At 45.5% G+C, this 144179-nt stretch overlaps 2 protein-coding genes and 1 long non-coding RNA gene across 5 annotated transcripts; all 3 read left to right on the top strand.

The window, feature by feature from the left end:
* The first annotated feature begins 6397 nt into the window (after nt 1-6397).
* On the top strand, nt 6398-24799 carry LOC109883484 (L-threonine 3-dehydrogenase, mitochondrial). Of its 3 annotated transcripts, none has more exons than XM_031800616.1 (10): nt 6398-6581; nt 10002-10072; nt 10445-10628; nt 12963-13005; nt 16894-16964; nt 21111-21260; nt 21394-21566; nt 21796-21886; nt 23699-23968; nt 24635-24799. In XM_031800616.1, the coding sequence occupies exons 3-10, from the start codon at nt 10445-10447 to the stop codon at nt 24772-24774; spliced, it is 1122 nt and encodes a 373-aa protein (XP_031656476.1). In that variant the 5' UTR covers nt 6398-6581; nt 10002-10072; the 3' UTR covers nt 24775-24799. The 3 variants fall into 3 exon arrangements, with proteins under 3 accessions (XP_031656476.1, XP_031656474.1, XP_031656477.1); XM_031800614.1 differs by having other exon boundaries at nt 6399-6581; nt 10433-10628; XM_031800617.1 differs by lacking the exon at nt 10002-10072 and having other exon boundaries at nt 6399-6581; nt 10433-10628.
* Nucleotides 24800-27627: 2828 nt separating this feature from the next.
* Nucleotides 27628-29948, top strand: LOC109883483 (uncharacterized). The gene is made up of 2 exons (XR_004204677.1): nt 27628-28890; nt 28971-29948. It is a non-coding gene; the product is annotated as an uncharacterized LOC109883483 (long non-coding RNA).
* A 29825-nt stretch (nt 29949-59773) lies between these two features.
* pinx1 (PIN2 (TERF1) interacting telomerase inhibitor 1) lies at nt 59774-126939 on the top strand. The gene is made up of 7 exons (XM_031800612.1): nt 59774-59866; nt 60726-60835; nt 61118-61210; nt 61503-61584; nt 67047-67145; nt 101565-101653; nt 123920-126939. Exons 1-7 carry the CDS (start codon nt 59848-59850, stop codon nt 124634-124636), a joined length of 1209 nt encoding a protein of 402 aa, XP_031656472.1. The 5' UTR covers nt 59774-59847; the 3' UTR covers nt 124637-126939.
* Nucleotides 126940-144179: the final 17240 nt, after the last annotated feature.

Genomic DNA, 144179 nt, shown 5'->3' with positions numbered 1-144179 from the left:
TTAATAACAGGATGTAGTTCTCTCTGTAGGCCTAATAACATGATGTAGTTCTCTCTGTAGGCCTAATAACAGGATGTAGTTCTCTCTGTAGGCCTAATAACAGGATGTAGTTCTCTCTGTAGGCCTAATAACAGGATGTAGTTCTCTCTGTAGGCCTAATAACAGGATGGGAATGGATTGGATGTTCAAAGTTAGAAGGACAACTATTGACAACTGAAGCAAACTATTATTACCAGGCTGCTGAAAAGAAGGGACAGAACATGGTCAGACAGTAGTTATTACCAGGCTGCTGAACCGTGGGACAGAACATGGTCAGACAGTAGTTATTACCAGGCTGCTGAACCGTGGGACAGAACATGGTCAGACAGTAGTTATTACCAGGCTGCTGAACCGTGGGACAGAACATGGTCAGACAGTAGTTATTACCAGGCTGCTGAACCGTGGGACAGAACATGGTCAGACAGTAGTTATTACCAGGCTGCTGAACCGTGGGACAGAACATGGTCAGACAGTAGTTATTACCAGGCTGCTGAACCGTGGGACAGAACATGGTCAGACAGTAGTTATTACCAGGCTGCTGAACAGTGGGACAGAACATGGTCAGACAGTAGTTATTACCAGGCTGCTGAACAGTGGGACAGAACATGGTCAGACAGTAGTTATTACCAGGCTGCTGAACAGTGGGACAGAACATGGTCAGACAGTAGTTATTACCAGGCTGCTGAACAGTGGGACAGAACATGGTCAGACAGTAGTTATTACCAGGCTGCTGAACCGTGGGACAGAACATGGTCAGACAGTAGTTATTACCAGGCTGCTGAACAGAAGGTACAGAACATGGTCAGACAGTAGTTATTACCAGGCTGCTGAACAGTGGGACAGAACATGGTCAGACAGTAGTTATTACCAGGCTGCTGAACCGTGGGACAGAACATGGTCAGACAGTAGTTATTACCAGGCTGCTGAACAGTGGGACAGAACATGGTCAGACAGTAGTTATTACCAGGCTGCTGAACCGTGGGACAGAACATGGTCAGACAGTAGTTATTACCAGGCTGCTGAACAGTGGGACAGAACATGGTCAGACAGTAGTTATTACCAGGCTGCTGAACCGTGGGACAGAACATGGTCAGACAGTAGTTATTACCAGGCTGCTGAACCGTGGGACAGAACATGGTCAGACAGTAGATATTACCAGGCTGCTGGACAGAAGGGACAGAACATGGTCAGACAGTAGTTATTACCAGGCTGCTGGACAGAAGGGACAGAACATGGTCAGACAGTAGTTATTACCAGGCTGCTGAACAGTGGGACAGAACATGGTCAGACAGTAGTTATTACCAGGCTGCTGAACCGTGGGACAGAACATGGTCAGACAGTAGTTATTACCAGGCTGCTGAACAGTGGGACAGAACATGGTCAGACAGTAGTTATTACCAGGCTGCTGAACAGTGGGACAGAACATGGTCAGACAGTAGTTATTACCAGGCTGCTGAACCGTGGGACAGAACATGGTCAGACAGTAGTTATTACCAGGCTGCTGAACAGTGGGACAGAACATGGTCAGACAGTAGTTATTACCAGGCTGCTGAACAGTGGGACAGAACATGGTCAGACAGTAGTTATTACCAGGCTGCTGAACAGTTGGACAGAACATGGTCAGACAGTAGTTATTACCAGGCTGCTGAACAGTGGGACAGAACATGGTCAGACAGTAGTTATTACCAGGCTGCTGGACAGAAGGGACAGAACATGGTCAGACAGTAGTTATTACCAGGCTGCTGGACAGAAGGGACAGAACGTGGTCAGACAGTAGTTATTACCAGGCTGCTGAACCGTGGGACAGAACATGGTCAGACAGTAGTTATTACCAAGCTGCTGAACAGTGGGACAGAACATGGTCAGACAGTAGTTATTACCAGGCTGCTGAACAGAAGGTACAGAACATGGTCACACAGTAGTTATTACCAGGCTGCTGAACCGTGGGACAGAACATGGTCAGACAGTAGTTATTACCAAGCTGCTGAACAGTGGGACAGAACATGGTCAGACAGTAGTTATTACCAGGCTGCTGAACAGTGGGACAGAACATGGTCAGACAGTAGTTATTACCAGGCTGCTGAACCGTGGGACAGAACATGGTCAGACAGTAGTTATTACCAGGCTGCTGAACAGTGGGACAGAACATGGTCAGACAGTAGTTATTACCAGGCTGCTGAACAGTGGGACAGAACATGGTCAGACAGTAGATAACATTGACTTTGAATACAGGTACTCTATCTTTCCAGTGTTTTCCGTACTGCATGTTGTATAGCGGATTATTTTCTTGTATTTGTACACAGACTTCACAAAATACATTTAGACGTTTTTTTACCTTTATTTAACCAGGCAAGTCAGTTAAGAACAAATTCTTATTTTCAATGACGGCCTAGGAACAGTGGGTTAACTGCCTGTTCAGGGGCAGAACGACAGATTTGTACCTTGTCGGCTCGGGGATTCGAACTTGCAACCTTTCGGTTACTAGTCCAACGCTCTAACCACTAGGCTACCCTGTCGCCCCACGTAAATGAACAATAGATTTTTTTTATTTAACTAGGCAAGACAGTCAAGAACAAATTCTTAATCTTCAATGACGACCTAGGAACAGTGGGTTAACTGCCTTGGTCAGGGGCAGAACGACTTTTGTGTGGCATCTCTACACTCAGTGGCCAGTATATTAGGTACACCCATCTAGAACTGGGTTCAACCCCCCCCCCCCCCTTTTGCCCCTGTGGCTCAGTTAAGCAATTGCAATGCAAGGGTTGGTTGTGGGTTCAATTCCCACCGGGGACCAGTAAGAAAATGTATGGGCTCACTACTGTAAGTCGCTCTGGATAGGAGTGTCTGCTAAATTACTAAAATACAATTAAAAATGAACAGCCTGAATTCTTCAGCGCATAGAAACATTGCTCAATTAGTATCAAGGGGCATGACCTGTGGCAGGAAAATATTCCCCACACCATTACACCACCAGCCTGTACCGTTGACACCAGGCAGGACGGGTCCATGGACTCATGCTGTTTACGCCAAATACTGACGCAACAGGATCAGGCGATGGTGATGACGTGCCCACTGGAGCGGGCTTCTTGTTTTTAGCTGAGAGGATTGGAACCCAGTGTGGTCCTCTGCTGCAATAGCCAATCCGTGACGAGGTCCGACAGGGTTGTGTGTTCCGAGATGTCGTTCTGCACACCACTGTTGTACTGCGCCATTATTTGCCTGTTTGCAGCCGGGCCTGTTAGCTTGCACAATTATTGTCCTTCTCCTTCGACCTCTCATCAACGAGCTGTTTTTCAACCACAGGACTGAAGCTGACTGGATGTTTTGTGTTTGTCACACCAATCTCTCGGTAAACCCTAAACCCGTGAAAAGCCCATGAAGCCGGTCGTTTCCGAGTTAGCAATTTGGCTTCCTAAATGTTAAGAGAGCTTTTAAATATATATATTTTTTTACAAGATTCACTTTTTTCAGTTTTCACTTCCGTCTCAACACACAACAACAATGCCTTTTTCCTTGAACAAGAGGACACTGATAGATAATCACCTCCTACCTCAATTAGCCTGGTCCCAGACCTGTCTGTGCTTTTGACTACTCCATTTTCCACAAGGAGAGCAGAAACAGACCCAATCAGCCTACGTCTGACTTCAGATCAGTTCACTAATAAATAGTCATTACTGTATAATAAAATACCAATCAAGTTGCTTCAGGGCAATGAATCTCAAAGCCCACAAGGCATTGCTTTCCCTCAACCTTCTCCCACCTCCTCCCCTCCTCACCAAGACCTATTGCACACCTCCCTACTACTGTACCACTGGCACACAGTATTTAGGACAGGGGGGAGGGGGGGGGGGGGGACTTGGGGCTTCATGTGAGGCATGAAGCCACAAGTCGGCTGCCTCAGTCAATATGCCAGTGTGACAGAACACTCCATTGCTGGGAGGAGGCTCTCTCCAGTAGGAGGCTTCTGGTGGGAGTGGTCTCAGCTCTCCACTGGCACCAGCCACCTCTCCCAGCTAGCACTTAACGTTCTGAGAACCATTTATTTCTTAGAGCTCGGTGAGAACGTGGTTGTCCTATAGTTATTTTGTACATAACCTTCCCACAACTTTCTGGGAATGGTGCAGGATAGTTGCTTTGGAACATTCTCAGCACATTTGAAGGAACTTGGTATTTTCTTGCTTTAACAGAACTTTTCCTAAAAGTTCAAACATGGTTACATTTAGTTGAAATGTTGGTAATGTTTTGGGAACATTCTCCAACTGGTTTGACATTGGGAATGTTCACAAATAGTTCACTCTCAGCACACTCTGGCACTCCAGATTGAATTTACGAACACACCTCAAGTCATGTTCTTAGAACATTAGGAAAACGTTCCATAAAAACCACAAGAGAATATTAGTAACGTTCACAGAACATTCTAAGAATGTTATTTAAAAACATATACATTCCGTTCTCAGAGTCAACAAAAACTCTCTCTGGCCTCTATCTTGTTAAGTGTGTTCAGGTGTGTTGGCTGCACCACTAATTGGCCACAACAACTCTTTTTGAGAATTTGTTTCCTTTGAAATGGGGTCTGTTTGAATAGACTAAAATGAACAGCTTTGTATGAGTAAAGAAGAAAGAAGAAACATGGCCTGCTAGCTCCATCCTGGTGGCACAGTGGACTAATTCCATGGAGAGAGAACAGAAGATTGTAGATTTTAAACTCACTGATGCCGTGCCATAATAAAAAAAGTAATGTGTTTGCATGATTAATGCCAAGCACATTCATTTCCTTGTGTCCTATCTGTCCTTGGAGTTATAAAACAGTGTTATTAAAAGTATTATTGAAACATGCACGTGAAAGTTTTGAAGAAAGTTATTAGAAAATCTCCAAATAACCAATCATTTTCATAAACAAAATAACATTAATAAAACGTCCCAGTAAAAACTTTCAGGGAACCATAGTAAAACGTTCCCAGAACCTTCCTGGAACCATAGTAAAACGTTCTCAGAACCTTCCTGGAACCATAGTAAAACGTTCTCAGAACCTTCCTGGAACCATAGTAAAACGTTCTCAGAACCTCCCATCAACCAAAAAAGTGAAGTTCCCAGAACAGGCAAAATGTTCACTTCTGTTCACAGAAAGTTCCAAAAACAACTTATGACTAGATTTCCCAGGTGTTTTTGGGAAACCAAAATCGGACGTTCCGGCAACTGGTAGATAGACTTGGTTTCCTCTATGGTTTCCTCTATCGTAGTCGCTCCTCTTTCACCACAGCTGACGAACTAACCCCGATTCAGATGACCATCCTAACCATGGTAGATTACGGAGACGTAATTTATAACTGTGTTAACAAACCTCCAAATGATCTTCAACGCCATACAGCACTGGTTCCGTGGCCTCCAACTGCTCTTAAAGGCTAGTAAAACTAAATGCATGCTCTTCAACCGATCTCTGCCCGCACCCTCCCACCTGCCTAGCATCACTACTCTGGACGGTTCTGACTTAGAATGTGTGGACAACTATAAATACCTAGGTGTCTGGTTAGACTGTAAACTCTCCTTCCAGACTCATATTAAACATCTTCAATCCAAAATTAAATCTAGAATCGGCTTCCTATTTCGCAAACAAAGCCTCCTTCACTCACGCTGCCAAACATACCCCCGTAAAACTGACTATCTTACCGATCATTGACTTCAGCAATGTCATTTACATACACTACCCACCACTGCGACCTGTATGCTCTCGTTGGCTGGTCCTCGCTACATATTCTGCCAGTCACATTCTGTTAAAGGTCCCCAAAGCGCACACATCCCTGGGTCGCTCCTCTTTTCAGTTCGCTGCAGCTAGCGACTGGAACGAGCTGCAACAAACACTCAATCTCTTCATTCAAAGACTCCATCATGGCCACTCTTACTGACACGGTTGTGGCTGCTTTGTGTGATGTATTGTTGTCTCTACCGTCTTGCCCTTTGTGCTGTTGTCTGTGCCCAATAATGTGTGTACCATGTTTTGTGCTGCTACCATGATGTGTTGCTGCCATGCTGTGTTGTTGTCTTAGGTCTCTGTTTATGTCCTGCTGTGGTGTCTCTTTTGTCATGATGTGTGTTTTTGTCTTATAATATATATATATATATATATATATATATTTATTTATTTATTTTATCCGAGCCCCAGTCCCCGCATGAGGCCTTTTGGTAGGCCGATATTGTAAAATAAGAATTTGTTCTTAACTGACTTGCCTAGTTAAATAAAGGTTAAATAAAAATAATTTAAAAAAATAAAAAGATAGGTTACCACGTGTATGCGACAGAGGAACCACACCTCCGAGGCTCTGCCAATCAGAGAGGAAGCCGGGTTGTGTTGAACCCAGATGGCTCCTGCTGATATATAACCCTCATGTCTGGGGCTGATGCAATCCTTCAAGAAGACCGAACGTGTCGTCAGCTTCACCAGCTATTAAAGACAAACATCCTTTCTCTGTAACTAACCAAGGCGCCAAGAAACAAGGGACACTCGTAACTTCGAGTTTTATAAAGATCACCCAGCTAATTATCTGGTGAGTAAATCATTAATTCATTGGAATTCATTGAGTTAAAACGAATGTTTTCTGTAAAGTGAAACGGATTTTTACTCAAATTTCTTAAGCAGAAAGAAAATTTGATTGTTTATTACAGACGCAAATTGGGATGCATTTTATGAAAGACTGTCGCCAATCTAGTTATATAGCCTATACACTCTGATTCTACTGTTGGCACACCTATCCTTTGAGCATCATGTATTTTAAGCGAATAGGAAAACATACAGGAGATATGACATCTAATTAAAAATGTGGTTGCAAATACTGTGCAAAACAGTTGTACCGTACTACAATGCAACGTTTAGCGTGTCTTTGCAGAGTGGCAAAAAAAGAGAGAGAGACTCCGCGATCCTACTGCCAGTATAATATCCTGATGCAACGAGAACGGAATAATCCCATGTGTTCGAGCCTATATCCATTCATTGTGTGGTATGTTCCTGACCTTTGTTTGGTACACCAGAGGTCGGATAGGTTTTGGCATATAATATTACTATGTACACTCCAATCGGTCCCAGGACACCGTGTACATTAAAATGAACTGTGTCGAGTAGGATGATTCAATTATTTCATCATAAAAGAGGAAACGCGGTCAATTGAAACATTCGGGCACAGGACCGGAAGCTCCCTTTGATTTAAGGAAGAGGCAGAAATGGAACATCATCGTGATTCTGCAAAAAAAAAAAAGCATTGTCTGGGCCTTAACCTATAGAGAGAGACATGCTGCGGTTACAAACCTTGTTATATGATGATGAGGAGGAGCGAGAAAGCTGTCATCTCTCCGGGAATATAGCCAAGACGAGATTGCTTAAAGCAGTAATATAATTTAGCAGACGTACTAAAATAGCCACATGATAGAGCAACAACCTGTTTAAAATTAATTATTTATATATATATATATATATCAGATTCGTAAAAATTAGCTCCCTCATCAATCACCATGTGAATCTGACTTTAAAAATTTGATATATCATGCCACCCACACCCAGATTAAATGGGCCATTGACTGGACTAGCCAAATTAAAACAAACATTTAAACGGAGCCCAAGGAAATTATGTAAGCGGTTTAGGACGACATGATGTGAGAGTCAAACAATGTTGGCTCATCATCTTGGGGGTGTTGGCTCATCATCTTGGTTTTGGCTCATCATCTTGGGGGTGTTGGCTCATCATCTTGGTTTTGACGAGGGAGCTCATTTTTAGTGTGTAAAATCGGTAACTGTTTCATATGTTAGTAACTGTCGTAAAAACCACAATGAGGCCAATGGCTGCATGGCTATCTGTTTGAAGATGTATTGCAGACACATACCAAATGAACAGCCTTCCATACAGTTGATAAATGACTTGGATAAGAAGCTAAGAACAATTACTAAGCTAAAAATAAATGAAATAAACTGCCCGTGATTATTTTTTATCGGACAGTAGGCCTGGAGTATAGTCTACTGCTGAACAGTACAGTAGGCCTGGAGTATAGTCTACTGCTGAACAGTACAGTAGGGATGGAGTATAGTCTACTGCTGAACAGTACAGTAGGCCTGGAGTATAGTCTACTACTGAACAGTACAGTAGGCCTGGAGTATAGTCTACTGCTGAACAGTACAGTAGGCCTGGAGTATAGTCTACTGCTGAACAGTACAGTAGGCCTGGAGTATAGTCTACTGCTGAACAGTACAGTAGGCCTGGAGTATAGTCTACTGCTGAACAGTACAGTAGGCCTGGAGTATAGTCTACTGCTGAGCAGTACAGTAGGCCTGGAGTATAGTCTACTGCTGAACAGTACAGTAGGCCTGGAGTATAGTCTACTGCTGAACACATACAGTAGGCCCGGAGTATAGTATACTGCTGAACAGTACAGTAGGCCCAGAGTATAGTCTACTGCTGAACAGTACAGTAGGCCCAGAGTATAGTCTACTGCTGAACAGTACAGTAGGCCTGGAGTATAGTCTACTACTGAACAGTACAGTAGGCCCAGAGTATAGTCTACTGCTGAACAGTACAGTAGGCCCGGATTATAGTCTACTGCTGAACAGTACAGTAGGCCCGGATTATAGTCTACTGCTGAACAGTACAGTAGGCCCGGATTATAGTCTACTGCTGAACAGTACAGTAGGCCCGGTGTATAGTCTACTGCTGAACAGTACAGTAGGCCCGGAGTATAGTCTACTGCTGAACAGTACAGTAGGCCTGGAGTATAGTCTACTACTGAACAGTACAGTAGGCCTGGAGTATAGTCTACTGCTGAACAGTACAGTAGGCCCAGAGTATAGTCTACTACTGAACAGTACAGTAGGCCTGGAGTATAGTCTACTACTGAACTGGCCTAGCCTACTGCTGTGATATTACAGTACCTTACAGTACTATAGCTGCATCACTTATGTGACTACGGGCCTATAGAGTAGGCCTACGCTAGCCTACATTAGTTCATATGGCCCAGTTCACGTACAAGTCAGTTCTGAGAGTGGGGAACATTTTAAACCCAGTGCCCTAAAATCATTTCATATGTGTCTTATCTGCTGCTCCTGGCAAACCATGGAACAGCTTGTAGCTAATGTCACCATTCAGCTACAGACTGTCTGTCTGGCACTATTTTCATCCACCCTCATATCAACTCCTCTGTTCCCTGATTGGGTAATAGAGCGAAGGCGGGGGGGGGGTGGGGGGGGGGGGGGGGGGGTGAGAGAGAGACAGACACTATCAGAAGGTTACTTAAGTTCACTTTTAATTTCTTTCAGAAGCTTTATCTGAGGTAAGAGAGCCTAGCAAAATGTTTTTTCTTTTAGAGCAATAATTAGATCATGTGACTAATTAGATCATGTGACTAATTAGATCATGTGACTAATTAGATCATGTGATGGATGTCCATACAGTATGATAGACATGATGGATGGATGATGGGTGTTGTTTTTGTTCTAAAATATGCTTTGTCTCACGTGTGTACACCTTGCCAGCCCACGGAAGTAAGCGGGCTTAGAACACAATGTGTAGTAAGTTTCATCGTCAGTGTTAATTCATTTTTTTTAAACTTTTTTTTTTAAATAAATGTGTATTGAATGACAACTCTTTAATGACTGAAAGCCTATTTTCACTGATAGAATGAAGGAATAATAACATCTAGGAAGAGATCAATTTTCTAACTCCCCCCCCCCCCCTACTTCCCCTCTCCAAGTTACTCAAATTACTGTTAGCCTATGCAACGTCTGAGACGCAGCAATAAACCGTGCCAAGAATGGTAGGCTAGGCTATTGTAATATGAGGACAGGTCTGTCATTTCTGTAGTCAGACTGTCGCTTCGTCCCAAAATGGCACCCAATTCCCACAATGCAATACTTTTGACCGGGCTCTGGTAAAGATAAATAATAAGTGTACCACAAAGGGAATAAATTACCTTTTTTTTTTTTTTAGGAGAGAGCCTGTGTTTCGCAGACAAAACGAAGCAGAGCAAGCGAGGCGCTCCGTCATTCATTCCAATCCCGGTTAGTGGTTCCGTTCTTCTTTTCGCGTCTCATTTCTTGGCACCTCTTGAGTCCCCGGGGGGTTGTCTACTGTACAGTGTGTCTCTGCCATGAGACACAGCTGCTGCATAATTGACACTTAGTCGCCACGACGACAGAAAGTCTCAATGCTTCCTGTCATGGGCCTAGATGTAGTCAAGCTGGCATGACCAACCTTGTAGTGAAAAAAAACCAAGACATTTATTATTATTATTATTATTATTATTATTACAGGTAATGTATACAGAATCATAAGTTTGAGTCCTTGACAAGAAAATCATTCTACCTAATTTGTAAAGTATTCAGGTGAAGGGTCCTTACACTGTCCTCTTCCTCCTTTAGGTGACTGTGAAGATGCCTTTTATCAGAGCATTCAGCAAGGTGGCTAAGCAGGCCCTCCTGAGCCCAGGATGTGGCTGTCAGCCAATCACAGTGGCCATACGGACCATCAGCTTCTCACCTCGCCAGGTCACCTCAGACGCCAGTTTCCACTCCGTGTCCTTCTCCGAGACGGACCATCCCAAGGTGCTCATCACAGGTAAGACCAATCAATGAATCACTCAATCAGTTAAAAGCTCAGAGAGACATCATCACCTGGGGGAGGAATCCCAGTTACAACTTACCACAATAGGATCTATTCAAAATGATCTGAAGAAACAAACCTTTCTCTAACGACTCTCCAGCTCGCTGTATTCTGTGGGACGAACCTCAATAACACATTCTCTCTCTGAAGAAGATGAACTTTGTCTAACTGAACATTAAGAAGGCTTCTCAAGCAACAGACACAGTAGGATATAACTCTATTTATGGGAAGTGAACCTTAACCTCACAACCTCAATACCACACAATAGGACCTCTGTCTATGGTCTGTCTAAGGTAAAGAAGCTTTGTCTAAGTGAACCTAAACGAGGCTCCCAAGCAACAGATAGCTGGATTTATAAAGTGCTTGGTTTGTTGTGTGAAGGGAACATCAGTGTTCACAAGCAGGATCAATAGGATAGAAACACTGTAGCGAGGGCCCCGACCCTCTCCTTTTCACACCCTCTGCTACTCTGCTTCTCACATTATTTGCAAATGTATTATAAAAAAAAATATATATATATATATACCTTATTTACAAAAGTATTCAGACCCTTTGCTATGAGACTCAAAATTGAGCTCAGGTGGTACATTTCAATTGATTGGTCATGATTTGGAAAGGCACACACCTGTCTATATAAGGTCACACACCTGTCTATATAAGGTCCCACAGTTGACAGTGTGTCAGAGCAAAAACTAAGCCATGAGGTCGAAGGAATTGTCCGTAGAGCTCTGAGACAGGAGGCACAGATCTGGGGAAGGGTACCAAAACATTTCTGCAGCATTGAAGGACCCCAAGAACACAGTGGCCTCAATCATTCTTAAATGAAAGAAGTTTGGAACCACCAAGACTCTTCCTAGAGCTGAGCACCCGGCCAAACTGAACAATCAGGGGAGATGGGCCTTGGTGACCATGAACCCAGTTCCTCTGTGGAGATGGTTGTCTTTCTGGAAGGTTCTCCCATCTCTGCAGCACTCCACCAATCAGGCCTTTATCGTGGAGTGGCCAGACGAAAGCCACTCCTCAGTAAAAGGCAAATGACAGCCCTCTTGGAATTTGACAAAAGGCACCTAAAGACTCTCAGACCATGAGAAACAAGATTCTCTGGTCTGATGAAACCGAGAATGAACTCTTTGGCCTGAATGCCAATCGTCACATCTGGAGGAAACCTGGCACCATCCCTACGGTGAAGCATGGTGGTGGCAGCATCACGATGTAGGTATGTTTTTCAGCGGCAGGAACTCGGAGACTAGTCAGGATCGAGGGAAAGATGAACGGAGCAAAGTACAGCGAGATCCTTGATGAAAACCTGCTCCAGAGTGCTCAGGACCTCAGACTGAGGAGAAGGTTCACCTTCCAACAGGACAACGATCCTAAACACACAACCAAGGTAATGTAGGAGTGGCTTTAGGACAAGTCTCTGGATGTCCTTATGTGGCCCAGCCAGAGCCTTGAACATCTCTAGAGAGACTTGAAAATATCTGTGCAGTAACGCTCCACATCCAACATGATAGAGCTTGAGCGGATCTGCAGAGAAGAATGAGAGAAACCACCCAAATACAGGTGTGCCAAGCTTGTAGCGTCATACCCAAGAAGACTCGAGGCTGTAATCACTGCCAAAGGTGCTTCAACAAAGTACTAAGTAAAAGGTCTAAATACTTATGTAAATGTTATATTCCAGTGTTTTGTTTTATAGATTTGCAAACATTTCTAAACACCTGTTGTTGCTTTGTCATTATGGCGTATTGTGTGTAGATTGACAAGGGGGGAAAAAATTATTTTAATCCATTTTAGAATAAGGCTGTAACGTAACAAAATGTGGAAAAGTCAATGGGTCTGAATACTTTTCGAATGCTCTGTTGTAATGGGTTTTTTTTCACCTCTTTCTTTTAAATATTGCACTGTATGTTTTCTCTTCTCTCTCTTTCATTCTCTCTCTTTCATTCTCTCTCTTTCATTCTCTCTCTTTCATTCTCTCTCTTTCATTCTCTCTCTTTCATTCTCTCTCTTTCATTCTCTCTCTTTCATTCTCTCTCTTTCATTCTCTCTCTCTCTTTCATTCTCTCTCTCTCTCTCTCTCTCTTTCATTCTCTCTCTCTCTCTCATTCTCTCTCTCTCTCTTTCATTCTCTCTCTCTCTTTCATTCTCTCTCTCTCTTTCATTCTCTCTCTCTCATTCTCTCTCTCTCTCATTCTCTCTCTCTCTCTCTCTCTTTCATTCTCTCTCTCTCATTCTCTCTCTCTCTCTCTCTCTCTTTCATTCTCTCTCTCTCTCTCTCTCTCTCTCTCTCAGGTGGCCTTGGACAGTTGGGCGTAGGGCTGGCTACAATGTTGAGGTAAGAGCAGTTTGTTCTGTTGTAGAAAGACAAGCATTTCTTCTCTATAAGTGTTGCTGCTTAACATTTAAATGGAAAACATTCATTTAGGACCATTTTTGGATGCTTCTTATTAGGACATAATCAGTGTTGGGGGGGGGGGGGGGGGGGGGGTTGTGAACTATATGTAGTTCAGTTAGTAATTTAACTATATTTTGCAGTAGCTTTGTGGTAGTTAAACTAAATTGAAATATTGGTCGTTTTTTTTCAGTATTTAATTACTGTTTTGCCATGTAGCGATGTGGCTAACTACTGGAACTACACACTACTGTTTTACCATGTAGCGATGTGGCTAACTACTGGAACTACACACTACTGTTTTACCATGTAGCGATGTAGCTAACTACTGGAACTACACACTACTGTTTTACCATGTAGCGATGTGGCTAACTACTGGAACTACACACTACTGTTTTACCATGTAGCGATGTGGCTAACTACTGGAACTACACACTACTGTTTTACCATGTAGCGATGTGGCTAACTACTGGAACTACACACTACTGTTTTGGCTAAAATAAGGCTAGGCTAGAATATCCTTTCTTTTTCAGCATCAGATCTGCCTAATTCTCATCTTGACTTCCAGAGTGATCCGTTCTACCAATTTTGTACTCTGACATTTCAGATGTTTACACATGATACGTTTTCATTAAGTAGTTTGGGTGGAGTGAACTACTTTTTCAAAAGTAACTTCTGCAAAGAAAACTATATTTTTCTTAAGTGTAGCTTAACTTCTTCCAGTGTGAAGTAATTGGTAGCTTGGTAAGCTATATTTTAAGAGTGGCATCCCCAACACTATATAATCTAGGTACCACTTAAAACAAACAACAATTTACAAAAAAGCTTTATATAGCATACAGAAAGGCTTCAGTGCCAATGTTTCCTCTAAGCTGCACAGAGGCACTATCAGCCCAAGGAGAAAAGCAGGAGATTGAACTTCATTCAACTGTTCTTGAGGTTTCCCTCTGTTTAGTTAACATTATCAACGTTTCACTTTTACTGTGGCAATTGTGATCAAACGCCAATATATTAGCCACTTTCAATGCAACATACCCGAAACAAAATGAACTAGGCAGAAGGCATCTGAGTAGGATTCTATTTGCGCACGACTCAACCTGTATTCTACACTTTTACTTTGAACTGGACCGTGTTTACAGCATGAGTGGTCATGAGTAGATGCAGCTTGTTTTGAGATCAAAGCAAGAGCTGCATGCCCTTTATTTAACCTTTAGTTAACTAGGCAAGTCAGTTAAGAGCAAATTCTTATTTACAATGACTGCCTACCCCCCCCGGCCAAACCCGGATGACGCTGGGCTAATTGTGCGCCGCCCTATGGGACTCCCAATCACGGCCGGATGTGATACAGTCTGGATTCGAACCAGGGACTGTAGTGACTCCTCTTGCACTGAGATGCAGCGCCTTAGACCTCTGCGTCCATGTGTGTGTGTTAACTATTTAACTAGAATGCTTAAAAGGCCGCTAAAATTGTAAATACTGGTTATCGGTATCGGGTTTTTTTGGCAAGGGGAATATCGGTCAAAAATGTCATATCGGTGCATAGTTTTAACAGTGGCAAAGTAGGCTACTGTGGCTATTTGATCATAATGTAGGCCTACCAGAGAGGCCTACCAGAGAGGCCTACCAGAGAGGCCTACCATCAACAACAATGGAGAAAATGCGTCAAATAACATTTTACCATAGAACAGCTGTTTCCATCATTCAGACTACATTAGCAGCCAATGTGGGGTGTTCAATGTAGGCCTACATTCAACGAGACCTTTGAGGGGGGAAAAAAACTGTTGTTTAATGCAAGAAACCCCTTTACAAAATCAAATCCATTATTATTCCCATTATTACATATAATCAGACAAATTATGCTACCCTCTGCCTATTGGCTACAAGGCTTAGTCAAGCCTGTCTCAGAATACAACACTGCCCCTTTAAGACAAAAAAAAGCTCTTTACCTGACTCTCTTTTCAAAGATGTCTAGAAATGTACACGTTTTGTGCTCTTGTAGGAAACAATCACTCCCCTATTGCTGACTACAAATTATATATAACTGGGCTAATAACTCACTAACTAGCACAGGAAGCCTAGTGGTTAGAGTGTAGAGGCGGCAGGTAGCCTAGTGGTTAGAGCTAGTAAGGTTGCAAGATCGAATCCCCAAGCTGACAAGGTAAAAATGTCTTTCTGCCCCTGAACAAGGCAGTTAACCGACTGTTCCCCGGTAGGCTGTCATTGAAAATAAGAATTTGTTCATAACTGACTGGCCTAATTTAATAAAGTTTACACACCACACACTGACCAAAAAGTTATTTTTGTTGGCATTTACGTATGTCCCCATTACCAGTAAAACATAATCAAAACCTATTTCTTTCACTTAACTTGCTGGGCTGTTTTGTTGTTCAGTTGTTTCATTCCCAACCAGGAAGCCGTTTGGGTCTTTGCATGTCAAAAAAGATACACGTCAAATAAGCTTGTTGACCAATCAGGACCTGAATACGACTGCACGTTAATTTAACGCTTTCATTCATTTTTTATGTAGTTATTACACGTTATTATTTAGCTAGCTAGCTAAATATATAGCTAGGTGTCATCTAAAATATCTCTAATTTATAAGACAGTTCTTATTTTGATTATTGGTGGTTGGGACCCATCTATGTGAAGGCAAACTGCAAATTCCACAATTGTGCCTAATCCTTATTGTGGCTAGCTTCACAACACATAACCCGGTCAGATCGAGCCTCACTAGCCAGATGACGCTAGCTGGCTGCTTATAACGTTAACTTTGGGCAACAGGGTTAAGTAGCTGGCGTGCTAGTTATTTTCATGAACTGAAGTTCAATTTCAGTAGGCGAACAACAAGTGACTACCTAGCTAATACTTACTCACAAGGATTCCTAAATCATTGCTAAGGATAGTGAAAATGACTGCAGGTTCTACCGGTCATTATTTTCAGGAATGGTTGTATTGGTGCTAGCTAGGTACCAAGCTAAAGCTAGCTAGGTACCAAGCTAAAGCTAGCTAGGTACCAAGCTAAAGCTAGCTAGGTACCAAGCTAAAGCTAGCTAGGTACCAAGCTAAAGCTAGCTAGGTACCAAGCTAAAGCTAGCTAGGTACCAAGCTAAAGCTAGCTAGGTACCAGGCTAAAGCTAGCTAGGTACCAGGCTAAAGCTAGCTAGGTACCAGGCTAAAGCTAGCTAGGTACCAGGCTAAAGCTAGCTAGGTACCAGGCTAAAGCTAGCTAGGTACCAGGCTAAAGCTAGCTAGGTACCAGGCTAAAGCTAGCTAGGTACCAGGCTAAAGCTAGCTAGGTACCAGGCTAAAGCTAGCTACCCTAGAAGTTGCGGTCGAACAAATGAGGCTTTATTGCCAACGCGATATTGTAAACACATCGTTCGTGGCGGTGGTTGCTTGTTTGCAGACTTCTTGTACAGCTTTGACAGTGCTACTGATAGTAGTGGTGGCGCTTGGCTTGGCACGTGCAAACTTAGAACACACAACATTATATAATTGAACTGTTATTTGACTTTTAAAAGCTTATTTATTATTATTATTATATAAATAGTGTTATTTGATGTGTATCTTTTAAGACACGCAAAGACCCAAACGGTGTTCCATAGTGCGTCGTGAAGCTAATAGCAGTGACGCTATTACTGTGTAACTCCTGTAGGGCAACATCTGAAAAATAGCCCATTTAGTAGTGTGTACCGGTGCGAAAGCCAACATCACCCACGACAGAGAACGGTTGATTTTGACAACCAATGAATTCCATTCTCTTGGCGTTAATTGGATGGGTTAGTCGAGCTTCATCTTCCTGTGTTTAAATGTAACATTCCTGTTTCACAGGAAGCGGTTCGGAAACAACAACGTGATCCTGTCGGACATCAGGAAGCCTCCAAGTCACATCTTTCACAGCGGTGAGTGATACAAAACATGTAGACACGAAATAGCATCTCTGACCTGACCACGAGGCCATTGGCCCATGTATCAAGCATCTCTGACCGGACCACAAGGCCATTGGCCCATGTATCAAGCATCTCTGACCGGACCACAAGGCCATTGGCCCATGTATCAAGCATCTCCGACCGGACCACAAGGCCATTGGCCCATGTATCAAGCATCTCTGACCGGACCACAAGGCCATTGGCCCATGTATCAAGCATCTCTGACCGGACCACAAGGCCATTGGCCCATGTATCAAGCATCTCTGACCGGACCACAAGGCCATTGGCCCATGTATCAAGCATCTCTGACCGGACCACAAGGCCATTGGCCCATGTATCAAGCATCTCCGACCGGACCACAAGGCCATTGGCCCATGTATCAAGCATCTCTGACCGGACCACAAGGCCATTGGCCCATGTATCAAGCATCTCTGACCGGACCACAAGGCCATTGGCCCATGTATCAAGCATCTCTGACCGGACCACAAGGCCATTGGCCCATGTATCAAGCATCTCTGACCTGACCACAAGGCCATTGGCCCATGTATCAAACATCTCACCATAGGAGTGATTTAGGATCAGTTTAGTCTTTTAGATCATAATGAATCAGATTACATGGACCAGGGAGGACCTGATCCTAGATCATAATGAATCTGATTACATGGACCAGGGAGGACCTGATCCAAGATCATAATGAATCAGATTACATGGAGAGGGGAGGACCTGTTCCTAGATCAGCACTCCTACTCTGACGTGGGCCGTCTGTCCCCGTCCCCCCACCCTGAGGTGGGCCGTCTGTCCCCCCCCCCCGCCCTGAGGTGGGCCGTCTGTCCCCGCCGCCCCGCCCTGAGGTGGGCCGTCTGTCCCCCCCCCCGCCCTGAGGTGGGCCGACTGCCCCCCCCCCCCCCCCCCAAGGTGGGCCGTCTGTCCCCACCCCCTCCCCCCTGAGGCGATTGAGGCTGTAGAGAATCCAGATTTAGACATCGCTTTCCATTTCACACTACGCTCTTCATTTAAAATAGTTTATTGTAATTCACCGGTTTCTCGCAGTTATTTATCAATGGGGGGGGAAAAGACGAGTGGTTTTGGCCGGTAAATCTCGGTAACCGGGTTCCCGCCATTCAACCCTACTTGACACATACAGCTCCAGGTCCTGAGCTTTCCAGGATGTTCCCTCCATCCTATGCTCTTTAGGTTATTACTCCATTGGTCTGTTCTGAATATGAGGTGAGACTTCAGGCTTTAAGCAGTAGACTGGTGTTATCTAACTACCGATCTGAGCCACCTGGTTTACTGCTGTCCTACTGAAGTAGACTGGTGTTATCTAGCTGCCGATCTGAGCCACCTGGTTTACTGCTGTCCTACTGAAGTAGACTGGTGTTATCTATTTACCGATCTGGCTGTATTTGCATCACACTGGGTTGACGTCAAACTGGGTCGTTGACATTCACCAGACTACGTAAATACTCGTCTGATCAACTCACAAGCCACAAGCAGGCTACATGACCTCGGTACAACCAGGAAGAGAACCTGATTCCCTTTTGGCTGAAGTACATACATTCATTCATTCATTCAGGATAATATAAACTCTGAAATATTCTGAAAAATTATAAAGACCTTTGCAGTGTCCGTAGGTAAAATAAGGAATGATTCAGTTGTTGGGGCTTGTAAGTAATAATTTCACTGAGGTCTACTACACCTGTTGTATTCAGGTCTACTACACCTGTTGTATTCAGCATTTCACTGTCAGGTCTACTACACCTGTTGTATTCAGCATTTCACTGTGAGGTCTACTACACCTGTTGTATTCAGGTCTACTACACCTGTTGTATTCAGCATTTCACTGTGAGGTCTACTACACCTGTTGTATTCAGGTCTACTACACCTGTTGTATTCAGCATTTCACTGTGAGGTCTACTACACCTGTTGTATTCAGCATTTCACTGTGAGGTCTACTACACCTGTTGTATTCAGCATTTCACTGTGAGGTCTACTACACCTGTTGTATTCAGCATTTCACTGTGAGGTCTACTACACCTGTTGTATTCAGCATTTCACTGTGAGGTCTACTACACCTGTTGTATTCAGCATTTCACTGTGAGGTCTACTACACCTGTTGTATTCAGCATTTCACTGAGGTCTACTACACCTGTTGTATTCAGCATTTCACTGAGGTCTACTACACCTGTTGTATTCAGCATTTCACTGAGGTCTACTACACCTGTTGTATTCAGCATTTCACTGAGGTCTACTACACCTGTTGTATTCAGCATTTCACTGAGGTCTACTACACCTGTTGTATTCAGCATTTCACTGAGGTCTACTACACCTGTTGTATTCAGCATTTCACTGTGAGGTCTACTACACCTGTTGTATTCAGCATTTCACTGTGAGGTCTACTACACCTGTTGTATTCAGCATTTCACTGTGAGGTCTACCTACACCTGTTGTATTCAGCATTTCACTGTGAGGTCTACCTACACCTGTTGTATTCAGCATTTCACTGTGAGGTCTACCTACACCTGTTGTATTCAGCATTTCACTGTGAGGTCTACCTACACCTGTTGTATTCTGCATTTCACTGTCAGGTCTACTACACCTGTTGTATTCAGCATTTCACTGTATATGTGAATATTGATCCCTGTGAAAAGCTTCTTGTACAGGGCACCAGGAAGTGGATGTGTTCTGAAAGATTAATTGATAACTAAGGTCACAGACCTCATGATCAATACCTGATGAATGGTGATTGGCTGGCCAGTACTGCAGTGACGGATGCCAACCAAGTCTAACTGACCTATTTACATATAAACTGTCCAGGGCCCTGTTAAGCGAGAATACTGTCTCGAGCCCTGTTAATCGAGAATACTGTCTCGAGCCCTGTTAATCGAGAATACTGTCTCGAGCCCTGTTAATCGAGAATACTGTCTCGAGCCCTGTTAATCGAGAATACTGTCTCGAGCCCTGTTAACCGAGATTACGGGCTCGAGCCCTGTTAACCGAGATTACGGGCTCGAGCCCTGTTAACCGAGATTACGGGCTCGAGCCCTGTTAACCGAGAATACGGGCTCGAGCCCTGTTAACCGAGAATACGGGCTCGAGCCCTGTTAACCGAGAATACGGGCTCGAGCCCTGTTAACCGAGAATACGGGCTCGAGCCCTGTTAACCGAGAATACGGGCTCGAGCCCTGTTAACCGAGAATACGGGCTCGAGCCCTGTTAACCGAGAATACGGGCTCGAGCCCTGTTAACCGAGAATACGGGCTCGAGCCCTGTTAACCGAGAATACGGGCTCGAGCCCTGTTAACCGAGAATACGGGCTCGAGCCCTGTTAACCGAGATTACGGGCTCGAGCCCTGTTAACCGAGAATACGGGCTCGAGCCCTGTTAACCGAGAATACGGGCTCGAGCCCTGTTAACCGAGAATACGGGCTCGAGCCCTGTTAACCGAGAATACGGGCTCGAGCCCTGTTAACCGAGCGTATCTCTGAAATATCAACGGAGCTCTGAGTGTACCGCAAGCTTTGTTCTTTTCAGAACCTTTTAATTCAGCTCGTGTCGTGTTCATTTTGAGTTTTTGGGGGGGACTTGAACTATCCTAAAAAGACGCTGCGAGAAAGCGGCACCGTTCTGTCGACCGGATCTCCTTGCTTATTATGTTAATGAAATCTGACTTTTATAAAAATATTTATAAATATATATACATATATATCATGTTAAGAGAATGACCCCACTGAATGATTCACAACATGAAGAATCATATTTTGTCTTTAGTAAAATGTATTTAATAACATAAGGAAGTGTAATTTCATCACCAAAAGCGCCTTTTGGACACCCTAGATAATACTGTAGCTGCCGATGAGCTAAATGGAAGAGTGGCTGGAAACCCTAGACCAGGGATTCCCAAACGCTTTCACTCAGACCCCCCCCCCCCCCGTCCCCCGTTCCAATATTTGGGGATCCCCCCCCTCCCTACATGCACGCGCCATGTCTATTTCTATGGTAACAAGCACTGTTCATGACACAAACTGTTCGCACCCCTCTTGTTGGCGGAGAGAAAAACATGTTGCAGGTTTTATTGTTTTATTTCCTGTCTTACCCCCCCCCCCCCCCCCCCTCCAGGACCCTTCATCTACTCTGACATCCTGGACTATAAAAACCTGCGTGAGATCGTTGTCAACAACCGCATCACCTGGTTGGTTCATTACAGTGCCCTGCTCAGTGCCGTGGGAGAGTCCAATGTCGCTCTGGCACGGGACGTCAACATCACTGGTGAGCCATAGAGAATCCGCCATCTTGGCTCAACTTAGATCCACAAACACATCAGTTGTTTTATATATATATTTTTTATAACCAAACCTGGAAGGTGTCCACGGGGAGTAATTGTGAACTTCCTGTTCGTCAGGGCTCCACAACGTCCTGGACATTGCAGCGGAGCACGGACTGCGTCTGTTTGTTCCCAGCACCATCGGAGCTTTCGGGCCCACCTCTCCCCGGAACCCGACCCCTGACCTCTGTGTCCAGAGACCCAGAACCATCTATGGGGTCTCCAAAGTCCACGCAGAGCTCATGGGAGAGGTGAGAGAAAAAAAAATATATATATACAATATTGTAAGAAATACAAAATATATAGCAAAATTGGGGATCAATTGACAATGAGCATTCAGCCTCAATCCACTAGTAGCCCCTGGCTACTCAAGAATCTGACCTGGTGTATTTGACCCCTTCAGTCGTCTGAAATCATTGGTCTGTAACGTCGCTATAAGTGAAACATCCTAACCCTTATTGGCCGTCTTCCCTCCAACAGTACTACCACCACCGCTACGGCCTTGACTTCCGTTGTCTGCGCTACCCAGGCATCATCTCTGCTGACTCACAGCCTGGAGGAGGAACGACAGGTGAGTTAGAGACACGCACTGTAGCAGAACACCTACGCACCTGTCCTCCCTCACACACTCTCTCTCTCACACACACACACACCTCTGTCCTCCCACACACACACATAGCGTAACACCAGTCCCTTCACTATCGTAACTCTATTTGTGTCTGCCTCCTGACTTCAACATGTCATTGGGGTTATGTAACAACAGAACATGGTCCTTGTGCTTATAGCCTTCAGTATTTTTTTGCCAGGGTGACAATGCTAAAACATTAGGTAATGCTGCTACAGGGTGACAATGCTAGGTAATGTTCCTACAGGGTGACAATGCTAAAACATTCGGTAATGCTGCTACAGGGTGACAATGCTAAGACATTCGGTAATGCTGCTACAGGGTGACAATGCTAAGACATTAGGTAATGCTGCTACAGGGTGACAATGCTAAGACATTAGGTAATGCTGCTACAGGGTGACAATGCTAAGACATTGGGTAATGCTCCCACAGGGTGATAATGCTAAGATGTTAGGTAATGCTCCTACATGGTGATAATGCTAGGACATTAGGTAATGCTGCTACAGGGTGACGATGCTAAGATGTTAAGTAATGCTCCTACAGGGTGATGTTAGGTAATGCTCCTACAGGGTGATGATGCTAGGATGTTAGGTAATACTGCTACAGGGTGATAATGCTAGTACATTAGGTAATACTCCTACAGGGTGATAATGCTAGAACGCTAGGTAATATGAGTACTATCAGGATGATAATGCTAGGACGCTAGGTAATGCTGCAACGGGGTGATAATGCTAGGACATTAGGTAATATGACTACTATCAGAACGATAATGGTAGGACATTAGGTAATGCTCCTACAGGGTGATAATGGTAGGACATTGGGTAATGCTCCTACAGGGTGATAATGCCAGGACAGTAGGTAATGCACCTACATGGTGATAATGCCAGGACAGTAGGTAATGCACCTACAGGGCGATAATGCTAGGACATCAGGTAATGCTCCTACTACCAGGGCGATAATGCTAGGACATTAGGTAATGATCCTACAGGGTGATAATGCTAGGACATTAGGTAATGCTGCTACAGGGTGACGATGCTAAGATGTTGAGTAATGCTCCTACCGGGTGATGTTAGGTAATGCTCCTACAGGGTGATGATGCTAGGATGTTAGGTAATACTGCTACAGGGTGATAATGCTAGTACATTAGGTAATGCTCCTACAGGGTGATAATGCTAGGACATTAGGTGATACTACTACTGCCAGGGTGATAATGCTATGACATTAGGTAATGATCCTACAGGGTGATAATGCTAGGACATGAGGTGATGCTCCGACTACCATGGTGATAATGCTAGGACATTAGGTAATGCTCCTACTACCAGGGTGATAATGCTAGGACATTAGGTAATGCTCCTACTACCAGGGTGATAATGCTGGGACGTTAGGTAATGCTCCTACTACCAGGGTGATAATGTTGGGACATCAGGTAATGCTCCTACTACCAGGGTGATAATGCTAGGATGTTAGGTAATACTGCTACGGTATTACCTATGTCTCATCTCCTCCCCTTTATGACACACCCCTCACCCCATGCCAGGTTATCCAATGGCGTTCCCTCACTTTGGGGCTGATGAGGTGGCGTCTGTAACTGAAGGGAGTTAGCCTTATCCAAGACACAATTTCCTGAATCTCCTGTTTCTGTAGTGAGACAGCTTGATGTACCAGGACATCCCCTGGACAGGACACTAGTCTGTCTCCTGTTTCTGTAGTGAGACGGTGTGATGTAAACACATCTATCTCCTACCTCCCTTTCTCCAGACTACGCGGTAGCCATCTTTCACGACGCCGTAAAGACGGGGAAGTTTGAGTGCAACCTGAAGCCAGACACGCGGCTGCCCATGATGTACATCGACGACTGTCTGCGTGCCACCGTGGAGATGATGGAAGCGCCCGCAGACACCCTCTCCATGAGGACCTATAACATCAACGCCATGAGCTTTTCCCCTGAAGAACTGGCTCAGGAGGTCCAGAAACAGCTGCCGGACCTGGAGGTCACCTACGACATCGACCAAGTCAGACAGGCCATCGGTAAGATCATGTTTATTGGTGCTTTTATTTATCCTGGTTTGGAGTTGCAAAATTCCTAATGTTTTCCTGAAAAATCCAGTGGGAAGATTCCCTACTGATTCTGGGAAGATTCCCTACTGATTCTGGGAAGATTCCCTACTGATTCTGGGAAGATTCCCTACTGATTCTGGGAAGATTCCCTACTGATTCTGGGAAGATTCCCTACTGATTCCGGGAAGATTCCCTACTGATTCCGGGAAGATTCCCTTTTCTGATTCCGGGAAGATTCCCTTTTCTGATTCCGGGAAGATTCCCTTTTCTGATTCCGGGAAGATTCCCTTTTCTGATTCCGGGAAGATTCCCTTTTCTGATTCTGGGAATCCTCTAACCTGGGGATTTCTTGAAAAACTGGGAATTAGCAACCATAATACTGGTGGATGATACCATCTGAGATCAAAGATCAATGAACGAGGAAGACCAGTCTAAATACGCCACACGAGGCCTCGTCATTGAGATTCTCCAAACTTTCATTTGCATTTTAAGGTTTGATGAAGTTTTAATAATGTAGAAACAACAAACAACAAAATGCTTTGTGACAATTTGACCGACAAAAAAAAAAAAAAGTGTCAAAGACGTTTGAGTAGGAAGACATTGACAATGTCCCCCCCCTCTTCTCTCCCTTTACAGCCGACAGCTGGCCAATGAACTTTGACGACTCTAACGCGCGGAACGACTGGGGCTGGAAACACGACTACGACCTCCCGGAGCTCGTCCAGACCATGCTCAACTACATCGGCTCAGACTCGCGCATCGCAAAGGCTAACTGAGGGGGCCAGAGGTGGCGTGATGCTGGCTGACGTGATGCTGGCTGACGTGATGCTGGCTGACGTGATGCTGGCTGACGTGATGCTGGCTGACGTGATGCTGGCTGACGTGATGCTGGCTGACGTGATGCTGGGTGGGGTGATGCTGGGTGGGGTGATGCTGGGTGACGTGATGCTGGCTGACATGATGCTGGGTGGGGTGCCGGAGCAGTGGTTCTTTGTACATACTGTAAAGACTGTTGTTTTATAGGAGGGAGACACGTGGTGTGTAAATAGTCGTTTTCTCTGTCATTTGGAAGGGCTCTCAATCTGTCTGTGTCTGTCTCGGGGTCTGTCTGTGTCTGTCTCGGGGTCTGTCTGTGTCTGTCTCGGGGTCTGTCTGTGTCTGTCTCGGGGTCTGTCTGTGTCTGTCTCGGGGTCTGTCTGTGTCTGTCTCGGGGTCTGTCTTTGTCTCGGGGTCTGTCTGTCTTTGTCTCGGTGTCTGTCTGTCTTTGTCTCGGTGTCTGTCTGTCTTTGTCTCGGGGTCTGTCTGTCTTTGTCTCGGGGTCTGTCTGTCTGTCTGTCTGTCTGTCTGTCTGTCCTTGAACGTGGTCGCGTGAGAAGTAGCGGGCCGATTCCCCTCCTTCTCTCCCTCCCTCCCTCTCAGGAAGGAGGAGAGGTTGGAACACAGGGTCTGAGAACATGTTGAGATAAAACATTGGTGGGGTTGACTCTGTGGGGGTTTGACTCCGTGGGAGTTTGACTCCGTGGGGGTTTGACTCCGTGGGGGTTTGACTCCGTGGGGGTTTGACTCCGTGGGGGTTTGACTCCGTGGGGTTTGACTCCGTGGGGGTTTGACTCCGTGGGGTTTGACTCGCGTGGCTATAAATCGTGATTTAACATTTTAACAGGCAAAAAAACAAAAAAAGAATGGCGCATTGGTCAATCTAAAGCGCTTGAATCCTTCTTCTCTCTGTGGGAGAGCTGATGTTATCAAGGTCACCTTCTATGTATGTAAAGCTATTGCAAAGGGGTTCACTGTTGTTAAAGTATTTAGCCAAAAGCTGGGAATTCAGGTTTCAAAAGGTCCTACATTTACAGTCATAATCACACAAGTTTTAGATTAAAGAGGTTTATTTAATATAAGCGATGTTTGATGCACTTTAGAGTAAGAGAGGAAAATGATTTTAAACCCTTTTAAAAATCATCAAACATACATTGAGGTGTGGAGGAACACATCGAGTACAAGTTGTTTTCTGCCCACTGATTCTACATTCTTCTATGTACTCTGTCTGCTGGGGACCACTGACTGGGAACCACCGACTGGGAGTCATGGTGACTCCATGTGTTTCTGGCACTTGTATGTAAAGTGTGAATGAATAGACCTCTATTCCTCTGGAATCCTTTGGTTGTATCTCAAATGGCACCCTATTCCCTATATGATGGCACCCTATTCCCTATATGATGGCACCCTATTCCCTATATGATGGCACCCTATTCCCTATATGATGGCACCCTATTCCCTATATGATGGCACCCTATTCCCTATATGATGGCACCCTATTCCCTATATGATGGCACCCTATTCCCTATATAGTGGCACCCTATTCCCTATATAGTGGCACCCTATTCCTTATATGATGGCACCCTATGCCCTATATGATGGCACCCTATGCCCTATATGATGGCATCCTGTTCCCTATATAGTGGCACCCTGTTCCCTATATGGTGGCACCCTATTCCCTATATGATGGCACCCTGTTCCCTATATGGTGGCACCCTGTTCCCTATATGGTGGCACCCTGTTCCCTATATGGTGGCACCCTATTCCCTATATGGTGGCTCCCTATATGATGGCACCCTATTCCCTATATGATGGCACCCTATTCCCTATATGATGGCACCCTATTCCCTATATGATGACACCCTGTTCCCTATATGATGACACCCTGTTCCCTATATGATGGCACCCTGTTCCCTATATGATGGCACCCTGTTCCCTATATGATGGCACCCTGTTCCCTATATGATGGCACCCTGTTCCCTATATGATGGCACCCTGTTCCCTATATGATGGCACCCTATGCCCTATATGGTGGCACCCTATGCCCTATATGGTGGCACCCTATGCCCTATATGGTGGCACCCTATGCCCTATATGGTGGCACCCTATGCCCTATATGATGGCACCCTATGCCCTATATGATGGCACCCTATGCCCTATATGATGGCACCCTATGCCCTATATGGTGGCACCCTATGCCCTATATGATGGCACCCTATGCCCTATATGATGGCACCCTATTCCCTATATGATGGCACCCTATTCCCTATATAGTGGTGCCCTATATGATGGCACCCTATGCCCTATATGATGGCAACCTATGCCCTATAGAGTGGTGCCCTATAGAGTGGTACCCTATTGCCCTATATGATGGCACCCTATTCCCTATATAGTGGCACCCTATTCCCTATATAGTGGCACCCTATTCCCTATATAGTGGCACCCTATTCCCTATATGATGTCACCCTATGCCCTATATGATGGCACCCTATTCCCTATATAGTGGCACCCTATTCCCTATATAGTGGCACCCTATATAGTGGCACCCTATGCCCTATATACTGGCACCCTATGCCCTATATGATGTCACCCTATGCCCTATATGATGGCACCCTATTCCCTATATAGTGTCTCCCTATATAGTGGCACCCTATATACTGGCACCCTATGCCCTATATACTGGCACCCTATGCCCTATATGATGGCACCCTATGCCCTATATGATGGCACCCTATTCCCTATATAGTGGCACCCTATGCCCTATATAGTGGCACCCTATGCCCTATATGGTTGCACCCTATGCCCTATATGATGGCACCCTATATGGTGGCACCCTATGCCCTATATGGTGGCACCCTATGCCCTATATGGTGGCACCCTATGCCCTATATGGTGGCACCCTATGCCCTATATGGTGGCGCCCTATATAGTGGCACCCTATATAGTTGCACCCTATGCCCTATATAGTGGCACCCTATTCCCTATATGAAATCACCCTATTCCCTATATAGTGGCACCCTATTCCCTATATGAAATCACCCTATTCCCTATATAGTGGCACCCTATTCCCTATATGATGGTACCCTATATAGTGGCACCCTATGCCCTATATAGTGGCACCCTGTTCCTTATTTTCCCACATTGTCTATTCCCCTATAATGCCAATAGGGTCCCATTTGGGACGCACAGTTTGACTGGTTAAATATGGACGGTTTTCTTTAGTTGGTAATTTAGGTGTCAGGGATGCCCATTTTCACCCTCTAACTCTGTTCTTCAAAGGGGTGAGTGTTGGTTATATGTTTTTCTTTTCAGATGCTATTGTTGTTAATGAATCCAATGCTATAAGCTTTTTCACACTGCAGTGATCTTAGCCCCAGGCTAAGACTGACCCTGGACTAGCTTATCCTGTCTTCACGGTTCGCACAAGCATTTAGTGATGACTTGTTTAAACCTCGCTGTCCGCCTGCCTGACCCCTTGGGGGGGGGGGGGGGAATAAACTCTTTCACTTTTGAAATGCGATCTCGCGCCCCTGTACAGAGAATTCTGTGCAACAGACGAGACATCAACTTTTCTGATCCAGGCGAAATCATGCAACAATATTTTTATTGTCATGGATAGCCATGATCCAAGTACATGTCTAATATGAAAACAGAGGAAAGAGCTTGATGCCCTTCCAGCTGTAGAGTTTGTGGCTTCGGGTTGGCTAGCTAAGTGAGAAGAAGTTAGCCAGCTGGCAGAGCAACCAATTGTATGATTATTTTGTATGATTATTTTTATTAGCCATAGAAACCAAAAGTTTTTTCCCATAGATGAAAGCATTGTTTTTATTTATTTAAATGTTTGTCCTCTGATAGAAGGATGAAATAGTATAAATGTATTTATTAAAATGGCAGAACGCATCACAAGCGTATGTAAGTTAAGTGAATGTGCAGCTTTTGTGATTGGACGGTAAAGATTCTATGCGTTGTTCTTGACCCGTTTTGGTCATTGGCTATTTTGGCACCGTGTTTCTGGGGCCCTGAAAAGTCGTCTCTAACCCTGCTCCGGAACAAGGCCCGGCTAGCCCTGGGCTAAGGTTGGTGTGAATATTCGCTTAGGCCTCGGCTAAAATCTCCCATAGCCCAGGCCTGACGAGGCTCTTAGCCCTGGGCTAAGGTTGGTGTGAATATTCGCTTAGGCCTCGGCTAAAATCTCCCATAGCCCAGGCCTGACGAGGCTCTTAGCCCTGGGCTAAGGTTGGTGTGAATATTCACTTAGGCCTCGGCTAAAATCTCCCATAGCCCAGGCCTGACGAGGCTCTTAGCCCTGGGCTAAGGTTGGTGTGAATATTCGCTTAGGCCTGGGCTAAAATCTCCCATAGCCCAGGCCTGACGAGGCTCTTAGCCCTGGGCTAAGGTTGGTGTGAATATTCGCTTAGGCCTCGGCTAAAATCTCCCATAGCCCAGGCCTGACGAGGCTCTTAGCCCTGGGCTAAGGTTGGTGTGAATATTCGCTTAGGCCTCGGCTAAAATCTCCCATAGCCCAGGCCTGACGAGGCTCTTAGCCCTGGGCTAAGGTTGGTGTGAATATTCGCTTAGGCCTGGGCTAAAATCTCCCATAGCCCAGGCCTGACGAGGCTCTTAGCCCTGGGCTAAGGTTGGTGTGAATATTCGCTTAGGCCTCGGCTAAAATCTCCCATAGCCCAGGCCTGACGAGGCTCTTAGCCCCGAGTTAAGGTTCAATGTGAATGCATCTTTTCTATGTGAAAGTTGGAACAAATGTGTGTTCTTTCAATCACAAAATCTCCTTTTGTCATTAAAGACTCTTTTTTTTTTCTCTCAACTATCTCAGTCATTGTTTCTCTTATTTTGTGCCTCGTTCTGTCTGTTTCTATATATTGTTATTCTGCCTCCTCACTGATACAATGTTAAAAATAAAAAAAAATATTTAAAAGGCTCTTCCTAAAGTTTCCTGTACGTTTCTAGCTTTGACATAACAAGAAGTGTTATAAGGCAGTATTAGTAAAGCCACATTACTACCGGAGGTGTTTTATAAGGCTTTGTTTATAATGTGTGTTCAGTACAAAATGTAATCCAACTCCTCATGCCTTTTTTTAAAGGTTTGATGCATATTAAAATATCTATGAATTCATTACTTCACTGGAATCACGAGGTATTTATTTTATTTTATTTGGCTTATTGGATTGGGTTGAACCGACAAAAAATGGGTGAAAGTGGGTTCTCTTGTGAAACGCAGGGTTATTATCTCTGGCAGACCGTCAACATCCTCGGAGCCAAATCATCTACACCTGTTTTCCATTACGATGTCCTGAAATCAAAACGGGGCTATTTTGATCAGAATTTGAGTGACAATTTGAGAAGATTAAAAAAAGAACGCCACCAAGACTGGGTTAGCTAATCGTTTTGTTCATTGTGCCGATGTTGTATGACAACATTGCAAAATGCTCTTTAATGACGTCACCTTTATTGACCTGAACGATGTCAGCTCAGCTAAACATGATACCGGTGAAGGTCGGGACCAGATGAAGAAATCCGGGGCTGTTTTATGATAGCACCCCCCACCCCCACCAGCAAACACACTATTCCCAGACACCATTTTCTGTAAATAAATCCGTGCACCATGACGCAATTTGACGCGTTGTAAATGTACTGTGGAAGAGAAATACCCTTTGTAGTAAAGCCATAATAACATTTGCGATGAGGCATTAGGCTAAAGTTGAGCAGAGGTGTTTTTAGGATTTCCACACATGCTGAACATTGTAATTGGCCTTTTTTTTTTTTAAGCATTTCATTAAATTGTACCTAATTTACATGAGAGAATAATATTCTACTGTCTACCCTCTACTACCATCTACAAAAACTACCATCTACCATCTACCTCTACTACCAGCTACCTCTACTCTACTACCATCTACCTCGACTACCATCTACAAAAACTACCATCTACCTCGACTACCTCTACTCTACTACCATCTACCTCGACTACCAGCTACCTCTGCTCTACCAACAAGAGGTATAGGTAGACCTTACAGTGAAATACTTACAAGCCCTTAATACAACAGGTGTGGGTAGACCTCATCTACCTCGACTACCAGCTACCTCGACTACCAGCTCCCGCTACTCGACTACCAGCTACCTCGACTACCAGCTACCTCTACTACCAGCTACCTCTACTCTACTACCATCTACCTCGACTACCAGCTCCCGCTACTCGACTACCAGCTACCTCGACTACCAGCTACCTCGACTACCAGCTCCCGCTACTCGACTACCAGCTACCTCGACTACCAGCTCCCGCTACTCGACTACCAGCTACCTCGACTACCAGCTCCCGCTACTCGACTACCAGCTACCTCGACTACCAGCTACCCCGACTACCAGCTCCCGCTACTCTACTACCATCTACCTCTACTCGACTACCAGCTACCTCGACTACCAGCTACCTCTACTCTACCAACAAGAGGTGTATGTAGACCTTACAGTGAAATGCTTCCTAACAAGCCCTTAACCAACAATGCAGTTCAAGAAATAGAGTTAATCAAATATTTACAAATTTAACTAAAGTAAAAAATTAAAAAAAGCTCTATACAAGGTGTACCGGTACCGAGTCAGTGTGCGGGGGGTCCAGGTTAGTAATGAGGATATATACAGGGTGTACCGGTACCGAGTCAGTGTGCGGGGGGTCCAGGTTAGTAATGAGGATATATACAGGGGGTACCGGTACCGAGTCAGTGTGCGGGGGGTCCAGGTTAGTAATGAGGATATATACAGGGTGTACCGGTACCGAGTCAGTGTGCGGGGGGTCCAGGTTAGTAATGAGGATCTATACAGGGGGTACCGAGTCAGTGTGCTGGGGGGGTCCAGGTTAGTAATGAGGATATATACAGGGTGTACCGGTACCGGGTCAGTGTGCGGGGGGTCCAGGTTAGTAATGAGGATATATACAGGGTGTACCGGTACCGAGTCAGTGTGCGGGGGGTCCAGGTTAGTAATGAGGATATATACAGGGTGTACCGGTACCGAGTCAGTGTGCGGGGGGTCCAGGTTAGTAATGAGGATATATACAGGGGGTACCGGTACCGAGTCAGTGTGCGGGGGGTCCAGGTTAGTAATGAGGATATATACAGGGTGTACCGGTACCGAGTCAGTGTGCGGGGGGTCCAGGTTAGTAATGAGGATCTATACAGGGGGTACCGAGTCAGTGTGCTGGGGGGGTCCAGGTTAGTAATGAGGATATATACAGGGGGTACCGGTACCGAGTCAGTGTGCTGGGGGGGTCCAGGTTAGTAATGAGGATATATACAGGGTGTACCGGTACCGAGTCAGTGTGCGGGGGGTCCAGGTTAGTAATGAGGATATATACAGGGGGTACCGAGTCAGTGTGCGGGGGTCCAGGTTAGTAATGAGGATATATACAGGGTGTACCGGTACCGAGTCAGTGTGCGGGGGGTCCAGGTTAGTAATGAGGATATATACAGGGGGTACCGAGTCAGTGTGCGGGGGGTCCAGGTTAGTAATGAGGATATATACAGGGGGTACCGAGTCAGTGTGCGGGGGGTCCAGGTTAGTAATGAGGATATATACAGGGGGTACCGAGTCAGTGTGCGGGGGGTCCAGGTTAGTAATGAGGATATATACAGGGTGTACCGGTACCGAGTCAGTGTGCGGGGGGTCCAGGTTAGTAATGCAGATATATACAGGGTGTACCGGTACCGAGTCAGTGTGCGGCGGGTCCAGGTTAGTAATGAGGATATATACAGGGGGTACCGGGTCAGTGTGCGGGGGGTCCAGGTTAGTAATGAGGATATATACAGGGGGTACCGGGTCAGTGTGCGGGGGGGTCCAGGTTAGTAATGAGGATCTATACAGGGGGTACCGGGTCAGTGTGCGGGGGGTCCAGGTTAGTAATGAGGATATATACAGGGGGTACCGAGTCAGTGTGCGGGGGGTCCAGGTTAGTAATGAGGATATATACAGGGGGTACCGAGTCAGTGTGCGGGGGGTCCAGGTTAGTAATGAGGATATATACAGGGTGTACCGGTACCGAGTCAGTGTGCGGGGGGTCCAGGTTAGTAATGCGGATATATACAGGGTGTACCGGTACCGAGTCAGTGTGCGGGGGGTCCAGGTTAGTAATGAGGATATATACAGGGGGTACCGGGTCAGTGTGCGGGGGGTCCAGGTTAGTAATGAGGATATATACAGGGGGTACCGGGTCAGTGTGCGGGGGGGTCCAGGTTAGTAATGAGGATCTATACAGGGGGTACCGGGTCAGTGTGCGGGGGGTCCAGGTTAGTAATGAGGATATATACAGGGGGTACCGAGTCAGTGTGCGGGGGGTCCAGGTTAGTAATGAGGATATATACAGGGGGGTACCGGTACCGAGTCAGTGTGCTGGGGGGGTCCAGGTTAGTAATGAGGATATATACAGGGGGTACCGGTACCGAGTCAGTGTGCTGGGGGGGTCCAGGTTAGTAATGAGGATATATACAGGGGGTACCGGTACCGAGTCAGTGTGCGGGGGGTCCAGGTTAGTAATGAGGATATATACAGGGGGTACCGGTACCGAGTCAGTGTGCGGGGGGTCCAGGTTAGTAATGAGGATATATACAGGGGGTACCGGTACCGGGTCAGTGTGCGGGGGGTCCAGGTTAGTAATGAGGATATATACAGGGGGTACCGGGTCAGTGTGCGGGGGGTCCAGGTTAGTAATGAGGATATATACAGGGGGTACCGGGTCAGTGTGCGGGGGGGTCCAGGTTAGTAATGAGGATATATACAGGGGGTACCGGTACCGGGTCAGTGTGCGGGGGGTCCAGGTTAGTAATGAGGATATATACAGGGGGTACCGAGTCAGTGTGCGGGGGTCCAGGTTAGTAATGAGGATATATACAGGGGGTACCGAGTCAGTGTGCGGGGGGTCCAGGTTAGTAATGAGGATATATACAGGGTGTACCGGTACCGAGTCAGTGTGCGGGGGGTCCAGGTTAGTAATGAGGATATATACAGGGTGTACCGGTACCGGGTCAGTGTGCGGGGGGTCCAGGTTAGTAATGAGGATATAGACAGGGGGTACCGAGTCAGTATGCGGGTGGGTCCAGGTTAGTAATGAGGATATAGACAGGGGGTACCGAGTCAGTGTGCGGGGGGGTCCAGGTTAGTAATGAGGATATATACAGGGGGTACCGGGTCAGTGTGCGGGGGGTCCAGGTTAGTAATGAGGATATATACAGGGGGTACCGGGTCAGTGTGCGGGGGGGTCCAGGTTAGTAATGAGGATATATACAGGGGGTACCGGGTCAGTGTGCGGGGGGGTCCAGGTTAGTAATGAGGATATATACAGGGGGTACCGGGTCAGTGTGCGGGGGGGTCCAGGTTAGTAATGAGGATATATACAGGGGGGTACCGGGTCAGTGTACGGGGGGGTCCAGGTTAGTAATGAGGATATATACAGGGGGGTACCGGGTCAGTGTGCGGGGGGGTCCAGGTTAGTAATGAGGATATATACAGGGGGTACCGGGTCAGTGTGCGGGGGGGGTACAGGTTAGTAATGAGGATATATACAGGGGGTACCGGGTCAGTGTGCGGGGGGGTCCAGGTTAGTAATGAGGATATATACAGGGGGTACCGGTACCGGGTCAGCGTGCGGGGGGGTCCAGGTTAGTAATGAGGATATATACAGGGGGTACCGGGTCAGTGTGCGGGGGGGTCCAGGTTAGTAATGAGGATATATACAGGGGGTACCGGTACCGGGTCAGCGTGCGGGGGGGTCCAGGTTAGTAATGAGGATATATACAGGGGGGTACCGGGTCAGTGTGCGGGGGGGTCCAGGTTAGTAATGAGGATATATACAGGGGGTACCGGTACCGGGTCAGTGTGCGGGGGGGTCCAGGTTAGTCGAGGTAATTTGTAAAGTGACTATGTATAGATAATAAACAGCGAGTAGCAGCAGTGTAAAAACAAAAGGGGGGGGTTGTATTTGTAAATACTCCAGGGGCCAAATCCCTCCATATAAATTACACAACCCTAATCCTCCCCCATGTCTTGTGATGTTTAAAAAAAATTGAATTAGCTTTTATTTAAACTAGGCAAGTCAGTTAAGAACACATTCTTATTTTATAATGAAGGCCTAGGAACAGCGGGTTAAACTGCCTTGTTCAGGGGCAGAACGACAGATGTTTACCTGGTCCCCTCGTGGATTCTATCTTTAAATCAAAGTTTATATGTCACATGCGCCGAATACAACAGGTGTAGTAGACCTCACAGTGAAATGCTGAATACAACAGGTGTAGTAGACCTTACAGTGAAATGCTGAATACAACAGGTGTAGTAGACCTCACAGTGAAATGCTGAATACAACAGGTGTAGTAGACCTTACAGTGAAATGCTGAATACAACAGGTGTAGTAGACCTCACAGTGAAATGCTGAATACAACAGGTGTAGTAGACCTTACAGTGAAATGCTGAATACAACAGGTGTAGTAGACCTCACAGTGAAATGCTGAATACAACAGGTGTAGTAGACCTTACAGTGAAATGCTGAATACAACAGGTGTAGTAGACCTCACAGTGAAATGCTGAATACAACAGGTGTAGTAGACCTTACAGTGAAATGCTGAATACAACAGGTGTAGTAGACCTTACAGTGAAATGCTGAATACAACAGGTGTAGTAGACCTTACAGTGAAATGCTGAATACAACAGGTGTAGTAGACCTCACAGTGAAATGCTGAATACAACAGGTGTAGTAGACCTTACAGTGAAATGCTGACTTACAGGCTCTAACCAATAGTGCAAAAAAGGTGTTAGGTGAACAACAGGTAAGTAAAGAAATAAAACAACAGTAAAAGACAGGCTATATACAGTAGAGAGGCTATATACAGTAGAGAGGCTATATACAGCAGAGAGGCTATATACAGTAGAGAGGTTATATACAGTAGAGGGGCTATATACAGCAGAGAGGCTATATACAGTAGAGAGGCTATATACAGTAGAGAGGCTATATACAGTAGAGAGGCTATATACAGTAGAGAGGCTATATACAGTAGAGGGGCTATATACAGTAGAGAGGCTATATACAGTAGAGAGGCTCTATACAGTAGAGAGGCTATATACAGTAGAGGCTATATACAGTAGAGAGGCTCTATACAGTAGAGAGGCTATATACAGTAGAGAGGCTATATACAGTAGAGAGGCTATATACAGTAGAGAGGCTCTATACAGTAGAGTGGCTCTATACAGTAGAGGCTATATACAGTAGAGAGGCTCTATACAGTAGAGAGGCTATATACAGTAGAGAGGCTATATACAGTAGAGAGGCTATATACAGTAGAGAGGCTATATACAGTAGAGAGGCTATATACAGCAGAGAGGCTATATACTGCAGAGAGGTTATATACAGTAGAGAGGCTATATACAGTAGAGAGGCTATATACAGTAGAGAGGCTATATACAGCAGAGAGGCTATATACAGCAGAGAGGCTATATACAGCAGAGAGGCTATATACTGCAGAGAGGTTATATACAGTAGAGAGGCTATATACAGTAGAGAGGCTATATACAGTAGAGAGGTTATATACAGTAGAGAGGCTATATACAGTAGAGAGGCTATATACAGCAGAGAGGCTATATACAGCAGAGAGGCTATATACTGCAGAGAGGTTATATACAGCAGAGAGGCTACATACAGACACCTGTTAGTCAGGCTTATTGAGGCAGTATGTACATGTAGACATGGTTAAAGTGACTATGCATATATGATGAACAGAGAGTAGCAGTAGCGTAAAAGAGGGGTTGGCAGGTGGTGAGACACAATGCAGATAGCCCGGTTAGACAATGTGCGGGAGCACTGGTTGGTCGGCCCAATTGAGGTAGTATGTACATGAATGTATAGTTAAAGTGACTATGCATATATCTTGCAACCAACGCTCTAACCACTAGGCTACCTGCTGCCCTGTGTTAGACCCACACCTTGTGGTTGTCAGTTCCAGATCCACCCTCCTCTGGAGCTAAATGTGTGCTGATTACATCTAGAAGCAGGTTCCAACCCATTCATAGAACACTCCCACTGGTTCTAAGAATCCAGGGTCCTTAGGGAGTCAAAATACTCTCACATTAGCCCTGGGACGTATTAGCAAATGTGTGTGTGTGTGTGTGTGTGTGTGTCTGTGTGTGTGTGTGTGTGTGTGTGTGTGTGTGTGTGTGTGTGTGTGTGTGTGTGTGTGTGTGTGTGTGTGTGTGTGTGTGTGTGTGTGTGTGTGTGTGTGTGTGTGTGAAGGGATGGGAAGGAATGAGATATAAACAAGACTAGATAGGAAGGCTCACACGGGACAGACCTGGTTTTAAATAGTAATTGTGTGTTTAAAGAAAAAATTGAGCCGACCTTGAGTGCCAGATAGAAAGGGTTTGGATCTTTGGGATTACCGGCATCCCATTGGTTCCCATCGCATCAGACAAGATCTATCAAACACATCTCAACGTTTTTGGAATGAAACCAAATACTATTTGAACCCACCCATGTCTGGTTGGTGAAGGGAAGGAGAGGACCTACAGTACCAGTCAAAGGTTTGGACACAGCTACTCAAGGCTTTTTCTTCATTTTTACTATTTTCTACATTGTAGAATAATATTGAAGACATCAAATCTTGTAGTAAACCAAAAAAAATAAAATTTAAAAAAATAAATAATTTAAATGTTATTTTGATTCTTCAAAGTAGTCACCCTGACAGATTTATACACGCTTGGCATTCTCTCAACCAGCTTCATGAGGTAGTATATAACTACTGACCCTGTATATAACTACTGTCCCTGTATATATACATTCTCTCAACCAGCTTCATGAGGTAGTATATAACTACTGACCCTGTATATAACTACTGACCCTGTATATAGGTACTGTCCCTGTATATAACTACTGACCCTGTATATAGCTACTGACCCTGTATATAGGTACTGTCCCTGTATATATACATTCTCTCAACCAGCTTCATGAGGTAGTATATAACTACTGTCCCTGTATATATACATTCTCTCAACCAGCTTCATGAGGTAGTATATAACTACTGACCCTGTATATAACTACTGACCCTGTATATAGGTACTGTCCCTGTATATAACTACTGACCCTGTATATAACTACTGACCCTGTATATAGGTACTGTCCCTGTATATATACATTCTCTCAACCAGCTTCATGAGGTAGTATATAACTACTGTCCCTGTATATATACATTCTCTCAACCAGCTTCATGAGGTAGTATATAACTACTGACCCTGTATATAACTACTGACCCTGTATATAGCTACTGTCCCTGTATATATACATTCTCTCAACCAGCTTCATGAGGTAGTGTATAACTACTGACCCTGTATATAACTACTGACCCTGTATATAGGTACTGTCCCTGTATATATACATTCTCTCAACCAGCTTCATGAGGTAGTATATAACTACTGTCCCTGTATATATACATTCTCTCAACCAGCTTCATGAGGTAGTATATAACTACTGACCCTGTATATAACTACTGACCCTGTATATAGCTACTGTCCCTGTATATATACATTCTCTCAACCAGCTTCATGAGGTAGTGTATAACTACTGACCCTGTATATAACTACTGACCCTGTATATAGGTACTGTCCCTGTATATATACATTCTCTCAACCAGCTTCATGAGGTAGTATATAACTACTGTCCCTGTATATATACATTCTCTCAACCAGCTTCATGAGGTAGTATATAACTACTGACCCTGTATATAACTACTGACCCTGTATATAGCTACTGTCCCTGTATATATACATTCTCTCAACCAGCTTCATGAGGTAGTGTATAACTACTGACCCTGTATATAACTACTGACCCTGTATATAGGTACTGTCCCTGTATATATACATTCTCTCAACCAGCTTCATGAGGTAGTATATAACTACTGACCCTGTATATAACTACTGTCCCTGTATATAACTACTGTCCCTGTATATATACATTCTCTCAACCAGCTTCATGAGGTACTGTCCCTGTATATATACATTCTCTCAACCAGCTTCATGAGGTAGTGTCGTGTCTTTGGCATCATTAAAGTGAAGACTGTTATTTTATCATATCAATTCTGTGTTATTATTATTATGTGATTAAACTAATCATGTAAATGTAATTAACTAGGAAGTCGGGGCACCAAGGAAAATCTTCAGATTACAAAGTTATAATTTTCCTAATATAACTTTCAGATATTTTAATATCTGATCAATTAGTATTCTAATTAATTAATTATTCTTTACCTCACGTTAGTCTCATTCCAAACATCGTAAATTGTTGGCACGAACCCAGCCTTTACTATGAATCATCCATACACTAATTGTCACAATCATTTATTTACTAACTAACTAAATAATCACAGAAATGCATAGACAAACAAACAGTAGCTATGGTTACAAGGAAATGATAGCGGAGGTTCCCTAGTGGGCTAAACCGATATGACGGCTTGGTAGACAAAGGGAAGTGGGTGTGGACTGAAAAGGGCGGGAAAGACACAAAGGAGTCACTACACAGTTGATCATTTTAATAATTGAAATGCTAATCCTTTGCACTTGAACGCTCACTCATTAGGGAATAATTGCAATCTAAGAAGAGACTTGATTGGGCCAAGAAATACAAGCAATGGACATTAGACCGGTGGAAATCTGTCCTTTGGTCTGATGGGTCCAAATTTGAGATTTTTGGTTCCAGCCACCGTGTGTTTGTAAGACGCAGAGTAGGTGAATGGATTATCTCTGCATGTGTGGTTCACCCGACTTCAACCCAATTGAGATGGTTTGGGATAAGTTGGACCGCAGAGTGAAGGAAAAGCAGCCAACAAGTATTCAGCATATGTGGGAACTCCTTCAAGACTGTTGGATAAGCATTCCAGGTGAAGCTGGTTGAGAGAATGCCAAGAGTGTGCAAAGCTGTCATCAAGGCAAATGGTGCCTACTTTGAAGGATTTAAAATGTAAAATATATTTAGATTAGTTTACCACTTTTTTGGTTACTACATAATTCCATATGAGTTCTTTCATAGTTTTGATGTCTTCTCTACTATTCTACAATGTAGAAAATAATACTTTTTTTTGGTCCAAATTTTGACAGGTACTGTATATAATACAAGGTAGAGAGGAGGGGCTAGGTAGAGAGGAGGGGCTACAGGGGAGGGGCTAGGTAGAGATGAGGGTGTAGGTAGAGAGGAGGGGCTAGGTAGAGAGGAGGGGCTACAGGGGAGGGGCTAGGTAGAGATGAGGGTCTAGGTAGAGAGGAGGGGCTAGGTAGAGAGGAGGGTCTAGGTAGAGAGGAGGGGCTACAGGGGAGGGGCTAGGTAGAGATGAGGGTCTAGGTAGAGAGGAGTGGCTAGGTAGAGAGGAGGGGCTAGGTAGAGAGGAGTGGCTAGGTAGAGAGGAGGGGCTACAGGGGAGGGGCTAGGTAGAGATGAGGGTCTAGGTAGAGATAAGGGACTATACAGGGGAGGGGCTAGGTATAGATGAGGGTCTAGGTAGAGATAAGCTGCTATACAGGGGAGGGGCTAGGTATAGAGGAGGGGCTACAGGGGAGGGGCTAGGTAGAGATGAGGGTCTAGGTAGAGAGGAGGGGCTAGGTAGAGAGGAGTGGCTAGGTAGAGAGGAGGGGCTACAGGGGAGGGGCTAGGTAGAGATGAGGGTCTAGGTAGAGATAAGGGGCTATACAGGGGAGGGGCTAGGTATAGATAAGCTGCTATACAGGGGAGGGGCTAGGTATAGAGGAGGGGCTAGGTATAGGGGAGGGGCTAGGTATAGAGGGTCTAGGTAGAGAGGAGGGGATAGGTATAGAGGAGGAACTACAGAGGAGGGCCTAGGTAGAGAGGAGGGGCTACGCAGGAGGCTGTAGGTAGAGAGGAGGGGCTACAGGGGGAAAACCTCTGAATCCCAAATGGCACCCTATTCCCTACATAGTGTACTACTTTTGACCAGAGCCCTATGTAGTAGTGCACTGTATAGGAAATAGGATGCCTTTTGAGACCATTTGGAACTTAGCCACTGACAATCAAACTGAGGTAGACATGCCATATCACTGTGCTGCAGCTGTTCACATGGTAACCTGTTGCTATGGGAACTCGAGCAAAGCTTGTAGGGATATTATGATGGGAACGGGTATAGGGACACTCCTGAACTGCAAACTTATATTTAGCTTCATAATTTTATCAAATGTATTTAGGGTCAGGGTCAGTTTTCGATTTTATTATGAAACAGCGATGTGTCTTCCCTCTAATCGGCTTCAAGTCAACTGAATAAAACAAAATAATCATTTGGAGTTTGCCTCTCTCTCTCTCTCTCTCTCTCTTTCCCTCACTCATCTCTTTCTCTTTGCCCCCCCCCCCCCCCCCCCCTGTCTTGTTCATTCACCTAAATAGAAAGCTTTCAGGGCGAGGCCCATCTTGTGGAACCATTATTTATCTTTTGATCAAAAGGCAAATAGCCCAAATAGGGTTGAGAGACTCTGGTGTCGAGAAAATCACCTGTGACCTTCGACCCTATACCATCACACCTTCTGACACATTATCGTACGCTCAGTTATCACCAAACTCTATACTACCTAACTCTATACTACCTAACCCTATACTACCTAACTCTATACTACCTAACCCTATACTATCTAACCCTACACTATCTAACCCTATACTATCTAACCCTATACTACCTAACCGTATACTATCTAACCCTATACTACCTAACCCTATACTATCTAACCCTAACCCTATAGTATCTAACCCTATACTATCTAACCCTATACTATCTATCCCTAACCCTATACTACCTAACTCTATACTACCTAACCCTATACTATCTAACCCTATACTATCTAACCCTAACCCTATACTATCTAACCCTAACCCTATACTACCTAACTCTATACTATCTAACCCTATACTATCTAACCCTAACCCTATACTATCTAACCCTATACTATCTAACTCTAACCCTATACTATCTAACCCTATACTATCTAACCCTATACTACCTAACCCTATACTACCTGACCCTATACTACCTAACCCTATACTATCTAACCCTAACCCTATACTATCTAACCCTATACTATCTAACCCTAACCCTATACTATCTAACTCTATACTATCAAACCCTATACTACCTAACCCTATACTATCTAACCCTATACTACCTAACCCTATACTATCTAACCCTATACTATCTAACCCTATACTACCTAACGCTATACTACCTAACCCTATACTATCTAACCCTATACTACCTAACCGTATACTATCTAACCCTATACTACCTAACCCTATACTATCTAACCCTAACCCTATAGTATCTAACCCTATACTATCTAACCCTATACTATCTATCCCTAACCCTATACTACCTAACTCTATACTACCTAACCCTATACTATCTAACCCTATACTATCTAACCCTAACCCTATACTATCTAACCCTAACCCTACACTACCTAACTCTATACTATCTAACCCTATACTATCTAACCCTAACCCTATACTATCTAACCCTATACTATCTAACCCTATACTATCTAACCCTATACTACCTAACCCTATACTACCTGACCTATACTACCTAACCCTATACTATCTAACCCTAACCCTATACTATCTAACCCTATACTATCTAACCCTAACCCTATACTATCTAACTCTATACTATCAAACCCTATACTACCTAACCCTATACTATCTAACCCTATACTACCTAACCCTATACTATCTAACCCTATACTATCTAACCCTATACTACCTAACGCTATACTACCTAACCCTATACTATCTAACCCTATACTACCTAACCCTATACTACCTAACCCTAAACTATCTAACCCTATACTACCTAACCCTATACTACCTAACCCTAAACTATCTAACCCTATACTACCTAACCCTAACCCTATACTACCTAACCCTAACCCTATACTATCTAACCCTATACTATCTAACCCTATACTACCTAACCCTAACCCTATACTATCTAACCCTATACTATCTAACCCTATACTAACTAACCCTAACCCTATACTATATAACCCTATACTATCTAACCCTATACTATCTAACCCTATACTACCTGACCCTATACTATCTAACAATAACCCTATACTATATAACCCTATACTACCTAACCCTATACTATCTAACCCTATACTATCTAACCCTATACTATCTAACCCTATACTACCTAACAATAATCCCTATACTATCTAACCCTATACTATCTAACCCTATACTACCTAACCCTATACTACCTAACCCTAACCCTATACTACCGGACCCTATACTATCTAACCCTATACTACCTAACCCTATACTACCTGACCCTATACTATCTAACCCTATACTAACCAACCCTATACTACCTAACCCTATACTACCTAACCCTATACTATCTAACCCTAACACAATACTACCTAACCCTATACTACCTAACCCTATACTATCTAAACCTATACTACCTAACCCTATACTACCTAACCCTATACTACCTAACCCTATAATATCTAAACCTATACTACCTAACCCTATACTATCTAACCCTATACTACCTAACCCTAACCCTATACTACCTAACCCTATACTATCTAACCCTAACCCTATACTGTCTAACCCTATGCTATCTAACCCTATACTACCTAACCCTATACTATCTAACCCTAACCCTATACTACCTAACCGTATACTACCTAACCCTATACTGCCTAGCCCTATACCATCTAACCCTATACTACCTAACCCTATACTATCTAACCCTAACCCTATACTATCTAACCCTATACTACCTAACCCTATACTATCTAACCCTTTACTACCTAACCCTATACTACCTAACCCTATACTATCTAACCCTAACCCTATACTATCTAACCCTATACTATCTAACCCTAACCCTATACTATCTAACCCTATACTACCTAACCCTATACTATCTAACCCTATACTACCTAACCCTATACTATCTAACCCTTTACTACCTAACCCTATACTACCTAACCCTATACTATCTAACCCTAACCCTATACTATCTAACCCTATACTATCTAACCCTAACCCTATACTATCTAACCCTATACTACCTAACCCAATACTATCTAACCCTAAACCTACACTATCTAACCCTATACTATCTAACCCTAACCCTATACTATCTAACCCTATACTACCTAACCCTATACTATCTAACCCTAACCCTATACTATCTAACCCTATACTATCTAACCCTAACCCTATACTATCTAACCCTATACTACCTAACCCTATACTATCTAACCCTATACTACCTAACCCTATACTATCTAACCCTTTACTACCTAACCCTATACTACCTAACCCTATACTATCTAACCCTAACCCTATACTATCTAACCCTATACTATCTAACCCTAACCCTATACTATCTAACCCTATACTACCTAACCCTATACTATCTAACCCTAACCCTATACTATCTAACCCTATACTATCTAACCCTAACCCTATACTACCTAACCCTATACTACCTAACCCTATACTATCTAACCCTATACTATCTAACCCTAACCCTATACTATCTAACCCTATACTACCTAACCCTATACTACCTGACCCTATACTACCTAACCCTAACCCTATACTACCTAACCCTAACCCTATACTACCTAACCCTATACTATCTAACCCTATACTACCGAACCTTAACCCTATACTACCTAACCCTAACCCTATACTACCTAACCCTATACTACCTAACCCTATACTATCTAACCCTATACTATCTAACCCTATACTATCTAACCCTATACTACCTAACCCTATACTATCTAACCCTTTACTACCTAACCCTATACTATCTAACCCTATACTATCTAACCCTAACCCTATACTATCTAACCCTATACTATCTAACCCTAACCTTATACTATCTAACCCTATACTACCTAACCCTATACTATCTAACCCTATACTACCTAACCCTATACTATCTAACCCTTTACTACCTAACCCTATACTACCTAACCCTATACTATCTAACCCTAACCCTATACTATCTAACCCTATACTATCTAACCCTAACCCTATACTATCTAATCCTATACTACCTAACCCTATACTATCTAACCCTAACCCTATACTATCTAACCCTATACTATCTAACCCTAACCCTATACTACCTAACCCTATACTACTATACTATCTAACCCCTATACTATCTAACCCTAACCCTATACTATCTAACCCTATACTACCTAACCCTATACTACCTGACCCTATACTACCTAACCCTATACTACCTAACCCTAACCTATACTACCTAACCCTAACCCTATACTACCTAACCCTATACTATCTAACCCTATACTACCGAACCTTAACCCTATACTACCTAACCCTAACCCTATACTACCTAACCCTATACTACCTAACCCTATACTATCTAACCCTATACTATCTAACCCTATACTACCTAACCCTATACTACCTAACCCTATACTACCTAACCCTATACTATCTAACCCTATACTATCTAACCCTATACTACCTAACCCTATACTACCTAACCCTATACTACCTAACCCTACACTATCTAACCCTATACTACCTAACCCTATATTATCTAACCCTATACTATCTAACCCTATACTATCTAACCCTATACTACCTAACCCTATACTACCTAACCCTATACTACCTAACCCTATACTATCTAACCCTATACTACCTAACCCTATATTATCTAACCCTATACTATCTAACCCTATACTATCTAACCCTATACTATCTAACCCTATACTATCTAACCCTATACTATCTAACCCGATACTACCTAACCCTATACTATCTAACCCTAACCCTATACTATCTAACCCTATACGACCTAACCCTATATTACCTGACCCTATACTATCTAACTCTAAACCATGTACTATCTAACCCTATACTATCTAACCCTATACTACCTAACCCTATACTACCTGACCCTATACTACCTAACCCTATACTACCTAACCCTAACCCTATACTACCTAACCCTAACCCTATACTACCTAACCCTAACCCTATACTACCTAACCCTATACTATCTAACCCTATACTACGAACCCTAACCCTATACTACCTAACCCTAAACCCTATACTACCTAACCCTAACTCTATACTACCTAACCCTATACTACCTAACCCTATACTATCTAACCCTATACGATCTAACCCTATACTATCTAACCCTATACTACCTAACCCTATACTACCTAACCCTATACTACCTAACCCTATACTATCTAACCTAGCCTATACTACCTAACCCTATATTATCTAACCCTATACTATCTAACCCTATACTATCTAACCCTATACTATCTAACCCGATACTACCTAACCCTATACTATCTAACCCTATACTATCTAACCCTATACTATCTAACCCTATACTATCTAACCCTTTACTATCTAACCCTATACTACCTAACCCTTTACTATCTAACCCTATACTACCTAACTCTATACTACCTAACCCTATACTATCTAACTCTATACTACCTAACTCTATACTATCTAACCCTATACTATCTAACTCTATACTATCTAACCCTATACTACCTAACTCTATACTACCTAACTCTATACTATCTAACCCTACCCCTATACTATCTAACCCTATACTACCTATCCCTATACTATCTAACCCTATATCTATCTAACCCTAACCCTATACTATCTAATCCTATACTATCTAACCCTATACTATCTAACCCTATCAAATCAAATCAAATTGTATTTGTCACATACACATGGTTAGCAGATGTTAATGCGAGTGTAGCGAAATGCTTGTGCTTCTAGTTCCGACAATGCAGTAATAACCAACAAGTAATCTAACTAACAATTCCAAAACTACTGTCTTATACACAGTGTAAGGGGATAAAGAATATGTACATAAGGATATATGAATGAGTGATGGTACAGAGCAGCATAGGCAAGATACAGTAGATGGTATCGAGTGCAGTATATACATATGAGATGAGTATGTAAACAAAGTGGCATAGTTAAAGTGGCTAGTGATACATGTCTTACATAAGGATACAGTCGATGATATAGAGTACAGTATATACGTATGCATATGAGATGAATAATGTAGGGCAAGTAACATTATATAAGGTAGCATTGTTTAAAGTGGCTAGTGATATATTTACATAATTTCCCATCAATTCCCATTATTAAAGTGGCTGGAGTTGAGTCAGTGTCAGTGTGTTGGCAGCAGCCTCTCAATGTTAGTGGTGGCTGTTTAACAGTCTGATGTCTAACCCTATACTACCTAACCCTGCTGTTTAACAGTCTGAAGTCTAACCCTATACTATCTAACCCTATACTACCTAACAATAACCCTATACTATCTAACCCTATACTATCTAACCCTTTACTACCTAACCCTATACTACCTGACCCTATACTATCTAACCCTAACCCTATACTATCTAACCCTATACTATCTAACCCTAACCATATACTACCTAACCCTATACTACCTAACCCTATACTATCTAACCCTATACTACCTAACCCTATACTATCTAACCCTTTACTACCTAACCCTATACTATCTAACCCTAACCCTATACTATCTAACCCTAACCCTATACTATCTAACCCTATACTATCTAACCCTATACTACCTAACCCTATACTATCTAACCCTATACCTATACTATCTAACCCTAACCCTATACTATCTAACCCTATACGACCTAACCCTATATTACCTGACCCTATACTATCTAACTCTAACCATATACTATCTAACCCTATACTATCTAACCCTATACTACCTAACCCTATACTACCTGACCCTATACTACCTAACCCTATACTACCTAACCCTAACCCTATACTACCTAACCCTATACTATCTAACCCTATACTACCGAACCTAACCCTATACTACCTAACCCTAACTCTATACTACCTAACCCTATACTACCTAACCATATACTACCTAACCCTATACTATCTAACCCTATACTACCTAACCCTATACTACCTAACCCTATACTATCTAACCCTAACCCTATACTATCTAACCCTATACTATCTAAACCCTAACCCTATACTATCTAATCCTATACTACCTAACCCTATACTATCTAACCCTAACCCTATACTATCTAACCCTATACTATCTAACCCTAACCTATACGACCTAACCCTATACTACCTAACCCTATACTATCTAACCCTATACTATCTAACCCTAACCCTATACTATCTAACCCTATACTACCTAACCCTATACTACCTGACCCTATACTACCTAACCCTATACTACCTAACCCTAACCCTATACTACCTAACCCTAACCCTATACTACCTAACCCTATACTATCTAACCCTATACTACCGAACCTTAACCCTATACTACCTAACCCTAACCCTATACTACCTAACCCTATACTACCTAACCCTATACTATCTAACCCTATACTATCTAACCCTATACTACCTAACCCTATACTACCTAACCCTATACTACCTAACCCTATACTATCTAACCCTATACTATCTAACCCTATACTACCTAACCCTATACTACCTAACCCTATACTACCTAACCCTACACTATCTAACCCTATACTACCTAACCCTATATTATCTAACCCTATACTATCTAACCCTATACTATCTAACCCTACTATACTACCTAACCCTATACCCTATACTACCTAACCCTATACTACCTAACCCTATACTATCTAACCCTATACTACCTAACCCTATATTATCTAACCCTATACTATCTAACCCTATACTATCTAACCCTATACTATCTAACCCTATACTATCTAACCCTATACTATCTAACCCGATACTACCTAACCCTATACTATCTAACCCTAACCCTATACTATCTAACCCTATACGACCTAACCCTATATTACCTGACCCTATACTATCTAACTCTAACCATGTACTATCTAACCCTATACTATCTAACCCTATACTACCTAACCCTATACTACCTGACCCTATACTACCTAACCCTATACTACCTAACCCTAACCCTATACTACCTAACCCTAACCCTATACTACCTAACCCTAACCCTATACTACCTAACCCTATACTATCTAACCCTATACTACCGAACCCTAACCCTATACTACCTAACCCTAACCCTATACTACCTAACCCTAACTCTATACTACCTAACCCTATACTACCTAACCCTATACTATCTAACCCTATACTATCTAACCCTATACTATCTAACCCTATACTACCTAACCCTATACTACCTAACCCTATACTACCTAACCCTATACTATCTAACCCTATACTACCTAACCCTATATTATCTAACCCTATACTATCTAACCCTATACTATCTAACCCTATACTATCTAACCCGATACTACCTAACCCTATACTATCTAACCCTATACTATCTAACCCTATACTATCTAACCCTATACTATCTAACCCTTTACTATCTAACCCTATACTACCTAACCCTTTACTATCTAACCCTATACTACCTAACTCTATACTACCTAACCCTATACTATCTAACTCTATACTACCTAACTCTATACTATCTAACCCTATACTATCTAACTCTATACTATCTAACCCTATACTACCTAACTCTATACTACCTAACTCTATACTATCTAACCCTACCCCTATACTATCTAACCCTATACTACCTATCCCTATACTATCTAACCCTATACTATCTAACCCTAACCCTATACTATCTAATCCTATACTATCTAACCCTATACTATCTAACCCTATCAAATCAAATCAAATTGTATTTGTCACATACACATGGTTAGCAGATGTTAATGCGAGTGTAGCGAAATGCTTGTGCTTCTAGTTCCGACAATGCAGTAATAACCAACAAGTAATCTAACTAACAATTCCAAAACTACTGTCTTATACACAGTGTAAGGGGATAAAGAATATGTACATAAGGATATATGAATGAGTGATGGTACAGAGCAGCATAGGCAAGATACAGTAGATGGTATCGAGTGCAGTATATACATATGAGATGAGTATGTAAACAAAGTGGCATAGTTAAAGTGGCTAGTGATACATGTCTTACATAAGGATACAGTCGATGATATAGAGTACAGTATATACGTATGCATATGAGATGAATAATGTAGGGCAAGTAACATTATATAAGGTAGCATTGTTTAAAGTGGCTAGTGATATATTTACATAATTTCCCATCAATTCCCATTATTAAAGTGGCTGGAGTTGAGTCAGTGTCAGTGTGTTGGCAGCAGCCTCTCAATGTTAGTGGTGGCTGTTTAACAGTCTGATGTCTAACCCTATACTACCTAACCCTGCTGTTTAACAGTCTGAAGTCTAACCCTATACTATCTAACCCTATACTACCTAACAATAACCCTATACTATCTAACCCTATACTATCTAACCCTTTACTACCTAACCCTATACTACCTGACCCTATACTATCTAACCCTAACCCTATACTATCTAACCCTATACTATCTAACCCTAACCATATACTACCTAACCCTATACTACCTAACCCTATACTATCTAACCCTATACTACCTAACCCTATACTATCTAACCCTTTACTACCTAACCCTATACTATCTAACCCTAACCCTATACTATCTAACCCTAACCCTATACTATCTAACCCTATACTATCTAACCCTATACTACCTAACCCTATACTATCTAACCCTATACTATCTAACCCTAACCCTATACTATCTAACCCTATACGACCTAACCCTATATTACCTGACCCTATACTATCTAACTCTAACCATATACTATCTAACCCTATACTATCTAACCCTATACTACCTAACCCTATACTACCTGACCCTATACTACCTAACCCTATACTACCTAACCCTAACCCTATACTACCTAACCCTATACTATCTAACCCTATACTACCGAACCCTAACCCTATACTACCTAACCCTAACTCTATACTACCTAACCCTATACTACCTAACCATATACTACCTAACCCTATACTATCTAACCCTATACTACCGAACCCTAACCCTATACTACCTAACCCTAACTCTATACTACCTAACCCTATACTATCTAACCATATACTATCTAACCCTATACTATCTAACCCTATACTACCTAACCCTATACTACCTAACCCTATACTACCTAACCCTATACTACCTAACCCTACACTATCTAACCCTATACTACCTAACCCTATATTATCTAACCCTATACTATCTAACCCTATACTATCTAACCCTATACTACCTAACCCTATACTACCTAACCCTATACTACCTAACCCTATACTATCTAACCCTATACTACCTAACCCTATATTATCTAACCCTATACTATCTAACCCTATACTATCTAACCCTATACTATCTAACCCGATACTACCTAACCCTATACTATCTAACCCTATACTATCTAACCCTAACCCTATACTATCTAACCCTATACGACCTAACCCTATATTACCTGACCCTATACTATCTAACTCTAACCATGTACTATCTAACCCTATACTATCTAACCCTATACTACCTAACCCTATACTACCTGACCCTATACTACCTAACCCTATACTACCTAACCCTAACCCTATACTACCTAACCCTAACCCTATACTACCTAACCCTAACCCTATACTACCTAACCCTATACTATCTAACCCTATACTACCGAACCCTAACCCTATACTACCTAACCCTAACCCTATACTACCTAACCCTAACTCTATACTACCTAACCCTATACTACCTAACCCTATACTATCTAACCCTATACTATCTAACCCTATACTATCTAACCCTATACTACCTAACCCTATACTACCTAACCCTATACTACCTAACCCTATACTATCTAACCCTATACTACCTAACCCTATATTATCTAACCCTATACTATCTAACCCTATACTATCTAACCCTATACTATCTAACCCGATACTACCTAACCCTATACTATCTAACCCTATACTATCTAACCCTATACTATCTAACCCTATACTATCTAACCCTTTACTATCTAACCCTATACTACCTAACCCTTTACTATCTAACCCTATACTACCTAACTCTATACTACCTAACCCTATACTATCTAACTCTATACTACCTAACTCTATACTATCTAACCCTATACTATCTAACTCTATACTATCTAACCCTATACTACCTAACTCTATACTACCTAACTCTATACTATCTAACCCTACCCCTATACTATCTAACCCTATACTACCTATCCCTATACTATCTAACCCTATACTATCTAACCCTAACCCTATACTATCTAACCCTATACTATCTAACCCTATACTATCTAACCCTATCAAATCAAATCAAATTGTATTTGTCACATACACATGGTTAGCAGATGTTAATGCGAGTGTAGCGAAATGCTTGTGCTTCTAGTTCCGACAATGCAGTAATAACCAACAAGTAATCTAACTAACAATTCCAAAACTACTGTCTTATACACAGTGTAAGGGGTTAAAGAATATGTACATAAGGATATATGAATGAGTGATGGTACAGAGCAGCATAGGCAAGATACAGTAGATGGTATCGAGTACAGTATATACATATGAGATGAGTATGTAAACAAAGTGGCATAGTTAAAGTGGCTAGTGATACATGTATTACATAAGGATACAGTCGATGATATAGAGTACAGTATATACGTATGCATATGAGATGAATAATGTAGGGCAAGTAACATTATATAAGGTAGCATTGTTTAAAGTGGCTAGTGATATATTTACATAATTTCCCATCAATTCCCATTATTAAAGTGGCTGGAGTTGAGTCAGTGTCAGTGTGTTGGCAGCAGCCTCTCAATGTTAGTGGTGGCTGTTTAACAGTCTGATGTCTAACCCTATACTACCTAACCCTGCTGTTTAACAGTCTGAAGTCTAACCCTATACTATCTAACCCTATACTATCTAACCCTATACTACCTAACAATAACCCTATACTATCTAACCCTATACTATCTAACCCTATACTACCTAACCCTATACTACCTAACCCTAACCCTATACTACCGGACCCTATACTATCTAACCCTATACTACCTAACCCTATACTACCTGACAATAACCCTATACTATCTAACCCTATACTACCTAACCCTATACTACCTAACCCTATACTATCTAACCCTAACCCAATACTACCTAACCCTATACTACCTAACCCTATACTATCTAACCCTAACCCAATACTACCTAACCCTATACTACCTAACCCTATACTATCTAAACCTATACTACCTAACCCTATACTATCTAACCCTATACTACCTAACCCTATACTACCTAACCCTATACTACCTAACCCTATACTATCTAACCCTATACTACCTAACCCTATATTATCTAACCCTATACTATCTAACCCTATACTATCTAACCCTATACTATCTAACCCGATACTACCTAACCCTATACTATCTAACCCTATACTATCTAACCCTAACCCAATACTACCTAACCCTATACTACCTAACCCTATACTATCTAACCCTAACCCAATACTACCTAACCCTATACTACCTAACCCTATACTATCTAAACCTATACTACCTAACCCTATACTATCTAACCCTATACTACCTAACCCTATACTACCTAACCCTATACTACCTAACCCTATACTATCTAACCCTATACTACCTAACCCTATATTATCTAACCCTATACTATCTAACCCTATACTATCTAACCCTATACTATCTAACCCGATACTACCTAACCCTATACTATCTAACCCTATACTATCTAACCCTATACTATCTAACCCTATACTATCTAACCCTATACTATCTAACCCTTTACTATCTAACCCTATACTACCTAACCCTATACTATCTAACCCTATACTATCTAACTCTATACTTTCTAACCCTATACTACCTAACTCTATACTATCTAACCCTATACTATCTAACTCTATACTACCTAACTCTATACTACCTAACCCTATACTATCTAACCCTATACTACCTAACTCTATACTATCTAACCCTATACTACCTAACTCTATACTACCTAACTCTATACTATCTAACCCTACCCCTATACTATCTAACCCTATACTATCTAACCCTATACTATCTAACCCTATACTATCTAACCCTATACTACCTAACCCTATACTACCTAACCCTATACTATCTAACCCTATACTATCTAACCCTATCAAATCAAATCAAATTTTATTTGTCACATACACATGGTTAGCAGATGTTAATGCGAGTGTAGCGAAATGCTTGTGCTTCTAGTTCCGACAATGCAGTAATAACCAACAAGTAATCTAACTAACAATTCCAAAACTACTGTCTTATACACAGTGTAAGGGGATAAAGAATATGTACATAAGGATATATGAATGAGTGATGGTACAGAGCAGCATAGGCAAGATACAGTAGATGGTATCGAGTACAGTATATACATATGAGATGAGTATGTAAACAAAGTGGCATAGTTAAAGTGGCTAGTGATACATGTATTACATAAGGATACAGTTGATGATATAGAGTACAGTATATACGTATGCATATGAGATGAATAATGTAGGGTAAGTAACATTATATAAGGTAGCATTGTTTAAAGTGGCTAGTGATATATTTACATAATTTCCCATCAATTCCCATTATTAAAGTGGCTGGAGTTGAGTCAGTGTCAGTGTGTTGGCAGCAGCCACTCAATGTTAGTGGTGGCTGTTTAACAGTCTGATGGCCTTGAGATAGAAGCTGTTTTTCAGTCTCTCGGTCCCAGCTTTGATGCACCTGTACTGACCTCGCCTTCTGGATGATAGCGGGGTGAACAGGCAGTGGCTCGGGTGGTTGATGTCCTTGATGATCTTTATGGCCTTCCTATAACATCGGGTGGTGTAGGTGTCCTGGAGGGCAGGTAGTTTGCCCCCGGTGATGCGTTGTGCAGACCTCACTACCCTCTGGAGAGCCTTACGGTTGAGGGCGGAGCAGTTGCCATACCAGGCGGTGATACAGCCCGCCAGGATGCTCTCGATTGTGCATCTGTAGAAGTTTGTGAGTGCTTTTGGTGACAAGCCGAATTTCTTCAGCCTCCTGAGGTTGAAGAGGCACTGCTGCACCTTCTTCGCGATGCTGTCTGTGTGAGTGGACCAATTCAGTTTGTCTGTGATGTGTATGCAGAGGAACTTAAAACTTGCTACCCTCTCCACTACTGTTCCATCGATGTGGATAGGGGGGTGTTCCCTCTGCTGTTTCCTGAAGTCCACAATCATCTCCTTAGTTTTGTTGACGTTGAGTGTGAGGTTATTTTCCTGACACCACACTCCGAGGGCCCTCACCTCCTCCCTGTAGGCCGTCTCGTCGTTGTTGGTAATCAAGCCTACCACTGTTGTGTCGTCCGCAAACTTGATGATTGAGTTGGAGGCGTGCGTGGCCACGCAGTTGTGGGTGAACAGGGAGTACAGGAGAGGGCTCAGAACGCACCCTTGTGGGGCCCCAGTGTTGAGGATCAGCGGGGAGGAGATGTTGTTGCCTACCCTCACCACCTGGGGGTGGCCCGTCAGGGCCGGGGTCGAGCTTGGAGGGTACTATGGTGTTGAATGCCGAGCTGTAGTCGATGAACAGCATTCTCACATAGGTATTCCTCTTGTCCAGATGGGTTAGGGCAGTGTGCAGTGTGGTTGAGATTGCATCGTCTGTGGACCTATTTGGGCGGTAAGCAAATTGGAGTGGGTCTAGGGTGTCAGGTAGGGTGGAGGTGATATGGTCCTTGACTAGTCTCTCAAAGCACTTCATGATGACGGAAGTGAGTGCTACGGGGCGGTAGTCGTTTAGCTCAGTTACCTTAGCTTTCTTGGGAACAGGAACAATGGTGGCCCCCTTGAAGCATGCGGGAACAGCAGACTGGTATAGGGATTGATTGAATATGTCCGTAAACACACCGGCCAGCTGGTCTGCGCATGCTCTGAGGGCGCGGCTGGGGATGCCATCTGGGCCTGCAGCCTTGCGAGGGTTAACACGTTTAAATGTCTTGCTCACCTCGGTGGCAGTGAAGGAGAGACCGCATGTTTTCGTTGCAGGCCGTGTCAGTGGCACTGTATTGTCCTCAAAGCAGGCAAAAAAGTTATTTAGTCTGCCTGGGAGCAAGACATCCTGGTCCGTGACTGGGCTGGATTTCTTCCTGTAGTCCGTGATTGACTGTAGACCCTGCCACATGCCTCTTGTGTCTGAGCCGTTGAATTGAGATTCTACTTTGTCTCTGTACTGACGCTTAGCTTGTTTGATAGCCTTGCGGAGGGAATAGCTGCACTGTTTGTATTCGGTCATGTTACCAGACACCTTGCCCTGATTAAAAGCAGTGGTTCGCGCTTTCAGTTTCACGCGAATGCTGCCATCAATCCACGGTTTCTGGTTAGGGAATGTTTTAATCGTTGCTATGGGAACGACATCTTCAACGCACGTTCCAATGAACTCGCACACCGAATCAGCGTATTCGTCAATATTGTTATCTGACGCAAAAGAAACATATCCCAGTCCACGTGATGGAAGCAGTCTTGGAGTGTGGAGTCAGCTTGGTCGGACCAGCGTTGGACAGACCTCAGCGTGGGAGCCTCTTGTTTTAGTTTCTGTCTGTAGGCAGGGATCAACAAAATGGAGTCGTGGTCAGCTTTTCCGAAAGGGGGGCGGGGCAGGGCCTTATATGCGTCGCGAAGTTAGAGTAACAATGATCCAAGGTCTTTCCACCCCTGGTTGCGCAATCGATATGATGATAAAATTTAGGGAGTCTTGTTTTCAGATTAGCCTTGTTAAAATCCCCAGCTACAATGAATGCAGCCTCCGGATAAATGGTTTCCAGTTTGCAAAGAGTTAAATAAAGTTCGTTCAGAGCCATCGATGTGTCTGCTTGGGGGGGATATATACGGCTGTGATTATAATCGAAGAGAATTCTCTTGGTAGATAATGCGGTCTACATTTGATTGTGAGGAATTCTAAATCAGGTGAACAGAAGGATTTGAGTTCCTGTATGTTTCTTTCATCACACCATGTCACGTTGGCCATAAGGCATACGCCCCCGCCCCTCTTCTTACCAGAAAGATGTTTGTTTCTGTCGGCGCGATGCGTGGAGAAACCCGTTGGCTGCACCGCCTCGGATAGCGTCTCTCCAGTGAGCCATGTTTCCGTGAAGCAAAGAACGTTACAGTCTCTGATGTCCCTCTGGAATGCTACCCTTGCTCGGATTTCATCAACCTTGTTGTCAAGAGACTGGACATTGGCAAGAAGAATGCTAGGGAGTGGTGCACGGTGTGCCCGTCTCCGGAGTCTGACCAGAAGACCGCCTCGTTTCCCTCTTTTTCGGAGTCGTTTTTTTGGGTCGCTGCATGGGATCCACTCCGTTGTCCTGTTTGTAAGGCAGAACACAGGATCCGAGTCGCGAAAAACATATTCTTGGTCGTACTGATGGTGAGTTGACGCTGATCTTATATTCAGTAGTTCTTCTCGACTGTATGTAATGAAACCTAAGATGACCTGGGGTACTAATGTAAGAAATAACACGTAAAAAAACAAAAAACTGCATAGTTTCCTAGGAACGCGAAGCGAGGCGGCCATCTCTGTCGGAGCCGGAAGTCTGCTACCTAACCCTATTTAATGCACTATTTTTGGCCAGGGCCCAAACTATGCAAATGACACTTTATCACTAAATACATTGAATTGCTTATTTATTGACTTAGTTTCCAACTTGTTGTTTATGATTTATTAATGATGAACTGTCCATTGAGTATTCCAAACATTATGAACGCCTTCCTAATATGGAGTTGCAGCCCCCTTTGCCCTCAGAACAGCCTCAATTCATCGGGGGCATGGAGTCCACAAGGTGTGGAAAGCGTTCCACAGGGATGCTGGCCCCATGTTGACTCTAATGCTTCCCACAGTTGTATCAAGTTGGCTGGATGTCCTTTGGGTGGTGGACCATTCTTGATACACACAGGAAACAGTTGAGCGTGAAAAACCCAGTAGCGTTGCAGTTCTTGACACTAACCGGTGCAGCTGGCACCTACTATCATACCCCGTTCAAAGGCACTTAAATATTTTGTCTCGCCCATTCACTCTTTGGAATGGCACACATAAACAATCCAGGTCTCTATGGTCTCAAGGCTTAAATATCCTTCTTTAAACCGTCTCCTCCCCTTCATCTACACTGACTGACGTGGATTTAACTAAGGGATCATAACTTTCACCTGGATTCACTTGGTCAGTCTTTGTGATGGAAAGAACGGTCTGTCTTAGAATCCTAACTCTATCTTACACCATAGACTGACTCACCATAGACTGAAGAGCTGAGCTGCACTGAGTTGAGCTGCACTGAGTTGAGCTGCACTGAGTTGAGCTGCACTGAGTTGAGCTGCACTGAGCTGCACTGAGTTGAGTTGCACTGAGTTGAGCTGCACTGAGCTGCACTGAGTTGAGTTGCACTGAGTTGAGCTACACTGAGCTGCACTGAGTTGAGTTGCACTGAGCTGCACTGAGTTGCACTGAGCTAAGTTACATTGAGTTGCCTGCAAGGGGACTAGTGGTAAATATAATGTGTTCATTGATGGTATCTGCTGGCAAGACCCGTTACATAACAGAACATTAATATTAATTTGCACAGTAGCCAATAGTCGCTTCTCATAAGGTGCTCTCCATAGAATAGTAGTAGCCCATACATTACAGTAGCCCATACATTACAGTAGCCTATAGCCCATTAGCCACACAATGTAAATGATTGTTGTGGTTTGAATCAACCAATTTAACCCATGTTTAAAGTGTCATCCTAGCCTACACAATGTATGCAACAGTTTCAACCTCCAGAGATTGGAATGATTCATGGTGTATGTTGGAGTTGTTTCTAGATAACGCGTATCTTTATGGTATAATTTGTTGTATAATTTTAATTTTAATTTTTATTTCGCTGCTGCTGCAGGCTATTTACATTCTAGTCAAACCATTATTTCAGCTTCTCGGCATTTACGATAGGTTTGAGCAAAGATAGTCTATTATAGTGACAAGATGGACAAGTGACCACTTTAACAATGGAAACACTGTAGACTTCCTCAAAGATGAAAGGCAGGCAATGAGGAGGCGGAGATTAGGTGTGACCATTCTAGCCAATGAGAGGGAAGATACACGTGTGAACAACAGGCCATAGAGCTAGATAGAGGACTCATTTTTGTATCTGTGCCATTGTAGTTTCTGTGACAGCATGGGCAGCACCATTGAGGCTATCAAAGTAGTCAATTTTGTTCAACTTCATTGGTCGATTGCTCCCAACTCATAGGAATTCCCACCCAGTTGACTACTTTAAAATGGTGGAAGCCACGTCCATGCTAAAACAGGTTATAGCCATGATGAGTCCTATCTATCTCCATCGCAGGCACAACGGCACGTTGCACGTTGCCTGAGTGTCACTGTACATTCATAACTGACACATGTGCTGTTTCCATCAGGCCTGTCATTATATTTTCTATCCAACATGAACTTCCCTTGCATAGAAAGGTCAGATGGAAAGCTGGGTTGAGTAAAACTTGACCTCTTTCCCTCTGGTTTGATCCAGGCTATTCGGAATCTTTGGGATGTCCCTACCCCTCATTGAAGTTTACATTTAAAATAGTTTAGGTTATAGTTAACGTTGAGGGAGGGTATGGACGTCCCAAGGAGCCCAGATTGCACTGCAATTTGATAGGTAGAGTTATTTGTATAGCGACGCCTTTGTCGCCACCTCGTGTTGTAAAACACCATTTACACTTCACTCAGGTAAAAAAACAAACATACATTTGTTATTAGAAGAGAGAAAAATAATCGATTGTAGCTATGTAGATAGCTAAATGACAATCGAAGTATTATGAATCCACAGTGTGTGCATTTAGTTCTCGACAGAGATTAAAAGTAGGTAACATTTTATACAGGCACTTTTAGAGCACCCTTGCGGTCTTCCGTCAACGTGTTTAAAGACCCCATCATGTCCATGCTTGCAGAACGTAAGTGCTACTTCGAATGTTTTAGCCAAAATGTTGTGTTTCATACATTAGATTAACAAAAATACTTGGGTGTGTCATGTTGTCTGAAGAAGTCAACATCGATTTAGTGCAAGTTATGTCTTTAAAAGTGCCTCAGTACATATGTGCGGTTCGAAAGTCTGTCGAGCTAGCTAGCATAATGCTAACCACAATCACATTTAATTACCGGCAACTAGCAAGTTACTAGTAAACCTCAACTAGCTCAACAACTTGACAACCTAAGTTAATAACATTTTTTTTAGGGCCAAATGTGTTGGTATATTTACGGTGTCTTGTCTCATTTCTGATCATTACCAATGTGATTAGTTATATAATGTTGCGACCTTTTGACAGCCAGTTAACGTTACCCAGCCAGCTAACTAGTTCTGTTCGAGAATGTAGCTTTTTCCCCCGATGTTGTTTAGTGACTGGTTTTAATATACTATCGTTACTCACCGAAGTAAATATATCTTACTTGATTGAGTGCTGACTAACTTGTCTTTGTTGGCAATTTCTCATGTTCAAGTGGTCAAAAGCAGTTTGTTTCGGGTTTACCGCTAAACTACCCCTGGGTCCATGCGAATGCATCGGATGATAACGTTAGTGGGCAAATCCGACGCAAAAGCATGGATCAGATCTACAAACGAGACCGATTTAGTTTTCTATACGCTACGTACCGCCGTTGTGTCCTTAATAACCAAGGCACTTTACCCCCGAACTGCTCCCAGCCTGTGACGTGTGTTGTCAGGTTGGGTACTGTTGACAGCCTAAAATGTCCGTGCAAATGAACCAATAAAGTAGGTATTATTTTTTAAATTCCAATATGGTTTGTTGTTTTTAGCCCGGAAAAAACAGAAGTGGTCTGTTGACCCGCGGAACAGCGCGTGGAGTAAAGACGAGTCCAAGTTCGGCCAGAAGATGCTGGAGCGAATGGGCTGGTCCAAGGGAAAGGTACTGTGGGGTTTGTCTTAGCAAACTACTGATAAACTAACAGTATACTAGTGACGGTATACCACTGTAGCTCTATCTCAAGACAATTCGTCTTCCTGGGCTTGCATCCTCTCTCCTCGCTTCCTTTTCAACTGTATTGGAGGAGACGGTCCAAGGTCCCACCCTCTCCAATGCGTTTGGAAAAGGAGAGGAGGAGAGAGGAATCGAGGCGATACAAATTAAGAGCCTGTATCTAACTGTTTTGGCGTCATTCGGGATGACATGTTCATCTGTCTCTACCAGGGCCTGGGGAGAACTGAGCAGGGCTCCACAGAACACATCAAAGTCAAAGTGAAGAACAACCAGCTGGGGCTGGGAACCACTGCCAGCCACGAGGTGAGTGGACAACTGGGTTCATTTAGGCACACTGTCAACAACTGTTTCCTTATGGGTGAAGTTCAGGGCTTTATTAATTAGTGCACATTGTAGCAAAACGTTTTTCAACAGAAAATGATCATTATCAAGTTCAGGTCCTTTATAGTTCAAGTCATTTTTTTTTCTTCTTTTTTTGGTTTCTAGTTGATACGACCCAGAATACTCAAGACTGCAAGTGATGTACAGTGTTTTATCAAGGAATGTGTCCTCCCAAGTTATGTCCTAGTTTTGATCTAATTTGTTCTGTTTCCAGGACAACTGGATCGCCCATCAGGATGACTTTAACCAGCTCCTGGCAGACCTCAACAACTGCCATGGTCAAAACACTGCCAATGGTAAATACCCAGACAAACAGAAGAATATACAACGTGCATTACTCTGTTCATAAACTCACTTGTCATATATGCGTGACCCACTAGGTGGTGCTGTTTTACCATTCAGAGGAAAGGTAGTGGCCCACATTTAGCAGATGTGATTGCGATTGTAGCAAAATGCTTGTGTTCCTAGCGCCAACGGTGCAGTAATATCTAACGATTCACAACCATTTAAGAAATGTATAAATATTAGGACTAGCAATGTCAGTCCAGAGAGAGTGTGTACGTACGTGTTGGAATGTATAGACTAGAGGTCGGCCGATTGTGATTTTAATTTTTTTTTACAGATTATTAGATTAGATTAGGACCAAAAAAGCCGATACCGATTTAAATTTAAAAAATATATATAAAAAATATATATATATTTTTTTTTATTTAGCCCAAATAAATAATGAAACATGTTCAATTTGGTTTAAATAATGCAAAAACAAAGTGTTGGAGAAGAAAGTAAAAGTGCAATATGTGCCATGTAAGAAAGCTAAAGATTCAGTTCCTTGCTCAGAACATAAGATCATATGAAAGCTGGTGGTTCCTTTTAACATGAGACTTCAATATTCCGAGGTAAGAAGTTTTAGGTTGTAGTTATTATAGCACTATTTCCCTCTATACCATTTGTATTTCAATAACCTTTGACTCCTGGATGTTCTTATAGACACTATAGTGTGCCAGTGTAACAGTATAGCTTCCGTCCCTCTCCTCGCTCCTCCCTGGGCTCGAACCAGGAACACATTGACAACAGCCACCCTCGAAGCAGCGTTACCCATGCAGAGCAAGGGGAACAACTACTCCCAAGTCTCAGAGCGAGTGACGTTTCAAACGCTATTAGCGCGCACCCCGCTAACTAGCCAGCAATTTCACATCGGTTACACCAGCCTAATCTCGTGAGTTGATAGGCTTGAAGTCATAAACATCGCAATGCTTGACGCACAACGAAGAGCTGCTGGCAAAACGCACGAAAGTGCTGTTTGAATGAATGCTTACGAGCCTGCTGCTGCCTACCACCGCTCAGTCAGACTGCTCTATCAAATATCAAATCATAGACTTAATTATAACATAATAACACACAGAAATACTAGCCATAGGTCATTAATATGGTCGAATCCGGAAACTATCATCTCAAAAACAAGACGTTTATTCTTTCAGTGAAATATGGAACCGTTCTGTATTTTATCTAACGGGTGGCATCCATCAGTCTAAATATTCCTGTTACATTGCACAACCTTCAATGTTATGTCATAATTACGTAAAACTCTGGCAAATTAGGCGTCCCAAACTGTTGCATATACCCTGACTCTGCGTGCAATGAACGCAAGAGAAGTGACACAATTTCACCTGGTTAATATTGCCTGCTAACCTGGATTTCTTTTAGCTAAATATGCAGGTTTAAAAATAGATACTTCTGTGTATTGATTTTAAGAAAGGCATTGGTGTTTATGGTTAGGTACACATTGGAGCAACGATACGCACCGCATCGATTATATGCAACGCAGGACACGCTAGATAAACTAGTAATATCATCAACCATGTGTAGTTAACTAGTGATTATGATTGATTGATTGATGGTTTTTTACAAGAGAAGTTTAATGCTAGCTAGCAACTTACATTGGCTTCTTACTGCATTCGCGTAACAGGCAGTCTCCTCATGGAGTGCAATGAGAGGCTGGTGGTTGGAGCGTTGGACTAGTTAACTGTAAGGTTGCAAGATTGAATCCCCCGAGCAGACAAGGTGAAAATCTGTCGTTCTGCCCCTGGACGAGGCAGTTAACCCACCAGTCCAGGCTGTCATTGAAATTAAATAAGAATGTGTTCTTAACCGACTTGCCTAGTTAAATAAAGATTCAATAAAGGTGTAAAAAAAAATCTGTTTCCAAAAATACAGATTTCCGATTGTTATGAAAACTTGAAATCGGCCTTAATTAATCGGCCATTCCAATTAATCGCTCACCCTCTAGTATATACATTATGGACAGTATGTAGATAGAAAATGTAGTATATCTGTAGGATAGAGTAGTGTACATACAGCAATAGGCCTTGACTAGATATGTACAGTATATACATATGAGTGGCGCTGCGGTCTAAGGCACTGCATCTCAGTGCTAGAGGCGTCACTACAGGCCCGGGTTCAAATCCAGGCTGTATCACATAGGGTTTGTCCGAATTTGTTAACTGACTTTCCAAGTTTCAAATAAACAAATAGGGAGTAGATACAGGAGAGAGGGGGATTTAACGTCTAATCCGAAACATGGCACCCTACACAGGGTAATGTCCCCAATCACTGCCCTGGGGCATTGGGATATTTTATTTTAGACCAGTGGAAATAGTGTCTCCTACTGGCTGTCCAACACCACTTCCAGTAGCATCTGGTCTCCCATCCAGGGACCTACCAGGACCAACCCTGCTTAGCGTCAGAGGCAAACCAACCGTGGGATATACTGCTGGAAAAGTGACCAGGTGTTCCATGATTATGTACATACGGTGTGCTACTGTGCTATTGTAACATTTACAGGAAAGATGTAGCCCCAAGTATCATTCAATGGGAAGTAGTAGCCCACTAGGGGGTGCTATTGCACCATTCACTGGGAAGTAGTGGCCCACTAGGGGGTGCTATTGCACCATTCACTGGGAAGTAGTAGCCCACTAGGGGGTGCTATTGCACCATTCACTGGGAAGTAGTTGCCCACTAGGGGGTGCTATTGCACCATTCACTGGGAAGTAGTAGCCCACTAGGGGGTGCTATTGCACCATTCACTGGGAAGTAGTAGCCCACTAGGGGGTGCTATTGCACCATTCACTGGGAAGTAGTAGCCCACTAGGGGGTGCTATTGCACCATTCACAGAAAGGTAGTTGAGGTTAAATGTCACTGTAAGACAATGGGGCTATTGGTTTTCAATCCACTTTTAACTGGTCAATTGGGGGGGGGGGCAGAGATGGATGAGAAGAGTGAGATTGTATATTCCTTGGCACATGTTGACACCATTCATTACATAAAATAGTTCATGTAAGCCATATTTAGCAGACATGTGTATCTAAAGCCACGTACAGAAGCTAGTGTAGTTATGTTTCGTTAGACAAGCTAGAATGGTCGGCCAAAATATCGATTTCCGCCTAAATAGACATACCCAAACAAATGTATTTTTCATGAGATGGCCATAAACAACTGGTAATGTTGCGTAGTTTTATAAACGTCTGGAACTTTCTGGTAAGAAGAGGTGTAAATTGCTGAGGTGTCGTCACTTGTGAGAACACAAGCTCAAGTATACAGTACAAATAATATGAAAAGAAAAAAAATTATACACATTTTTTTTTTCTCCCCTACTCAACAAAAGTGGCAATAGGGCTTGAAATGACAAATGCTTAAAAAAAATATACACACACACACACACACACACACACACTTAGTGACAGTTTTTCATATACTGACAACATAGAAGAAAATCCTATACGTCCGCTGAGCGGCACAGAAACACCATTTAAATGCTTTCGTACGTATGTGACCAAGAGAAAGTGGGTTTTGTTTCAATCCCATAAAATGACTTAGTATTTTCTTTTCTTCCTGTGTTGATAGCTCCTAAATCTGACTGAGAACATCACGTTAAGATGAAACTACTGTACTCTCCTGTTTTCGTTTGCTCTTTGCAAGCGCCGCTGTGAGTTTCAGAGCAGACAGATGGGTCTTTCTGGCATTACAAGGACCGGGACTCTACGATGTTCACAGAGCACTTTGGTACACCAAAATGTCAGGTAGCAGCGTAGCCTAGTGGTTAGAGTGTAGAGGAGGCAGGGTAGCCTAGTGGTTAGAGTGTAGAGGTGGCAGGGTAGCCTAGTGGTTAGAGTGTAGAGGTGGCAGGGTAGCCTAGTGGTTAGAGTGTAGAGGTGGCAGGTAGCCTAGTGGTTAGAGTGTAGAGGTGGCAGGTAGCCTAGTGGTTAGAGTGTAGAGGCGGCAGCGTAGCCTAGTGGTTAGAGTGTAGAGGCGGCAGGGTAGCCTAGTGGTTAGAGTGTAGAGGCGGCAGGGTAGCCTAGTGGTTAGAGTGTAGAGGAGGCAGGGTAGCCTAGTGGTTAGAGTGTAGAGGCGGCAGGGTAGCCTAGTGGTTAGAGTGTAGAGGCGGCAGGGTAGCCTAGTGGTTAGAGTGTAGAGGGGGCAGGGTAGCCTAGTGGTTAGAGTGTAGAGGTGGCAGGTAGCCTAGTGGTTAGAGTGTAGAGGGGGCAGGTAGCCTAGTGGTTAGAGTGTAGAGGCGGCAGGGTAGCCTAGTGGTTAGAGTGTAGAGGCGGCAGGGTAGCCTAGTGGTTAGAGTGTAGAGGCGGCAGGGTAGCCTAGTGGTTAGAGTGTAGAGGCGGCAGGGTAGCCTAGTGGTTAGAGTGTAGAGGCGGCAGGGTAGCCTAGTGGTTAGAGTGTAGAGGCGGCAGGGTAGCCTAGTGGTTAGAGTGTAGAGGCGGCAGGGTAGCCTAGTGGTTAGAGTGTAGAGGCGGCAGGGTAGCCTAGTGGTTAGAGTGTAGAGGCGGCAGGGTAGCCTAGTGGTTAGAGTGTAGAGGCGGCAGGGTAGCCTAGTGGTTAGAGTGTAGAGGCGGCAGGGTAGCCTAGTGGTTAGAGTGTAGAGGCGGCAGGGTAGCCTAGTGGTTAGAGTGTAGAGGCGGCAGGGTAGCCTAGTGGTTAGAGTGTAGAGGCGGCAGGGTAGCCTAGTGGTTAGAGTGTAGAGGCGGCAGGGTAGCCTAGTGGTTAGAGTGTAGAGGCGGCAGGGTAGCCTAGTGGTTAGAGTGTAGAGGCGGCAGGGTAGCCTAGTGGTTAGAGTGTAGAGGCGGCAGGGTAGCCTAGTGGTTAGAGTGTAGAGGCGGCAGGGTAGCCTAGTGGTTAGAGTGTAGAGGCGGCAGGGTAGCCTAGTGGTTAGAGTGTAGAGGCGGCAGGGTAGCCTAGTGGTTAGAGTGTAGAGGCGGCAGGGTAGCCTAGTGGTTAGAGTGTAGAGGCGGCAGGGTAGCCTAGTGGTTAGAGTGTAGAGGCGGCAGGGTAGCCTAGTGGTTAGAGTGTAGAGGCGGCAGGGTAGCCTAGTGGTTAGAGTGTAGAGGCGGCAGGGTAGCCTAGTGGTTAGAGTGTAGAGGCGGCAGGGTAGCCTAGTGGTTAGAGTGTAGAGGCGGCAGGGTAGCCTAGTGGTTAGAGTGTAGAGGCGGCAGGGTAGCCTAGTGGTCAGAGCGTTGGACTTGTAACCGAAAGGTTGCCAGATCGAATACCCGAGCTGACAAGGTACAAATCTGTCGTTCTGCCTCCTGAACAGGCAGTTAACCCACTGTTCCTAGGCCGTCATTGAAAATAAGAATTTGTTCTTAACTGACTTGCCTGGTTAAATAAAGGTAAAGGGAAAGAAAAATACATGTAGGATACCTAACATCTAAGAGGTTTTAAAGGTTTTGATCGTTGCCATTTTGTTTGTAGAAGCCCCATCGGAGGAGAAACAGCAGGAGAAGTCCTTCAGCCTGGAGGAGAAGTCAAAGACGTCCAGGAAGAGGGTCCACTACATGAAGTTCACCAAAGGTTTTTATTCAATGTTTCATTTAGTCACTTTGAGATGGTTGCATCTGAAAAGGCATCCTAGTGATAACACTGATGGAGTGGCGTTTTCACCTCCGTTGTCTCCCTTCCCCACAGGGCCCTGGTCTAAAGTAGTGTACTATCTAGGGAATAGGGCCCTGGTCTAAAGTAGTGTACTATCTAGGGAATAGGGCTCTGGTCTAAAGTAGTGTACTATATAGGGAATAGGGCCCTGGTCTAAAGTAGTGTACTATATAGGGAATAGGGCTCTGGTCTAAAGTAGTGTACTATCTAGGGAATAGGGCTCTGGTCTAAAGTAGTGTACTATATAGGGAATAGGGCTCTGGTCTAAAGTAGTGTACTATATAGGGAATAGGGCTCTGGTCTAAAGTAGTGTACTATCTAGGGAATAGGGCCCTGGTCTAAAGTAGTGTACTATCTAGGGAATAGGGCCCTGGTCTAAAGTAGTGTACTATATAGGGAATAGGGCCCTGGTCTAAAGTAGTGTACTATCTAGGGAATAGGGCTCTGGTCTAAAGTAGTGCACTATATAGGGAATAGGGCCCTGGTCTAAAGTAGTGCACTATGTAGGGAATAGGGCCCTGGTCTAAAGTAGTGTACTATATAGGGAATAGGGCCCTGGTCTAAAGTAGTGTACTATCTAGGGAATAGGGCCCTGGTCTAAAGTAGTGTACTATATAGGGAATAGGGCCCTGGTCTAAAGTAGTGTACTATCTAGGGAATAGGGCTCTGGTCTAAAGTAGTGCACTATATAGGGAATAGGGCCCTGGTCTAAAGTAGTGCACTATGTAGGGAATAGGGCCCTGGTCTAAAGTAGTGTACTATATAGGGAATAGGGCCCTGGTCTAAAGTAGTGTACTATCTAGGGAATAGGGCCCTGGTCTAAAGTAGTGTACTATCTAGGGAATAGGGCCCTGGTCTAAAGTAGTGTACTATATAGGGAATAGGGCCCTGGTCTAAAGTAGTGTACTGTATAGGGTGCCCTGTCACGACAGTCAAATTGCCTGTGGTCCAGGAGGCTGGAGGTTATATGGGGGGGGGTCGACCAGGAAATCGATTCCAACGGTACGATTCGCCGCCTAATCATTTTTGCTCAAATTATGTTCTTCTTGTTTTCTCAGAAAATATTTTTTGTTTGTTGTTGTTTTGGTGACCACTGTGTCCTCTCCTTCAGTGTTGAACTAAGCATGTCGCCTAATTATGTTGCCAGGAAATAATCTAGGCCTACCTCTCATTAGTCGGTGCATGACGTCACACACGTGTGCAGTTTGCCGAGACCTGACTGATAGTCTCGTTGGAGTTGTTCGGCATTCAGAATGACTTGTAGATCAATGACTGGCAACATAATTAGACGACAGGCTTAGTTCAACACTGAAGGAGAGGAGACAGTGGTCCCAAAAGATGAGAGGTATTTTCAGGTAGAAAGAAAGTAATTTGAGAATGCATTTGTGACCATGTTAACGTTTTAGATCGGTTTAGTGTCCGGCAGACTGATACACTCATCTCTTAAACATTTGAACAGGAAACCGAAGCGTACCGTTAATACAGCCCGACATATTATTCTGACATTAACGCAATTTCCAAACGTGTCCAGGCCCCAGTTATTTATCTGGGCTTGATCTTTCGTGTTGTACTAAATACATAGAAATATAGTGAATAGAACAGACAAATCATTGACTTGAATGGGGGTATGGGGGGGGGGTTATATTCATTCCATTTCTTTGCATTTAATCCGATCCGATATCTATTCGTATTTCAGCTAACTTAAACTGATCAGATGTCCAAAAGATGCAGGTTCTCAGAAGAATGACAACTCTCATTTCTTAACAATCCCGACCTTACAAAAACTATTTTTTATTTATTTATCAGGCTAAAACATTGATAACATCAGAACACTGTTTTGAGCCCCTGCCAAGGAGGTTGAGAGCGGGGGGGTGGGGGGCTGAGTGGGACATTTTATTGAAGTAGTGAAAGAGCAAAGGGACGTTTGCGTCGGGATAAGAAGACCAAACAGCTAAGATAAATAAACATCTGCTGGACCTGCCGCTACCACGCCTCTGGGTTCCCAGACGGTTTTCCAGGCTCAAAGCCTTCAGGAGCAACTAGCTTCCCCCCCCTAGCCTCTTCATGCGTCTCTCGTGCCTCCCCCAACCATCTCAAGCCTCAGTCCAGTTATGTTCCTAAAGTAATGCTACCTCCCCTCCTCCCCCCCTAGACAGCTGTCTCAGGCCCCAGTCCAGTCATGTTCCTACAGCTACCTCCCCTCCAGTTGGTCGTCTCAGGCCCCAGTCCAGTCATGTTCCTACAGCTACCTCCCCTCCTCCCCCCCTAGACAGCTGTCTCAGGCCCCAGTCCAGTCATGTTCCTACAGCTACCTCCCCTCCAGTTGGTCGTCTCAGGCCCCAGTCCAGTCATGTTCCTACAGCTACCTCCCCTCCTCCCCCCCTAGACAGCTGTCTCAGGCCCCAGTCCAGTCATGTTCCTACAGCTACCTCCCCTCCAGTTGGTCGTCTCAGGCCCCAGTCCAGTCATGTTCCTACACCTACCTCCCCTCCAGTTGGTCGTCTCAGGCCCCAGTCCAGTCATGTTCCTACAGCTACCTCCCCTCCAGTTGGTCGTCTCAGGCCCCAGTCCAGTCATGTTCCTACACCTACCTCCCCTCCAGTTGGTCGTCTCAGGCCCCAGTCCAGTCATGTTCCTACAGCTACCTCCCCTCCAGTTGGTCGTCTCAGGCCCCAGTCCAGTCATGTTCCTACAGCTACCTCCCCTCCAGTTGGTCGTCTCAGGCCCCAGTCCAGTCATGTTCCTACACCTACCTCCCCTCCAGTTGGTCGTCTCAGGCCCCAGTCCAGTCATGTTCCTACACCTACCTCCCCTCCAGTTGGTCGTCTCAGGCCCCAGTCCAGTCATGTTCCTACAGCTACCTCCCCTCCAGTTGGTCGTCTCAGGCCCCAGTCCAGTCATGTTCCTACAGCTACCTCCCCTCCAGTTGGTCGTCTCAGGCCCCAGTCCAGTCATGTTCCTACAGCTACCTCCCCTCCAGTTGGTCGTCTCAGGCCCCAGTCCAGTCATGTTCCTACAGCTACCTCCCCTCCAGTTGGTCGTCTCAGGCCCCAGTCCAGTCATGTTCCTACAGCTACCTCCCCTCCAGTTGGTCGTCTCAGGCCCCAGTCCAGTCATGTTCCTACAGCTACCTCCCCTCCAGTTGGTCGTCTCAGGCCCCAGTCCAGTCATGTTCCTACAGCTACCTCCCCTCCAGTTGGTCGTCTCAGGCCCCAGTCCAGTCATGTTCCTACAGCTACCTCCCCTCCAGTTGGTCGTCTCAGGCCCCAGTCCAGTCATGTTCCTACAGCTACCTCCCCTCCTCCCCCCCTAGACAGCTGTCTCAGGCCCCAGTCCAGTCATGTTCCTACACCTACCTCCCCTCCAGTTGGTCGTCTCAGGCCCCAGTCCAGTCATGTTCCTACAGCTACCTCCCCTCCAGTTGGTCGTCTCAGGCCCCAGTCCAGTCATGTTCCTACACCTACCTCCCCTCCAGTTGGTCGTCTCAGGCCCCAGTCCAGTCATGTTCCTACAGCTACCTCCCCTCCAGTTGGTCGTCTCAGGCCCCAGTCCAGTCATGTTCCTACAGCTACCTCCCCTCCAGTTGGTCGTCTCAGGCCCCAGTCCAGTCATGTTCCTACAGCTACCTCCCCTCCAGTTGGTCGTCTCAGGCCCCAGTCCAGTCATGTTCCTACAGCTACCTCCCCTCCAGTTGGTCGTCTCAGGCCCCAGTCCAGTCATGTTCCTACACCTACCTCCCCTCCAGTTGGTCGTCTCAGGCCCCAGTCCAGTCATGTTCCTACAGCTACCTCCCCTCCAGTTGGTCGTCTCAGGCCCCAGTCCAGTCATGTTCCTACAGCTACCTCCCCTCCAGTTGGTCGTCTCAGGCCCCAGTCCAGTCATGTTCCTACACCTACCTCCCCTCCAGTTGGTCGTCTCAGGCCCCAGTCCAGTCATGTTCCTACAGCTACCTCCCCTCCAGTTGGTCGTCTCAGGCCCCAGTCCAGTCATGTTCCTACAGCTACCTCCCCTCCAGTTGGTCGTCTCAGGCCCCAGTCCAGTCATGTTCCTACAGCTAACCCCCCCCCCCCCCCCCCCCTAGACAGCTGTCTCAGGCCCCAGTCCAGTCATGTTCCTACAGCTGTATCCTCTTCCTCCAGCAGGCTCCTGATAACACTGGTTATTTATTGCTTTAAACCTTTTCCCCTCCTGTCCTGGCTTTCAAAGCCTCCATCAGGCCTGCTCTCAAGACACACACACTAAACACTCCTGCGAGCGTGTCTGCGCGTGCGATCGTGTCTGCGAGCGTGTCTGCGGACCAGCTAAGCTAGTTTGCAACGACGCTGGTCCCAGATTTGTGACAGCGTTATCTAAACCTGTATATTTTCGACCTAGACCCACGCCAGGAGGTAAAAGCAGGAAGTGTACCCTTCCATCTGTGCTGTGATTTGTTCAGGCAGCTCAACTGACACTACAACAAAAACATGCATTCCGTTGCATGAGCCGCATCATTTGAACGAACATTCCAAAATGACCCTGGAAATGATTGCATCACAATACCAGGCAGCCATTGGGAATGTGCCCATGACTTTCACCAGTCAAATTGCCACGGTTAGAGCTAGGTCGCTAATATACAGGCTAAGACAACGTTGTCACAAATCTGGGACCAGCGGCTGTTGGTAACTACCAGCTATCTAGCTTGTTCCTATTAAGAGCAAGAAGGGGTAGCAGTGCATAATCATTTTTAAGCAGAATGTTTGTATGATTTGGCATATTAAAGACTTAAAAGACTATCGAAGCCATCCATCCAACCTATTTATTCAGATCCGGCAGTTCAAAGACAATCCATTGGGCCTAGTTATTGTTCATTAGCAACCTACTTTTTAGTTTGTGTGTCTATTTTTATTTGACATTTTACGTAAAACTAGAACTGTCTTTTGGGTGTCACGGGAATGTAACAATTTTATTTATTTTTTGAAGCTGCAATAAAGCTGCCACCCGACCAAATTCACATAGAAATGTGAGTTTTTTTTATAGATCCGTCACTCCATTGAGCCTAAGAAGCGGTAGATCTATTCTATATACTCTATTTCTCTGCTTCCCATTAAGTTTCGTATTTTCTTTTCTTCACCGGCTTCAAACAGCTGAAAATACTATATTTTTAGTTAGTGAAAAGATATTTCACAGCGGTGGTACGACGATTCTGTACACTTTGATTAGGCAAACTAATGACATCTTTTGCAACCAACAAATAGCTTTTAGAGATTTCTGCGTATTGCACCTTTAAAAAAAAAAATTAAAAAAAAAGATATATTTTAATAACATTCTACTTGTCCCAAAATTAGTGCACAAACTTTTCGTCCTGTATTACTGACAGTGTTTCAAATAAGAAGTGTTACCGTGGAATTAATCAGGAGATTCAGATTTAGGGATGGAGGCGGAGGGGGTGCGGTAAAAGGGAGGGGAGGGGGGCGTAAAGGGAGGGGAGGGGTGCGGTAAAGGGTGGGGAGGGGGGGGGGGCGTATAAGGGAGCGGACGGGGTGGCGGTAAAGGGAGGGAGGGGGGGGGGGCGGTAAAGGGAGGTGATGGGGGCAAGGTAAAAGGGAGGGGAGGGGGGGCGGGCGGGTAAAGGGAGGGGGGGGGGGTAGGTAAAGGGAGCGGAGGGGGGGCAGGTAAGGGAGGGGAGGCGGGGGGGGGCGGTAAAGGGAGGGGAGGGGGGGCGGTAACGGGAGGGGAGGGGGGGGGGCGGGGGGGTAAAGGGGGGGGGGGGGGGAGGGGGGGGGGGGCGGTAAAGGGGGGGAGGGGGGGCGGGGTAAAGGGAGGGGGGGGGGGCGGGGGTAAAGGGAGGGGGGGGGGGGGGGGGGGGGCTGGTAAAGGGAGGAGCGGGCGGTTAAACGGGAGTGGAGGGGGGTACCAGGGCGGCAGAGTAAAGGGAGGGAGGGGCGGTTAAAGGAGGGGCGGGGGCGCGTAAAGGAGGGGGGTAAAGGGGAGGGGGGGCGTAAAAGGGGGGGGGGGGGGGTAAAGCGGAGGGAGGGGGCGTGTAAAGGAGGGGGGGGGGCGGTAAAGGAGGGGAGGAGAGGGGGCGTTAAAGAGGGCGGGTAAAGAGGGAGGGGGTAAGGGAAGGGGAGGGGGTAAAGGGAGGGGGGGGGGAAGGGAGGAGGGTAAAGGAGGGGGGTAAAGGGAGGGGAGGGGGTAAAGGGAGGGGGGGGGGGGGTAAAGGGAGGGGGGGGTAAAGGGAGGGGGGGGGGGCGTAAAGCTGTTGTATTCATTATGGATCCACACTTAAGCAGCTTCTCTTCCTGGAGTCCAGCAAAGTTTAAGGCAGTTTTAGGCACAAGGTTTTTTCTAGAGGGTTTTGACGTCTCATACATTACGAAAAGGATAGTCCAAAACTATACAGGCTCATTCCACTGTTATGGTCTTGTGTCCTCGCCAGCTAGGGCGAAGCAGCACGTTGCATCGTTCCACTGTTATGGTCTTGTGTCCTCGCCAGCTAGGGCGAAGCAGCACGTTGCATCGTTCCACTGTTATGGTCTTGTGTCCTCGCCAGCTAGGGCGAAGCAGCACGTTGCATCATTCCACTGTTATGGTCTTGTGAGTCTCTGATGCATGGAATGAAAATGGGAACCAATGGGAGAGATGGACAAATACTATACTATTTCCATAAACCAAACGGACTACATTCTCATTCATAATTATCAAGACATGAGGAGAGTATCGAAAATAGTTTTAAAAGATACCCTTTGACTTAAAGCTGATCCTCGGGTTGATCTTTAATAGAATAGCCTACACAGTCAACTTACAATGTGGTATTCTGTTCTTTTGTAATGGCCTACATTTTCCGTATTATAATGAGACTAAATGAAACGACATAGGACAAATGGATTTTGTAATGTTGTCTTATATTACATTTACTTAGACTGTTAAAATGTAGAGCAGGAAATGGCAGACATTTTATATAAACGTTGGATTTGCGTGGTCCAAATTTTCATGATAATTTTTGTTTTATAGATGTTTTCTGTTGGTAAGCCTACCCATGTCTCTCCTCCAATGGGAAAGCCTGCTCTCTCCTCCAATGGGAAAGCCTGCTCTCTCCTCCAATGGGAAAGCCTGCTCTCTCCTCCAATGGGAAAGCCTGCGCTCTCCTCCAATGGGAAAGCCTGCGCTCTCCTCCAATGGGAAAGCCTGCGCTCTCCTCCAATGGGAAAGCCTGCGCTCTCCTCCAATGGGAAAGCCTGCGCTCTCCTCCAATGGGAAAGCCTGCGCTCTCCTCCAATGGGAAAGCCTGCGCTCTCCTCCAATGGGAAAGCCTGCGCTCTCCTCCAATGGGAAAGCCTGCGCTCTCCTCCAATGGGAAAGCCTGCGCTCTCCTCCAATGGGAAAGCCTGCGCTCTCCTCCAATGGGAAAGCCTGCTCTCTCTTCCAATGGGAAATCCTGCTCTCTCCTCCAATGGGAAAGCCTGCTCACTGATGTCAATACCAAAGCTGATAATTGTGCCTTGATTTGAATCTGGAATTCTGTGAATAATGATGACTGAGAGCCCAGTGTGGCCCAGTGTAGAGCCCTTTAGTCAGAGGCTGTTGGTACCTTTCTGTCTCTATATAAATCACAACGGTTCCATTTTCTAATAATTTGACAGTCGGTTTCAACTGAAACGTTGAGCCTTTTACCAGATGTTTTTCCCACCACATTAAATGTTTCATTTTCAGAACTTTAATTTTTGTAAAAAAATGTAACCTTTATTTAACTAGGCAAGTCAGTTAAGAACAAATTCTTATTTTCAATGACGGCCTAGGAACAGTGGGTTAACTGGCCTAGGAACAGTGGGTTAACTGGTCTAGGAACAGTGGGTTAACTGGTCTAGGAACAGTGGGTTAACTGGTCTAGGAACAGTGGGTTAACTGGTCTAGGAACAGTGGGTTAACTGCCTTGTTCAGGGGCAGAACGACAGATTTGTACCTTGTCAGCTTGGGGGTTTGAACTTGCAACCTTCCGGTTACTCGTCCACCTCTCTAACCACCCTGCCGCCCGATCAAATTATATATATAGATATCTATATCTATTATCTATATTTATAGATATAGATATAGATATAATATTCTGAATTGGTCATATAAAGAACAGCTATACATGATGTAATGAAAAGCAGCAAACATGTTGTTTCACGTTCTTTAGTAAAAGACTCAGACAACAGGCTAAACAGCTGGCTTCACAGTTCCCCTGCCAAATAGGCCTACAAGAGAAGTCGACGTATCTCCACGGAGTTGATAAGGGGGTTCTGTGCACCGCTTAGTACCTTCCCTTTTGCTCGACAAAAAGACACGTGTGAGACCTAGACTAAAATCACGCCCTATTTCCCTACGTAGTACACTGCTTTTGGGCCTATGAGTCCTGCCCTGGTCAAAGAATGGTCACTGTATAGGGCAAAGGGTGCTATTTGGGACGTAGCCCCTTAGTTGAGATAAAGAAAAATATTTATCGTTTTCTATTTTCCCTTTCTAAATGTTTCAACATCATGGCAGGATCTATCGTTAAGCAGGTACTGCAGGTTGCCAAGGAAGTGTTATGGAATACCTAGTGGGTGCCAAGGTCACTGTCGATATGGAAACAGCTGAGTGCCAATCAGTGACTCCTGCCAAAAAAACAAAAACAGATTAGCCAATCACCATGGCTTTAAACCACTCAGCCAATCACCATGGGTTTAAACCACTCAGCCAATCACCATGGGTTTACCCCCAGACAGATGGACTAATCTGACAACTAACAAATTAATGGCCGGATGACATGAGAAGTCTTTTATTTAACGAGGCAAGTCAGTTAAGAACAAATTCTTATTTATAACGACGGCCTATACACTGCCTGTTCAGGGGGCAGAACGACAGATTTGTATCTTGTCAGCTCGAGGATTCGATCCAGCAAACTTGCGGTTTACTAGCTCAATACTCTCACCACTAGGCTACCTCCCAAATGGCATCTTAGTCCCGCTAACACCCTACATGGGGAATAGGGTGTCATTTAGGATGGAGCCCAGGTGTTGTCACATTTTAACACGAAGACAGTGTGCGGCTCGAGAGAGGATTTCTTTAATTTAATTATTGATCCACAGAATCCAGAAGGGCTGGGAATTTTCAGGGAGCTCACGATACTTGGCGATGTTTTATTTTATTTGACCTTTATTTAACCAGGCAAGTCAGTTAAGAACACATTCTTATTTTCAATGACGGCCTAGGAACAGTGGGTTAACTGCCTGTTCAGGGGCAGAACGACAGATTTGTACCTTGTCAGCTCGGGGGTTTGAACTCTCAACCTTCCGGTTACTAGTCCAACGCTCTAACCACTAGGCTACCCTGCCGCCCCTCCGCTCTAACCACTAGGCTACCCTGCCGCCTCTACACTCTAATCACTAGGCTACCCTGCCGCCCCTCCACTCTAACCACTAGGCTGCCCTGCCGCCCCTCCACTCTAACCACTAGGCTACCCTGCCGCCCCTCCACTCTAACCACTAGGCTGCCCTGCCGCCCCTCCACTCTAACCACTAGGCTACCCTGCCGCCCCTCCACTCTAACCACTAGGCTGCCCTGCCACCCCTCCACTCTAACCACTAGGCTACCCTGCCGCCCCTCCACTCTAACCACTAGGCTGCCCTGCCGCCCCTCCACTCTAACCACTAGGCTACCCTGCCGCCCCTCCACTCTAACCACTAGGCTGCCCTGCCGCCCCGATACGATATGTATTGCGATTCAATGTTCCAAACTTACAGCTTACCATTTGTCTTCTGGGACGAGAGCCATGAGAAAATGAGTCGACAATCATGGAAATGAACGTGCTCGAAAACTAATTGGTTTCCTATTTAAAAAAAAATAATTATAATTAAATTTAAAATCCTCTGGCCTCCATTGATTTTAGTTTTCCTCATTCTAATTCTTACAACGGTTAAACTCCAATAACGTTTGAACGGATTACTATCGAGACATGAGGTTTGGACCATTTTGGTTTTCATAGAGGATTATTTCTAAACATTATTATTGGACACACTACTTCGCTACGCATCCGTGGGGTTTAAGGAGGATACGTGGGTATACAGCGTATAGCCTCCACTACAACACTGTCTGTCAACTAGGCAGCCAGGCCAGGTCAGGTGAGGTGAGGTGAGGCCAGGTCAGGTCAGGTGAAGCCAGGTCAGGTGAAGCCAGGTGAGGTCAGGTCAGGTCAGGTCAGGTGAAGCCAGGTCAGGTCAGGTCAGGTGAAGCCAGGTCAGGTCAGGTGAAGCCAGGTCAGGTCAGGTGAAGTCAGGTCAGGTCAGGTGAATCCAGGTCAGGTCAGGTAAAGCCAGGTCAGGTCAGGTGAAGCCAGGTCAGGTCAGGTGAAGCCAGATCAGGTAAGGCCAGGCCAGGTGAGGCCAGGCCAGGCCAGGTGAGGCCAGGCCAGGTGAGGCCAGGCCAGGTGAGGCCAGGCCAGGTGAGGCCAGGCCAGGTGAGGCCAGGCCAGGTGAGGCCAGGCCAGGTGAGGCCAGGCCAGGTGAGGCAGGCCAGGTGAGGCCAGGCCAAGTGTGGCCAGGCCAAGTGTGGCCAGGTCAGGTGAGGCCAGGCCAGGTAAAGCCAGGCCAGGTGAAGCCAGGCCAGGTAGAGCCAGGTCAGGTGAGGCCAAGCCAGGTCAGGTGAAGCCAGGTCAGGCCAAGCCAGGCCAGGTCAGGTGAAGTCAGGTCAGGTCAGGTGAAGTCAGGTCAGGTCAGGTGAAGTCAGGTCAGGTCAGGTGAAGCCAGGTCAGGTCAGGTCAGGTGAAGCCAGGTCAGGTCAGGTCAGGTGAAGCCAGGTCAGGTCAGGTGAAGCCAGGTCAGGTCAGGTGAAGCCAGGTCAGGTCAGGTCAGGTCAGGTAAAGCCAGGTCAGGTAAAGCCAGGCCAGGTCAGGTGAAGCCAGGCCAGGTCAGGTGAAGCCAGGTCAAGTCAGGTCAGGTGAGGCCAGGTCAAGTCAGGTCAGATGAGGCCAGGTCAGGTGAAGCCAGGTCAAGTCAGGTCAGGTGAAGCCAGGCCAGGTAGGGTCAGGTCAGGTGAAGCCAGGTCAGGTCAGGTGAAGCCAGGTCAGGTCAGGTGAAGCCAGGTCAGGTCAGGTGAAGCCAGGTCAGGTCAGGTGAAGCCAGGTCAGGTCAGGTGAAGCCAGGTCAGGTCAGGTGAAGCCAGGTCAGGTCAGGTGAAGCCAGGTCAGGTCAGGTGAAGCCAGGTCAGGTCAGGTGAAGCCAGGTCAGGTCAGGTGAAGCCAGGTCAGGTCAGGTGAAGCCAGGCTGAGGTGAAGCCAGGCTGAGGTGAAGCCAGGCTGAGGTGAAGCCAGGCTGAGGTGAAGCCAGGCTGAGGTGAAGCCAGGCTGAGGTGAAGCCAGGCTGAGGTGAAGCCAGGCTGAGGTGAAGCCAGGCTGAGGTGAAGCCAGGCTGAGGTGAAGCCAGGCTGAGGTGAAGCCAGGCTGAGGTGAGGCCAGGCTGAGGTGAGGCCAGGCTGAGGTGAGGCCAGGCTGAGGTGAGGCCAGGCTGAGGTGAGGCCAGGCTGAGGTGAGGCCAGGCTGAGGTGAGGCCAGGCTGAGGTGAAGCCAGGCTGAGGTGAGGCCAGGCCAGGTGAAAGCTAGGCCAGGTGAAAGCTAGGCCAGGTGAAAGCTAGGCCAGGTGAAAGCCAGTATTGCAGTTACACTCTTATATCAGTCACTTCCACAGCCTGACAGCTGATAAATGGTTGGACAAATGATAAAAGTGGGTTACTGGTTTATGCTGTGGGGTCGGACACACTAGGCCTGGAGCTGGAGTGTGTCCTAAATGGCCTGTGCAGCAGAGAGCCTGGGTCTGGGCAGAGGAGAGGAGTGGCCGCTGCCTTTCTCCGCTAACGAAGGCCATCAATCCCGAACAGGGACAAGACATCAATAACAACAGACTGGAGAGACAGCTTTTTGAAGCCAGGGAGTGTAGTCATAAAGAATCTCTCCGTAGCCTGTGGGCTCAGATACACTGTGCCTGGATGTGAGTAGAGGCTGGGTTGATAGCAGAGACGCGCCGGTACCTTTCCCCACAAATGAAACGACGGCCATCGATCCTGAACACTGGGTTGAACCGTGAGGGAGAGCAGTCCAGCTAGGACAATCCAGCCCAGCTCAGCCAGGACAGGGCATCAACAACAGACCAGCAAGATAAGTTTTGCTACTGTAGGCAGCGTTAGCTAGCGCTAGTTCAGATGTACCTGCTGGTATTTTTCATCCTATAGATTGTTCTCCATCTTTTTAAATAGTGAGCCAACATGTTTTCAGGTCTTTTTTCTCTCCATGAATGTGAACAATATGTTTGGAACATCAAATTTATAATCACAGTAACGAATCACACTGCATATAGAATCACACTGCATATAGAATCACACTGCATATAGAATCACACTGCATATAGAATCACACTGCATATAGAATCACACTGCATATAGAATCACACTGCATATAGAATCACGCTGCATATAGAATCACGCTGCATATAGAATCACGCTGCATATAGAATCACGCTGCATATAGAATCACGCTGCATATAGAATCACGCTGCATATAGAATCACGCTGCATATAGAATCACGCTGCATATAGAATCACGCTGCATATAGAATCACGCTGCATATAGAATCACGCTGCATATAGAATCACGCTGCATATAGAATCACGCTGCATATAGAATCACGAGAATCACGCTGCATATAGAATCACGAGAATCACACTGCATATAGAATCACGAGAATCACAATGCATATAGAATCATGAGAATCACAATGCATATAGAATCATGAGAATCACAATGCATATAGAATCACAATGCATATAGAATCATGAGAATCACAATGCATATAGAATCATGAGAATCACAATGCATATAGAATCATGAGAATCACAATGCATATAGAATCATGAGAATCACAATGCATATAGAATCATGAGAATCACAATGCATATAGAATCACAATGCATATAGAATCATGAGAATCACAATGCATATAGAATCATGAGAATCACAATGCATATATCTGCACAAGTATGGTGATGAGAGAGACCACAAAAAATCAAAGTAAACTTCAATGCTATTTGGCTCTAAACAGACAGTACATGGTGGCAGACTATCTGACCACTGTGACGGAGGAAAACACTGACTTGGTACAGATTCAGTGAGCACAGTCTTGCTATAGAGACCGGTCATCACAGACAAACCTGGCTGCCCAGAGAGGACAGTCTGGCTATAGAGACCGGTCGTCACAGACAAACCTGGCTGCCCAGAGAGGACAGTCTGGCTATAGAGACCGGTCGTCACAGACAAACCTGGCTGCCCAGAGAGGACAGTCTTGCTATAGAGACCGATCGTCACAGACAAACCTGGCTACCCAGGGAGGACAGGCTGGCTATAGAGACCGGTCGTTACAGACAAACCTGGCTGTCCAGAGAGGACAGTCTGGCTATAGAGACCGGTCGTCACAGACACACCTGGCTACCCAGGGAGGACAGTCTGGCTATAGAGACCGGTCGTCACAGACAAACCTGGCTGCCCAGAGAGGACAGTCTGGCTATAGAGACCGATCGTCACAGACAAACCTGGCTACCCAGGGAGGACAGGCTGGCTATAGAGACCGGTCGTTACAGACAAACCTGGCTGTCCAGAGAGGACAGTCTGGCTATAGAGACCGTTCGTCACAGACAAACCTGGCTGCCCAGAGAGGACAGTCTGGCTATAGAGACCGGTCGTCACAGACACACCTGGCTACCCAGGGAGGACAGTCTGGCTATAGAGACCGGTCGTCACAGACAAACCTGGCTGTCCAGAGAGGACAGGCTGGCTATAGAGACCGGTCGTCACAGACAAACCTGGCTACCCAGGGAGGACAGGCTGGCTATAGAGACCGGTCGTCACAGACAAACCTGGCTGCCCAGAGAGGACAGTCTGGCTATAGAGACCGGTCGTCACAGACACACCTGGCTACCCAGGGAGGACAGTCTGGCTATAGAGACCGGTCGTCACAGACAAACCTGGCTACCCAGGGAGGACAGGCTGGCTATAGAGACCGTTCGTCACAGACCAACCTGGCTGCCCAGAGAGGACAGTCTGTGCTCACTCTGCTCCAGGGGAGAGGTAGAGACAGAGCTGCATTTCCTATTACACTGTGACAAATACTCAGACCTAAGAGAATATTTATTTCCCAAAATTATAATTCAATACAAAGAATTTGAAACTATAAAAGATGAAGAAAAAATCAAATGTATTGGGTGAAAAGCCAGAATGTGCAGTTTTGGCAGCCAAATACCGTGGGAAAACAAATCAAATCAAATGTATTTATATAGCCCTTCGTACATCAGCTGATATCTCAAAGTGCTGTACAGAAACCCAGCCTAAAACCCCAAACAGCAAGCAATGCAGATGTAGAAGCACGGTGGCTAGGAAAATGTTTTGCAGGTTTTCCTACTTACAAAGCATGTAGAGGTCTGTAATTTGTTATCATAGGTACACTTCAACTGTGAGGGACGGAATTTAAACCAAAAATTAATTAATTAGCATATTTAATTTGCATTTTATTGCATGATATAAGTATTTGATCAGAATTTTTGCAAGAAAAAACAAACCAATTGTTGACTAAATGAGGAAATTATTATATATATTTAATAGGACTAAGTGTACTCTGAAAGATTTAGACTTTGAAGATTGAAACAAATAGTGCGGTGATTTCATACAAACAAGCCAAACACCCGTTCAAATGTGCACTTCACATTTCCATATCATAAAACACGGATGACGGGGCATCATACCCCGGGTTATTCTGAGCAGAATGAGCCTGTTTGTCTACTGTGAAGAACATTTGTAGCACCACACACACACACACCTGAATGCCAGAGGAGGATTCAGAGCCTGGTTCCTCTCTAGGTTTCTTCCTAGGTTTTTGCCTTTCTAGGAAGTTTTTCCTAGCCACCGTGCTTCTACATCTGCATTGCTTGCTGTTTGGGGGTTTTAGGCTGGGTTTATGTACAGCTCTTTGTGACATCGGCTGATGTACGAAGGGCTAAATAAATATGTTTTTATTGACTATGACCTTTCTATGCGCATCGCAATTGATGTTTCCCGGAATTGTATTGTGAAATCCGAACACTATCGTATTTTATAACTTCGCTAGTCATGTTGGCAGTGGAACAAGCTTTCAAATGATGCCCAACTGACCCAGATAGCAATTTATTATGGACAGTTTTTTTGGATTTTTAATTTCATTTTTATTTAACCTTTATTTGAGGACGGTGCTCCACATCAACATATTTTTCAACCAGCACTTCATAAAATTCATAAAATCTTTATAAAATCACAAATGGCGATTTAAATAAATCACTTTGTTTGCAATCCAAAGGGTCCCAGCTACAACATGAACAGTTGTTTTGTTAGATAAAATCCTTCTTCCCAAAAAGTTTACTTGGCGCCATCAATTTCAGTAATCCACTCGTTCAACATGCAGACAAAGGAATCCAAAAAGCTACCGCTAAACTTTGTTCAAACAAGTCAAACTACGTTTCTATCTAATCCTCAGGTATCCTAAAATGTAAATTAACTATAATATTTCATACGGAAAGATGTATGTTCAATAGAAAAGTAAAATTAGTAAGCGCATGTCCTCTTCACCGCGCGCCAACAAGACTGATTTTCAACCGGGAGTCTTTGTACCAAAACATCTTCAAAACTCATTTTTGAAGAAACAAGCCTGAAACAATGAACAAATACTGTTGACATCTAGTGGAAGCCATAGGAATTGCAGTCTGGGAGCTGGAATTACATAGCTTTCCATTATAAAAAACCAGTCCGTCCAACGACCAGTCCGTCTCTCCGTTCAACGACCAGTCCGTCTCTCCGTTCAACGACCAGTCCGTCTCTCCGTTCAACGACCAGTCCGTCTCTCCGTTCAACGACCAGTCCGTCTCTCCGTTCAACGACCAGTCCGTCTCTCCGTTCAACGACCAGTCCGTCTCTCCGTTCAACGACCAGTCCGTCTCTCCGTTCAACGACCAGTCCGTCTCTCCGTTCAACGACCAGTCCGTCTCTCCGTTCAACGACCAGTCCGTCTCTCCGTTCAACGACCAGTCCGTCTCTCCGTTCAACGACCGACGTCCGTCTCTCCGTTCAACGACCCGACCAGTCCGTCTCTCCGTTCAACGACCCGACCAGTCCGTCTCTCCGTTCAACGCCCCGACCAGTCCGTCTCTCCGTTCAACGACCCGACCAGTCCGTCTCTCCGTTCAACGCCCCGACCAGTCCGTCTCTCCGTTCAACGCCCCGACCAGTCCGTCTCTCCGTTCAACGCCCCGACCAGTCCGTCTCTCCGTTCAACGACCCGACCAGTCCGTCTCTCCGTTCAACGCCCCGACCAGTCCGTCTCTCCGTTCAACGCCCCGACCAGTCCGTCTCTCCGTTCAACGCCCCGACCAGTCCGTCTCTCCGTTCAACGCCCCGACCAGTCCGTCTCTCCGTTCAACGCCCCGACCAGTCCGTCTCGCCGTTCAACGCCCCGACCAGTCCGTCTCTCCGTTCAACGCCCCGACCAGTCCGTCTCTCCGTTCAACGCCCCGACCAGTCCGTCTCTCCGTTCAACGCCCCGACCAGTCCGTCTCTCCGTTCAACGCCCCGACCAGTCCGTCTCTCCGTTCAACGACCAGACCAGTCCGTCTCTCCGTTCAACGACCAGACCAGTCCGTCTCTCCGTTCAACGACCAGACCAGTCCGTCTCTCCGTTCAACGACCAGACCAGTCCGTCTCTCCGTTCAACGACCAGACCAGTCCGTCTCTCCGTTCAACGACCAGACCAGTCCGTCTCTCCGTTCAACGACCAGACCAGTCCGTCTCTCCGTTCAACGACCCGACCAGTCCGTCTCTCCGTTCAACGACCCGACCAGTCCGTCTCTCCGTTCAACGACCCGACCAGTCCGTCTCTCCGTTCAACGACCAGCCCGTCTCTCCGTTCAACGACCAGCCCGTCTCTCCGTTCAACGACCAGCCCGTCTCTCCGTTCAACGACCAGCCCGTCTCTCCGTTCAACGACCAGCCCGTCTCTCCGTTCAACGACCAGCCCGTCTCTCCGTTCAACGACCAGCCCGTCTCTCCGTTCAACGACCAGCCCGTCTCTCCGTTCAACGACCAGCCCGTCTCTCCGTTCAACGACCAGCCCGTCTCTCCGTTCAACGACCAGCCCGTCTCTCCGTTCAACGACCAGCCCGTCTCTCCGTTCAACGACCAGCCCGTCTCTCCGTTCAACGACCAGCCCGTCTCTTTGTTCAACGACCAGTCCGTCGCCATAGGGGTCCTGAAATCCCATAGGGCTCATGTCATATGTAGTGCTCTATATAGGGAATAGGGCTCATGTCAAATGTAGTGCTCTATATAGGGAATAGGGCTCGTGTCAAATGTAGTGCTCTATATAGGGAATAGGGCTCGTGTCAAATGTAGTGCTCTATATAGGGAATAGGGCCCTGGTCAAATGTAGTGTTCTATATAGGGAATAGGGCTCGTGTCAAATGTAGTGCTCTATATAGGGACTAGGGCTCGTGTCAAATGTAGTGCTCTATATAGGGAATAGGGCGCGTGTCATATGTAGTGCTCTATATAGGGAATAGGGCGCGTGTCAAATGTAGTGCTCTATATAGGGAATAGGGCGCGTGTCAAATGTAGTGCTCTATATAGGGAATAGGGCTCATGTCAAATGTAGTGCTCTATATAGGGAATAGGGCTCATGTCAAATGTAGTGCTCTATATAGGGAATAGGGCTCATGTCAAATGTAGTGCTCTATATAGGGAATAGGGCTCATGTCAAATGTAGTGCTCTATATAGGGAATAGGGCTCATGTCAAATGTAGTGCTCTATATAGGGAATAGGGCTCATGTCAAATGTAGTGCTCTATATAGGGAACAGGGCTCATGTCAAATGTAGTGCTCTATATAGGGAACAGGGCTCATGTCAAATGTAGTGCTCTATATAGGGAACAGGGCTCATGTCAAATGTAGTGCTCTATATAGGGAACAGGGCTCATGTCAAATGTAGTGCTCTATATAGGGAACAGGGCTCATGTCAAATGTAGTGCTCTATATAGGGAACAGGGCTCATGTCAAATGTAGTGCTCTATATAGGGAACAGGGCTCATGTCAAATGCAGTGCTCTATATAGGGAACAGGGCTCATGTCAAATGCAGTGCTCTATATAGGGAACAGGGCTCATGTCAAATGCAGTGCTCTATATAGGGAACAGGGCTCATGCCAAATGTAGTGCTCTATATAGGGAACAGGGCTCATGCCAAATGTAGTGCTCTATATAGGGAACAGGGCTCATGCCAAATGTAGTGCTCTATATAGGGAACAGGGCTCATGCCAAATGTAGTGCTCTATATAGGGAACAGGGCTCATGTCAAATGTAGTGCTCTATATAGGGAACAGGGCTCATGTCAAATGTAGTGCTCTATATAGGGAACAGGGCTCATGTCAAATGTAGTGCTCTATATAGGGAACAGGGCTCATGTCAATGTAGTGCTCTATATAGGGAACAGGGCTCATGTCAAATGTAGTGCTCTATATAGGGAACAGGGCTCATGTCAAATGTAGTGCTCTATATAGGGAACAGGGCTCATGTCAAATGTAGTGCTCTATATAGGGAACAGGGCTCATGTCAAATGTAGTGCTCTATATAGGGAACAGGGCTCATGTCAAATGTAGTGCTCTATATAGGGAACAGGGCTCATGTCAAATGTAGTGCTCTATATAGGGAACAGGGCTCATGTCAAATGTAGTGCTCTATATAGGGAACAGGGCTCATGTCAAATGTAGTGCTCTATATAGGGAACAGGGCTCATGTCAAATGTAGTGCTCTATATAGGGAACAGGGCTCATGTCAAATGTAGTGCTCTATATAGGGAACAGGGCTCATGTCAAATGTAGTGCTCTATATAGGGAACAGGGCTCATGTCAAATGTAGTGCTCTATATAGGGAACAGGGCTCATGTCAAATGTAGTGCTCTATATAGGGAACAGGGCTCATGTCAAATGTAGTGCTCTATATAGGGAACAGGGCTCATGTCAAATGTAGTGCTCTATATAGGGAACAGGGCTCATGTCAAATGTAGTGCTCTATATAGGGAACAGGGCTCATGTCAAATGTAGTGCTCTATATAGGGAACAGGGCTCATGTCAAATGTAGTGCTCTATATAGGGAACAGGGCTCATGTCAAATGTAGTGCTCTATATAGGGAACAGGGCTCATGTCAAATGTAGTGCTCTATATAGGGAACAGGGCTCATGTCAAATGTAGTGCTCTATATAGGGAACAGGGCTCATGTCAAATGTAGTGCTCTATATAGGGAACAGGGCTCATGTCAAATGTAGTGCTCTATATAGGGAACAGGGCTCATGTCAAATGTAGTGCTCTATATAGGGAACAGGGCTCATGTCAAATGTAGTGCTCTATATAGGGAACAGGGCTCATGTCAAATGTAGTGCTCTATATAGGGAACAGGGCTCATGTCAAATGTAGTGCTCTATATAGGGAACAGGGCTCATGTCAAATGTAGTGCTCTATATAGGGAACAGGGCTCATGTCAAATGTAGTGCTCTATATAGGGAACAGGGCTCATGTCAAATGTAGTGCTCTATATAGGGAACAGGGCTCATGTCAATGTAGTGCTCTATATAGGGAACAGGGCTCATGTCAATGTAGTGCTCTATATAGGGAACAGGGCTCATGTCAAATGTAGTGCTCTATATAGGGAACAGGGCTCATGTCAAAATGTAGTGCTCTATATAGGGAACAGGGCTCATGTCAAATGTAGTGCTCTATATAGGGAACAGGGCTCATGTCAAATGTAGTGCTATATAGGGAACAGGGCTCATGTCAAATGTAGTGCTCTATATAGGGAACAGGGCTCATGTCAAATGTAGTGCTCTATATAGGGAACAGGGCTCATGTCAAATGTAGTGCTCTATATAGGGAACAGGGCTCATGTCAAATGTAGTGCTCTATATAGGGAACAGGGCTCATGTCAAATGTAGTGCTCTATATAGGGAACAGGGTCATGTCAAATGTAGTGCTCTATATAGGGAACAGGGCTCATGTCAAATGTAGTGCTCTATATAGGGAACAGGGCTCATGTCAAATGTAGTGCTCTATATAGGGAACAGGGCTCATGTCAAATGTAGTGCTCTATATAGGGAACAGGGCTCATGTCAAATGTAGTGCTCTATATAGGGAACAGGGCTCATGTCAAATGTAGTGCTCTATATAGGGAACAGGGCTCATGTCAAATGTAGTGCTCTATATAGGGAACAGGGCTCATGTCAAATGTAGTGCTCTATATAGGGAACAGGGCTCATGTCAAATGTAGTGCTCTATATAGGGAACAGGGCTCATGTCAAATGTAGTGCTCTATATAGGGAACAGGGCTCATGTCAAATGTAGTGCTCTATATAGGGAACAGGGCTCATGTCAAATGTAGTGCTCTATATAGGGAACAGGGCTCATGTCAAATGTAGTGCTCTATATAGGGAACAGGGCTCATGTCAAATGTAGTGCTCTATATAGGGAACAGGGCTCATGTCAAATGTAGTGCTCTATATAGGGAACAGGGCTCATGTCAAATGTAGTGCTCTATATAGGGAACAGGGCTCATGTCAAATGTAGTGCTCTATATAGGGAACAGGGCTCATGTCAAATGTAGTGCTCTATATAGGGAACAGGGCTCATGTCAAATGTAGTGCTCTATAGGGAACAGGGCTCATGTCAAATGTAGTGCTATAGGGAACAGGGCTCATGTCAAATGTAGTGCTCTATATAGGGAACAGGGCTCATGTCAAATGTAGTGCTCTATATAGGGAACAGGGCTCATGTCAAATGTAGTGCTCTATATAGGGAACAGGGCTCATGTCAAATGTAGTGCTCTATATAGGGAACAGGGCTCATGTCAAATGTAGTGCTCTATATAGGGAACAGGGCTCATGTCAAATGTAGTGCTCTATATAGGGAACAGGGCTCATGTCAAATGTAGTGCTCTATATAGGGAACAGGGCTCATGTCAAATGTAGTGCTCTATATAGGGAACAGGGCTCATGTCAAATGTAGTGCTCTATATAGGGAACAGGGCTCATGTCAAATGTAGTGCTCTATATAGGGAACAGGGCTCATGTCAAATGTAGTGCTCTATATAGGGAACAGGGCTCATGTCAAATGTAGTGCTCTATATAGGGAACAGGGCTCATGTCAAATGTAGTGCTCTATATAGGGAACAGGGCTCATGTCAAATGTAGTGCTCTATATAGGGAACAGGGCTCATGTCAAATGTAGTGCTCTATATAGGGAACAGGGCTCATGTCAAATGTAGTGCTCTATATAGGGAACAGGGCTCATGTCAAATGTAGTGCTCTATATAGGGAACAGGGCTCATGTCAAATGTAGTGCTCTATATAGGGAACAGGGCTCATGTCAAATGTAGTGCTCTATATAGGGAACAGGGCTCATGTCAAATGTAGTGCTCTATATAGGGAACAGGGCTCATGTCAAATGTAGTGCTCTATATAGGGAACAGGGCTCATGTCAAATGTAGTGCTCTATATAGGGAACAGGGCTCATGTCAAATGTAGTGCTCTATATAGGGAACAGGGCTCATGTCAAATGTAGTGCTCTATATAGGGAACAGGGCTCATGTCAAATGTAGTGCTCTATATAGGGAATAGAGTGCCACTTGCCTGCCCAATGAATACTTCCATAGAAGACCTGTTACTGTAGATGTAGCACCTGACAGACGGGATGTAGCACCTGACAGACGGACACGAAGGCAGACGGACGGACGGACACGAAGGCAGACGGACAGACGGACACGAAGGCAGACGGACAGACGGACACGCAGACGGACGACGACAAGGGACGGACGGACACGAAGGCGGACGGACGGACGGACACGAAGGCGGACGGACGGACGGACACGAAGGCGGACGGACGGACGGACACGAAGGCGGACGGACGGACGGACACGAAGGCGGACGGACGGACGGACACGAAGGCGGACGGACGGACGGACACGAAGGCGGACGGACACGAAGGCGGGCGGACGGACGGACGGACACGAAGGCGGACGGACGGACGGACACGAAGGCGGACGGACACGAAGACGGACGGACGGACACGAAGGCAGACGGACGGACGGACGGACACGAAGGCAGACGGACGGACGGACGGACACGAAGGCAGACGGACGGACGGACGGACACGAAGGCAGACGGACAGACAGACACGAAGGCAGACGGACAGACAGACACGAAGGCAGACGGACAGACAGACACGAAGGCAGACTGACAGACAGACACGAAGGCAGACTGACAGACAGACATGAAGGTAGACACAGACATGAAGGTAGACACAGACATGAAGGTAGACACAGTCATGAAGGTAGACACAGACATGAAGGTAGACAGACAGACATGAAGGTAGGCAGACAGACAGACATGAAGGTAGGCAGGCAGGCAGACAGACATGAAGGTAGGCAGACAGACATTAAGGTAGACAGACAGACAGACAGACATGAAGGTAGGCACACAGACATGAAGGTAGACAGACAGACAGACAGACAGACATGAAGGTAGGCAGACAGACATGAAGGTAGGCAGACAGACATGAAGGTAGGCAGGCAGACATGAAGGTAGGCAGACAGACATGAAGGTAGGCAGACAGACATGAAAGTAGGCAGACAGACAGACATGAAGGTAGGCAGACAGACAGACAGACAGACATGAAGGTAGGCACACAGACATGAAGGTAGACAGACAGACAGACAGACATGAAGGTAGGCAGACAGACATGAAGGTAGGCAGACAGACATGAAGGTAGGCAGACAGACAGACATGAAGGTAGGCAGACAGACATGAAGGTAGGCAGACAGACAGACATACATGAAGGTAGGCAGACAGACAGACAGACATGAAGGTAGGCAGACAGACATGAAGGTAGGCAGACAGACATGAAGGTAGGCAGGCAGACAGACATGAAGGTAGGCAGGCAGACAGACATGAAGGTGGGCAGGCAGACAGACATGAAGGTGGGCAGGCAGACAGACATGAAGGTGGGCAGGCAGACAGACATGAAGGTGGGCAGACAGACATGAAGGTAGGCAGGCAGACAGACATGAAGGTAGACAGACATGAAGGTAGACAGACAGACAGGCATGAAGGTAGACAGACATACAGACATGAAGGTAGGCAGACAGACAGGCAGACATGAAGGTGGGCAGACAGACAGACAGACATGAAGGCAGACAGGAAGGAAGGAAAGCAGGCAGGCAGAAAGGCAGACAGGCAGGAAGGAAGGAAGGCAGACAGGAAGGAAGGCAGACAGACAGACAGGAAGGAAGGCATGCAGTTGGCAGGCAGGAAGGAAGCAGCAACCTTTTCAACTTCAGATATAAACAGCTCAACTCTTCCTAATCCATTACCTAGCCTTAACATTAAGCTGGCAATGCTTCAAACCCCTGACAAGAGGACGCTTCCACAGGCAAGGAGAAACCAGTAACATGCAAAGAGGTGTGGCTCGATGTCTGGATCGTCGTGGTGATCGTCTTGGCGATCCAAACTGACTGAGCATCCCAAATAGCACCATATTCTTTCTGGGCCCTTGTCAAAGTACTGCACTAAATGGGTATTAGGGCGCCATTTGGTGCAAGCTAGGTCTGTGATTGGTCCAGCTCTGTCCCCAACCCCTAGTAGCCTTGTCTGAGCCACAGCAGCCCATATGAGCCAATCTCCTGTTTCTGTAGTGAGACAGCTTGATGTACAGGACACCCCTGGACAGGACACCCCCTGGACAGGACACTAGTCTATCTCCTGTTTCTGTAGTGAGACAGCTTGATGTACAGGACACCCCCTGGACAGGACACTAGTCTGTCTCCTGTTTCTGTAGTGAGACAGCTTGATGTACCAGGACACCCCCTGGACAGGACACTAGTCTGTCTCCTGTTTCTGTTGAGAGGCAGCTTGATGCAACCAGTAACATACCCGTCAAGCGACAATTCAAGCAGGCAGGTTCGGAATGGACCTATCACGTTTCAGAGAGGGGGTGTTTTGTAGGAGGAGCATGTGGTCCAGCCAGTGACAGGAGAGCGTCCCTCAGGTGGCCATGGCAACACACTCGGGTCAACATTCCTGCTGCACATTCTAGCTGCTGTTAAGCTTAGTGTGTGTGTGTGTGTGTGTATGTGTGTGTACGGGCACTCATGGATTGAGCCAACTAACAAGTGGTTAGGTAACACAGCCTCAATTCTTAATTACTGAACGGTTTAAATTAAATCGTTAACCAGTTGGCAAACTGTTCATCAGACAGGAGGAAGAAGAGGAAGAGGAGGGTAAACTCTGATGGTTCATCTGGGGTCAACGAGGTTGTCCTGAGGACTGAGGAGGAAACAACAGCATGTTGGAAGAATTGTGTGATCGTTCTTCCATCTCTGTCTGAGGGTTAATGAGTTTCTTTTTTAAGAACTGGGGTGAAAGGTCAACAACAGCAACGGGCTGTCTGGGGGGGGGGGGTGGGGGGGGCTATGGGAGAGCATCCCATGCTATGTACAAAATGGCACCCTATTCCTTTTGTAGTGCACTGATTATAATGGTTCTGATCTGATGAAAAGTAGTGCACTATATATTTGGAACGTGGTACTACTGTGGACGCAATTCCCAATCTGTCCCCATCCTATCCATCTCCCTGCTTTTATCTATCAGGAGCACGGCCTTCCCCTCGCGGCTATATTAGGAGCACAACGGGAGTAAATGGGGTTTATATTCCAAATGGTAGCCTATTCTCTACATAGTGCACTTCTTTTGACTCTATAGTGCACTATGCAGAGGTTAGGGTGCCATTTGGGAGCGTTCGGGGCCTGGTGGAGAGATTAGGGTCTGGTGTTATTAGGTAGGGTCGTGTAAAGGAGGGGGGGGGGGGGGGGGGGTAAATGGACATGCCAGATGGACCAGACAGAAAATAGGAAGTAGCCTCTGATTTGACGTAAGAGTGGCTACGAAAATTAAAATGGCACACTATTCTCTACGTAGTGCACTTGTTTTGACAAGATCCCCTATGGGTTATGTGCACTTATGTAGGAAGTAGGGTGTCAGATGGAGGCTAGAGGAGAGAAAACAGGAAGTAGGTACTGAGTGACGACAGACGGCGCTCCCAAGCCAGGTGAGGTAAAGGGGGGGGGGAGGAATGTCGTCCGTGTTTTCCTGACAACAGGAAAGGATCTGGCCGTATCAACGAGAATGCCGCCTGTAGCATCTATATTTGACTTGTGTTTTTCTCAAACGCCTTTAGCAAAACAAGACACTTTGGAGGGAAGGGAGTCAGAAGTCAGACTAAATATTTAGAATAATGGCCCTGGTAGACGTATATGGAATGTATAAAACACCTCTCTCTCTGTCTGTAATACCTCATCCTTATAAAACACCTCTCTCTCTGTATGTAATACCTCATCCTTATAAAACACCTCTCTCTCTGTCTGTAATACCTCATCCTTATAAAACACCTCTCTCTCTGTCTGTAATACCTCATCCTTATAAAACACCTCTCTCTGTCTGTCTGTAATACCTCATCCTTATAAAACACCTCTCTCTGTCTGTCTGTAATACCCCAGCCTTATAAAACACCTCTCTCTCTCTCTGTCTGTAATACCTCAGCCTTATAAAACACCTCTCTCTCTCTCTGTCTGTAATACCTCAGCCTTATAAAACACCTCTCTCTCTCTGTCTGTAATACCTCAGCCCTTATAAAACACCTCTCCTCTCTCTGTCTGTAATACCTCAGCCTTATAAAACACCTCTCCTCTCTCTGTCTGTAATACCTCAGCCTTATAAAACACCTCTCTCTCTGTCTGTAATACCTCAGCCTTATAAAACACCTCTCTCTGTCTGTAATACCTCATCCTTATAAAACACCTCTCCTCTCTCTGTCTGTAATACCTCAGCCTTATAAAACACCTCTCCTCTCTCTGTCTGTCTGTAATACCTCATCCTTATAAACGCCTCTCTCTCTGTCTGTAATACCTCAGCCTTATAAAACACCTCTCTCTCTGTCTGTAATACCTCAGCCTTATAAAACACCTCTCTCTCTGTCTGTAATACCTCAGCCTTATAAAACACCTCTCTCTCTGTCTGTAATACCTCAGCCTTATAAAACACCTCTCCTCTCTCTGTAATACCTCATCCTTATAAAACACCTCTCCTCTCTCTGTCTGTAATACCTCAGCCTTATAAAACACCTATCCTCTCTCTGTCTGTAATACCTCATCCTTATAAAACACCTCTCTCTCTCTGTCTGTAATACCTCAGCCTTATAAAACACCTCTCTCTCTGTCTGTAATACCTCAGCCTTATAAAACACCTCTCTCTCTGTCTGTAATACCTCAGCCTTATAAAACACCTCTCTCTCTGTCTGTAATACCTCAGCCTTATAAAACACCTCTCTCTCTGTCTGTAATACCTCAGCCTTATAAAACACCTCTCTCTCTGTCTGTAATACCTCAGCCTTATAAAACACCTCTCCTCTCTCTGTAATACCTCATCCTTATAAAACACCTCTCCTCTCTCTGTCTGTAATACCTCAGCCTTATAAAACACCTCTCTCTCTCTCTGTCTGTAATACCTCATCCTTATAAAACACCTCTCTCTCTGTCTGTAATACCTCATCCTTATAAAACACCTCTCTCTGTCTGTCTGTAATACCTCATCCTTATAAAACACCTCTCTCTGTCTGTCTGTAATACCCCAGCCTTATAAAACACCTCTCTCTCTCTCTGTAATACCTCAGCCTTATAAAACACCTCTCCTCTCTCTGTCTGTAATACCTCATCCTTATAAAACACCTCTCCTCTCTCTGTCTGTAATACCTCATCCTTATAAAACACCTCTCTGTCTGTCTGTAATACCTCAGACTTATAAAAACACCTCTCTCTCTGTCTGTAATACCTCAGCCTTATAAAACACCTCTCTCTCTGTCTGTAATACCTCATCCTTATAAAACACCTCTCTCTCTGTCTGTAATACCTCAGCCTTATAAAACACCTCTCCTCTCTCTGTCTGTAATACCTCAGCCTTATAAAACACCTCTCTCTCTGTCTGTAATACCTCAGCCTTATAAAACACCTCTCTCTCCGTCTGTAATACCTCATCCTTATAAAACACCTCTCTCTCTGTCTGTAATACCTCAGCCTTATAAAACACCTCTCTCTGTCTGTAATACCTCATCCTTATAAAACACCTCTCTCTCTGTCTGTAATACCTCATCCTTATAAAACACCTCTCTCTGTCTGTAATACCTCAGCCTTATAAAACACCTCTCTCTGTCTGTAATACCTCAGCCTTATAAAACACCTCTCTCTCTGTCTGTAATACCTCATCCTTATAAAACACCTCTCTCTCTGTCTGTAATACCTCAGCCTTATAAAACACCTCTCCTCTCTCTGTCTGTCTGTAATACCTCATCCTTATAAAACACCTCTCTCTCTGTCTGTAATACCTCAGCCTTATAAAACACCTCTCTCTCTGTCTAATACCTCAGCCTTATAAAACACCTCTCTCTCTGTCTGTAATACCTTCAGCCTTATAAAACACCTCTCTCTCTGTCTGTAATACCTCAGCCTTATAAAACACCTCTCTCTCTGTCTGTAATACCTCAGCCTTATAAAACACATCTCCTCTCTCTGTAATACCTCATCCTTATAAAACACCTCTCCTCTCTCTGTCTGTAATACCTCATCCTTATAAAACACCTCTCTCTCTCTCTGTCTGTAATACCTCAGCCTTATAAAACACCTCTCTCTCTGTCTGTAATACCTCAGCCTTATAAAACACCTCTCTCTCTGTCTGTAATACCTCAGCCTTATAAAACACCTCTCTCTCTGTCTGTAATACCTCAGCCTTATAAAACACCTCTCCTCTCTCTGTCTGTAATACCTCAGCCTTATAAAACACCTCTCCTCTCTCTGTCTGTAATACCTCATCCTTATAAAACACCTCTCTCTCTCTGTCTGTAATACCTCAGCCTTATAAAACACCTCTCTCTCTGTCTGTAATACCTCAGCCTTATAAAACACCTCTCCTCTCTCTGTCTGTAATACCTCAGCCTTATAAAACACCTCTCTCTCTGTCTGTAATACCTCATCCTTATAAAACACCTCTCTCTCTGTCTGTAATACCTCATCCTTATAAAACACCTCTCTCTCTGTCTGTAATACCTCATCCTTATAAAACACCTCTCCTCTCTCTGTCTGTAATACCTCATCCTTATAAAACACCTCTCTCTCTGTATGTAATACCTCATCCTTATAAAACACCTCTCTCTCTGTCTGTAATACCTCATCCTTATAAAACACCTCTCTCTGTCTGTAATACCTCAGCCTTATAAAACACCTCTCCTCTCTCTGTCTGTCTGTAATACCTCATCCTTATAAAACACCTCTCTCTCTGTCTGTAATACCTCAGCCTTATAAAACACCTCTCTCTCTGTCTGTAATACCTCAGCCTTATAAAACACCTCTCTCTCTGTCTGTAATACCTCAGCCTTATAAAACACCTCTCTCTCTGTCTGTAATACCTCAGCCTTATAAAACACCTCTCCTCTCTCTGTAATACCTCATCCTTATAAAACACCTCTCCTCTCTCTGTCTGTAATACCTCAGCCTTATAAAACACCTCTCCTCTCTCTGTCTGTAATACCTCATCCTTATAAAACACCTCTCCTCTCTCTGTCTGTAATACCTCATCCTTATAAAACACCTCTCTCTCTCTGTCTGTAATACCTCAGCCTTATAAAACACCTCTCTCTGTCTGTAATACCTCAGCCTTATAAAACACCTCTCTCTCTGTCTGTAATACCTCAGCCTTATAAAACACCTCTCTCTCTGTCTGTAATACCTCAGCCTTATAAAACACCTCTCTCTCTGTCTGTAATACCTCAGCCTTATAAAACACCTCTCTCTCTGTCTGTAATACCTCAGCCTTCTAAAACACCTCTCCTCTCTCTGTAATACCTCATCCTTATAAAACACCTCTCCTCTCTCTGTCTGTAATACCTCATCGTTATAAAACACCTCTCTCTCTCTCTGTCTGTAATACCTCAGCCTTATAAAACACCTCTCTCTCTGTCTGTAATACCTCAGCCTTATAAAACACCTCTCTCTCTGTCTGTAATACCTCAGCCTTATAAAACACCTCTCTCTCTGTCTGTAATACCTCAGCCTTATAAAACACCTCTCCTCTCTCTGTCTGTAATACCTCATCCTTATAAAACACCTCTCCTCTCTCTGTCTGTAATACCTCATCCTTATAAAACACCTCTCTGTCTGTCTGTAATACCTCAGACTTATAAAACACCTCTCTCTCTGTCTGTAATACCTCAGCCTTATAAAACACCTCTCTCTCTGTCTGTAATACCTCATCCTTATAAAACACCTCTCTCTCTGTCTGTAATACCTCAGCCTTATAAAACACCTCTCCTCTCTCTGTCTGTAATACCTCAGCCTTATAAAACACCTCTCTCTCTGTCTGTAATACCTCAGCCTTATAAAACACCTCTCTCTCCGTCTGTAATACCTCATCCTTATAAAACACCTCTCTCTCTGTCTGTAATACCTCAGCCTTATAAAACACCTCTCTCTGTCTGTAATACCTCATCCTTATAAAACACCTCTCTCTCTGTCTGTAATACCTCATCCTTATAAAACACCTCTCTCTGTCTGTAATACCTCAGCCTTATAAAACACCTCTCTCTCTGTCTGTAATACCTCAGCCTTATAAAACACCTCTCTCTCTGTCTGTAATACCTCATCCTTATAAAACACCTCTCTCTCTGTCTGTAATACCTCATCCTTATAAAACACCTCTCTCTCTGTCTGTAATACCTCATCCTTATAAAACACCTCTCCTCTCTCTGTCTGTAATACCTCAGCCTTATAAAACACCTCTCCTCTCTCTGTCTGTCTGTAATACCTCATCCTTATAAAACACCTCTCTCTCTGTCTGTAATACCTCAGCCTTATAAAACACCTCTCTCTCTGTCTGTAATACCTCAGCCTTATAAAACACCTCTCTCTCTGTCTGTAATACCTCAGCCTTATAAAACACCTCTCCTCTCTCTGTAATACCTCATCCTTATAAAACACCTCTCCTCTCTCTGTCTGTAATACCTCAGCCTTATAAAACACCTCTCCTCTCTCTGTCTGTAATACCTCATCCTTATAAAACACCTCTCTCTCTCTGTCTGTAATACCTCAGCCTTATAAAACACCTCTCTCTCTGTCTTTAATACCTCAGCCTTATAAAACACCTCTCTCTCTGTCTGTAATACCTCAGCCTTATAAAACACCTCTCTCTCTGTCTGTAATACCTCAGCCTTATAAAACACCTCTCTCTCTGTCTGTAATACCTCAGCCTTATAAAACACCTCTCTCTCTGTCTATAATACCTCATCCTTATAAAACACCTCTCTCTGTCTGTCTGTAATACCTCATCCTTATAAAACACCTCTCCTCTCTCTCTGTCTGTAATACCTCATCCTTATAAAACACCTCTCTCTGTCTGTAATACCTCAGCCTTATAAAACACCTCTCCTCTCTCTCTGTCTGTAATACCTCATCCTTATAAAACACCTCTCTCTCTGTCTGTAATACCTCATCCTTATAAAACACCTCTCTCTCTGTCTGTCTGTAATACCTCATCCTTATAAAACACCTCTCTCTCTCTCTGTCTGTAATACCTCATCCTTATAAAACACCTCTCTCTCTCTGTCTGTAATACCTCATCCTTATAAAACACCTCTCCTCTCTCTGTCTGTAATACCTCAGCCTTATAAAACACCTCTCTCTGTCTGTCTGTAATACCTCATCCTTATAAAACACCTCTCCTCTCTCTGTCTGTAATACCTCATCCTTATAAAACACCTCTCCTCTCTCTGTCTGTAATACCTCATCCTTATAAAACACCTCTCTGTCTGTCTGTAATACCTCAGACTTATAAAACACCTCTCTCTCTGTCTGTAATACCTCAGCCTTATAAAACACCTCTCTCTCTGTCTGTAATACCTCATCCTTATAAAACACCTCTCTCTCTGTCTGTAATACCTCATCCTTATAAAACACCTCTCCTCTCTCTGTCTGTAATACCTCATCCTTATAAAACACCTCTCCTCTCTCTGTCTGTAATACCTCATCCTTATAAAACACCTCTCTGTCTGTCTGTAATACCTCAGACTTATAAAACACCTCTCTCTCTGTCTGTAATACCTCAGCCTTATAAAACACCTCTCTCTCTGTCTGTAATACCTCATCCTTATAAAACACCTCTCTCTCTGTCTGTAATACCTCAGCCTTATAAAACACCTCTCCTCTCTCTGTCTGTAATACCTCAGCCTTATAAAACACCTCTCTCTCTGTCTGTAATACCTCAGCCTTATAAAACACCTCTCTCTCTGTCTGTAATACCTCAGCCTTATAAAACACCTCTCTCTGTCTGTAATACCTCATCCTTATAAAACACCTCTCTCTCTGTCTGTAATACCTCATCCTTATAAAACACCTCTCTCTGTCTGTAATACCTCAGCCTTATAAAACACCTCTCTCTCTGTCTGTAATACCTCAGCCTTATAAAACACCTCTCCTCTATCTGTCTGTAATACCTCAGCCTTATAAAACACCTCTCCTCTCTCTGTCTGTAATACCTCAGACTTATAAAACACCTCTCCTCTCTCTGTCTGTAATACCTCAGCCTTATAAAACACCTCTCCTCTCTCTGTCTGTAATACCTCAGCCTTATAAACACTTCTCCTCTCTCTGTCTGTAATACCTCAGACTTATAAAACACCTCTCTCTCTGTCTGTAATACCTCAGCCTTATAAAACACCTCTCTCTCTGTCTGTAATACCTCAGCCTTATAAAACACCTCTCTCTCTGTCTGTAATACCTCAGCCTTATAAAACACCTCTCTCTCTGTCTGTAATACCTCAGCCTTATAAAACACCTCTCCTCTCTCTATCTGTCTGTAATACCTCATCCTTATAAAACACCTCTCCTCTCTCTCTCTGTCTGTAATACCTCATCCTTATAAAACACCTCTCCTCTCTCTCTGTCTGTAATACCTCAGCCTTATAAAACACCTCTCTCTCTGTCTGTAATACCTCATCCTTATAAAACACCTCTCTCTCTCTGTCTGTAATACCTCATCCTTATAAAACACCTCTCTCTCTCTCTGTCTGTAATACCTCAGCCTTATAAAACACCTCTCTCTCTGTCTGTAATACCTCATCCTTATAAACACCTCTCCTCTGTCTGTAATACCTCATCCTTATAAAACACCTCTCCTCTGTCTGTAATACCTCATCCTTATAAAACACCTCTCTCTGTCTGTAATACCTCATCCTTATAAAACACCTCTCCTCTCTCTGTCTATAATACCTCATCCTTATAAAACACCTCTCTCTGTCTGTCTGTAATACCTCATCCTTATAAAACACCTCTCCTCTCTCTCTGTCTGTAATACCTCATCCTTATAAAACACCTCTCTCTGTCTGTAATACCTCAGCCTTATAAAACACCTCTCCTCTCTCTCTGTCTGTAATACCTCATCCTTATAAAACACCTCTCTCTCTGTCTGTAATACCTCATCCTTATAAAACACCTCTCTCTCTGTCTGTCTGTAATACCTCATCCTTATAAAACACCTCTCTCTCTCTCTGTCTGTAATACCTCATCCTTATAAAACACCTCTCTCTCTCTGTCTGTAATACCTCATCCTTATAAAACACCTCTCCTCTCTCTGTCTGTAATACCTCAGCCTTATAAAACACCTCTCTCTGTCTGTCTGTAATACCTCATCCTTATAAAACACCTCTCTCTCTCTCTGTCTGTAATACCTCAGACTTATAAAACACCTCTCCTCTCTCTGTCTGTCTCTCTCTCTGTGTCTGTCTCTCTCTCTCCCTCTCGCTGTCTCTCTGTCTCTCAATTCAAGGGGCTTTATTGGCATGGGAAACGTGTTAACGTTGCCAAAGCAAGTGAGGTAGATAATAAACAAAAGTGAAATAAACAATACAAATTAACAGTAAACACATACAGAAGTTTCAAAACAATAAAGACATTACAAATGTCATATATATATACAGTGTTTTAACAATGTACAAATGGCTAAAGGACACAAGATAAAATAAATAAGCATAGATATGGGTTGTATTTACAATGGTGTTTGTTCTTCACTGGTTGCCCTTTTCTTGTGGCAACAGGTCACAAATCTTGCTGCTGTGATGTCACACTGTGGTATTTCACCCAGTAGATATGGGAGTTTATCAAAATTGGATTTGTTTTTGAATTATTTGTGGATCTGTGTAATCTGAGGGAAATATGTCTCTCTAATATGGTCATACGTTGGACAGGAGGTTAGGAAGTGCAGCTCAGTTTCCACCCCATTTTGTGTGCAGTGAGCACATAGCCGGTCTTCTCTTGAGAGCCATGTCTGCCTACGGCGGCCTTTCTCAATAGCAAGATTATGCTCACTGAGTCTGTACATAGTCAAAGCTTTCCTTAAGTTTGGGTCAGTCACAGTGGTCAGGTATTCTGCCGCTGTGTACTCTCTGTTTAGGGCCAAATAGCATTCTAGTTTGCTCTGTTTTTTTGTTAATTCTTTCCAATGTGTCAAGTAATTATCTTTGTGTTTTCTCATGATTTGGTTGGGTCTAATTGTGTTGCTGTCCTGGTTTGCTTAGGGGACTCTTCTCCAGGTTCATCTCTCTGTAGGTGATGGCTTTGTTATGGAAGGTTTGGGAATCGCTTCCTTTTAGGTGGTTGTAGAATTTAACGGCTCTTGTCTAGATTTTGATAATTAGTGGGTATCGGCCTAATTCTGCTCAGCATACATTATTTGTTGTTCTACGTTGTACACAGAGGATATTTTTGCAGAATTCTGCATGCAGAGTCTCAATTTGGTGTTTGTCCCATCATGTGAAGTCTTGGTTGGTGAGCGGACCCCAGACCTCACAACCATAAAGGGCAATGGGCTTTAAGACTGATTCTAGTATTTTTTGCCAGATCCTAATTTAATTGTATGTTCCTTTTGATGGCATAAAGGCCCTTCTTGCCTTGTCTCTCAGATCGTTCACAGCTTTGTGGAAGTTACCTCTCTCTCTCGGTCTCTGTCTCCCTCTCTCTATCTCCCTCTGTCTGTCTCTCTCTCTGTCTCTCTCTCGGTCTCTGTCTCTCTGTCTGTCTCTCTGTATCTCTGTCTCTCTGTCTGTCTCTCTGTGTATCTCTGTCTCCTTGTATCTAACCCTAACCTGCTCCTTTTAGGGAAGGACCTGTCCAGCCGCAGCCAGACAGACCTGGCCTGTATCTTTGGGAAGAGGGGGACGAAGCGCATAGCCGAGGACCAGGAAGAGGTAAGACCCTATATAGTCCCAATAAGTCATGTTGTTATACAGCTACATCGTTGTGACTGAAACCCTAACCAGCCCTTATCTACATCTAACCCTCTAACTCACTGGCAACACCACCACCGTCTCCTCCCCATGTCCCGTGACCCCTCCTAGAGCCAAGGCCAGGTCGGTAGAGGCCCGTCCTAAATGAAAACTTATTCGCTATATAGTGCGCTAATAAGGACCCTATAAAATCTGCTTTATGGAGAACGTGGACTCACTGAATCCAGACATTTTAAAAACAAATCGACCAATAAGTATTGAACTTTCTTGTGCTTGAGGTAATCATAAGGCATGACAAAAATGCATCAGTGATATAATATTTACCTCCAACTTTCTGGAACGTGTGTGTAGTGTGTGTAGTGTGTGTGTGTGTGTGTGTGTGTGTGTGTGTGTGTGTGTGTGTGTGTGTGTGTGTGTGTAGTGTGTGTGTGTAGTGTGTGCGCTTGTCTCTCCACTTTGTGTCGCCGTTAGCGATGATGTTAATGGTTAATTAATTAATTAATGAGAACTGTCTTCTATTCTGATTTATATCAGTCCAACCTCAATGCAGACGGCCTTCAGTCAATTCTGATTTCCATCAGTCCAACCTCAATGCAGACGACCTTCAGTCAATTCTGATTTCCATCAGTCCAACCTCAATGCAGACGGCCTTCAGTCAATTCTGATTTCCATCAGTCCAACCTCAATGCAGACGACCTTCAGTCAATTCTGATTTCCATCAGTCCAACCTCAATGCAGACGGCCTTCAGTCAATTCTGATTTCCATCAGTCCAACCTCAATGCAGACGGCCTTCAGTCAATTCTGATTTCCATCAGTCCAACCTCAATGCAGACGACCTTCAGTCAATTCTGATTTCCATCAGTCCAACCTCAATGCAGACGGCCTTCAGTCAATTCTGATTTCCATCAGTCCAACCTCAATGCAGACGGCCTTCAGTCAATTCTGTTTTCCATCAGTCCAACCTCAATGCAGACGGCCTTCAGTCAATTCTGATTTCCATCAGTCCAACCTCAATGCAGACGACCTTCAGTCAATTCTGATTTCCATCAGTCCAACCTCAATGCAGACGACCTTCAGTCAATTCTGATTTCCATCAGTCCAACCTCAATGCAGACGGCCTTCAGTCAATTCTGATTTCCCCCAATTTGCCTGTTGGTCCCAGGTCAGTTGAAAGACTGACAAATGTAGTTCTTATTTTATATTTAAAAATAATAAGAAGCCAGCAGTACTGGCCATTTTCCAATAATGTCTGGCCAATATTGGGGGGGGTTGGTTAATTATGTGACTGTGGCCTCATTGTCCTGTCCTGATAATAAATCTGGCGATAGCCAGGGTGTATGGATCAGAGCCGCTCGGCCCAGCTGTCTGTCCCTGATGAGTGGAGAAGGGTCGCCGGCCCATCCCTCATAGGCCTGGCGTGGGAGGACAGGACAACCGGCGCACACCAACCTCCCCTTCCCTCCATCCACCCACCCTGCCCCTTCTCCTTCAGTTAGACCTACACAGTGTATGGGATTTGCTTATTTTGCCACGAATCCGTTTCTGGTCAGAAATATGATTGTGTCCTCTGGAAGATGATTGGGTAAAACCACTGCGGGGGGGGGGGGGGGGACATCCTCACTCCGTTCAAACTTCTAAATGGTCAAAACCATTTGGTTATGAGATGGGGGGGAGGTGAAATCCAAAATGGTGCTATATATTCATTGGCTATGTCATAATTACATTTTAAAGATAAATATTTATACATTACTAGCTTGAAACCCGCAAAAAATGACAAGTTCATTTAGTGGGTGATGTGGATTTCATATCAAAACACAGAGAGCAGTCAGACCAGTCAGAGCAGTCAGACCAGTCAGAGCAGTCAGACCAGTCAGAGCAGTCAGACCAGTCAGAGCAGTCAGACCAGTCAGACCAGTCAGACCAGTCAGAGCAGTCAGAGCAGTCAGAGCAGTCAGAGCAGTCAGAGCAGTCAGACCAGTCAGACCAGTCAGAGCAGTCAGAGCAGTCAGAGCAGTCAGAGCAGTCAGAGCAGTCAGAGCAGTCAGACCAGTCAGACCAGTCAGAGCAGTCAGAGCAGTCAGACCAGTCAGACCAGTCAGACCAGTCAGACCAGTCAGACCAGTCAGAGCAGTCAGAGCAGTCAGAGCAGTCAGACCAGTTAGACCAGTCAGACCAGTCAGACCAGTCAGACCAGTCAGACCAGTCCAGCTCATGAGGTCCATCAGCAGCAGATTTGAATTTAGAATGGGACCTTGGCTGTTAAAGTATAGACACCTGAGTTACCTAACCTGTTGACAGGGTGGGACACCTGAGTTACCTAACCTGTTGACAGGGTGGGACACCTGAGTTACCTAACCCGTTGACAGGGTGGGACACCTCAGTTACCTAACCTGTTGACAGGGTGGGACACCTGAGTTACCTAACTCACCTACTCTGCGTCTCACAAAGACATGGCGGTTGAAACCAAAAATCTAATTTGTACTCATCAGACCAAAGGACAGATTTCCACGGGTCTTAATGTCCATTGCTCGTGTTTCTTTGCCCAATCAAGTCTCTTCTTATTGGTGTCCTTTAGTAGTGGTTTCTTTGCAGCAATTCGACCACGAAGACCTGATTCACGTAGTCTCCTCTGAACAGTTGATGTTGAGATGTGTCTGTTACTTGAACTCTGGGAAGCATTTATTTGGGCTGCAATTTCTGAGGCTGGTAACTCGAATGAACTTATCCTCTGCAGCAGAGGTAACTCTGGGTCTTCCTTTCCTGTGGCGGTCCTCATGAGAGCCAGTTAACTCTAATGAACTTATCCTCTGCAGCAGAGGTAACTCTGGGTCTTCCTTTCCTGTGGCGGTCCTCATGAGAGCCAGTTAACTCTAATGAACTGATCCTCTGCAGCAGAGGTAACTCTGGGTCTTCCTGTCCTGTGGCAGTCCTCATGAGAGCCAGTTAACTCTAATGAACTGATCCTCTGCAGCAGAGGTAACTCTGGGTCTTCCTGTCCTGTGGCGGTCCTCATGAGACCCAGTTAACTCTAATGAACTGATCCTCTGCAGCAGAGGTAACTCTGGGTCTTCCTGTCCTGTGGCGGTCCTCATGAGAGTTTAATCATAGCACTTGATGGTTTTTGCGACGGCACTTGAATAAACTTTCTAAGTATATTCTGTATACCACCCCTCACAAAACAACTGATTGGCTCAAACACATTAAGAAGGAAAGAAATTCCACAAATTAACTTAAATTAACTTAAATGGATTCCAGGTGACTACCTCATGAAGCTGGTTGAGAGAATGCCAGTCTGCAGAGCTATCATCAAGGCAAAGGGTGGCTACTTTGAAGAATCTCACATTTTCTTTAAATATATTCTGATTTAACACTTCTTTTTTTGTTGGTTACTACATGATTCCATATTTGTTATTTCATAGTTTTCATGTCCACTATTATTCTACAATGTAGAAAATAGTTTTAAAAAACAAACCCTTGAATGAGCAGGTGTGTCAACTTTTGACTGGTACTGTATGTAACGCAACAATTTAAAAAGATTTTACTGAGTTAAAGTTCATATCAGGAAATCAGTCAATAGAAATAAATTCATTAGGCGATAATCTATGTATTTCACATGACTGGGCAGGGGCACAACCAATGGGTGGGCTTGGGAGGGCCTAAGCGCAGACACTGGGGAGCCAGGTCCAGCAAGTCGGGATGAGTTTTCCCCCACAAAAGGGCACAGACAAAAAAATACTCACCAGTGTTTACATTACCCTCCGTGATTGATTACATCAAAGAGGCAGTGATTAGACGTGTGTGTGTGTGTGTGTGTGTGTGTGTGTGTGTGTGTGTGTGTGTGTGTGTGTGTGTGTGTGTGTGTGTAACCAACCAATGGGATCTCGATGATCGTCGTTAGGCTGTTCGCTGCATCTCTGTGTCTGTAATTACCTTACCCCCTTTTGCATTCCATTTTAGACCAGTAACCAAGAGACAAACGCTTTCTCTTTCTCTCTTTTACCCCGGGGCTAATCTGTATGTGTCAGAGAGAGTTGGCTCAGTTTGGTCGGTGCCACCGAGAGAGGTGGTGGGGGGGGGGGGTCACAGGCTCTTGTTCTCCGAGGTGCTCGGAGGGCCCTGTCAATGGACACACTCGGAGAGGCTGTCCTTTTGTTTCACGCAATTAGTTGCAATCTGAGAGCAAATTAGAGCTCCTAGCCTTCACAACAAACACAACACTGCCCAAACACACACACACACACACACACACAGACTGCTAAACAATGCAGTCCCCACCACAAGCATCGCCTGCTTTACTAACCCAAACAGACACTACAGTGCATTGGGCATTTTCGTCTGACTTCCATAACAAATTCCTAACACAGCCAATGGGGCAAAACACCCCGATCCAGTAAGCTGTTCTACAGTAACATAACATGGACCTGGCGCTCAGACCAACAGGCTCCTAAACAGCTTCTGTCCCCCCTGGCTGTAAGTTAAATGGGTAAGAAGTGTCGCGCTCCTTCTCCCACAGACTATACACACTGTCTACCTGACTCTGCCTATCCACAAGTCTCTCACACTGTCTACCTGACTCTGCCTATCCACAAGTCTCTCACACTGTCTACCTGACTCTGCCTATCCACAAGTCTCTCACACTGTCTACCTGACTCTGCCTATCCACAAGTCTCTCACACTGTCTACCTGACTCTGCCTATCCACAAGTCTCTCACACTGTCTACCTGACCTGACACTCTGCCTATCCACAAGTCTCTCACACTGTCTACCTGACACTCTGCCTATCCACAAGTCTCTCACACTGTCTACCTGACTGCCTATCCACAAGTCTCTCACACTGTCTACCTGACTCTGCCTATCCACAAGTCTCTCACACTGTCTACCTGACTCTGCCTATCCACAAGTCTCTCACACTGTCTACCTGACTCTGCCTATCCACAAGTCTCTCAGACTGTCTACCTGACTCTGCCTATCCACAAGTCTCTCACACTGTCTACCTGACTCTGCCTATCCACAAGTCTCTCACACTGTCTACCTGACTCTGCCTATCCACAAGTCTCTCACACTGTCTACCTGACCTGACACTCTGCCTATCCACAAGTCTCTACCCAGTCAGACACACACCTTCACTGTCACTCACATAACCCTCACTCACATAAACCCTCACTCACACTCACATAAACCCTCACTCACATAAACCCTCACTCACACTCACATAAACTCACACTCACATAAACCCACACTCACATAAACCCTCACTCACACTCACATAAACCCTCACTCACATAAACTCACACTCACATAAACCCACACTCACACTCACATAAACTCACACTCACATAAACTCACACTCACATAAACCCACACTCACATAAACCCTCACTCACACTCACATAAACCCTCACTCACATAAACCCTCACTCACACTCACATAAACCCACACTCATATAAACCCTCACTCACACTCACATAAACTCACATAAACCCAAACCCTCACTCACATAAACCCTCACTCATACTCACATAAACCCTCACTCACACTCCCATAAACCCTCACTCATACTCATTACTGATGCAAACCCCCCCCCCCCCCCCACACACACACCTACACTGCTCTCTATTGATTACCGTAAATATTACCGTATTTATCCTGCTACCGAGGTATTTGAGGTAGATATGTACATGAAGGCAGGGTAAAGTGACCAGGCATCAGGATAGATAATAATAAGGTATTTGAGGTAGATATGTACATGAAGGCAGGGTAAAGTGACTAGGCATCAGGATAGATAATAATAAGGTATTTGAGGTAGATAGGTACATGAAGGCAGGGTAAAGTGACTAGACATCAGGATAGATAATAATAAGGTATTTGAGGTAGATAGGTACATGAAGGCAGGGTAAAGTGACTAGGCATCAGGATAGATAATAATAAGGTATTTGAGGTAGATAGGTACATGAAGGCAGGGTAAAGTGACTAGGCATCAGGATAGATAATAATAAGGTATTTGAGGTAGATATGTACATGAAGGCAGGGTAAAGTGACTAGGCATCAGAATAGATAATAATAAGGTATTTGAGGTAGTGGTTAAAAAACGAGTTTTAATGACTCCAACCTAAGTGTATGTAAACTTCCTACTTCAACGGTAAATATTACCATTAGTATTTCTATATTCCTGCTTACCAGTCACTCTCAGCCCTGTTCCCATGTATATCAGCTTATCACAGCTACACACACACAGACACAAATTCAACACTGGACCGGACGGACCGAACCCTGGACCGGACGGACCGAACCCTGGACCGGACGGACCGGACCCTGGACCGGACGGACAGGACCCTGGACCGGACGGACAGGACCCTGGACCGGACGGACTGGACCCTGGACCGGACGGACAGGACCGGACGGACTGGACGGACAGAACACTGGACCGAACCCTGGACCGGACGGACAGAACACTAGACTGGACGGACAGAACACTGGACCGGACGGACTGGACGGACAGAACACTGGACCGGACGGACTGAACCCTAGACCGGACGGACTAAATTTACACACACTAGACCTCACACAAGACCAGGAATATTCTAATATCATATTAGTTAGGTTGGCAATACCACTAGAAATGTTTCTGTTTTTTTTTTTTGGGGGGGGGGGGGGTTTGTCTCTGGGTAGTTCTACTGTAGTGGAAGACTCTGGGTAGTTCTACTGTAGTGGAGGACTCTGGGTAGTTCTACTGTAGTGGAGGACTCTGGGTAGTTCTACTGTAGTGGAAGACTCTGGGTAGTTCTACTGTAGTGGAGGACTCTGGGTAGTTCTACTGTAGTGGAAGACTCTGGGTAGTTCTACTGTAGTGGAGGACTCTGGGTAGTTCTACTGTAGTGGAAGACTCTGGGTAGTTCTACTGTAGTGGTAGACTCTGGGTAGTTCTACTGTAGTGGAGGACTCTGGGTAGTTCTACTGTAGTGGAGGACTCTGGGTAGTTCTACTGTAGTGGAGGACTCTGGGTAGTTCTACTGTAGTGGAAGACTCTGGGTAGTTCTACTGTAGTGGAAGACTCTGGGTAGTTCTACTGTAGTGGAGGACTCTGGGTAGTTCTACTGTAGTGGAAGACTGGGTAGTTCTACTGTAGTGGAGGACTCTGGGTAGTTCTACTGTAGTGGAAGACTCTGGGTAGTTCTACTGTAGTGGAGGACTCTGGGTAGTTCTACTGTAGTGGAAGACTCTGGGTAGTTCTACTGTAGTGGAAGACTCTGGGTAGTTCTACTGTAGTGGAAGACTCTGGGTAGTTCTACTGTAGTGGAGGACTCTGGGTAGTTCTACTGTAGTGGAGGACTCTGGGTAGTTAGAATCACAGGTTTTGTAATGGAGGAAAAAGACAAAGGCTTCTGCGTCGGCAGCGATGTTTTCAAGCTCTGCGTCTCTGTAGACTCCGCCTGTCCCTTCCCAGCAGCTCTGCGTCTCTGTAGACTCCGCCTGTCCGTTCCCAGCAGCTCTGCGTCTCTGTAGACTCCGCCTGTCCCTTCCCAGGCGCCCTGCTTGCCACACCGCCAGCATCTGCCAAATGCCCCCGTACCCTGTTTCCGCTCTGCCCGTAGTCCCTGAACCCCCAACCTGCTCTGCCTCACACACCCCTACACCACCCGGTCCTTATCCTCATTTTTTCTGAAGACAACGTCACCAGGGACCCCTCCCCTCCACGCTGACGAGTGATCCTTCATGGGCGTGGGCAGAATAACCAGCCAGCAGGTGACCAGCGACGGGGCTGGAGCCTGGCCTCTTTGTGGCGGAGCAGGGAGTGGGAGTGGGAGAGGGCAGGGAGGTCGACTCAACCCCAAGAGAAGTGCTCCGTACCGGCCGCCTGGCTGGAACCTAGTTGACCCTAGGAACCAGGCCAATGCACGCAGCCAGCCTACTAACTAACTAACTAATTGCTAGACCTATTCATTACCATCGACCATGGGCATTCTATATTCTGTTAAATGATGATGAAACGTTGATATTGCCAGGTAGTTGTTTACCTCAAAAATACAGATGAGTCCGAAATGATGGATGGGTTCGCCATTTCAAAGTCCAATGATGTGTATTTATTTATTAATTTATTTTTTGGGGGGGGGGGGGGGGGGGGGGGCATCAACCTTTCTGTCAATTCTAACCTGTTCTGTATACAAGATATATATCTCTTGATGACAATTCCTATAATGCTGGAGGAGTTTGCTGATTGAGGAAAACAAGGCCAGAATGAATATTGGAATGCAGGCGCCTAGCCAAGTCTCTATAACCCTCATTTGTTTTTGTTTTTGAAATGAATTCAGACAGAGCAGTGGGGGTTTCTTTGTGTTATTCATGACCCTATGGGGGTGTACTGTTTACCCACCGTGCTGAAACAACCAACGGGTCTGTAAGACACCTGCAGGTAGATCAACAACAGTCAAAAGGCAGTTTAAATACATCCCAGACATGTTTTTATTAGTTTAACTAGGCAAGTCAGTGAAGAACAAATTCTTATTTTCAATGACGGCCTACTGGGGAACAGTGGGTTAAACTGCCTTGTTCAGGGGGCAGAACGACATATTTTTTTCCTTGTCAGCTCGGGGATTTGATCTAGCAACCCTTTCGGTTACTGGCCCAACGCTCTGACCACTAGGCTACCTGCCTCCCCTAATCTGCATGAACCACACAGGGCTGGTTTCCCGCACATAGATGAAATTCTGGAGATGTTCCATTCAGCAGGCTTTTTATTCCAAGACTAGGCTCAGCAAAAAAAAGGAGAGCGCTCTCTTCAAAGAGAGAAATGACACAAGATTTTAAAAAGTGAGACATTTTCAAAACAAAATTGTCTGTCGAGTAGAGAAGCCCCCTTTTTCCACAATCAACAACAACAAAAAATCTATAAAGTGAGCGAAAGAGAGAAATGAAAACTGGTTTGGTATGATTCGGCGGCGATACCTCTCCCTTCCCTACCTTTCACAGCCAGCCTTGGGCTTTAGAAAAATGACTAACTTTTGTTGATGTATGAATCGGCAGGGAGACTATTTATCAGCAGGCCCTCTGTGGGCACCCGCTCTGGTCCCACCAGTAACAGGCCGCATCGCTCCCCTTTTGACTGATTAATTAGCCAATCACAGGACATTTTTCACCGGTCGCCGGGCGACGACAGCGGCAGGAAGGTTTACTCCAGCTAATGCCGTGTGGCTCTGTAGCCACTGGAGTCGTTGCAGCCTCGTCGGCTATTTCGCGCTTACGTAGTGACCGGGACTGGACTGGCTGGGGGCCAGGTGGGGTGGGGGGACAGGCGGAGTGGCTGGAGGGGAAGGAGAAATAAATCAACCAGGCTGGGGAGGTGGACAGAGAAGAGAGAGGATGGGGGTAGTGGTCTTGGTGGTGGTGGGGGGTAGAGGAGGGGGCTGGGGGAGGAGGAGGAGAGGGGGGGGTGGCCAGGGGCACTGCTTGCCTGCTGAAAAGCACAGGGAGCATTGTGGTGGGTGAGAGACGGGAGGATGGGGGTAGTGGTCTTGGTGGTGGGGGGGTATAGGAGGGGGCTGGGGGAGGAGGAGGAGGAGAGGGGGGGGTGGCCAGGGGCACTGCTTGCCTGCTGAAAAGCACAGGGACCATTGCGGTGGGTGAGAGACGGGAGGATGGGGGTAGTGGTCTTGTTGGTGGGGGGGTATAGGAGGGGGCTGGGGGAGGAGGAGGAGGAGAGGGGGGGTGGCCAGGGGCACTGCTTGCCTGCTGAAAAGCACAGGGAGCATTGCGGTGGGTGAGAGACGGGAGGATCGGGGTAGTGGTCTTGGTGGTGGGGGGGTATAGGAGGGGGCTGGGGGAGGAGGAGGAGAGGGGGGGGTGGCCAGGGGCACTGCTTGCCTGCTGAAAAGCACAGGGAGCATTGGGGTGGGTGAGAGACGGGAGGATGGGGAGAACTGGAAGCTACATTACAGCAGCCAACGCACTTTCATTTAGAAGTGACCAGAAGTCCTCTATGATACCAGAAACAAGAGCATGTGATTTCTCTTGTGGTGAGGGAAGATGGAGGAAGCAGGTGAGGGGGCAGGGGGGAGAAGGTAGGAGGGGGAGGGGGAGGGGGGGAAAAGACAGGAGGAGGAGATGGGGAGGCGGGAAGGCAGGAGGAGGAGATGGGGAGGCGGGAAGGCAGAAGGAGGAGACGGTGAGGCGGGAAGGCAGGAGGAGGAGATGGGGAGGCGGGAAGGCAGGAGGAGGAGATGGGGAGGCGGGAAGGCAGGAGGAGGAGATGGGAGGCGGGAAGGCAGGAGGAGGAGATGGGGAGGCGGGAAGGCAGGAGGAGGAGATGGGAAGGCAGGAGGAGGAGGAGGGGGGGAGAAGGCAGGAGGAGGAGGCGGGAAGGCAGGAGGAGGAGATGGGGAGAAGGCAGGAGGAGGAGATGGGGAGGCGGGAAGGCAGGAGGAGGAGATGGGGAGGCGGGGAAGGCAGGAGGAGGAGATGGGGAGGCGGGAAGGCAGGAGGAGGAGATGGGAAGGTGCAGGGAGGAGGAGATGGGGAGACGGGAAGGCAGGAGGAGGAGATGGGGAAGCGGGAAGGCAGGAGGAGGAGATGGGGAGGGCGGGGAAGGCAGGAGGAGGTGGGGGAAAAGGCAGGAGGAGGTGGGGAAAAGGCAGGAGGAGGTGGGGGGAAAAGGCAGGAGGAGGCAGGGGGAAAAGGCAGGAGGGGAAGGCAGGAGGAGGTGGGGGAAAAGGCAGGAGGAGGTGGGGGGAAAAGGCAGGAGGAGGCAGGGGGAAAAGGCAGGAGGGAAGGCAGGAGGAGGTGGGGGGAAAAGGCAGGAGGAGGAGGCGGGGGGAGGAGACAGGGAAGAAGGATGGAGGAGTTGGGAAAAAAGTAATGTCTGAAAGTAATGACGGACTGCCATTCCTTTGCTTATTTGAGCTGTTCTTTCCATAATATGGACTTGGTCTTTTACCAAATAGGGCCGTCTTCTGTATACCACCTCTACCTTGTCACAACACAACTGATTGGCTCAAACACATTAATAGGAAGGGGAAAAAATTCCCCCATTTCTTTACTTTTAATGAACAAGGCACACATTAAATGAAATGCATTCCAGGTGACTACCTCGTGAAGCTGGTTGAGAGAATGCCAAGAGTGTGCAAAGCTGTCACCAAGGCCAAAGGGTGGAAGAATCTCAAATATAAACGTTTTTTTGGTTACAACATGATTCCATATGTGTTATTTAATAGTTTTGATGTCTTCACTATTATTCTACAATGTAGAAAATAGTACAAATAAAGAGAAACCCTGGAATGAGGAGGTGTTCTTCTCACCTCCCTGGCTAAGACCCTTCTACCCCCCGATTGGTCAGTTTGTCTGTGCGGCCAGCTCTAGGAAGAGTCTTAGTGGTTCCAAACTTCTTCCATTTAAGAATGATGGAGGCCACTGTGTTCTTGGGGACCTTCAATGCTGCAGAAATGTTTTGGTATCCTTCCCCAGATCTGTTCCTCGACACAATCCTGTCCTTATGGACAATTCCTTCAACCTCATGGCTTGGTTTTTGCTCTGACATGCCCCTGTCAACTGTGGGTCCTTATATAGACAGGTGTGTGCCTTTCCAAAAATCATGTCCAATCAATTGAATTTACCACAGGTGGACTCCAATCAAGTTGTAGAAACATCTCAAGAATGATCAATGGAAACATGTTGCACCGGAGCTCAATTTCGAGTCTCATAGCAAAGGGATACTAAATACTGGGTCTGAATACTAATGTAAATAAGTATTTCTGTCTTTTATTTTTAATACATTTGAAAACCTTTTTTTTCTTCTCTTTATCATTATGGAGTATTGTGATGTCGTTATGGGGTATTGTGATGTCATTATGGAGTATTGTGATGTCATTATGGGGTATTGTGATGTCATTATGGGGTATTGTGATGTCATTATGGGGTATTGTGATGTCATTATGGGGTATTGTGATGTCATTATGGGGTATTGTGATGTCATTATGGGGTATTGTGATGTCATTATGGGGTATTGTGATGTCATTATGGGGTATTGTGATGTCATTATGGGGTATTGTGATGTCATTATGGGGTATTGTGATGTCATTATGGGGTATTGTGATGTCATTATGGGGTATTGTGATGTCATTATGGGGTATTGTGATGTCATTATGGGGTATTCGTGATGTCATTATGGGGTATCGTGATGTCATTATGGGGTATTATGATGTCATGGGGGTATCGTGATGTCATTATGGGGTATCGTGATGTCATTATGGGGTATCGTGATGTCATTATGGGGTATCGTGATGTCATTATGGGGTATCGTGATGTCATTATGGGGTATTGTGATGTCATTATGGGGTATTGTTCGTAGATTGATGAGGGGAAATGTTTTAATTAATCCATTTTTAGAATAAGGCTGTAAAACGTTTAAAAAATGTGTCAAAGTCAAGGGGTCTGAATACTTTCTGAAGGCACTGTATACTATTATATCCTACAGATATACTATGCACATACTGTCATAATGTGTATTCATCCCATCGCATATATATATATATATATACACCTGAGATCAATTTAGTCTCATAGAAAAAGGATCTGAATACTTAGGTAAATAGGGTATTTATTTCATTTTTACTAAATTCGCACAACTACAACAAATTATTATGGGATATTGTGTGTTGATTACTGAGGATTTGTGTTTTAAAAATCTATTTTAGAATAAGGCTGTAACATATTGTGGCAAAGGTCCAGGTGTCTGAATACTGAAGGCGTTGTGAGTACACACCCTGGACCAAACACTAGTCCAGGTGTCTGAATACCGAAGGCGTTGTGAGTACACACCCTGGACCAAACACTAGTCCAGGTGTCTGAATACATCCCGAAGGCGTTGTGAGTACACACCCTGGACCAAACACTAGTCTACCGCAGGACAAGTGAAAAGGTGGCTAATGCATTCTGTTGAACCGTTATCCATTCCTGGCTTGATTGATTCATACACTGAACTGGCTTGGCATCTACGGTAATGTCCTGGCTTCAGCAGCCACGTCTCACTGTTGGCTCTGTTCAGAGGCTAGAGAGTGGGAGAGATGGAATGTCTTGAAGGAGAGGCCTTCAGAGCCCCCCCATCCCTTTACCCCTCTCTCACTCTTCTCCCCCTCTCTCTATCTTCTCCCCCTCTCTCTCTCTCTTCTCCCTCTCTCACTCTTCTCCCCCCCCTCTCTCTCTCCCCCCCTTTCTCTCTTTTCCCCTCTCTCTCTCTCTCTCTTCTCCCCCCTCCCTCTCTCTTCTCCCCCCTCCCTCGCTCTTCTCCCCCTCCCTCGCTCTTCTCCCCCTCCCTCGCTCTTCTCCCCCCTCCCTCGCTCTTCTCCCCCGGTCCCTTTACCCCTCTCTCTCTTCTCCCCCTCTCACTCTTCTCCCCCTCTCTCTCTCTTCTCCCCCTCCCTCTCTCTTCTCCCCCCTCTCTCTCTTCTCCCCCCTCTCTCTCTCTTCTCCCCCCTCTCTCTCTCTTCTCCCCCCTCTCTCTCTCTTCTCCCCCCTCTCTCTCTCTTCTCCCCCTCTCTCTCTCTTCTCCCCCTCCCTCTCTCTTCTCCCCCCTCTCTCTCTCTTCTCCCCCCTCTCTCTCTCTTCTCCCCCCTCTCTCTCTCTTCTCCCCCCTCTCTCTCTCTTCTCCCCCTCTATCTCTCTTCTCCCCCTCTCTCTCTCTTCTCCCCCCTCTATCTCTCTTCTCCCCCTCTCTCTCTCTTCTCCCCCCTCTATCTCTCTTCTCCCCCCTCTATCTCTCTTCTCCCCCCCTCTCTCTCTCTCTTTCTCTGGGAACCTCCAGTGTTCCCTGGCCTCGCCAGGGGAGAGCAGACGGAGAGGGCAGGAAGAGGGCTGATAGCCCTGCTCTGCAGAAGGAGCCTTATCTCAGGACTGCACACATCACATCCTCTTCCTGTGGCTCTGTGGAGGAGCTGGTCGTTGGCTATAGGCGTTGTCTTCAAAACCCTCCTCCTCAGACCCTCTTGTATGTTCTCCTGTAATCCAGCATTTAATCATGAACACACAACGTGAAAAAGAGTTGACAATTGCAAGTCAACAACAGACACCAGGCTAGTGTCTGGTGTCTGTTGGTGTTGCAGGCTGGTGTCTGTTGGTGTTGCAGGCTGGTGTCTGTTGGTGTTGCAGGCTGGTGTCTGTTGGTGTTGCAGGCTCGTGTCTGTTGGTGTTGCAGGCTAGTGTCTGTTGGTGTTGCAGGCTGGTGTCTGTTGGTGTTGCAGGCTGGTGTCTGTTGGTGTTGCAGGCTCGTGTCTGTTGGTGTTGCAGGCTCGTGTCTGTTGGTGTTGCAGGCTGGTGTCTGTTGGTGTTGCAGGCTCGTGTCTGTTGGTGTTGCAGGCTCGTGTCTGTTGGTGTTGCAGGCTGGTGTCTGTTGGTGTTGCAGGCTGGTGTCTGTTGGTGTTGCAGGCTCGTGTCTGTTGGTGTTGCAGGCTCGTGTCTGTTGGTGTTGCAGGCTGGGGTCTGTTGGTGTTGCAGGCTAGTGTCTGTTGGTGTTGCAGGCTTGTGTCTGTTGGTGTTGCAGGCTGGGGTCTGTTGGTGTTGCAGGCTGGTGTCTGTTGGTGTTGCAGGCTCGTGTCTGTTGGTGTTGCAGGCTGGGGTCTGTTGGTGTTGCAGGCTGGGGTCTGTTGGTGTTGCAGGCTAGTGTCTGTTGGTGTTGCAGGCTGGGGTCTGTTGGTGTTGCAGGCTGGTGTCTGTTGGTGTTGCAGGCTTGTGTCTGTTGGTGTTGCAGGCTGGGGTCTGTTGGTGTTGCAGGCTGGGGTCTGTTGGTGTTGCAGGCTAGTGTCTGTTGGTGTTGCAGGCTCGTGTCTGTTGGTGTTGCAGGCTCGTGTCTGTTGGTGTTGCAGGCTCGTGTCTGTTGGTGTTGCAGGCTGGGGTCTGTTGGTGTTGCAGGCTAGTGTCTGTTGGTGTTGCAGGCTAGTGTCTGTTGGTGTTGCAGGCTAGTGTCTGTTGGTGTTGCAGGTTGGTGTTGCAGGCTAGTATCTGTTGGTGCTGCAGGCTAGTGTCTGTTGGTGTTGCAGGCTAGTGTCTGTTGATGTTGCAGGTTGGTGTTGCAGGCTAGTATCTGTTGGTGTTGCAGGTTGTTGTTGCAGGCTAGTGTCTGTTGGTGTTGTGCCTTTCTCTGCCACTGTTATTGTTGGGTTGTGACGGAGGAGTTTTCCTGTGTGTGTGTGTGTGTGTGTGTTTCCAGTCTGCTCGGCGCAGCAGTAGTAACAGATGAGCCTAATGGTGGTCCCCAGGCGTGGTGAGAGAAGAGCCACACACCAAGTCATGACTTTACTTTTCTCCTTCTCCCTCCATCTCTCTCCTGAGAGTCATCTCAGTGGCCCCACCAACCCCAGGTGGCCATCATCCACCAACCCCCGGTGGCCATTATCCACCAACCCCCGGTGGCCATTATCCACCAACCCCAGGTGGCCATCATCCACCAACCCCAGGTGGCCATCATCCACCAAACCCCGGTGGCCATCATCCACCAACCCCGGGTGGCCATCATCCACCAAACCCCGGTGGCCATCATCCACCAACCCCGGGTGGCCGTCATCCACCAACCCCGGGTGGCCGTCATCCACCAACCCCAGGTGGCCGTCATCCACCAGTCCCAGGTGGCCGTCATCCACCAGTCCCAGGTGGCCGTCATCCATCAGTCCCAGGTGGCCGTCATCCATCAGTCCCAGGTGGCCGTCATCCCCCAGTCCCGGCGAGCCGTCATGTAGTTGGACTCTATCACCTGTGTAACACTAAGCCTGTCTATAGACCAGAGAAGAGAGAGACCATTGTCCAGTAACAGACCGTATAGATTTTCTCTGGGTTGGAAGTTGGAAAGTTTTGTCCTAATGGCACCTCACCTGCAGTCCTGTTCTGTTGTGTCTAACTCGCCTGCAGTCCTGTTCTGTTGTGTCTAACTCACCTGCAGTCCTGTTCTGTTGTGTCTAACTCACCTGCAGTCCTGTTCTGTTGTGTCTAACTCACCTGCAGTCCTGTTCTGTTGTGTCTAACTCACCTGCAGTCCTGTTCTGTTGTGTCTAACTCACCTGCAGTCCTGTTCTGTTGTGTCTAACTCACCTGCAGTCCTGTTCTGTTGTGTCTAACTCACCTGCAGTCCTGTTCTGTTGTGTCTAACTCACCTGCAGTCCTGTTCTGTTGTGTCTAACTCACCTGCAGTCCTGTTCTGTTGTCTAACTCACCTGCAGTCCTGTTCTGTTGTCTAACTCACCTGCAGTCCTGTTCTGTTGTCTAACTCACCTGCAGTCCTGTTCTGTTGTCTAACTCACCTGCAGTCCTGTTCTGTTGTCTAACTCACCTGCAGTCCTGTTCTGTTGTCTAACTCACCTGCAGTCCTGTTCTGTTGTCTAACTCACCTGCAGTCCTGTTCTGTTGTCTAACTCACCTGCAGTCATGTTCTGTTGTCTAACTCACCTGCAGTTCTGTTGTGTCTAACTCACCTGCAGTCCTGTTCTGTTGTCTAACTCACCTGCAGTCCTGTTCTGTTGTGTCTAACTCACCTGCAGTCCTGTTCTGTTGTCTAACTCACCTGCAGTCCTGTTCTGTTGTCTAACTCACCTGCAGTCCTGTTCTGTTGTCTAACTCACCTGCAGTCCTGTTCTGTTGTCTAACTCACCTGCAGTCCTGTTCTGTTGTCTAACTCACCTGCAGTCCTGTTCTGTTGTCTAACTCACCTGCAGTCCTGTTCTGTTGTGTCTAACTCACCTGCAGTCCTGTTCTGTTGTCTAACTCACCTGCAGTTCTGTTGTGTCTAACTCACCTGCAGTCCTGTTCTGTTGTCTAACTCACCTGCAGTCCTGTTCTGTTGTGTCTAACTCACCTACAGTCCTGTTCTGTTGTGTCTAACTCACCTGCAGTCCTGTTCTGTTGTGTCTAACTCACCTGCAGTCCTGTTCTGTTGTGTCTAACTCACCTGTAGTCCTGTTCTGTTGTGTCTAACTCACCTGCAGTCCTGTTCTGTTGTCTAACTCACCTGCAGTCCTGTTCTGTTGTGTCTAACTCACCTGCAGTCCTGTTCTGTTGTCTAACTCACCTGCAGTCCTGTTCTGTTGTCTAACTCACCTGCAGTTCTGTTGTGTCTAACTCACCTGCAGTTCTGTTGTCTAACTCACCTGCAGTTCTGTTGTGTCTAACTCACCTGCAGTCCTGTTCTGTTGTCTAACTCACCTGCAGTTCTGTTGTGTCTAACTCACCTGCAGTCCTGTTCTGTTGTCTAACTCACCTGCAGTCCTGTTCTGTTGTCTAACTCACCTGCAGTTCTGTTGTGTCTAACTCACCTGCAGTCCTGTTCTGTTGTGTCTAACTCACCTGCAGTCCTGTTCTGTTGTCTAACTCACCTGCAGTCCTGTTCTGTTGTCTAACTCACCTGCAGTCCTGTTCTGTTGTCTAACTCACCTGCAGTCCTGTTCTGTTGTCTAACTCACCTGCAGTCCTGTTCTGTTGTCTAACTCACCTGCAGTCCTGTTCTGTTGTCTAACTCACCTGCAGTCCTGTTCTGTTGTCTAACTCACCTGCAGTTCTGTTGTGTCTAACTCACCTGCAGTTCTGTTGTGTCTAACTCACCTGCAGTTCTGTTGTGTCTAACTCACCTGCAGTCCTGTTCTGTTGTCTAACTCACCTGCAGTTCTGTTGTGTCTAACTCACCTGCAGTTCTGTTGTGTCTAACTCACCTGCAGTCCTGTTCTGTTGTCTAACTCACCTGCAGTCCTGTTCTGTTGTCTAACTCACCTGCAGTTCTGTTGTGTCTAACTCACCTGCAGTTCTGTTGTGTCTAACTCACCTGCAGTCCTGTTCTGTTGTCTAACTCACCTGCAGTTCTGTTGTGTCTAACTCACCTGCAGTCCTGTTCTGTTGTCTAACTCACCTGCAGTCCTGTTCTGTTGTCTAACTCACCTGCAGTCCTGTTCTGTTGTGTCTAACTCACCTACAGTCCTGTTCTGTTGTGTCTAACTCACCTGCAGTCCTGTTCTGTTGTGTCTAACTCACCTGTAGTCCTGTTCTGTTGTGTCTAACTCACCTGCAGTCCTGTTCTGTTGTCTAACTCACCTGCAGTCCTGTTCTGTTGTGTCTAACTCACCTGCAGTCCTGTTCTGTTGTCTAACTCACCTGCAGTCCTGTTCTGTTGTCTAACTCACCTGCAGTTCTGTTGTGTCTAAACTCACCTGCAGTTCTGTTGTCTAACTCACCTGCAGTTCTGTTGTGTCTAACTCACCTGCAGTCCTGTTCTGTTGTCTAACTCGCCTGCAGTTCTGTTGTGTCTAACTCACCTGCAGTCCTGTTCTGTTGTCTAACTCACCTGCAGTTCTGTTCTGTTGTCTAACTCACCTGCAGTCCTGTTCTGTTGTCTAACTCACCTGCAGTCCTGTTCTGTTGTCTAACTCACCTGCAGTTCTGTTGTGTCTAACTCACCTGCAGTTCTGTTGTGTCTAACTCACCTGCAGTCCTGTTCTGTTGTCTAACTCACCTGCAGTCCTGTTCTGTTGTCTAACTCACCTGCAGTCCTGTTCTGTTGTCTAACTCACCTGTAGTCCTGTTCTGTTGTGTCTAACTCACCTGTAGTCCTGTTCTGTTGTCTAACTCACCTGCAGTCCTGTTCTGTTGTGTCTAACTCACCTGCAGTCCTGTTCTGTTGTGTCTAACTCACCTGCAGTCCTGTTCTGTTGTCTAACTCACCTGCAGTCCTGTTCTGTTGTCTAACTCACCTGCAGTCCTGTTCTGTTGTGTCTAACTCACCTGCAGTCCTGTTCTGTTGTGTCTAACTCACCTGCAGTCCTGTTCTGTTGTCTAACTCACCTGCAGTTCTGTTGTGTCTAACTCACCTGCAGTTCTGTTGTCTAACTCACCTGCAGTTCTGTTGTGTCTAACTCACCTGCAGTCCTGTTCTGTTGTCTAACTCGCCTGCAGTTCTGTTGTGTCTAACTCACCTGCAGTCCTGTTCTGTTGTCTAACTCACCTGCAGTCCTGTTCTGTTGTCTAACTCACCTGCAGTTCTGTTGTGTCTAACTCACCTGCAGTCCTGTTCTGTTGTGTCTAACTCACCTGCAGTCCTGTTCTGTTGTCTAACTCACCTGCAGTCCTGTTCTGTTGTGTCTAACTTACCTGCAGTCCTGTTCTGTTGTCTAACTCACCTGCAGTCCTGTTCTGTTGTCTAACTCACCTGCAGTTCTGTTGTGTCTAACTCACCTGCAGTCCTGTTCTGTTGTGTCTAACTCACCTGCAGTCCTGTTCTGTTGTCTAACTCACCTGCAGTCCTGTTCTGTTGTGTCTAACTCACCTGCAGTCCTGTTCTGTTGTGTCTAACTCACCTGCAGTCCTGTTCTGTTGTGTCTAACTCACCTGCAGTCCTGTTCTGTTGTCTAACTCACCTGCAGTCCTGTTCTGTTGTCTAACTCACCTACAGTCCTGTTCTGTTGTCTAACTCACCTGCAGTCCTGTTCTGTTGTCTAACTCACCTGTAGTCCTGTTCTGTTGTGTCTAACTCACCTGTAGTCCTGTTCTGTTGTCTAACTCACCTGCAGTCCTGTTCTGTTGTGTCTAACTCACCTGCAGTCCTGTTCTGTTGTGTCTAACTCACCTGCAGTCCTGTTCTGTTGTCTAACTCACCTGCAGTCCTGTTCTGTTGTCTAACTCACCTGCAGTCCTGTTCTGTTGTGTCTAACTCAGTAGAGATCTGAGGCTGCAGAAAACGTTTTAGGGGATTTGAGACGTTAGTCAAACAGGATATAGAAGGGGATTTGAGACGTTAGTCAAACAGGATATAGAAGGGGATTTGAGAGGTGGTTAGAGTGTAGAGGCGGTAGGGTAGCCTATTGGTTAGAGTGTAGAGGCGGCAGGGTAGCCTAGTGGTTAGAGTGTAGAGGCGGCAGGGTAGCCTAGTGGTTAGAGTGTAGAGGCGGCAGGTAGCCTATTGGTTAGAGTGTAGAGGCGGCAGGTAGCCTATTGGTTAGAGTGTAGAGGTGGCAGGGTAGCCTAGTGGTTAGAGCGTTGGACTAGTAACCGAAAGGTTGCAAGTTCGAATCCCCGAGCTGACAAGGTACAAATCTGTCGTTCTGCCCCTGAACAGGCAGTTAACCCACTGTTCCTAGGCAGTCATTGAAAATGAGAATATGTTCTTAACTGACTTGCCTAGTTAAATAAAATAAAAAATGGCATGTTTGAGAAAGAGAGATACTTTGAACAAGGAATCTGCTTTTCTTGGTAATCTACTGGAGAATAATTTTGGTTTGAAGTGAAACTTTTGTATAGGGTGAAGCTTTAAGTGAGATGTTTAATGATTTTAAATATTTAATCATCTCAGGACTCATCCTGATTTACATAATATCAAAATACCAACAACAACAACAAAAATCAAACATCCCATTGTTCAGCTCAAATCATTTATATGTTTTTGTCCATTGGATCAATGTATACGTCCTCCCTTTCCTGTGTGGGATAGTATCGACTATAATCTGTGTTCTGGTTGGTCGAGGACAGAGATTAATGACCAGTAGAATGCTTGCTTTAATCCCATGTGGCCTAACCAAGAGGTATCTGTAAATCTTGCAATATTCCCGACTTGCTTAAGTTAACCAGCTGCATGAACAAAGAGCGAAGAAAGAAGAAAAAACATACTGGCCTAGTACCCTATATATATATAGTGCACCAGGTTCTGGTCAAATGTAGTACACTATTTAGGGAATAGGGTGCTATTTGGGATGCTGTATGTATATGAATACATTACCGTAAGGGAGTGAAGCTGACTTCAGAGCCAGGGGAAATGGGAATGTCATTTCACCCCCCCCCCCTGCAAATATCAGAGGAGAAAGAACCCTGTGAGTTTACAAAACATTAGGAACACCTTCCTGATATTGCGTTGCCCTCCAGGACAGACTCAATTCGTCAGGGGCATGGACTTCTATAAGGTGTCACTGGGGTAGTGGCCCATTGTTGACTCTAATGCTTCTCGCAGTTGTGTCCCATTGGCTGGATGTACTTTAGGTTGTGTCCCATTGGCTGGATGTACTTTAGGTTGTGTCCCATTGGCTGGATGTACTTTAGGTTGTGTCCCATTGGCTGGATGTACTTTAGGTTGTGTCCCATTGGCTGGATGTACTTTAGGTTGTGTCCCATTGGCTGGATGTACTTTAGGTTGTGTCCCATTGGCTAGATATACTTTAGGTTGTGTCCCATTGGCTGGATGTACTTTAGGTTGTGTCCCATTGGCTGGATGTACTTTAGGTTGTGTCCCATTGGCTGGATGTACTTTAGGTTGTGGACCATTCTTGATACAAACGGGAAACAGTTGAGTGTGTAAACCCTAGCAGAGGTGCAGTTCTCGACACACTCAAACCGGTGTGCCTGGCACCTACCATAGACGGGGTGCAAAGACTCCCTTAGCAACACCAAAAAAAAAACTTGTCTTCTAATTGAAACCAATAGAAGCCGAACGCTTCAGGGAACTCTACTGTCAAGAACTCACGTTCTCTATTTTATTCTTCTTGTACACTGGTGAGATGTTCTGAAAGCCCAACAGTGCTGCAATGTGACGATGTCACTGGGACATGTACAGAAGACTAGTTCATTGACCGTCAGTGGAGGTGGAGGTGAGATGGAGAGACTGGGGGGGTGTTGACCGTTTTAAAGGGTCAGTGCAGTCAAACACTTGGTTTTTTTCCCTGTTTAAAAATATACATATATTTCCACCCGGAGGTTGAAAACAACACTCTGAAATTGTGGAAATTATTGTCAGGGCCTGGGGTGGGAAAAGGTTGTACTTTCAGCCTGGTCAGGTGGGGTGGAGTTTTTGGACCAGAGCATGACATCACAATCGGATTATTCTGACCAATGACCAGTCATCTTTAATTTGCATATGACGGGTGGTAGTTACTAGAACAGTGGTATTCAAACACATTTTTCAATTCTAATGACCTTAAAAAGGGAAAATACCCCCCCCCCCCCCCACACGTTTTCATCTCGTCAAAATGAAGAGTCTGCTGTGTATGTAAATACATTTACATATGTATCAACACTCTCACACAATCAGACCTGAGCATTTAATGGCAAAAGGTGGCTCAGGGAAATCTGTTATTACAAGTGTATATTTTTTTGTTATTTTTCATGAAATAAATGCACACAGTGATTTTATTAGACATACCAGTGATTATGTAAAGTGGTAGACAGTAGGGGACATTAAACTATTCTTACTTTTACATTTCTAATGTGTTTCTATATGTCTCTGTAGGAGAGCAGTGGGCCAGACTCCCAGGGAATGAACGAGAAGGAGACCAGGGCAGTTACAGCACCAGCTACAAAGGTTACGACCCCTGAACCTGATGTAGAGGCCATCACCAAGACAGTCACCAGCAACCTCTCCATGCAGGAGTACTTTGCCCAGCGGATGGCTCAGCTGAAAAAGGGTCGTGGCGAGGCTCCCACTGCAACCTCATCACCAGAGACCAGTGATACGCAGCAAGTCCCGGCTGATTTTGTCACTGACCACACAGAGGAACTCACGTCAAAGAAGAAGAAGAAGAAGAAGAAGAGGAGAAAGAGAGAGAGGGAAGAGGATGGCGTGGTGGTGGTGAAGGAAGAGTGTGTCGTAGATCCCGTGTCAGAGGGGCGCGAGAAGAAGAGAAAGGGGGAGAGAGAAGAGGATGACGTGGTGATGGTGAAGGAAGAGTGTGTCGTAGATCCCGTGTCAGAGGGGCGCGAGAAGAAGAGAAAGAGAAAGCGGGCGGAGAAAGAGGTGTTGGCTGAAGACTGCAGCGCCACCACTGGCGTGGAGCAGAACTACCAGGACCGCCAAATTGTAGACTTAACAACGGAGTGCGAGGTTGTAAATAAGAAATGGAGGGAGGAGGTGGTTGTCGTGGAGGATGAGGTGATCGTGGTAAAAGAGAAGAAATCTAAAAAGGACAAGAAGAAGAAGAAGAAGAGAATAGATCTACATTCTTTGTAGAACTATTAGAACCGTCTTCTCTTGAACGGGCGTCTCAAATGGCACCCTAATCCCTTTGTAGTGCACTACTCCCATATGGCTCTGATATAAAGTAGTGCACTATATATTATTATAGAGAGAGAATAGGGTACCGTTTGGGATGCACTATAGTCCTCAGGTTTCTGTGTTACAGTACAGTAGGCCTCTGTTCATACATGAAAGAACTGGGTCTATGCACAGAGTGATTCTCATCGGGTAGTTTGGACTCAATATCTGCTGGAAAGAATCTAGGTGGTCCTACGTTTCTGGAGCCATTCAGGATGAGTTTGGTGCTTTCCCAGAGATACACTTTTAGAATGATCATTGTGACTCTATGTTCTCTGGATGCCCCCTGTAGTCTCCCTAAAGTCTCCCTGTAGTCTCCCTAACGTCTCCCAGTAGTCTCTGCTTCCTGTAGTCTCCCTGTAGTCTCTGCTCCCTGTAGTCTCCCTGTAGTCTCTGCTCCCTGTAGTCTCTGCTCCCTGTAGTCTCCCGGTAGTCTCTGCTTCCTGTAGTCTCTGCTCCCTGTAGTCTCCCGGTAGTCTCTGCTCCCTGTAGTCTCTGCTCCCTGTAGTCTCCCGGTAGTCTCTGCTTCCTGTAGTCTCCCTGTAGTCTCCCTGTAGTCTCTGCTCCCTGTAGTCTCCCTGTAGTCTCTGCTCCCGGTAGTCTCCCTGTAGTCTCTGCTCCCTGTAGTCTCCCTGTAGTCTCTGCCCCTGTAGTCTCCCTGTAGTCTCTGCTCCCTGTAATCTCCCGGTAGTCTCCCTGTAGTCTCTGCTCCCTGTAGTCTCCCGGTAGTCTCCCTGTAGTCTCTGCTCCCTGTAGTCTCCCTGTAGTCTCTGCCCCCTGTAGTCTCTGCTCCCTGTAATCTCCCTGTGGTCTCTACTCCCTGTAATCTCCCTGTAGTCTCCCTGTGGTCTCTGCTCCCTTTAGTCTCCCTGTAGTCTCCATATAGTCTCCCTGTAGTCTGTGTATGATGATCTTTGATGAATTGGTATTAGACAGCCATTCTAAAACAGGACAGGGGGCCATTCTACAACAGGACAGGGGGCCATTCTACAACAGGACAGGGGGCCATTCTAAAACAGGACAGGGGGCCATTCTACAACAGGACAGGGGGCCATTCTACAACAGGACAGGGGGACATTCTACAACAGGACAGGGGGCCATTCTACAACAGGACAGGGGGCCATTCTAAAACAGGACAGGGGGCCATTCTAAAACAGGACAGGGGGCCATTCTAAAACAGGACAGGGGGCCATTCTACAACAGGACAGGGGGCCATTCTACAACAGGACAGGGGGCCATTCTACAACAGGACAGGGGGCCATTCTACAACAGGACAGGGGGCCATTCTACAACAGGACAGGGGGCCATTCTACAACAGGACAGGGGGCCATTCTACAACAGGACAGGGGGCCATTCTAAAACAGGACAGGGGGCCATTCTACAACAGGACAGGGGGCCATTCTAAAACAGGACAGGGGGCCATTCTAAAACAGGACAGGGGGCCATTCTACAACAGGACAGGGGGCCATTCTACAACAGGACAGGGGGCCATTCTACAACAGGACAGGGGGCCATTCTACAACAGGACAGGGAGCCATTCTAAAACAGGACAGGGGGCCATTCTAAAACAGGACAGGGGGCCATTCTAAAACAGGACAGGGGGCCATTCTAAAACAGGACAGGGGGCCATTCTAAAACAGGACAGGGGGCCATTCTACAACAGGACAGGGAGCCATTCTAAAACAGGACAGGGGGCCATTCTACAACAGGACAGGGGGTCATTCCACAACAGGACAGGGAGCCATTCTAAAACAGAACAGGGGGCCATTCTACAACAGGACAGGGGGTCTTATAGAAAGGAATTGATGTGTGTTTGATTTCGTAATAACGTGTTCTCTTTTTAATCAGATGAAATCAAGCTGTCAATGTTCCCGGTCAATGAATCAAACTCAAATGAAAACTGTTTAAAAAAAATATATAATAATAATCTGTTGAAGAATTTCTAGATGGGCTTTTTGCCAATCAATCTGACATGCAATACATCCAGAACCTAGGACGACATGAGGTCCACATTGTCATTGCAATAGTGCATGCATTAACGCATGTATGTTATGGTTCTACTGATTTCTCTGAACCAGACCTGATACAACTCCAATCACCTTATCAATCCATGAACTGCCTCGTCTCGTGTTTTATATTGATCCGCTGCAATTATTGTCCTCCATATCAGTTGTCTTTCAGTTGGCTACTAAAATAAATACATTGTTTAAACACGTGTCTATAGCGTGGTGTAACTTGTTGAACAGGACATGTCTATGTACACTACCGTGACAAAAGTTTGGGGGTCACTTAGAAATGTCCTTGTTTTCCATGAAAACATATACATGAAATGAGTTGCAAAATGAACAGGAAATATAGTCAAGATGTTGACAAGGTTATAAATAATGATAATTCATTGAAATAATAATTGTGTCCTTCAAACTTTTGCTTTCATCAATTACAGCCTTGCAGACCTTTGGCATTCTAGTTGTCAATTTAAGGTAATCTGAAGAGATTTCACCCCATGCTTCCTGAAGCTCCTCCCACAAGTTGGATTGGCTCGATGGGCACTTCTTACGTACCATACGGTCAAGCTGCTCCCACAACAGCTCAATAGGGTTGAGATCCGGGGGGCCATTCCACAACAGGACAGGGGGCCATTCTACAACAGGACAGGGGGCCATTCTAAAACAGGACAGGGGCCATTCTAAAACAGGACAGGGAGCCATTCTAAAACAGGACAGGGGGCCATTCTAAAACAGGACAGGGGCCATTCTAAAACAGGACAGGGAGCCATTCTAAAACAGGGCAAGGGGCCATTCTAAAACAGGACAGGGGCCATTCTAAAACAGGACAGGGAGCCATTCTAAAACAGGACAGGGGGCCATTCTAAAACAGGACAGGGGGCCATTCTAAAACAGGACAGGGGGCCATTCTACAACAGGACAGGGGCCATTCTAAAACAGGACAGGGAGCCATTCTAAAACAGGACAAGGGGCCATTCTAAAACAGGACAGGGGCCATTCTAAAACAGGACAGGGAGCCATTCTAAAACAGGACAGGGGGCCATTCTAAAACAGGACAGGGGGCCATTCTAAAACAGGACAGGGGGCCATTCTACAACAGGACAGGGGGCCATTCTAAAACAGGACGGAGCCATTCTAAAACGCGACAGGGGGCCATTCTAAAACAGGACAGGGGGCCATTCTACAACAGGACAGGGAGCCATTCTAAAACAGGACAGGGGGCCATTCTAAAAGAGGAGAGGGGGCCATTCTAAAACAGGACAGGGAGCCATTCTACAACAGGACAGGGGGCCATTCTACAACAGGACAGGGGGTCATTCTACAACAGGACAGGGGGTCATTCTAAAAGAGGAGAGGGGGCCATTCTAAAACAGGACAGGGGGCCATTCTAAAACAGGACAGGGGGCCATTCTACAACAGGACAGGGGGACATTCTACAACAGGACAGGGGGCCATTCTACAACAGGACAGGGGGCCATTCTAAAACAGGACAGGGGGCCATTCTAAAACAGGACAGGGGGCCATTCTAAAACAGGACAGGGGGCCATTCTACAACAGGACAGGGGGCCATTCTAAAACAGGACAGGGGGCCATTCTAAAACAGGACAGGGGGCCATTCTACAACAGGACAGGGGGCCATTCTAAAACAGGACAGGGGGCCATTCTACAACAGGACAGGGAGCCATTCTAAAACAGGACAGGGGGCCATTCTACAACAGGACAGGGGGCCATTCTACAACAGGACAGGGGGCCATTCTACAACAGGACAGGGGGCCATTCTACAACAGGACAGGGGGCCATTCTACAACAGGACAGGGGGCCATTCTACAACAGGACAGGGGGCCATTCTACAACAGGACAGGGGGCCATTCTAAAACAGGACAGGGGGCCATTCTAAAACAGGACAGGGGGCCATTCTAAAACAGGACAGGGGGCCATTCTAAAATAGGACAGGGGGCCATTCTAAAACAGGACAGGGGGCCATTCTACAACAGGACAGGGGGCCATTCTAAAACAGGACAGGGGGCCATTCTACAACAGGACAGGGGGCCATTCTACAACAGGACAGGGGGCCATTCTACAACAGGACAGGGGGTCTTATAGAAAGGAATTGATGTGTGTTTGATTTCGTAATAACGTGTTCTCTTTTTAATCAGATGAAATCAAGCTGTCAATGTTCCCGGTCAATGAATCAAACTCAAATGAAAACTGTTTTAAAAAAAAATATTATAATAATCTGTTGAAGAATTTCTAGATGGGCTTTTTGCCAATCAATCTGACATGCAATACATCCAGAACCTAGGACGACATGAGGTCCACATTGTCATTGCAATAGTGCATGCATTAACGCATGTATGTTATGGTTCTACTGATTTCTCTGAACCAGACCTGATACAACTCCAATCACCTTATCAATCCATGAACTGCCTCGTCTCGTGTTTTATATTGATCCGCTGCAATTATTGTCCTCCATATCAGTTGTCTTTCAGTTGGCTACTAAAATAAATACATTGTTTAAACACGTGTCTATAGCGTGGTGTAACTTGTTGAACAGGGCATGTCTATGTACACTACCGTGACAAAAGTTTAAGGGTTCACTTAGAAATGTCCGTGTTTTCCATGAAAACATATACATGAAATGAGTTGCAAAATGAACAGGAAATATAGTCAAGATGTTGACAAGGTTATAAATAATGATAATTCATTGAAATAATAATTGTGTCCTTCAAACTTTTGCTTTCATCAATTACAGCCTTGCAGACCTTTGGCATTCTAGTTGTCAATTTAAGGTAATCTGAAGAGATTTCACCCCATGCTTCCTGAAGCTCCTCCCACAAGTTGGATTGGCTCGATGGGCACTTCTTACGTACTATACGGTCAAGCTGCTCCCACAACAGCTCAATAGGGTTGAGATCCGGGGGGCCATTCCACAACAGGACAGGGGGCCATTCTACAACAGGACAGGGGGCCATTCTAAAACAGGACAGGGGGCCATTCTAAAACAGGACAGGGGGCCATTCTAAAACAGGACAGGGGCCATTCTAAAACAGGACAGGGAGCCATTCTAAAACAGGACAAGGGGCCATTCTAAAACAGGACAGGGGCCATTCTAAAACAGGACAGGGTGCCATTCTAAAACAGGACAGGGGGCCATTCTAAAACAGGACAGGGGGCCATTCTAAAACAGGACAGGGGGCCATTCTACAACAGGACAGGGGGCCATTCTAAAACAGGACAGGGAGCCATTCTAAAACACGACAGGGGGCCATTCTAAAACAGGACAGGGGGCCATTCTACAACAGGACAGGGAGCCATTCTAAAACAGGACAGGGGGCCATTCTACAACAGGACAGGGGGCCATTCTAAAACAGGACAGGGGGCCATTCTAAAACAGGACAGGGGGCCATTCTAAAACAGGACAGGGGGCCATTCTACAACAGGACAGGGGGCCATTCTAAAACAGGACAGGGGGCCATTCTACAACAGGACAGGGGGCCATTCTACAACAGGACAGGGGGCCATTCTAAAACAGGACAGGGGGCCATTCTAAAAGAGGAGAGGGGGCCATTCTAAAACAGGACAGGGAGCCATTCTACAACAGGACAGGGGGCCATTCTACAACAGGACAGGGGGCCATTCTAAAACAGGACAGGGGGCCATTCTAAAACAGGACAGGGGGCCATTCTACAACAGGACAGGGGGCCATTCTACAACAGGACAGGGGGTCATTCCACAACAGGACAGGGAGCCATTCTAAAACAGGACAGGGGGCCATTCTACAACAGGACAGGGGGCCATTCTAAAACAGGACAGGGGGTCTTATAGAAAGGAATTGATGTGTGTTTGATTTCGTAATAACGTGTTCTCTTTTTAATCAGATGAAATCAAGCTGTCAATGTTCCCGGTCAATGAATCAAACTCAAATGAAAACTGTTTTAAAAAAAAATATTATAATAATCTGTTGAAGAATTTCTAGATGGGCTTTTTGCCAATCAATCTGACATGCAATACATCCAGAACCTAGGACGACATGAGGTCCACATTGTCATTGCAATAGTGCATGCATTAACGCATGTATGTTATGGTTCTACTGATTTCTCTGAACCAGACCTGATACAACTCCAATCACCTTATCAATCCATGAACTGCCTCGTCTCGTGTTTTATATTGATCCGCTGCAATTATTGTCCTCCATATCAGTTGTCTTTCAGTTGGCTACTAAAATAAATACATTGTTTAAACACGTGTCTATAGCGTGGTGTAACTTGTTGAACAGGACATGTCTATGTACACTACCGTGACAAAAGTTTAGGGGTCACTTAGAAATGTCCTTGTTTTCCATGAAAACATATACATGAAATGAGTTGCAAAATGAACAGGAAATATAGTCAAGATGTTGACAAGGTTATAAATAATGATAATTCATTGAAATAATAATTGTGTCCTTCAAACTTTTGCTTTCATCAATTACAGCCTTGCAGACCTTTGGCATTCTAGTTGTCAATTTAAGGTAATCTGAAGAGATTTCACCCCATGCTTCCTGAAGCTCCTCCCACAAGTTGGATTGGCTCGATGGGCACTTCTTACGTACTATACGGTCAAGCTGCTCCCACAACAGCTCAATAGGGTTGAGATCCGGGGGGCCATTCCACAACAGGACAGGGGGCCATTCTACAACAGGACAGGGGGCCATTCTAAAACAGGACAGGGGGCCATTCTAAAACAGGACAGGGGGCCATTCTAAAACAGGACAGGGGCCATTCTAAAACAGGACAGGGAGCCATTCTAAAACAGGACAAGGGGCCATTCTAAAACAGGACAGGGGCCATTCTAAAACAGGACAGGGAGCCATTCTAAAACAGGACAGGGGGCCATTCTAAAACAGGACAGGGGGCCATTCTAAAACAGGACAGGGGGCCATTCTACAACAGGACAGGGGGCCATTCTAAAACAGGACAGGGAGCCATTCTAAAACACGACAGGGGGCCATTCTAAAACAGGACAGGGGGCCATTCTACAACAGGACAGGGAGCCATTCTAAAACAGGACAGGGGGCCATTCTACAACAGGACAGGGGGCCATTCTAAAACAGGACAGGGGGCCATTCTAAAACAGGACAGGGGGCCATTCTAAAACAGGACAGGGGGCCATTCTACAACAGGACAGGGGGCCATTCTAAAACAGGACAGGGGGCCATTCTACAACAGGACAGGGGGCCATTCTACAACAGGACAGGGGGCCATTCTAAAACAGGACAGGGGGCCATTCTAAAAGAGGAGAGGGGGCCATTCTAAAACAGGACAGGGAGCCATTCTACAACAGGACAGGGGGCCATTCTACAACAGGACAGGGGGCCATTCTAAAACAGGACAGGGGGCCATTCTAAAACAGGACAGGGGGCCATTCTACAACAGGACAGGGGGCCATTCTACAACAGGACAGGGGGTCATTCCACAACAGGACAGGGAGCCATTCTAAAACAGGACAGGGGGCCATTCTACAACAGGACAGGGGGCCATTCTAAAACAGGACAGGGGGTCTTATAGAAAGGAATTGATGTGTGTTTGATTTCGTAATAACGTGTTCTCTTTTTAATCAGATGAAATCAAGCTGTCAATGTTCCCGGTCAATGAATCAAACTCAAATGAAAACTGTTTAAAAAATATATAATAATAATCTGTTGAAGAATTTCTAGATGGGCTTTTTGCCAATCAATCTGACATGCAATACATCCAGAACCTAGGACGACATGAGGTCCACATTGTCATTGCAATAGTGCATGCATTAACGCATGTATGTTATGGTTCTACTGATTTCTCTGAACCAGACCTGATACAACTCCAATCACCTTATCAATCCATGAACTGCCTCGTCTCGTGTTTTATATTGATCCGCTGCAATTATTGTCCTCCATATCAGTTGTCTTTCAGTTGGCTACTAAAATAAATACATTGTTTAAACACGTGTCTATAGCGTGGTGTAACTTGTTGAACAGGACATGTCTATGTACACTACCGTGACAAAAGTTTAGGGGTCACTTAGAAATGTCCTTGATTTCCATGAAAACATATACATGAAATGAGTTGCAAAATGAACAGGAAATATAGTCAAGATGTTGACAAGGTTATAAATAATGATAATTCATTGAAATAATAATTGTGTCCTTCAAACTTTTGCTTTCATCAATTACAGCCTTGCAGACCTTTGGCATTCTAGTTGTCAATTTAAGGTAATCTGAAGAGATTTCACCCCATGCTTCCTGAAGCTCCTCCCACAAGTTGGATTGGCTCGATGGGCACTTCTTACGTACTATACGGTCAAGCTGCTCCCACAACAGCTCAATAGGGTTGAGATCCGGGGGGCCATTCCACAACAGGACAGGGGGCCATTCTAAAACAGGACAGGGGGCCATTCTAAAACAGGACAGGGGCCATTCTAAAAATGGACAGGGAGCCATTCTAAAACAGGACAAGGGGCCATTCTAAAACAGGACAGGGGCCATTCTAAAACAGGACAGGGAGCCATTCTAAAACAGGACAGGGGGCCATTCTAAAACAGGACAGGGGGCCATTCTAAAACAGGACAGGGGGCCATTCTACAACAGGACAGGGGGCCATTCTAAAACAGGACAGGGAGCCATTCTAAAACACGACAGGGGGCCATTCTAAAACAGGACAGGGGGCCATTCTACAACAGGACAGGGAGCCATTCTAAAACAGGACAGGGGGCCATTCTAAAAGAGGAGAGGGGGCCATTCTAAAACAGGACAGGGAGCCATTCTACAACAGGACAGGGGGCCATTCTACAACAGGACAGGGGGCCATTCTACAACAGGACAGGGGGCCATTCTATAACAGGACAGGGGGCCATTCTACAACAGGACAGGGGGCCATTCTACAACAGGACAGGGGGCCATTCTAAAACAGGACAGGGGGCCATTCTAAAACAGGACAGGGGGCCATTCTACAACAGGACAGGGGGCCATTCTAAAACAGGACAGGGGGCCATTCTACAACAGGACAGGGGGCCATTCTACAACAGGACAGGGGGCCATTCTAAAACAGGACAGGGGGCCATTCTAAAAGAGGAGAGGGGGCCATTCTAAAACAGGACAGGGAGCCATTCTACAACAGGACAGGGGGCCATTCTAAAACAGGACAGGGGGCCATTCTAAAACAGGACAGGGGGCCATTCTACAACAGGACAGGGGGCCATTCTACAACAGGACAGGGGGTCATTCCACAACAGGACAGGGAGCCATTCTAAAACAGGACAGGGGGCCATTCTACAACAGGACAGGGGGCCATTCTAAAACAGGACAGGGGGTCTTATAGAAAGGAATTGATGTGTGTTTGATTTCGTAATAACGTGTTCTCTTTTTAATCAGATGAAATCAAGCTGTCAATGTTCCCGGTCAATGAATCAAACTCAAATGAAAACTGTTTAAAAAATATATTATAATAATCTGTTGAAGAATTTCTAGATGGGCTTTTTGCCAATCAATCTGACATGCAATACATCCAGAACCTAGGACGACATGAGGTCCACATTGTCATTGCAATAGTGCATGCATTAACGCATGTATGTTATGGTTCTACTGATTTCTCTGAACCAGACCTGATACAACTCCAATCACCTTATCAATCCATGACCTGCCTCGTCTCGTGTTTTATATTGATCCGCTGCAATTATTGTCCTCCATATCAGTTGTCTTTCAGTTGGCTACTAAAATAAATACATTGTTTAAACACGTGTCTATAGCGTGGTGTAACTTGTTGAACAGGACATGTCTATGTACACTACCGTGACAAAAGTTTAGGGGTCACTTAGAAATGTCCTTGTTTTCCATGAAAACATATACATGAAATGAGTTGCAAAATGAACAGGAAATATAGTCAAGATGTTGACAAGGTTATAAATAATGATAATTCATTGAAATAATAATTGTGTCCTTCAAACTTTTGCTTTCATCAATTACAGCCTTGCAGACCTTTGGCATTCTAGTTGTCAATTTAAGGTAATCTGAAGAGATTTCACCCCATGCTTCCTGAAGCTCCTCCCACAAGTTGGATTGGCTCGATGGGCACTTCTTACGTACCATATGGTCAAGCTGCTCCCACAACAGCTCAATAGGGTTGAGATCTGGGGGGCCATTCCACAACAGGACAGGGGGCCATTCTACAACAGGACAGGGGGCCATTCTAAAACAGGACAGGGAGCCATTCTAAAACAGGACAGGGGGCCATTCTACAACAGGACAGGGGGCCATTCTACAACAGGACAGGGGGCCATTCTAAAACAGGACAGGGGGCCATTCTAAAACAGGACAGGGGCCATTCTAAAACAGGACAGGGAGCCATTCTAAAACAGGACAGGGGGCCATTCTAAAACAGGACAGGGGGCCATTCTACAACAGGACAGGGGGCCATTCTACAACAGGACAGGGGGCCATTCTAAAACAGGACAGGGAGCCATTCTAAAACAGGACAGGGGGCCATTCTAAAACAGGACAGGGGGCCATTCTAAAACAGGACAGGGGGCCATTCTGAAACAGGACAGGGAGCCATTCTACAACAGGACAGGGGGCCATTCTAAAACAGGACAGGGGGTCTTATAGAAAGGAATTGATGTGTGTTTGATTTCATAATAACGTGTTCTCTTTTTAATCAGATGAAATCAAGCTGTCAATAGAGTTGAGATCCGGTGACTGTGCTGGCCACTCCATTATAGACAGAATACCAGCTGACTGCATCTTCCCTAAATAGTTCTTGCATAGTTTGGAGCTGTGCTTGGGTCATTGTCCTGTTGTAGGAGGAAATTGGCTCCAATTAAGCGCCGTCCACAGGGTATGTCATGGCTTTGCAAAATGGAGTGATAGCCTTCCTTCTTCAAGATCCCTTTTACCCTGTACAAATCTCCCACTTTACCACCAACAAAGCACCCCCAGACCATCACATTGCCTCCCCCAGACCATCACATTGCCTCCCCCAGACCATCACATTGCCTCCCCCAGACCATCACATTGCCTCCCCCAGACCATCACATTGCCTCCCCCAGACCATCACATTGCCTCCCCCAGACCATCACATTGCCTCCCCCAGACCATCACATTGCCTCCCCCAGACCATCACATTGCCTCCCCCAGACCATCACATTGCCTCCCCCAGACCATCACATTGCCTCCCCCAGACCATCACATTGCCTCCCCCAGACCATCACATTGCCTCCCCCAGACCATCACATTGCCTCCCCCAGACCATCACATTGCCTCCCCCATGTCAAGAACTCATGTAGCATCTTTTCATTTTTTGTCACGAATGTTCTTCTTTGTGATCTGAACACCTCAAACTTAGATTTGTCTGTCCATAACACTTTTCCTCAATCTTCCTCTGTCCAGTGTCTGTGTTCTTTTGCCCATCTTAATCTTTTCTTTTTATTGGCCAGTCTGAGATATGGCTTTTTCTTTGCAATTCTGCCTAGAAGGCCAGCATCCCGGAGTCACCTCTTCACTGTTGACGTTGAGACTGGACAGAGGAACTCTGCCTAGAAGGCCAGCATCCCGGAGTCACCTCTTCACTGTTGACGTTGAGACTGGACAGAGGAACTCTGCCTAGAAGGCCAGCATCCCGGAGTCACCTCTTCACTGTTGACGTTGAGACTGGACAGAGGAACTCTGCCTAGAAGGCCAGCACCCCGGAGTCGCCTCTTCACTGTTGACGTTGAGACTGGTGTTTTGTGGGTACTATTTAATGAAGCTGCCAGTTGAGGACTTGAGAGGCGTCTGTTTCTCAAACTAGACACTCTAATATACTTGTCCTCTTGCTCAGTTGTGCACCGGGGCCTCCCACTCCTCTTTCTATTCTGGTTAGGGCCAGTTTGCGCTGTTCTGTGAAGGGAGTAGTACACAGCGTTGTACCAGATCTTCAGTTTATTTGAAATTTCTCGCATGGAATAGCCTTCATTTCTCAGAACAAGAATAGGCTGACGAGTTTCAGAAGAAAGTTATTTATTTCTGGACATTTTGAGCCTGTAATCAAACCCACAAATGCTGATGCTCCAGATACTCAACTTTTCTAAAGAAGGACAGTTTTATTTCTGCTTTAATCAGCACAACAGTTTTCCGCTGTGCTAACATAATTGCACAAGGGTTTTCTAATGATCAATTAACCTTTTTAAAATGATAAACTTGTATTAGCTAACACAACGTGCCATTGGAACATAGGAGTGATGGTTGCTGATAATGGGCCTCTGCACGCCTATGTAGATATTCCATAAAAAATCAGCCGCTTCCAGCTACAATAGTCATTTACAACATTAACAATGTCTACACTGTATTTCTGATCAATTTGATGTTACTTTAATGGACAAAAAAGGTCTTAAGGGATCCCAAACTTTTGAACGGTAGTGTAGGTTGTGATTGCTGTGACTTGTTGAACAGTAGTGTAGGTTGTGATTGCTGTGACTTGTTGAACAGTAGTGTAGGTTGTGTTTGCTGTGACTTGTTGAACAGTAGTGTAGATTGTGTTTGCTGTGACTTGCTGAACAGTAGTGTAGATTGTGTTTGCTGTGACTTGGTGAACAGTAGTGTAGGTTGTGATTGCTGTGACTTGTTGAACAGTAGTGTAGGTTGTGATTGCTGTGACTTGTTGAACAGTAGTGTAGGTTGTGTTTGATGTGACTTGTTGAACAGTAGTGTAGGTTGTGTTTGCTGTGACTTGTTGAACAGTAGTGTAGGTTGTGTTTGCTGTGACTTGTTGAACAGTAGTGTAGGTTGTGATTGCTGTGACTTGTTGAACAGTAGTGTAGGTTGTGTTTGCTGTGACTTGGTGAACAGTAGTGTAGGTTGTGTTTGCTGTGACTTGCTGAACAGTAGTGTAGGTTGTGTTTGCTGTGACTTGTTGAACAGTAGTGTAGGTTGTGATTGCTGTGACTTGTTGAACAGTAGTGTAGGTTGTGATTGCTGTGACTTGTTGAACAGTAGTGTAGGTTGTGATTGCTGTGACTTGTTGAACAGTAGTGTAGGTTGTGTTTGCTGTGACTTGGTGAACAGTAGTGTAGGTTGTGTTTGCTGTGACTTGGTGAACAGTAGTGTAGGTTGTGTTTGCTGTGACTTGCTGAACAGTAGTGTAGATTGTGTTTGCTGTGACTTGGTGAACGGTACAGTACGTGTCTATGTAAGTTGTTTTCATTAGTACCATAGCAATATTCCTTCGAGGGAGTAGACCGACAGAATGAATGCACTCCTATAGCATCTGACAGTTTCAACAGTCTTGTTGTTCTGAAATACTGCTACCTAGACAGGACAGACCAAACCCAGTAACAAGCTGGTCCTGTGTGCCTTCTGAATGGGTGATATACTTTATAAGGAAACTAGCTCAGTGGGTAGAGAATGGCGCTGGTTAACACCAGGGTAGTGGGTTCAATTCCTACGACCACCCGGCAGGTAGCCTAGTGGTTAGAGGAGGCAGGTAGCCTAGTGGTTAGAGGCAGGTAGCCTAGTGGTTAGAGGAGGCAGGTAGCCTAGTGGTTAGAGGAGGCAGGTAGCCTAGTGGTTAGAGGAGGCAGGTAGCCTAGTGGTTAGAGGAGGCAGGTAGCCTAGTGGTTAGAGGAGGCAGGTAGCCTAGTGGTTAGAGGAGGCAGGTAGCCTAGTGGTTAGAGGAGGCAGGTAGCCTAGTGGTTAGAGGAGGCAGGTAGCCTAGTGGTTAGAGGAGGCAGGTAGCCTAGTGGTTAGAGGAGGCAGGTAGCCTAGTGGTTAGAGGAGGCAGGTAGCCTAGTGGTTAGAGGAGGCAGGTAGCCTAGTGGTTAGAGGAGGCAGGTAGCCTAGTGGTTAGAGGAGGCAGGTAGCCTAGTGGTTAGAGGAGGCAGGTAGCCTAGTGGTTAGAGGAGGCAGGTAGCCTAGTGGTTAGAGGAGGCAGGTAGCCTAGTGGTTGGAGGAGGCAGGTAGCCTAGTGGTTAGAGGAGGCAGGTAGCCTAGTGGTTAGAGGAGGCAGGTAGAGCCTAGTGGTTAGAGGAGACAGGTAGAGCCTAGTGGTTAGAGGAGGCAGGTAGCCTAGTGGTTAGAGAAGGCAGGTAGCCTAGTGGTTAGAGGAGACAGGTAGCCTAGTGGTTAGAGGAGGCAAGTAGCCTAGTGGTTAGAGGAGGCAGGTAGCCTAGTGGTTAGAGGAGGCAGGTAGCCTAGTGGTTAGAGGAGGGAGGTAGCCTAGTGGTTAGAGGAGGCAGGTAGCCTAGTGGTTAGAGGAGGCAGGTAGCCTAGTGGTTAGAGGAGGCAGGTAGCCTAGTGGTTAGAGGAGGCAGGTAGCCTAGTGGTTGGAGGAGGCAGGTAGCCTAGTGGTTGGAGGAGGCAGGTAGCCTAGTGGTTAGAGGAGGCAGGTAGCCTAGTGGTTAGAGGAGGCAGGTAGCCTAGTGGTTAGAGGAGGCAGGTAGCCTAGTGGTTAGAGGAGGCAGGTAGCCTAGTGGTTAGAGGAGGCAGGTAGCCTAGTGGTTAGAGGAGGCAGGTAGCCTAGTGGTTAGAGGAGGCAGGTAGCCTAGTGGTTAGAGGAGGCAGGTAGCCTAGTGGTTAGAGGAGGCAGGCAGCCTAGTGGTTAGAGGAGGCAGGTAGTCTAATGGTTAGAGCTTTGAGTCAGTAACCGGAAGGTTGCAAGAGTGAATCCCTGAGCTGACAAGGTACAAATCTGTCGTTCTGCCCCTGAACAAGGCAGTTTAAACCACTGTTCCTAGGCCGTCATTGCAAAATAAGAATTTGTTCTTAACTGACTTGCCTGGTTAAATAAAGGTAAAATAAATAGAAATAAAATGCAGCGGATGTTTCAGGATCGGATGTAAAGCGTGTAGCCCTTTTTCTTCTTCACAAAAATCTGTATGAATGAATTCCTCTGAATATTTTACATCTTCATCCCATATTTTGTTTTTAATCTAACTAGGAAAATGAAATAAACATTCCACTATTGAAGGTAGTGGAATGCAACAGCTTCCTGTAAGACATAGAGGTATAGCCAGGACCCACCGTTGAGGTAGAACCTACTGTATGTAATTACATCCCACCCGAACTAGGCCTGTCTGAAATATGAAAATTATCAATGAATTCACCAGGGAGCCTATTGTTCTGGCAAAGAATGCGTCCGGAGCAGATTGCTAAACGGGATATTATGAATGTAATTTGGCTACTCTTGTTTTTGCCAGGTTGAAAAAAAAACTGGAGAAAAAAATCAAGCTTTTTGGTCAATAATCTGGATTTGTGTCCTTTTCACTCCAATGCTGATGACTGGTCATTCATTGGTCAACAGTCAAGACCTGCCCCTTTTTGGTTCTGAAGCACAGATTGGTTGGTTTTTTAAAACAGGACTTTGGTGTAATATCGTAGGGCTAGTAGTTAGAAAGGCCTATGTTAGTGAATGTGGTGGTGTTTATAGTAGTTAGAGATGCCTAGTTTAGTGAATGTGGTGTTGTTTATAGTAGTTAGAAAGGCCTATGTTAGTGAATGTGGTGTTGTTTATAGTAGTTAGAAAGGCCTGTTAGTGAATGTGGTGTTGTTTATAGTAGTTAGAAAGGCCTATGTTAGTGAATGTGGTGTTGTTTGTAGTAGTTAGAGATGCCTAGTTTAGTGAATGTGGTGTTGTTTATAGTAGTTAGAGAGGCCTAGTTTAGTGAATGTGGTGTTGTTGTTCATAGTAGTAAGAGGAGAATCCAATTTGAGACATATGTGAACCCTGGGCTCATTTACACTATATATACAGTGGGGCCAAAAATCTTGCTTGTTTGTAGGTGACCAAATACTTATTTTCCACCATAATTTGCAAATAAATTAATAAAAAATCCTACAATGTGATCTTCTGGATTTTTTTCCCTCATTTTGTCTGTCATAGTTGAAGTGTACCTATGATGAAAATTACAGGCCTCTCTCATCTTTTTAAGTGGGAGAACTTGCACAATTGGTGGCTGACTAAATACTTTCTTGCCCCACTGTACAGTATGTGGACACACCTTCAAATTAGTGGATTTGGCTATTTCAGCCACACCCGTTGCTGACAGGTGTATACAATCGAGCACACAGCCATGCAATCTCCATAGACAAACATTGGCAGTAGAATGGCCCGTACTGAAGAGCTCAGTGACTTTCAACGTGGCTCCGTCATAGGATGCCACTTTTCCAACAAGTGAGTTTGTCATATTTCTGCCCTGCTAGAGCTGCCACAGTCATCTGTAAGTGATGTTATTGTGAAGTGGAAGCTTCTAGGAGCAACAACGGCTCAGCTGTGAAGTGGTAGACCACACAAGCTCACAGAACGGGACCGCCGAGTGCTGAAGCGTGTCGAGCATAAAAATCGCCTGTCCTCGGTTTCAACACTCACTATTGAGTTCCAAACTGCCTCTTGAAGTAACGTCAGCACAATAACTGTTTGTTTCCATGGCAGAGCAGCAGCACACAAGCCTCAGATCACCATGCCCAATGCCAAGCTTCGTCAGGAGTGGTGTAAAACTCGCCGCCATTGGACTCTGGAGCAGTGGAAACTCGTTCTCTGGAGTGATGAATCATACTTCACCATCTGGCAGTCCGACGGAAGAATCTGGTTATGGCGGAGGAATAATGGTCTGGGGCTGTTTTTCATGGTTCGGGCCCCTTAGTTCCAATGAAGGGGAATCTAAACACTGCAGTATACAAAGGCATTCTAGACGATTCTGTGCTTCAAACTTTGTGGGAACAGTTTGGGGAAGGGCCCTTTCCTGTTTCAGCATGACAATGCCACCATGCACAAAGCTAGGTCCATACAGAAATGGTTTGTGGAGATCTGTGTGGAAGAAATTGACTGGCCTGCTCAGAGCCCTGACCTCAACCCCATCGAACACCTTTGGGATGAATTGGAATTCCAACTGTGAGCCAGGACTAATCACCCACAACATCAGTGCCCGACCTCACTAATGCTGTTGTGGCTGAACCGAAGCAAGTCCCCGCAGCAATGTTCCAACATCTAGTGGAAAGCCTTCCCAGAAGAGTGGAGGCTGTTATAGCAGCAATGTTCCAACATCTAGTGGAAAGCCTTCCCAGAAGAGTGGAGGCTGTTATAGCAGCAATGTTCCTACATCTAGTGGAAAGCCTTCCCAGAAAGGGGGAACCAACTCCATATTAATGCCCGTGATTTTGTAATGAGATGTTTGACAAGCACGTGTCCACATACTTTTGGTCATGTAGTGTACTTACAATGTAATTGTACAGGACAAAATGTATGTTCTGTTTCTCCCTCAGGTTATCTCTCCCTTGTAGACAATGGTTTCTTCATCTGAAAATGCGATCTGGATTCTCCATACGGAAAGTGTGATGTGATTGCAAAGCCTCCAGAGGCTTGCAGAGGTCAAACCAAGCTCCGTACGACGATGCCTTGTGCCTCCCATTTTGTTTTTGCAATACTGAGTCCTCCACATATCTCCGCATTGACATGATTGGTTGACAGTAGGTGAGGGGGGGAGGGGGTACATCCTGTATAACCACAAACTCCCTTCCTTTAAATATCCTTGACAACAAACATGGAGAACTTTTGATGAAAGGCTATCAGAACAAAACAAAAAAACATCTTTATATACGAAGTCTACCCTTGTAGACAAGAAAATGTATTTGAACTCCTGGAAAGAGATCGTAGAGGTACATGAGGATAGATGCGATAAGAGGTCAATCCTGTGTCCTTCTATCCCTCCTGGAAAGAGATCGGAGAGGTACATGAGGATAGATGCGATAAGAGGTCAATCCTGTGTCCTTCTATCCATCCTGGAAAGAGATCGGAGAGGTACATGGAGGATAGATATGCGATAAGAGGTCAATCCTGTGTCCTTCTATCCCTCCTGGAAAGAGATCGGAGAGGTACATGAGGATAGATATGCGATAAGAGGTCAATCCTGTGTCCTTCTATCCCTCCCCAACCATCTGCATCACATTGACCTCTTTACCGCATCAATCTCCATTACCTCTAGGGGCTACTGGGGTTTAGGTTGGAGATTGTAGACTTCTTTGCTTGAGTGATACACTTTTTGGATATGGATTCTTTCAACGTGATCAATGGGTAATGTATATGAGTTTCTAAACCAGGGCTTTAGGACATTGAGACAGGAATAGGGAAATCGTATTGAGACCTATTGGCACTACAGAGAGAACCAGAATTTTACTAGGCTGATGTCACTTGAATAATTAATTATCACTTGAATAATTGATTATCATTATAATATATCCTTTGTGTTATAATATTCATTGGCATGGTTGGGATGCTGCTTTCCTTTAAAAGGCGCTGAATGGTCAGTCCGTCGTCTGCGTTGGCCGTGGAGCATTTACGGTGATGCAGCATTTACGGTGATGCAGCATTTACGGTGATGCAGCATTTACGGTGATGCAGCATTTACATTGATGCAGCATTTACTGTGATGCAGCATTTACTGTGATGCAGCATTTACTGTGATGCAGCATTTACATTGATGCAGCATTTACATTGATGCAGCATTTACTGTGATGCAGCATTTACGGTGATGCAGCATTTACTGTGATGCAGAATTTACGGTGATACAACATTTACGGTGATGCAGAATTTACGGTGATGCAGCATTTACTGTGATGCAGCATTTACTGTGATGCAGCATTTTGCGGTCAGGGCATTCATACTTCTTGAGCTTCACTGAAGCAGCACAGAACTGTTGTCAAGGAAGTTGTCAAGGAAGTGAGTTTGTGTTTATTACAGGACTGTCCGTCCTCACGTACTGTCAACCAATCATGTCAATGTGGAGCAATACAGAATCCTCTGCATTGTTGCAAAGTTTGAGAGGTGATGAAGGTACAGAGCTCAATTTGGCCTCTGCTGCCTCCGGAGGCTCCTCAATTACATTTTTAACATGTTTTATTCCACCTTTATTTAACCAGGTAGGCTAGTTGAGAACACCTTTATTTAACCAGGTAGGCTAGTTGAGAACACCTTTATTTAACCAGGTAGGGTAGTTGAGAACACCTTTATTTAACCAGGTAGGCTAGTTGAGAACACCTTTATTTAACCAGGTAGGCTAGTTGAGAACACCTTTATTTAACCAGGTAGACTAGTTGAGAACACCTTTATTTAACCAGGTAGGCTAGTTGAGAACACCTTTATTTAACCAGGTAGACTAGTTGAGAACACCTTTATTTAACCAGGTAGACTAGTTGAGAACACCTTTATTTAACCAGGTAGGCTAGTTGAGAACACCTTTATTTAACCAGGTAGGCTAGTTGAGAACACCTTTATTTAACCAGGTAGGCTAGTTGAGAACACCTTTATTTAACCAGGTAGACTAGTTGAGAACACCTTTATTTAACCAGGTAGGCTAGTTGAGAACACCTTTATTTAACCAGGTAGACTAGTTGAGAACACCTTTATTTAACCAGGTAGGCTAGTTGAGAACACCTTTATTTAACCAGGTAGGCTAGTTGAGAACACCTTTATTTAACC

Source organism: Oncorhynchus kisutch, linkage group LG21 (assembly GCF_002021735.2).
Source record: "Oncorhynchus kisutch isolate 150728-3 linkage group LG21, Okis_V2, whole genome shotgun sequence".
NCBI lineage: Eukaryota > Metazoa > Chordata > Actinopteri > Salmoniformes > Salmonidae > Oncorhynchus > Oncorhynchus kisutch.
The sequence above is the reverse complement of the archived record's forward strand: the minus strand, read 5'-3'. Positions and strand labels throughout refer to the sequence as shown.

Excerpts from the sequence above, each read along its gene's own strand:
- LOC109883484 (XM_031800616.1), top strand. The coding sequence starts at position 10,445 with ATGCCTTTTATCAGAGCATTCAGCAAGGTGGCTAAGCAGGCCCTCCTG. Across the intron at positions 13,006-16,893 it reads GGGCTGGCTACAATGTTGAG|GAAGCGGTTCGGAAACAACA; the intron begins GTAAGAGCAGTT and ends CCTGTTTCACAG. Across the intron at positions 21,887-23,698 it reads GCCTGGAGGAGGAACGACAG|ACTACGCGGTAGCCATCTTT; the intron begins GTGAGTTAGAGA and ends CCCTTTCTCCAG.
- pinx1 (XM_031800612.1), top strand. Across the intron at positions 61,211-61,502 it reads GAACCACTGCCAGCCACGAG|GACAACTGGATCGCCCATCA; the intron begins GTGAGTGGACAA and ends TTCTGTTTCCAG. Across the intron at positions 101,654-123,919 it reads TAGCCGAGGACCAGGAAGAG|GAGAGCAGTGGGCCAGACTC; the intron begins GTAAGACCCTAT and ends ATGTCTCTGTAG.